At 41.8% G+C, this 144,179-nt stretch overlaps 4 protein-coding genes, 1 long non-coding RNA gene and 1 pseudogene across 8 annotated transcripts; 3 read left to right on the plus strand and 3 right to left on the minus strand.

Annotated features, from left to right (window-relative positions):
• Positions 1-32,901: 32,901 nt before the first annotated feature.
• On the plus strand, positions 32,902-60,903 carry LOC115150398 (protein FAM219A). Of its 2 annotated transcripts, none has more exons than XM_029693647.1 (6): positions 32,902-33,180; positions 55,025-55,127; positions 57,044-57,134; positions 58,017-58,100; positions 59,655-59,730; positions 60,248-60,903. In XM_029693647.1, the coding sequence occupies exons 1-6, from the start codon at positions 33,121-33,123 to the stop codon at positions 60,404-60,406; spliced, it is 573 nt and encodes a 190-aa protein (XP_029549507.1). In that variant the 5' UTR covers positions 32,902-33,120; the 3' UTR covers positions 60,407-60,903. The 2 variants fall into 2 exon arrangements, with proteins under 2 accessions (XP_029549507.1, XP_029549508.1); XM_029693648.1 differs by having other exon boundaries at positions 59,655-59,709.
• Positions 60,904-62,062: 1,159 nt separating this feature from the next.
• On the plus strand, positions 62,063-64,640 carry LOC115150400 (uncharacterized). Its single transcript, XR_003867104.1, has 2 exons — positions 62,063-63,279; positions 63,364-64,640. It is a non-coding gene; the product is annotated as an uncharacterized LOC115150400 (long non-coding RNA).
• Positions 64,641-64,957: 317 nt separating this feature from the next.
• LOC115151203 (nicalin-like) lies at positions 64,958-66,588 on the plus strand (annotated as a pseudogene).
• A 16,392-nt stretch (positions 66,589-82,980) lies between these two features.
• On the minus strand, positions 82,981-98,418 carry LOC115150403 (GTP-binding protein REM 1-like). Its single transcript, XM_029693654.1, has 5 exons — positions 98,271-98,418; positions 97,117-97,475; positions 86,722-86,804; positions 85,085-85,292; positions 82,981-84,313 (listed from the first exon to the last, which is right to left on the minus strand). Exons 2-5 carry the CDS (start codon positions 97,448-97,450, stop codon positions 84,036-84,038), a joined length of 903 nt encoding a protein of 300 aa, XP_029549514.1. The 5' UTR covers positions 97,451-97,475; positions 98,271-98,418; the 3' UTR covers positions 82,981-84,035.
• A 2,869-nt stretch (positions 98,419-101,287) lies between these two features.
• Positions 101,288-108,016, minus strand: LOC115150401 (uncharacterized protein C20orf96). 2 transcript variants are annotated; one of them, XM_029693650.1, is made up of 10 exons: positions 107,686-108,016; positions 107,304-107,484; positions 106,991-107,127; positions 106,399-106,557; positions 104,572-104,671; positions 104,066-104,223; positions 103,873-103,974; positions 103,435-103,521; positions 103,090-103,218; positions 101,288-101,577 (listed from the first exon to the last, which is right to left on the minus strand). In XM_029693650.1, exons 1-10 carry the CDS (start codon positions 107,740-107,742, stop codon positions 101,536-101,538), a joined length of 1,152 nt encoding a protein of 383 aa, XP_029549510.1. In that variant the 5' UTR covers positions 107,743-108,016; the 3' UTR covers positions 101,288-101,535. The 2 variants fall into 2 exon arrangements, with proteins under 2 accessions (XP_029549510.1, XP_029549509.1); XM_029693649.1 differs by having other exon boundaries at positions 103,100-103,218; positions 107,686-108,014.
• Positions 108,017-108,109: 93 nt separating this feature from the next.
• Positions 108,110-119,394, minus strand: LOC115150402 (purine nucleoside phosphorylase-like). 2 transcript variants are annotated; one of them, XM_029693653.1, is made up of 6 exons: positions 118,901-119,394; positions 117,764-117,927; positions 112,904-113,007; positions 109,940-110,115; positions 109,525-109,715; positions 108,110-109,231 (listed from the first exon to the last, which is right to left on the minus strand). In XM_029693653.1, exons 1-6 carry the CDS (start codon positions 118,921-118,923, stop codon positions 109,014-109,016), a joined length of 876 nt encoding a protein of 291 aa, XP_029549513.1. In that variant the 5' UTR covers positions 118,924-119,394; the 3' UTR covers positions 108,110-109,013. The 2 variants fall into 2 exon arrangements, with proteins under 2 accessions (XP_029549513.1, XP_029549512.1); XM_029693652.1 differs by lacking the exon at positions 118,901-119,394 and having other exon boundaries at positions 117,764-118,081.
• Positions 119,395-144,179: the final 24,785 nt, after the last annotated feature.

The following is a 144,179-nucleotide window of genomic DNA, read 5'->3' on the forward strand; positions in this document are numbered from 1 at the left end:
TTAAAAGAATGCGAAGAAAAAGATATAAAAATATACACTGCTCAAAAAAATAAAGGGAACACTTAAACAACACAATGTAATTCCAAGTCAATCACACTTCTGTGAAATCAAACTGTCCACTTAGGAAGCAACACTGATTGACAATACATTTCACATGCTGTTGTGCAAATGGAATAGACAACAGGTGGAAATTATAGGCAATTAGCAAGACATCCCCCAATAAAGGAGTGGTTCTGCAGGTGGGGACCACATACCACTTCCCAGTTCCTATGCTTCCTGGCTGATGTTTTGGTCACTTTTGAATGCTGGCGGTGCTTTTACTCTAGTGGTAGCATGAGACGGAGTCTACAACCCACACAAGTGGCTCAGGTAGTGCAGCTCATCCAGGATGACACATCAATGCGAGCTGTGGCAAGAAGGTTTGCTGTGTCTGTCAGCGTAGTGTCCAGAGCATGGAGGCGCTACCAGGAGACAGGCCAGTACATCAGGAGACGTGGAGGAGGCCGTAGGAGGGCAACAACCCAGCAGCAGGACCGCTACCTCCACCTTTGTGCAAGGAGGAGCAGGAAGAGCACTGCCAGAGCCCTGCAAAATGACCTCCAGCAGGCCACAAATGTGCATGTGTCTGCTCAAACGGTCAGAAACAGTCTCCATGAGGGTGGTATGAGGGCCCGACGTCCACAGGTGGGGGTTGTGCTTACAGCCCAACACCGTGCAGGACGTTTGGCATTTGCCAGAGAACACCAAGATTGGCAAATTCGCCACTGGCGCCCTGTGCTCTTCACAGATGAAGCAGGTTCACACTGAGCACATGTGACAGACGTGACAGAGTCTGGAGACGCCATGGAGAACGTTCTGCTGCCTGCAACATCCTCCAGCATGACCGGTTTGGCGGTGGGTCAGTCATGGTGTGGGGTGGCATTTCTTTGGGGGGCCGCTCAGCCCTCCATGTGCTCGCCAGAGGTAGCCTGACTGCCATTAGGACCGAGATGAGATCCTCAGACCCCTTGTGAGACCATATGCTGGTGCGGTTGGCCCTGGGTTCCTCCTAATGCAAGACAATGCTAGACCTCATGTGGCTGGAGTGTGTCAGCAGTTCCTGCAAGAGGAAGGCATTGATGCTATGGACTGGCCCGCCCGTTCCCCAGACCTGAATCCAATTGAGCACATCTGGGACATCATGTCTCGCTCCATCCACCAACGCCACATTGCACCACAGACTGCCCAGGAGTTGGCGGATGCTTTAGTCCAGGTCTGGGAGGAGATCCCTCAGGAGACCATCCGCCACCTCATCAGGAGCATGCCCAGGCGTTGTAGGGAGGTCATACAGGCACGTGGAGGCCACACACACTACTGAGCCTCATTTTGACTTGTTTTAAGAACATTACATCAAAGTTGGATCAGCCTGTAGTGTGGTTTTCCACTTTAATTTTGAGTGTGACTCCAAATCCAGACCTCCATGGGTTGATAAATTGGATTTCCATTGATTATTTTTGTGTGATTTTGTTGTCAGCACATTCAACTATGTAAAGAAAAAAGTATTTAATACGATTATTTCATTCATTCAGATCTAGGATGTGTTATTTTAGTGTTCCCTTTATTTTTTTGAGCAGTATATATACATGGGATGAGACAAGACAAAGAAGTCTGACTGCTACGCCATCTTGGATTACACTCCGAGATGATTTAAACTTCGGCGCACTAGAAATTGTTGAAGAGAAAGCATACACCTCTCCACCTAATCTTACCAGAGGCCGCTGTTCGATCCATGTGGAAAACGAAGAACACATCTGGTTGTCAGTGTATTGTCCGTCAGCCATGTTTCTGTGAAGACAAAAACACAGCATCCCCTGATGTCCTGCTGTGATTTAAGCCGTGCTCTGAATTTGCCTATTTTATTATCCAGTGATTAGACATTAGCCAACAGAAAACTAGGAAGAGGAGTCTGCCTTTTCATAATCTTATTCACTGGCATTGCCTTCGGTCTTCTCGGTCGAATGATCCAGCAACAACAGGTAAATCCATTGTGTGGGGAGAAAGGAGCTAATTTATTCCAGATCTGGGAGGCTGAAAGATATGTTTGTAGCTTCCAATCTAATGTCCAAAAGTGTTTGGCGGTTGGAGGAAATTGTTGCACTAATCGTGAGCCCTACCCAGCGCCGCCATCTTACAAGTAGTACATCGATGACGCTAGCAAAGTGAAGTCATCTAAAGCTACCGAAAGAAAATATTTATCTTTGACCATTTGTCATGATAAGCATGTGCCCCCTGAAATGTGATTTGTCATTTAGTATAGTCTGCTTATTTTTTGAAGTATTGGCTTTAGCAGTCATTTTGCTGTCTTATTGAAGCACTGAGATGCCAAAAGTGTGGTCCTTGGAGAAAGGCTGTGCATCAGCATGACATGACATGATAAGTGACTGGAAAATACATGGCCTGACTCAGCCGCTGGGAGTCAACTGTCAAAGAACAAATAGGGGAGTATGAAAATGAACAGGACCACTTTACAGGCCAAACGTTCTACCATCAAACGGAAACCTGCCATAAACAAACTGATATCATGATAAATTCTCCCTTTATACATTTTTGCTCAAACTACTTAGAGGTGAAAATAAACAAAGGCACAAAGGCCTTCAATGATTGGTGTTTTATGTTAGCTAGACACACCAACAATTATAAAGTTGCTTTTCCTTTATGAGAAATGCATGTAACAGGGGCCGGCTCACATAAATGTACAATTGATTGATACTTTCAACAAGCTCCTCCGTGGCTGGCAATTAACATTTTAGTCCCCGATCGATGGCCGGCGCAGTGAGGTCACGTCCCCAAGGAAATAAAGAAACAGCATCTTCTTATTTTTCATTGGGGGGGAAAAAAATCTTGATTTGTTCAAATCAACAAATAGTTGAACTACTACTCGTCATTAGATCACTGCTCACCTAATCATCAGTAGCACTGTAAACGAGCTTGTCTTTTCTGAAAATGGGTCAAGAAATCTTCAGACCAAGAACTATGTGCATTTGAAATAGCACCTTATTCCAATTTTTTATGCACACCCAATACTGGCCATGCCAGGGATTGTAATAAAAAAATATATATAGAAAAGCAATAAAATACAACAATTGTTAAAGAAATAAACTACAACTACACTATACCATTCTAGATAGGGAATGTTTGAAAATAATTAGTATTAGATTTTCCATTTATAGTATTTTATAAATTGATAAGACAGCATTAGAAGAAAGGATAATTAGCTAAATAATACATCTTCAAATATAAGGAACTGGAACACAAAAGTACTCAATCAACATGGTAGAGATAAAACACAGCAAACAGAGGACAGAGAAGGCACAGTATGTGGGTATGTGCGGATGTATTATGATGGAAGGTGGGGTGTGTGTTTTTGTGTTTGGAAAGGTGTGAAGTTAAGTGAATGAAAAAGCAAAACAGCTGCAAATCCCAGAGCCCATGTGTTTGTGAGCAGGGGCTGTGAAAGAGAGCTTTCAATTTTGTGTAGATATGGGATATACATTTTAAAATAAATTATAAATATAGTTGATTTATTATCCTATCATGATTGAATGGTCCCCAACCCTATACCCTAGACACCCACGTGAGCGACCCATACACTAAGGAGAAGTCCTTATCTGTTTTATGGGACTACTGTAAGTAACCAATACGTAGCCAAATCATAAAGATGAATGTGGTCAGAGACCCACTAAAGCAGCACCGCCCCCTCTAGATTGTGAGCCTGCCTGGCAGGGTTGGTCCTACAAAGCCAGAGCCCCCTGATGAGAGAGCATAATATACAAGGACATTCTCAAAGCTGCTAATGAGAACCTTGACGACCTTGTACCTAGCCGGTGGGGTGCCCCCACTCAGGTAGTGGCAGTGCTGGCAACACTAGCTGCAGTAATCCATGGGGAGCGGGTCACACTCAGACAATCAGAGAGGGGGCATATTATTGTGGCCCTGGTGGCACAAAATAATCAAAGGTCTGACTGCACAGAGATGCTTGGGAAAATGGTCACAAGGAGGGACTTGCGTGTGTGTTTCAGGGGAAGGGGGTGTATCTGATCTCCATCACCTAGGACTTGACAATGCTTAATCAAATCTCCCAATTTTTGACCGTTTTTTTTTCTCAATTTTGCATGCCTTCTCAAACAGCTGCAACTGTATATGCATTCGTAAATCATGTCCTTTCTTGAGTTGGGCTCAGGGTTGGAACAACTATTGAGCGTCTGAGCTTATGGTTGTTTTTTGGGGAAAGGGATAAGTGTGTATGTATGTATGTATGTGTGTGTGTGTGTGTGTGTGTGTGTGTGTGTGTGTGTGTGTGTGTGTGTGTGTGTGTGTGTGTGTGTGTGTGTGTGTGTGTGTGTGTGTGTGTGTGTGTGTGTGTACTGTATGTATCCCACATCTATTGCTAGGGGGTAATGCTGTTAGGGACAATAATAAATCACAATAATTGTTTGCTAAAATAATAATTGCTTGCCAAAAATGCAATTTTTGCAATGGCAATCCTGGTTATATGTAACAATCCTTTGCATGAACTGCCTACATTATTACGCATATTATTTGTTAATTATGGATATTAAGATACACAGGAGTTTTAATATATATACAGTAAAAAAAATTAATAGCTATATATAATGCAAATTGAGGTGAGGACGCGATGGAAATGCATTTGGCGGTTGATCTGCTTCTGTTCTGTGTGTGGCAATGTGTGCTCTTTTCGAAGGATGGTCCTGGGATCCGGGGGACAGGGGTGGTCTGCTGGTCACTGGGACGAAAACCCAACTTGGGATGGGGAGGGGTTTTAGCAGGTGGAATAGTGGGGAACAACTGGAGGTTTACTTAGTAGCATTGCATATATCATGGTACAGCTATATGGACACTCAATCACTATGGTACTTTTTATTGGTGAGTTTACAAACATAAAGTATGATAAATAGATTTGAAACTTGTGTCTCATTATGGTAAATGGTGAAATAAGTAAAGCCAGTTATAATTATAATGGCATAGCAGATAATAAGAAAAGACAATCAGTATTTACCTGGCTTAAAGAGAAGGAATATAATATCTATTGTTTACAGGAAATTCATCCAGCAATTTTAGATGAAGTTGTGTGGAAAAAGGACTGTGGGTTGGGGGATGATTAATTAACAGTAATTTTGATCCGAATGTGCAAATTGTCCAAACAGATCCTCAAGGTAGATGGATGATTTTCTAAATATTTTATTGGACCATAAACAGATATGGCTCATAAACCTATACGGTCCAAATAATGAGGATCCACGCTTCTTTGAAAATATAAACAATTATTTATCAACCCTATACGCAATACAAGACTATACTACTATTATTACTATTACTGTTGCAGACTATGGGGCCTTTCAGAACATGTGTATGTATACTGAGATCATGTGACAGATCATGTGACACTTAGATTGCACACAGGTGGACTTTATTTAACTAATTATGTGACTTCTGAAGGTAATTGGTTGCACCAGATTTTATTTAGGGGCTTCATAGCAAAGGGGGTGAACATATGCATGCACCACTTTTCCGTTTTTATAATTTTTTTAAACAAGTAATTATTTTCATTTCAGCTCACCAATTTGGACTATTTTCAGTATGTCCACTATATGAAATCCAAATAAAAATCCATATAAAATTACAGGTTGTAATGCAACAAAATATGAAAAACGACAAGGGGGATGGATACTTCCTTGAAGAGGTGTGTAATTTGTTTTTTGTCTGATCGCAGAATATGCCAGTGCTTTTTCAGGATCGCTTTCATTTTCTCCGAACACTTGGTGCAAAAGACGTCGTTTTTCTTCATTGGATGAGTTTTTAGTAATTTCTCTCTTGGTTTTTGAGATATTTTCATCATTTCAGCATCAAGAGTTTTGTCCTTGTAGCCTCTCATTTTGAATTTATCTGTCTTTTTTTTAGCATTACTGTCAAAGTCTATCTGGTGACCACAGATTCGTTTAACCCTGCATAACTGGCTATATGGTAGACCATTCTTGAGGGGAAGGGGATGCATACTACAGTATTTACATTTACATTTACATTTAAGTCATTTAGCAGACGCTCTTATCCAGAGCGACTTACAAATCGGTGCATTCACCTTATGTATCCACACATAGCAAGATATTGTGGTCTGTGGGCTTTGTGTATAAGTGTGTGTGTAATGCATCATTCTCTTTGATGTTCCATAAGTCCAGGTAGTTTATTTTTCTCTCATAAGTCTGCATGGTGAATTTCAGGTATTCAGAGCTCTCGTTTAGTAGAGTTTGAAATTCATTTAGTTCCTGCTGACTCCCTTCCCAGAGCACAAAGACATCATCAATCTCTTCCATAGGACGATTTTAGAAAGTAGGGGGTGTGTCTCTGTTTTGTAAAGGAGTGCTTACTCAAATTCTCCCACATACAGGTTTGCATAGTCGGGGGAAAAGGGGGAGCCCATAGCTACACCCCGAATTTCAAGGAAAAATTCTGACTCAAAGACAAAGTAGTTATTGGACAATACTGGTTCAGTAAGTTGTAAGATGCAATCATTGGATGGAGCAAGGGTAGTGTCTCTCTGCTGAAGGAAGTGTTGCAGCGCCTGCAAGCCTCCAGTGTGTGGGATGTTAGTGTACAAGCTCTACACATCAAAAGTGGCCAGCAGGGTGCCCTCTTAATCTTCAACATGCTACCAAAAATAATGTACTGAAACTTACAAATGATGGAGTCACCCATGATTCACCAAGCAATGGTTGAAAGAGGAGGTAAAGTACTTTAAGTGTTTGTTTTTGTTTCAGTCTCCTCCATTTCCACTAACCGAAGCTAATTGTATGGATTTGTTTTCTATTAATAATGTAAAATTAACAGCTGTACAGAAAGACTAACGTGAAGGCCAAATTACAGAGGAGGAACTTCTTGACGCAATTAAAGCCTTTAAGTCCGGGAAAACTCCAGGGCTGGATGGCATACCAGTGGAGGTATACTAAACCCTTTTTGATATACTCAGAGGACTGTTATTAGCATGTTTTAACCACTCCTATATAAATGGTAGATTATCAGACACTCAACAAGAAGGTCTGGTTTCATTATTACTGAAACAGGATCCAAGTGGTAAATATAAAGATCCAGTCCATTTAAAAAATTGGAAGCCTCTTACACTTCAGTGTAAAATGCAAAATGCTTAGCGCATAGAATTAAAAAAGGTATTGTCGGATATTATTAATCCTAATCAGACAGGTGTTTTACATGGATGACACTGTAAGGATCGACGCTGGTAGATGAGAAGCAGGTACAGGGAGTGAACATTTAATGAGCAACGGACATGGAACATGACAGGTTAGCATCCAGACATGAACACATAACGACATCAAAGCTGACACAGGGAACAAACGGGGGAGCAGACAGAAATAGGGAAGGCAATCAACAAAGCTAATGCGCTTAATGATGGTGACAGGTGTGCATAATGAAGGGCAGCCTGGCACCCTCGAGCGCCAGAGAGGGAGAGTGGGAGCAGGCGTGACAGATACATTGGAGATAATATAAGACAAGTACTGGAAACAATAGAACACTATGAAAAACCTGGGAAACCAGGCCTGGTATTGATAGCTGATTTTGAAAAGGCTTTTGATAAAGTACGACTGGAGTTAATATATAAATGCCTGGAATATTTTAATTTTGGAGAATCTCTTATAAAATGGGTTAAAGTTATGTATAGTAACCCTAGCTGTAAAATACTAAAAAATGGCTACTTCTCTGAAAGTTTAAAACTGTCAAGAGGAGAAAAGCAAGGTTGTCCACTATCGGCATATCTATTTATTTTTGCCATTGAAATGTTAGCTGTTAAAAAAAAGATCCAACAATAATATCAAGGGGTTAGAAATCCAGGACATGTCATTGTGTCACGTCCTGACCAATAAAGGGGTCTATTTGTTATTCTAGTTTGGTCAGGACGTGGCAGAGGGTATTTGTTTTCATGGTTTTGTGTATGTGTTTAGATAGAGGGATATTTTGTGTAGAGTGTTTCTGGGGTTTATTGGTGTAAGTGTCGATGTAGAGGGGGTAGTTGATTTAGGTGGTTCGGGGTGTGTGTGTATTGTAGAGGGGTATTTGATTTATGTGTTCCGGGGTGTTGGGAATGTTCTTGTGTTTGTATTTCTAAGGGGCTGTTCTAGTTTTGTATTTCTGTGTTGGCCTGGTATGACTCTCAATCAGGAACAGCTGTACATCGTTGTTGCTGATTGAGAGTCATACTTAGGGAGCCTGTTTTCACCTGTCACTTTGTGGGAGGTTATTTCCGTGTTTAGCGTTATGCCTTACAGGACTGTCTATCGTCGTTGTGTTTTTGTATACGTGTTTGTTTTTGGTTTCCCTTCTTTGTCCAAATAAAAGAAGATGAGTGTACCCGCTGCGTTTTGGTCTCAATCCTACGACATCCGTGACACATTGCACGCTGACACAAATCAAATCAAATTTTACTGGTGAGATGTTATTGCGGGTGTAGTGAAATACTTGTGTTTCTAGCTCCAACAGTACAGTAATATCTAACAATTTCACAACATATACGCAATACACACAAATCTAAGTAAAGGAATGGAATTAAGAAAATATAAATATATGGATGAGCAATGATGATTCATGTTTTCTTTAAAATCCACAATTTGGATCCCTCCACAGCCTTTTCTAACCTCTCTGGATTACAACCAAATTATGATAAGTGATTTATGTATTGGATCACAAAAAAATACAACTCATACATTACTGTGTAGTTTACGAATAAAACGGTCTGACGGTGATGTGGACATACTCAGTATACATATCCCGAAAGAAATGATCTCACTCCAATCAATTTTAATAGAAAGTTAGCAAAAATAGATAAGCTCTTGCTACCATGGAAAGGAAAATACCTGTCTGTTTGTGGAAAAATCACCCTGAATAACTCTTTAGTCATATCCCATTTTACCTATTTGCTTGTGGTCTTGCTTACACCTAGTGACCTGTTTTTAAATTATATGAGCAAAAAATATTCAATTTTATTTGGAATGGCAAGACAAAATTAAAAGGGCCTATTTATATAATGAACATGAATTCGGGGGGCAGAAATGATTAAATATTAAAGCATTAGACCTCTCACTAAATGTGTCAGTCATAAAAAAAGTTATACTTAAATCCGAACTGGTTCTCTAGCAAATTAGTAAGAATGTCTCACCCAATGTTCAAGAATGGCCTTTTTCCCTTTATTGAGATTACAACCTCTCACTTTTGTTTATTTGAAAATTAAATAATCTCCAAAATATTGCTATTTTTAAAACAAGCCATAGAAAGTTGGTTGCAATTTCTGCTTAATCCACCAGATAAAACATAACAAATAGTACAACAAATATTTTCGTTAAACTCAAATATACTAATTAATAAAAAAAACAATTTTTCAAAACAAAGGTGTCATCTTTATACATGATATCATAAATAGTACAGATGCAGCTAACAAAAATATATGGAAATGTCTACTCTACCCAAAATTACAACTAACTAATTGCAGCATTACCGCAAAAATGGAAGAGGCAAGTGGAAGGGGGAAAAAGTAAGGAACTTGTCTGTCGGCCATGCATTAAAGACCAAAATTGGTTAAGGAAAATTGTGATAAATAAAAAAGTATACCAGTTTCATCTAAGGACCAAAAAATTGACAGCTGTGCCATATAGATTGCAAAATAGTTGGGAAGAGATTTTCGATGTACTGATTCCATGGTACATGGTATATGAACTGATATGCAAAACGATGCCGGATTCAAAACGTATAATTTTTTTATTTTGATTATTATGCAAAATTCTTTCATGTTATATATATGGGGGAAATAACCTTCCCAGCTCTGCAGATTTTGCTGCGAAGAGACAGAGTCATTAGATTGTTTATTTTGGTACTGTCCATATGTAGCTTTTTTTGGTCACAGGTCTAAGAATGGCTGAAGAAAAGAAACATTACCTGGAGCTAACTCTGCAGATAGCACTACTGGGAGATTTGAAAAGTCATAGTCAATTGATCAATAATATAATAATACTTTTAGTAAAAATGTTTATCTTCAATTTACAATCTGTAGAAACTATGAGAATAGAAAGGTTCAGAACTTTTGTGAAACATCACAGCACAGTTGAAAAATATATGGCAAATAGAAATCCAATATGGATGGTGTTAAGTGATAGCTGGAAGTGGTTGAATGGAGCTGAAGGGTGGTACTAATAACAAGATAACTCATGTAAAATATACTGTGTCTGTAAAATGTATATAGGTTCAGAACTTTTGTGAAACAGCACAGTTAAAAATATATGGCATATCGAACTGGATGAACATCAGAAATGATCGAGTCTTCTTGGGTACAACGCTACAAGCTTGGCACACCTGTATTTGCGGAGTTTCTCCCATTCTTCTCTGCAGATTCTCTCAAGCTCTGTCAGGTTGGATGGGGAGCGTTGCTGCACAGCTATTTTCAGGTATCTCCAGAGATGATCGATCGGGTTCAAGTCCAGGCTCTTGCTGGGCCGCTGAAGCACATTCCCGAAGCCACTCCTGCATTGTCTTGGCTGTGTGCTTAGGGTCATTGTTCTGTGGAAGGTGAACCTTCACCCCAGTCTGAGGTCCTGAGCACTCCGGAGCAGGTTTTCATCAAGGATCTCTCTGTACTTTGCTCCATTTATCTTTCCCTCGATCCTGACTCGTCTCCCTGCCACTGAAAAACATCCCACAGCCTGATGCTTCCACCACCATGCTTCACCGTAGGTATGGTGCCAAGTTTTATCCAGATTTGACGCTTGGCATTCAGGCCAAAGAATTCATTCTTGGTTCCATCAGACCAGAGAATCGTGTAAGCCTTTAGCTACCTTTAGGCAAACTCCAAGCGGGCTGTCATGTGCCTTTTACTGAGGAGTGGCTTCCGCTGGCCACTCTACCATAAAGGCCTGATTGGTGGAGTTCTGCAGAGATGGTTGTCCTTCTGCAAGGTTCTCCCATCTCCACAAAGGAACTCTGTCAGAGTGACTATCAGGTTCTTGGTCACCTCCCTGACCAAGGCCCTTCTCCCCCGATTACTCAGTTTGGCTGGGCGGCCAGCTCTAGGAAGAGTCTTGGTGGTTCCAAACATCTTCCATTTAAGAATGATGGAGGCCACTGTGTTCTTGGGGACCTTCAATACCCCAGATCTGTGCCTTGACACAATCCTGTCTCTGAGCTCTACAGACAATTCCTTCGACCTCATGGCTTGGTTTTTTCTCTGACATGCACTGTCAACTGTGGGACTTTATATAGACAGTTGTGTGTCTTTCCAAATCATGTCCAATCAATTGAATTTACCACAGGTGGACTTCAATCAAGTTGTAGAAATATCTCAAGGATGATCAGTGGAAAAAGGATGCACATGAGCTCAATTTCGAGTCTCATAGCAAAGGGGCTGAATACTTATGTAAATAAGGTATTTTTGCTTTTTATTTGTAATACATTTGCAAAAAAATCTAAAAACCTGTTTTTGCTTTGTCATTATGGGGTATTGTGTGTAGATTGCTGAGGATTTAAAAAACATCTATTTTAGATTAAGGCTGTAATGTAACTAAATGTGTAAAAAGTCAAAGGGTCTGAATACTCCTCCTGAAGGCACTGCACCGAATTAGCCTCACACTTAGCCTACTCCTAACAGCTATTCTTAGCCCCACAAACACTGTTAACACTTGAGCACACACTTTAGCACACAAAACAAAATATATAAAAAAATATTTAATGCACTACTTTTGGTCAAAAGTGGTGCACTATATAGGGAACAGGATGCCATGGCTTGCTGTTGATTCAATACACAGGAGTCTCCTGGGTAAAGTAGTGCTTGCTAAAAGTTTTTATTGAGTGCTCAAGTGTTAACAGTGTTTGTGGGGCTTAGAGTTGCTGTTAGTAGTAGGCTAAATGTGGGGCTAATTCGGTGCAGTGTGTTTTTTTCTTAAGTAACTGTTAAGAGTAGGGTAGGAGTAGTGCTAAGAGTTGCCATCCAGGGGCGGAAATCCCGGGGGGGACGGGGGGGACACGACCCCCCCATCCTGGGAAAAATATGATTTGTCCCCCCCAATATATCACTGAAACATAACTATGTAATTTAAATAATATTAATAATATGCAATGAAAGCAATTGTGCTGATTATAGACACTTAATAGCGCGTTTTTAAGTTTCAAAAGATTGCGACCCCCCCACCCTTTGCCTCACAATGGTTTGATCCACTGCCAGTTCCTTAGCTTGCTACGTAACGTAGAGGTCGTATCTACTGTCTGAAAGGCACTCAATGCACGTAACTGACGTGAGGTTAATCCAGTCAATCGCGCACACACACTAGCTGAATATGCAGAGCTAGCGCGCAAATATTAACTATTAAGCTAGCTAGTACCTATTCCATTTATGTGGCGTCGTCAAAGATGGAATCTTTGCTATCGTCAATTTATTCCAAGATCAGCATGCATGTAAGTTAGTGCTTCAAAGTCCCTGTGATAAGGTTAGCGATAAACTGAACAGAACTACACTCTCTTCTACCATTGTTTTAAATATATTTAATGGTCTCGTTGCAAAAGCAAAATTGTCGCAAGGGAACTTTTATTTATATATTTTATTTCACCTTTATTTAACCTGGGTAGCAAAGATTATTGCAAACACCACTGAATTGGTGCTCGCTAGCTTTGCAAATTCAGCTATTGTTAGAAGCCAGCCAGTATGAAACAAACGATTAAAATTACAAAAGGTTGCAGCATATGTTGTGTAAATGGTGAACTCATACAGCTGTCAACTCTTGTCACTGCAATCTGTTTCACATTTGCTAGCTACCTTTTAGATCGAAGCCCATATAGAATAATAGAAGATAAGATGATAGAAGCCCATCTCCTACTGTAAATAACCTACATACTGTGTGTGTGTAGCCAACCAGGTAGAAAAATGGCAGAAAAAAGACGGACATCAGAGTATTTTTCAGTATACCAAAACGCAAAGTAAGAACCCTAGTAGCCTAATATCTCAAAGACTAGTTGATAAAATGTTCATAAGAAAGAAATGAAATTCTAATGGAAATGTTTCACAATGATGTCATTAGGCAGAGCAGGCAACAGATGGCACACAGTCAGCAGAGTTGGGGACAGATATGCAGGGACAGACTGGCAGAGACAGGGAGTCTCAGGTAAGTTTGTTGAGTCTTTGTTTGGCAACATTATGAAAGGTTCTCAATTTTTTTTACTTGTAAAATAGGAACATAATTGGAAAATGCCATGGATACCCCCACTCTCAACTTAAACTGGTGACTGAACTAAGATTTGTTAAAGGCAATGGTATTGCTGTTGTGATTAGTTGTGCAGTTTTGGGTACCGGTAGTTAGGAGTACGGCAAACACCTTATTTCTTTGGTTCCTCAATATACATTTACCATATTAAACGTAGGCTATGTGTTACAGCACTACTTTTGGTGTCCCCCTCAGGAATTGCTCTTGAGAAAATGTAATGTAATTGTCCCCTCCAAAGTTGATATCAGATTTTCGCCCCTGTTGCCATCACAGCTCCAGTGCTGCTGGGCTCCAAAGGCTCTTACTTTGTGTTTCTTGAGCAGGAGAGCCGAGAGCTTGAGGCTAGTGATGTAGCTTCTGTTGTCTCCCACGATGATGGGTAGAGACAGGGTTAAACTCAACATGAGTCAGCTTGGCCTTTTTCTCTGCCCCCACCGGCTGAAGACAGATGGCTTCATATATGTTGACACTAAGGTCAAATGTGGACCTGATAAAAAGCAAAGGATTGATAGAAATAGTCAGAGAAATGTCATCTTATACAAATGCAAGGGGAATTCATTGGTCAAATCTCGAAAGCAATACAATGTGGGATGATGGAAATCAAAGCCGACACATGATTGACCCTGCTGCTGTTTGGAATGAGTGTTGTAGCTGACAGTTCATACAGTTGTTTATAGAAAAATATGAGATATTCTCTTAATAAATCGAGTTGAGCATGTTGTTCGACCCTTATCTACTCCAGCTGGTAACCTCAGTGACAAACCAATTCAGCAAGGCGAGAGAGAGAAAGATTATCAGTGGGAATGCAACTCGGACCATCTGGTGTGCGTTCCAGTCAGAGTTTGAGTCTGCACAACTCTGAGGGTGTGTACGTGTGCGTGCCTTATTATTCAAGCGACCCTGACAGGAAGAGCTTGCCTTTTCAGTCGATACCCTAGGATCCTGGCATTTAGTATCGCTGCAGATTATTAGGCCAATTACACATACACTCACACACACCCCTTGCGCTTAGTCACCAGAGCCTGGTCAGCCCAGTCGGGCAGCTGCACTATTCTCGGTAGGTTATGCAAAAAACAACAAGAACAGCAAACACCATGTCAGTGTAGTGATAGTTTTGGTCATTAGCAGCAGTGACAAAGCAAGCAGCCCACACAGCCAGCGGTGACATTCTAAAGGAGGGATATGGCTGACCTCGTGGCTTGCTATCACTCATGCAAGGAATTGGTCATCTCAATAAGATAATATTGAATTTGTATTTTCTAGATACATGTGTTGAGAATTAGTCTAGATCTTTCTACTGCAAATATGTAGGCTATTGCATCCTGTCATTTTCAGTGAACCATGTCATACCCGGTCCTGGAGGACTGGAGTAGAAGACCCAGTGTTCAGCCATATCAGACGTGCTGTCTGAACACTGGGTCTTCTACTCCAGTCCTCCAGGACCGGGTATGACATGGTTCACTGAAGTGTTTTCCCGGTCTGTGTGCAGACAAAGTGAGGGAGCAGATGTTTCATAGCGCTTTGTCACATATAAATCGTCTGTCACCTTTTAGCCATATGAAAGTAATTGTTTTAGACATATTTTCTGAATAAATTAAGACAGACAGTGAGAAGACATGCCTTGATCTCTCTGCATAAATTTGGTGACTCACCTTGCCACCATTGGTAACTGCAGTGTAGATAGTGGAGGAGCAAAGAGACCAACTCCCACGGTCGCATTCAGGTCAAAAGTGAACTTTGGGGTCCTACAGAGACAGGGTCACTGAAGTAAAAGGACTCGGTAATTGATACAAACACTAACACTAACACGTCTTCCCTGTGGCTCAGTTGGTAGAGCATGGTGTTTACAATGCCAGATTGGTGTGTGCAACGCCAGGGTTGTGGGTTCAATTCCCACGGGGGCCAGTACAAAAAAAAAATGCATGAACTGAAATGTATGCATTCACTACTGTAAGTCGCTCTGGATAAGAGCGTCTGCTAAATGACTAAAATGTAAATGTTAAGGGTCTTAGAGAGATGAGGCAGAGCAGGGAATGGGATCCAGGAAAATAAGTTAGAGAATTCGTGAACAGCTGTATCTCAAAGGTGCTGACAAAGAAAGGATGGAATATAAAACGGAAGGAGACCTGCACAGTGACTGTTAATGCTCCCAATGGTGATTGTCTTGTGAGCCAGCAGCATACCACCCTACCACTGCTGGCTTGCCTCTAAGATCCCCGAAATGTACTATACGCACAAAAGCTTATTTCTCTCAAATTGTGCACAAATTTGAGCATTTCTCCAAGATATGCCATACCTGTCGGGTGGATGGATTACCAAGAAACTGATTAAACAGTATGATCATTACACAGCTGCATCTTGTGCTGGGGACAATAAAAGGCCACTCTAAAATGTGCAGTTTTGTCACACAATGTCACAGATGTCTCAAGTTTTGAGGGAGCTTGCAATTGGCATGCTGACTGCAGGAATGTCCAACAGACCTGTTGCCAGATAATTTAATGTTCATTTCTCTACCATAAGACGCCTCCAGAATTTGGCAGTAAGTCCAACCGGCCTCAAAACTGCAGACTCCCAGTGGGTGGACCTGGCTCCCCAGTTGGTGGGCCTATGCCCTCTCAGGCCCACCCATGGCTGCACCCCTGCCCAGTCATGTAAAATCCATAGATTAGGGCCTAATTTATTTATTTCAATTGACTGAGTTCCTTCTATGAACTGTAACTCAGTAAAATCTTATAAATTGTTGCATTTTGAGTTTTTTTTCTTCAGTATAATGTGGATAGACAGATAGCACATGAAGCCAATGAAAGACTTGTGGATTCAAGGGGGTGTGGGGGCATCTGACTGATATCAGTAGTTTCTCACAGGGCGCCAGGCTGAAGCCCTGATTATGTAACCTACTTCTGACATTTTGTGACTCAGGCTAGATCATATCTGTGACTTATCACTCATCACTCACAGCTCATTCAGACAGATGGAGTTACAAGGACTTGTATCAAAAGGAGAAAGTAGTGCCAACCTAATCAATCCACATGATCCTATTCAAATTGCCATTTAAGTGTGCAGACGGACTACTGTTAAAAAAAATGAAGAGCTGGTTGAACTGAATAACTGTCTCCTTTACCATGCCCCCTAAACAATGTAGAATATACAGTATTCATGTTTTTCAGAGGTTTCTGTTGTTTTCAAAGCCCTTTCAACCTGTTTGAAGATGTGATATTATTACCAGGTTTTATGGCAGATTGGGGGTAGGTGCTAAACTAATGCTTGTGGAGTGAAACTTACAAGTAGACCAACAGTCTGCCCCAACCCAAAAGACCAAAGCAGGCATAGTCAATATCTCAGTGGTAACAATCAACACAATGAACACAGTCTTGACAAGACTGAAGTCAGTTGAGAACCAGTTGAAAAGCACTGAACACGTCTGTGTTTTTGATGTGTTCAAGCCATCTGCTGGTAGTTCTGTGTATAGCCATAAACATTGGCTTGATGAGAGAGAGCCAAGCAAAGTTTTCATGGAAAGTCGACTGTAGATACCTGACTTTAGTCAGCAAAGTATTTAATTATAACTGATATAACTATCTAATTGGGTTTGTCAAATTATCTGACATGCAAATTATATTGAAAGGGGGTGAGGAAAGTGATGAATATGGTTGGACATCTTGGAATAGTTTTCACAGTTTGTAAAGTAATAGTTGGGTGAAAGATGAAGCAAGACCTAGGGTTCATATGGACAATGTTGGGCTGTCATTTAGAACAGAAGGATCCCAGATCTGTTTGTGTTGTCTTGCCAACTCCTATGGTCATCTTCACATGATCTGGGACCAGGTCAGAGCTGCAGGAGATGAAGACCTTGGGGTGGAAGTGGTTCCCCTTAATTGCGTCCACCACCATGTTGTGGGCATTATAGGTTTCCAGAAACTGGCTGAAGTAGGCCTTGGAGCACTGGAAAAGACACAGCAATATTGTAGATTTATTAGGATCCCCATAAGCTGACGCCAATGGTGACAGCTAGTCTGTCTTACTGGGGTCAACACAACGAATAAGACATTAGACAAAATCATTTACATACATTTAAATTGGCTCCAATTAGGCGCCGTCCACAGGGTATGGAATGGCGTTGCAAAATGGAGTGATAGCCTTCCTTCTTCAATATCCCCTTTACCCTGTACAAATCTCCCACTTTACCACCACCAAAGCACCCCCAGACCATAACATTGTCTCCACCATGATTGACAGATGGTGTCAAGCACTCCTCCAGCATCTTTTTATTTTTTCTGCGTCTAACGAATGTTCTTCTTTGTGATCCGAACACCTCCAACTTAGATTTGTCTGTCCATAACACTTTTATACAATCTTCCTCTGTACAGTGTCTGTGTTATTTTGCCCATCTTAATCTTTTCTTTTTATTGGCCAGTCTGAGATATGGCTTTTTCTTTGCAACTCTGCCTAGAAGGCCAGCATCCCGGAGTCGCCTCTTCACTGTTGACGTTGAGACTGGTGTTTTGCGGGTACTATTTAAGGAAGCTGCCAGCTGAGGACTTGTGAGGCGTCTGTTTCTCAAACTAGACACTCTAATGTATTTGTCCTCTTGCTCAGTTGTGCACCTGGGCCTCCCACTCCTCTTTCTATTCTGGTTAGAGACAGTTTGCGCTGTTCTGTGAAGGGAGTAGTACACAGCGTTGTAAAGAGATCTTCAGTTTCTTGACAATTTCTCGCATGGAATAGCCTTCATTTCTCAGAACAAGAATAGACTGATGAGTTTCAGAAGAAAGTTATTTGTTTCTAGCCATTTTGAGCCTGTAATCGAACACACAAATGCTGATCCTCAACTATTCTAAAGAAAGCCAGTTTTATTGCTTCTTTAATCAGAACAACAGTTTTCAGCTGTGCTAACATAATTGCAAAATAGTTTTCTAATGATCAATTAGCCTTTTAAAATGATAAACTTGGATTAGCTAACACAACGTGTCATTGGAACACAGGAGGGATGGTTGCTGATAATGGGCCTCTGTATGCCTAGATATTCCATGTAGATATTCCATTAAAAATCAGCCGTTTCGAGCTACAATAGTCATTTACAACATCAACAACGTCTACACAGTATTCCTGATCAATATGATGGTATTTTAATGGACAACAAATGTGATTTTCTTAAAAAAAAGAACATTTCTAAGTGACCCCATATATATATATAAATAAGAGAGAGAGAGCAAGAGGAGTCAGTCCTCACATTCACACATAAACCACTCCAGATAGAGCACATTTGGTTCACAGCTATATTGTCTATCTACTATATTGCAAGCTGCATCATTTGCATTTAAATTAAAGGTATAAATCAAAGTGCAGCTAAGGCCTAAATGGCCTGTTGCTCTATAAGTGGATATATAGTGAATAAGTTACAGCAGAGATATTACACTTGTCCCAGGGCAAACTGTTTCCCAACAAGAGGTGACATCACACGCATACTGTAAATGTGTTTGTGTGTGCGCGTGTGTGAGTGAGTATATGTGTGCGAGTTTGCATGAATCAAAACAATTCAAGGAGCTAGCTAGTGTCGCGTCTTTGGCTATGCCGGATTAAGTTATATGACATGCTATTCTATAAAATCCTTTCTCTGTAATTAATATTACCTGATTAAGCTAATCATGTAAATGTAATTAACTAGAAAGTCGGGGCACCAAGAAATAATGTTTATAGAGCTGTTATCTTCCGAATAAACTCTTAAAGACCTAGTAATATTTTACATCAATAGCAGTCAATATTAATCATCACCTTATTCCAGTCTCATCTGAAAGTTGTAAATTCTTGGCTATCTTCACAAACCCTGGCTAACAAGTTGAATCAGCAATACAAACTTTGGTTTAATTATTTACTTACTAAATACCTAAATAATAACACAGATTTACATATACACAGAATGCAAATTATGTCATACAGAAAACGTCCCTGGTGGACGGAGCCGACATGACGGCTGGTTACACAAAGGAAAGGGGGTTAACTTCAATTGATTCATTATAAAATCAGTCATATCACACCTTGTGAATCTTGCCCTCCTTCGTGCCAAACAGGAAGAGGTAGTCTATTTGTTTGTGGAAGTCGAACGATGTTCCACAAGCTGTGGGACGACAAACATTGTCAAATACTTAAATCGTGCTTGATGCTTACAACAAACAGTGGGAAGTGATGCGTCAGTTGATGACAGGTCTTACCCCTGCTAGGAAGTTGCACGCCCTCTGGTCTTTCTGACACGGCTCCCTCCAAACGACAGCTTGATGAAGTCTGTAAAGACCAGCTCATTCTACAACCATACAAACCCACATCAAAACTACTGTGAGAACAAAATGATACACAAAAATACCACACACACATACTGTATTCACCCTAGAGTCGATGTCATCGGCCTCGCATAAATCTAATTAGTATAATTAAAAAATTCCCCATCAAAATCCGTCAGTTTAAGCTCGAGACATCTGTTTTTTTTGCAGTTGACAATCAATTGCATCCGCCGATGTCGCCAATCCATTGCATCTGTGGTGAAAAGAGGCAGAGCTAGAGAAGTGTTTGTCACATCATGAGACATCCCGAAAATCGGTCTTCTCACAAAAACGTCTGTAGCGTCCGAACGGTGTTCTCTGTTTTGCTCTACAACCCCCACAAACATCACGGGACTCATCTGAAGTCGGTACATTCAATCTTCCAACTTCTGTCTGCAGCATCTGAACTGTTTGGGATACACACTAATACTGTGTAAAGGTGTCTCACAAACACGTGTCGGTTGTTTTACTCTAGGACACCCACAATTCTAACCAAATCAAATCAAATGTTAAAAGTAACAAGTAATTCAAGAGCAGCAGTAAAATAACAATAGCGAGACTATATACGGGGGGGGGGGGGGTACCGGTACATAGTCAATGTGAGGAGGCACCGGATAGTCGAGGTAATTGAGGTAATATGTACATGTAGGTAGAGTTATTAAAGTGACAATGCATAGATGATAACAACAGAGAGAAGCACCTGTGTAAAGGGAGGGGGCAATGCAAATAGTCTGGGTAGCCATTTGATTAGATGTTCAGGAGTCTTATGACTTGGTGGCAGAAGCTGTTTAGAAGCCTCTTGAACCTAGACTTAAGCTCCGGTATCACTTGCCGTGCAGTAGCAGAGAGAACAGTCTATGACTTGGGTGGCTGGAGTCTTTGACAATTTTTAGGGCCTTCCTCTGACACCGCCTGATATGGAGGTCCTGGATGGCAGGAAGCTTTGCCCCAGTGCTGTACTGGGCCATACGCACTACCCTCTGTAGTGCCTTGCGGTCTGAGGCCGAGCAGTTGCCATACCAGGCAGTGATGCAACCAGTCAAGATGCTCTCGATGGTGCAGCTGTAGAACCTTTTGAGGATCTAAGGACCAATGCCAAATATTTTCAGTCTCCTGAGGGGGAATAGGTTTTGTCATGCCCTCTTCACGACTGTCTTGGTGTGCTTGGACCATGATAGTTCGTTGGTGACGTGGACACCAAGGAACTTGAAACTCTAGTCTCGCTCCACTTCAGCCACGTCAATGTTAATGGGGACCTGTTCGGCCCTCCTTTTCCTATAGTCCACAATCAGCTCCTTTGTCTTGCTCACATTGAGGGAGAGGTTGTTGTCCTGGCGCCACATTGCCAGGTCTCTGACCTCCTCTCTATAGGCTGTCTCATCGTGATTGGCCATGTCCAATCAATATAATTTACCACAGGTGGACTCCAATCAAGTTGTAGAAACATCTCAAGTATGATAAATGTAAACAGGATCCACCGGAACTCAATTTCGAGTCTCATAGCAAATGTTCTGAATACTTATGTAAAAATATATATATTTTTTTATTTTTAATACATTTGGAAACATATCTAAAAACCTGTTTTCGCTTTGTCATTATGGGGTATTTTGTGTAGATTGTTGAGAAAAAAATTATAAATTAATCCATTTTAGAAGGCTGCAACGTAACATAATGAGGAAAAAGGGAAGGGGTCTGAATACTTTGCAAATGCACTGTAAATTACAAAGAATGATATTAAAAAGCTTTGGAGCACCTTAAATGACATTTTCAGCAAAAAGGCTAACTCTGCTCCATCATTCATTGAAATCAGATGGCTCATTCATCACAAAACCCACTGATATTGCCAACTACTTTCATGATTTTTTCATTGGCAAGATATTTTTTTATTTTACCCTTATTTAACTAGGCAAGTCAGTTAAGAACAAACTCTTTTTTTCAACGATGGCCTAGGAACAGTGGGTTAACTGCCTTGTTCAGGAGCAGAACGCATGATTTTTAACCTTGTCAGCTCGGGGATTCAATTTTGCAACTTTTCGGTTATTAGTCCAATGCTCTAACCACTAGGCTACCTGCCGCCCCTAGCAAAATTATGCATGACATGCCAGCAAGAAACTCTGACACTACACATCCATGTATATCCTGTTAGGGCTAGGGGGCAGTATTTACACGGCCGGATAAAAAATGTACCCGATTTAATCTGGTTATTACTACTGCCCAGAAACTAGAATATGCATATAATTATTGGCTTTGGATAGAAAACACCCTAAAGTTTCTAAAACTGTTTGAATGGTGTCTGTGATTATAACAGAACTCATATGGCAGGCAAAAACCTGAGAAGATTCTGTACAGGAAGTGCCCTCTCTGACCATTCCTTGGGCTTCTTGGCTCTCTTTATTGAAAACTGAGGATCTTTGCTGTTACGTGACACTTCCTACGGCTCCCATAGGCTCTCAGAACCCGGGGAAAAGCTGAATGATATAATTCCAGCCCCTGGCTGAAAAACATTAGCGCCTTTGGTAAGTGGTCTATCAGAGGACAATGAGACTGAGGCGCGTGCACGAGGCGACCCCATGTTTTTATTTTCTCTCTCTTTGAACTAAAACACAGATACCCGGTCGGAATATTATCGCTTTTTTACGAGAAAAATTGCATAAAAATTGATTTTAAACAGCGGTTGACATGCTTCGAAGTACGGTAATGGAATATTTAGAAATGTTTTGTCACGAAACGCGTCGGTCGCGTCACCCTTCTTTACACTTCGGATAGTGTCTTGAACGCACGAACAAAACAGAGGATATTTGAACATAACTATGGATTATTTTGAACCAAACCAACATTTGTTATTGAAGTAGAAGTCCTGGGAGTGCATTCTGACGAAGAACAGCAAAGGTAATAACATTTTTCTTATAGTAAATCTGACTTTGGTGAGGGCTAAACTTGGTGGGTGTCTAAATAGCTAGCCCTGTGATGCCGGGCTATCTACTTAGAATATTGCAAAATGTGCTTTCACCGAAAAGCTATTTTAAAATCGGACATAGCGAGTGCATAGAGGAGTTCTGTATCTATAATTCTTAAAATAATTGTTATGTTTTTTGTGAACGTTTATCGTGAGTAATTTAGTAAATTCACCAGAAGTTTGCGGGGGGTATGCTAGTTCTGAACGTCACATGCTAATGTAAAAAGCTGGTTTTTGATATAAATATGAACTTGATTGAACAAAACATGCATGTATTTTATAACATAATGTCCTAGGATTGTCATCTGATGAAGATCATCAAAGGTTAGTGCTGCATTTAGCTGTGGTTTGGGTTTATGTGACATTATATGCTAGCTTGAAAAATGGGTGTCTGATTATTTCTGGCTGGGCACTCTGCTGACATAATCTAATGTTTTGCTTTCGTTGAAAAGCCTTTTTGAAATCGGACAGTGTGGTTAGATTAACGAGAGTCTTGTCTTTAAAATGGTGTAAAATAGTCATATGTTTAAGAAATTGAAGTAATAGCATTTCTAAGGTATTTGAATAACGCGCCACAGGATTCCACTGGCTGTTACGTAGGTGGGACGATTTCGTCCCACCTACCCTAGAGAGGATATCTGACCAAATTATGAAAGGCAACGCTGTAATTTTGAATTCCGTAAAGTGAGTGTGGAAGAGGTGAAAAAATGATTGTTGTCTATCAACAATGACAAGCCACCGGGGTCTGACAACTTGGATGGGAAATTACTGAGGACAATAATGGATGATATTGCCACTCATATTTGCCTTATCTTCAATTTAAGCCAACTAGAAAGTGTGTGCCCTCAGGCCTGGACAGAAGAAAAAGTTATTCCCCTACCCAAGTATAGTAAAGCCCCTTTTACTGGCTCAAATAGCTGACCAATCAGCCTGTTACCAACCCTTCATAAACTTTGGGGGAAAATTGTGTTTGACCAGATACAATGCTATTTTACAGTAAACAAACTGACAACAGACTTTCAGCACGCTTATAGGGAAGGACATTCAATAAGCACAGCACGTACACAAATGACTGACGATTGGCTGAGAGAAATTGATGATAAAAGATTGTGGGGGCTGTTTTGTTAGACTTCAGTGCGGCTTTTGACATTATTGATCATAGTCTGCTGCTGGAAAAACGTATGTGTTATGGCTTTACACCCCCTGCTATATTGTGGATAAAGAGTTACTTGTCTAACAGAACACTGAGGGTGTTATTTATTTAACCAGGCAAATTAGTTAAGAACAAATTCTTATTAACAATGACAGGCTACCCCGGACGATGCTGGGTCAATTGTGCGCCACCCTATGGGACTCCCAATCATGGCCGGTTGTGATACAGCCTGGAATCAAACCAGGGTCTGTAGTGCCTTAGACCACTGCACCACTCGGGAGCCCTCTCTAACAAAATGGAAGTCCCTCCAACAAAACCCAGGGAGAATCAGGAATTCCCCAGGGCATCTGTCTAGGCCCCTTAGTTTTTTCAATCTTTACTAATGACATGAGTGAGTAAAGCCAGTGTGTCTATGTATGCGGATGACTCAACACTCTACACGTCAGCTAACGCAGTAACTAAAATGACTGCAACACTTAACAAAGAGATGCAGTTAGATTCAGAATGGGTGGCAAGGAATAAGTTTGTATTGCATTGTATTTGGGACAAATCCTTCACTAAACCCTAAACCTCAACTAAATATTGTAATGAATAATGTGGTAATTGAGCAAGTTGAGGAGACTAAACTGCTTGGAGTAATCCTGGATAAACTGTCATGGTCAAAACATATTGATACAACAGTAGCTAGGATGGGGAGGTCTGTCCATAATAAAGCGTTACTCTGCATTCTTAACAGCACTATCAACAAGGCAGGTCCTACAGGCTCTAGTTTGTCATCATTTCAACCAAAAATGTAAGTTAAGGAATAGGCTACCTGCCTAGTGGTTAGAGCATTAGATACATCTCCTTCAAATATTGATATTTGTTTGCATTGTCAACCTAACACAATTCGATAAGACTTTTGTAATACAGTAAATAGCTTAAAGTTAAGGCTATCTTACAAACTCTTGTAACAGTTCTTATTCAACCTTAAAATAAGTAACTCATCAATTGCCACATTTTGAGGCCAGCATCCCGGAGTCGCCTCTTCACCGGTGTTTTGCGGGTACTATTTATTGAAGCTGCCAGTTGAGGACTTGTGAGGCGTCTGTTTCTCAAACTAGACACTCTAATGTATTTGTCCTCTTGCTCAGTTGTGCACCGGGGCCTCCCACTCCTCTTTCTATTCTGGTTAGAGCCAGTTTGCGTTGTTCTGTGAAGGGAGTAGTACACAGCGTTGTACGAGATCTTCAGTTTCTCGCATGGAATAACCTTCATTTCTCAGAACAAGAATAGACTGACAAGTTTCAGAAGAAAGTTCTTTGTTTCTAGCCATTCTAGTGACAATACACTGTATTTCTGATCAATTTGATGTTATTTTAATGGACAGAAAAATTGCTTTTCTTTCAAAAACAAGGACATTTCTAAGTGACCCCAAACTTTTGAACAGTAGTGTGTGTGTGTGTTGTTGAATGAGGGCCCGGTTTAACTAAGTGTTATCTCCAATTGATTGACTTGGGGTCAACGTTTATTTTTTATGTTAAAGTTAATAATTGTTGACTTGAGATTTTCCTGGGCTTCCACCAGCATCATCTGCTTCTTGCCTTTGTCGTCGTCCATCTTAGGGACGGCTTTTGCCTTCTCCTTGTTATTCTCCTGCTCCTGCAGTGGGAGATCGTAGATCTCCCACTGCAGGACGAGGTGGGGGGAGGGTATCCTTATTGTATCACAAGCCTTCATAAAGGTTTCGGCGCAGCAAACACTGAACATCAACAATGGCATCATAAAACAAAACAAATCTGTATTTCTCACCTGATTGGTAGTAGCTGAGAAGTTTGCACGACGAGGGGGCTCCGTCTGACATCCTCTTTCTTGAGAGGGAGTTCAGTGGATTACTATCTTGATAATTTTTTCTAAACATATATGCCCTTCCACAGAATTATTGGCAATGTATGTTTCTTGCAGCATAGTCTGCATTTGCCCCTACCCTACTGGTTAGTGATTTTCTGCTCCTTCTTGCCAGCCGTGGACTCCACGCTGTCAGCTCTCTCCTCTCCCCTGCCCTCCTCCGTGTCCCCTGCATCTTCCCCACCTGCAGCCTGAGACAGAGGAAAGAACAACACAACACTTTTCACAAACTTGTCTCTGGCTCTTGTCTGGGTGTTGGCATGCAATTGATTGTACATCTGAAGAGCCACTCAAATTACTGAATGTAGGCTAATTCACAAACTTCTCGGCATGGTAATAAATGAAGTGGCTTCCTATTGGAATCTCAGGTTTTTCATCTTCAGTTTCAGCTACAACCGTGGCATTTTCTGGAATAATAATCAACATCTCATGTTTCCATCAAAGCCAAATTGGGATTTATTCAAACATTTGCTCTTGTAAAAGCCAGCATATTTGATTCACACAACAGTTCCAGAATCACTACCTACACTCAGGGAGGCCCTGTTTAGCTCTCTGTCAAATCAAATTGTATTGGTCACATACACATATTTAGCAGATGCTATTGCAGGTGTTGCGAAATGCTTGTGTTCCTAGCTACAACAGTGCAGTAGTATCAAACAATTCACAATAATACACACATATCTAAAAGTAAAATAATGGAATTAAGAAATATAAATATTAGGATGAGCAATGTCAGAGTGGCATTGACTAAAATACAGTAGAATAGAATACAGTATATAAACTCAGCAAAAAAAGAAACATCCTTTCACTGTCAACTGCGTTTATTTTCAGCAAACTTAACATGTGTAAATATTTGTATGAACATAAGATTCAACAACTGAGACATAAACTGAATAAGTTCTACAGACATGTGACTAACAGAAAGGGAAAAATGTGTCCCTGAACAAAGTGGGGGTCAAAATCAAAAGTATCAGTCAATATCTGGTGTGGCCACCAGCTGCATTAAGTACTGCAGTGCATCTCCTCCTCATGGACTGCACCAGATTTGCCAGTTCTTGCTGTGAGATGTTACCCCACTCTTCCACCAAGGCACCTGCAAGTTCCCAGACATTTCTGGGGGCAACAGCCCTAGCCCTCACCCTCCGATCCAACAGGTCCCAGATGTGGTCAATGGGATTGAGATCTGGGCTCTTCGCTGGCCATGGCAAAACACTGACATTCCTGTCTTGCAGGAAATCACACACAGAATGAGCAGTATGGCTGGTGCGATTGTCATGCTAGAGGGTCATGTCAGGATGAGCCTGCAGGACGGGTACCACATGAGGGAGGAGGATGTCTTCCCTGTAACGCACAGCGTTGAGATTGCCTGCAATGACAACAAGCTCAGTCCGATGATGTTGTGACACACCGCCTCGGACCATGACACACCCTCCACCTCCAAATCGATCCCGCTCCAGAGTACAGGCCTCGGTGTAATGCTCATTCCTTCGACGACAAACCGAATCCGACCATCACCCCTGGTGAGACAAAACGGCAACTCCTCAGTGAAGAGCTATTTTTGCCAGTCCTGTCTGGTCCAGCGACTGTGGGTTTGTGCCCATAGGTGACGTTGTTGCCTGTGATGTCTGGTGAGGACCTGCCTTACAACAGGCCTACAAGCCCTCAGTCCAGCTTCTCTCAGCCTATTGCGGACAGTCTGAGCACTGATGGAGGGATTGTGCGTTCCTGGTGTAACTCGAGCAGTTGTTGTTGCCATCCTGTACCTGTCCCACAGGTGTGATGTTCGGATCTACCAACGTTCTACCACGTTCACGAAGATGCGCAGGGACCCTGGGCATCTTTCTTTTGGTGTTTTTCAGAGTCAGTAGAAAGGCCTCTTTAGTGTCCTAAGTTTTCATAACTGTGACCTTAATTGCCTACCATCTGTAAGCTTTTAGTGTCTTAACGACCGTTCCACAGGTGCATGTTCATTAACAGTGTTTAAACCCTTTACAATGAAGATCTGTGAAGTTATTTGGATTTTTACGAATTATCTTTGAAGGACAGGGTCCTGAAAAAGGGCCGTTTCTTATTTTTCTGAGTTTCCATATGAAATGAATAAAGCAGTAGGTAAACATTATTAAAGTGACTACTGTTCCATCAATATTTAAATCACCCAGAAAATAAACTTCTTTGTTGATATCACATACATTAACAAGCATTTCACACATATTGTCCAGATACTGACTGTTAGCATTTGGTGGTCTATATCAGCTTCCCACAAGAATGGACTTTAGGTGAGGCAGATGAACCGGTGGCCATATTACTTCAACAGCTTTACAGGAAAGTGGTTCTGAATATAGACCGCAACACCGCCCCTGTTGGCATTTCTGTCTTTTCGGTAGATTTTATAGCCATATATTGCTACCACTGTATCATCAAAGGTATTATCTAAGTAAGTTTCATAGATAGTCAGAATATGAATGTCATCTGTTACAAGAAAGTTATTGACTTCACAAACATTTCTTCTTAGGCTACATATGTTAATATGGGCTATTTTTAGCACTTTTCTCAGTTGATTGATTGTTTTTAATGCTTTACTGGGAAGCGATGTCACTGAGTACTGCCCCTATGTATAGGACCTTCCACCCCCACCTGGGATATGGATGCCTGATGAAAACCTAAGGGTCGTAACGTTGTTAATAAATATCACCTGGGAGCATGAGCAGCAGTGTGCAGAGTTTTCCTTTCTGTTTTCCATCAGTTTGCCTACAACTCCAGCATCTCTGGAAAGTACCTTGATGTGCGTATGTTCTTCATCTTTTGTTACTGGGAAGCTTATCAGAAGTAGACTTGCTCATGTTATTTATATTAGAGCTGATATGCACGGTAAGCTGCACACATTGGACTTCCTACTAGGGCACAACACTTCAGTTCTAACAGTGTAACTCTGGTTCATAGGCACATGATTACTGCATACAATAGCTGAAGGGTCAACAGAGGTATTCAGGGCAGTTAAGGGGACATAAGGTTAATTACATTGCGTCTCCCAACGTCCCTGGGATGGTGTACATTTGATGCAGCATTATGACAACTCATTGCCAATATGGTAGGGATTAACTGAGCTGGTCTTGGGTCATTTTAAGTCATTGTCTCAATGCAGCCTTGAAATGCATGGACAGAGTCCAGGAGCCAAGATGATTTGGATGGACTCCATTCCTGTAGAGTATATTCTGTTTCCAGAAGGTGTCAAAGTTATCTATAAAAATGATTCCAACAGAGCTACAGTAATCTTTTAGCTAGATGTGTAATACCAGTTGCCTGCTGAATCTTTCACATCCGCGGCCCAACGATGGTACCGGACCTGAAATTATTGGCCGCTTTTTGGAATCTTTCAATGCTAGAATCAATTCTTTAAAATCCATTTTCAGAAGTTCCGAGCTAGCCCTCCTGATGTCGTTTGACCCCACATGGACTATGACAGCGTCAGCTCCCGGCATCTGTCGTAGAATGGTCGGAAGCAGCCTTGTAATGTACTCGTGCTCCTGGGTAGCACAGGGTTTTTGCACTGGGAACCAAGATGTTTCTCACCATAGAGCTGCCAATGATGATAGCTGGTGAAACAGCCGGGGAGGTCTGGCCATTCTTTCGCCATGAGTGGATTAAAAGAGCCCTCGAGGACCGAAGGGCGGTAGGGCCCGATGGACCAGAGCCAGCTGTAGTATTTGTGGTACAAACCCCCTGGGCTGGAGACATGGTAGAGGATGAAGGAGCAGGAATCTCTGGATGCAGGTGGGTGAAACTGTTGGTCAGCAGGATGGGATCCCCCAAAGCCATTTCAGCCCTATTCACCAAAGACTGCTGCCTTGCGCTGGGCTTATAGTGTGTGACGTGCCTCCACTGGAATGCAGGATCAATAACCATGGCATCCGCCAGCACCTCATAAAGCTTCCTTGCTCCTTTTTTCTCTGAGGGGGTGGGGAGGGGGGGGCCGGGATGGGAGATCGGGGTAGCATGGGGAAGGCAGGGGAGATGGGAAGGGAGAGGTGACTTCACTAGGGAGTGATCTCTGCAGGGCAGCTCTGACTAGTCAGTCAGAGAGTGGCAACATGGTGGTGAGGCAGTGGCACGACGACCAGGCTGAGGAGTAGAAAAGGAAAAATGTTACAGTTTAACTTCCGTCCCTCTCCTCGCCCCAACCTGGGCTTGAACCAGGGACCCTCTGCACACATCAACAACTGACACCCTGCGAAGCATCGTTACCCATCGCGCCACAAAAGCCACAGCCCTTGCAGAGCAAGGGGAACAACTACTTCAGGTATCAGAGCGAGTGACATCACCCGATTGAACCGCTATTAGCGTGCACCACCGCTAACTAACTAGCCATTTCACATCGGTTATACTTAGAATGGGACCTATCCAGGATACGCTGCAATGTCTCTATTTGTATACTGTGGATGTCCAGCCCAGACATATATTTTTCAATAAGCTGACAGTTTCCACATTGGAAATTTGGCCGGACAATATTATCCCCATAACTGTGAAAAGTAGGTTCAGCTCCTACATGGGATGAAACGTTCACCATAGTCTCTGAAGGTGGTTGCTGTCAATCTGAAAAAAGTATGTTTCCCCGTATGGCAGAAAGTGGTAGATGCCATTTTGTAACAATTCTGTTAAAATCCACACAAATAAAATAGGTTGTCGAGGAATAAGCAAAAAGTCAATCAATCCACACAGTGTGATAGTCAGTTAGATTGAATCACCACAGTCATAGGCAGCAAGCCAGAACCCAACCACAGACTAGAAACCAGCCAGCACTATGACCCACAATAAACACAACCAAGGCACAAAACTCGCCAGCATAACATCAGCAAGGTGAGAGCGGCAACTTACTCAATGCGATTGAATGCTGTGGCCCATCAGCAACGCAATGGAGGCTGTGTTACCAGTATGATAGCCAAGAGAGAAGCATCTTAGAGGGGATGTAGTTTCCAGTACAGTTCGGTGGAAAGCCAGGAGGGTGGCAAGCGCTACACCGGCACACGGGAGAGTCAAAAAGAGTAAATGCAAGTGGAGTTCAAGTTTGTTAGTAGTCCAAAAACATCCAAGGCACAATGTCAAGAGGAAGGCACAATGTCAACTGGAAGGATGAAAGCAGCAGTAGGTGTCTGCTCAGATAATGCCCCAGTGCAGGCCCCAGTGCAGAGTAGGGTGCCCAGGTATATCCAAGTAGGCCTCAAAAGTTTCAGCAGGCCTGTTTTGTATGTCTCCTTAAAAACTCTGTATGCAATATTGCACTATTGTCCAATGTGTTCACAGCCAGATGAAACAAAGGTAAATGGAGACAAAAATCCACAATTGTTTTTTGTAAGAATGCTCCTGAGAGAAGACACATGCATTTGTATTGGACAATGTTCATATATTTCCATCATGCAAAGTCACTTGAAAATCTTGTTTGTTTGCATTAATATCCATTATATGATGGACCCAAGAAGGAAGAAGTTGTTCACTTAATCATGGATTAGACTGGAGGTTACTGCAATACTTTACCTTGAAGCTGTAACCTACAATATTCTGAGGATCATGTGGGTTGTTTTCAGTCAGGATCTCTTTCGACTCCTGGTTAAGTGACAAACAGTTTCTGAGCATTTGCATAACACTTGTAAATGAATAAATCCCAACTACACTGTTCATCCTTTTTGATTAAATGGCCTTTTGATAGGTGCCACCTCAAGGCTCCTGACACCAGATCCTAAATGGCAGCCTATTCCCTACATAGTGCAATACTTTTTACCAGGGCTCTCGTCACAAGTAGAGCACTATATACCATTTGTGACGCAACCCAGCTATACTCACCGCTTCAGTGAGATCCAGTTGGTCAAGGGGCTTAATCAGAGTCTTTCCTTGCATCCACTCATCTCCTCCTTTACCCATCTCTGTTCCATCTTCCTCATCCTGGCCAACACAAACAGTAACCACCACATTTACCTTATTAGGTTGGTAAAGCCATAGAATAATAGCAACATAAGCACATAGGTTTTTGACAAGCTAAATCTGGCTTGCCTAATGCTAATATGGATAGTTAAATGGACATACCTTTTTCTTGCTGGCAGCCTTTGCCGCAGGTGCCTTCGGCTGGGATAGAGCATTTGACTCCTATACAAAACAGACAGATTTCACATAAGTTTGTTTCATGCACCACTAGGAATGCATCTCAATAGTCTACAGTCAATCAGTCAGTAGCTTTTTCTGCTTGTCTTCTCTCCTTCATCTGCAATGTTCTGAAAATTAAACTATAGATGACAGCAACCAGGCATTTGCCTCTCACCTGTTCAGATCCAGGAGAGGTGACACGGAGAGGAAGCCACTGCACACTCTTAGAAAAAAGGTGCTATATAGAACCTAAAAGGGTAGAACCCTTTTGGGTCCAGGTAGAACCCTTTCCACTGAGGTTTCTACATGGAACCCAAAATGGTTCTACCTGGAACCAAAAAGGGTTCTCCATGGGGACAGCCAAAGAACCCTTTTGGAACCTTTTTTCTAAGAGTGTAGACGATTGAGATGTCATTAATACATTAGTAAGAAAAACAGTCACTGCTTATTATTAGCAACGTTACTACAATGTTGCAATCGTGCATGCAGCATGGCGACACCACATTAGCTAAATTAGCTAGCTAGCTAATAACGTTAACTTTAGAAAACATTGCCTGCTTGGATTTCACAGTTTTGTAAGATACAGGCATTGTGTCAAATAGATAAACTATTGATAAGAAATACCGTCTTAATGTATTGATAACGCTATACAACGTTCTAAAATAGGGGAGAAATTAAACGTTTTCAAGCTGATAGTGCAACTCCCTAGCAGCTCCCTAGCCTGAGTACCAATTTTCTAACATTTTGAATGCATCCAAAGAGTAAAATTGATTGAATGATCCATACAAATATACCAGGCAATTGTACTGTATAGTGGGATGGCAGGTAGCCTAGTGGTTAGTGCGTTGAACTAGTAACCGAAAGGTTGCAAGATTGAATCCCTGAGCTGACAAGGTAAAAATATGTAGTTAACTTGTTCCTAGGCTGTCATTGAAAATAGGAATTTGTTCTTAACTGACTTGCGTAGTTTAATAAAGGTAAACTAGTGTGCCTAGACTATATGCCAGATAATTGGATGTATATAATATATATCTATATCGTTGACGTTCTTGTGATTTCTTAGTTTGATTATTTCATGCATTAGCCCATCTTGCCATCACTCGTCCATGATTGGACGGTGGTGTCATGAATAATGTAAGTTTTTTTCCAGACCCGGAAGATGGTATCGACGTATCTCTGTCTGTTTTGGTTGAGTCACCTCGGACCATGCCTTAACTACTGATGCCTTACTGAGTGGCTATAGGCAGAAAACAAACTAGAATCATGCAAACTAACAGATAATTCTTGCGACAAACTAAGGCCTTATTTGATTATTTTTATGCTTACAAATGTTTAGATCGTACATCGGTTTGGCGGTGTAACGAACGATTCGTCAAAATGATGGAGGAAGAAATGGATAGGTTCCAAGTACCCCCAGTAACAGAGACACAGCCCTTGGTAAGTGTAATGTGTTGTAGCGTGTATTGTTACATTTCAGTGTTCAAATTATGTTGCAATTAAGCCTAGAACTACAATGTAAATGTGTGTACGGTTGGTTTGTCGAACATCCTTGTCATACAGATAGCCAGCGACTGGTGGCTTGCTGGGGGGTCCCATTCTGTATGTCAATCAATGAACCCATTCTATATGGCAATGTCAATCAATGATCCCATTCTATTTGACAATGTCAATCAATGATTTTATGGAGTCGTCGTTTGCATTGCTTCTGACCGATAACATTTGATTGAATTGACTTCGTCTGGCCATCGTTGACATCGATTAGTCTTTAACTAAACTGGTGACGTGTTATTTCTTGGGGAGGGGGAAGAGCTCGCTTCGATATGTTGAAGGTTGCTGCTGTTGGGGTGAATAGCTGTTGTCTCCAGCTGATGCGTAGTCCCAGGCAATGATTTATATATACACTAGATGACAGCTATGTTTTGAAGCCACCGCGCCTCCATCTTCGCAATTTATTTTCGGGAAGCTTAGAAATGCATTCATTTGTCTACATTTGTTTTTGCCGTTTATTCTATTAGACACCTTAATGCACACCAGTGGCGACCCATCATTCAGGACAGGAGGGGCAGAGCCCCACGTGTTTTTTGTTGTTGCTTGTTTTACATGTTATTTTGGCATTAATACCTGTCACAAATCAGTTTGCAAACAAAGTAAAAAAAAAATATGTCATTGAGTTAGAGGTCTTGGTGGTTCCAAACTTATTCCATTTAAGAATGATGGAGGCCACTGTGTTCTTGGGGACCTTCAATGCTGCAGAAATGTTTTGGTACCCTTCCCCAGATCTGTGCCTCGACACAATCCTGTCTCGAAGCTCTACAGACAATTCCTTGAACCTCATGGCTTGGTTTTTGCTCTGACATGCACTGTCAACTGTGGGACCTTATATAGACTAGAGGTCGACCGATTAATCGGAATGGCCGATTAATTAGGGCCGATTTCAAGTTTTCATAACAATCGGTAATCGGCATTTTGGGACACCGATTATGGCCGATTACATTGCACTCCACAATTAGACTGCGTGGCAGGCTGACTACCTGTTACGTGAGTGCAGCAAGGAGCCAAGGTAAGTTGCAAGCTAGCATTAAACTTATCTTATAAAAAACAATCAATCTTAACATGATCACTAGTTAACTACACATGGTTGATGATATTACTAGTTTATCTAGCTTGTCCTGCGTTGCATATAATCGATGCGGTGCCTGTTAATTTATCATTGAATCACAGCCTACTTCGCCAAACGGGTGATGATTTAAGAAGCGCATTCGCAAAAAAACACTGTCGTTGCACCAATGTGTACCTAATCAGAAACATCAATGCCGTTCTTAAAATCAATACACAAGTATATATTTTTAAACCTGCATATTTAGTTAATATTGCCTGCTAACATTAATTTATTTTAACTAGGGAAATTGTGTCACTTCTCTTGCGTTCTGTGCAAGCAGAGTCAGGGTATATGCAGCAGTTTGGGTCGCCTGGCTCGTTGCGAACTGTGAAGACTATTTCTTCCTAACACAGTAATTAATTTGGCAGAATTGTATATAATTATGATATAACATTGAAGTTTGTGCAATGTAACAGCAATATTTAGACTTAAGGATGCCACCCGTTAGATAAAATACGGAACGGTTCCGTATTTCACTGAAAGAATAAACGTTTTGTTTTCGAAATGATAGTTTATGGATTTTACCATATTAATGACCTAAGGCTCGTATTTCTGTGTGTTATTATATTATAATTAAGTATATGATTTGATAGTGCAGTCTGACTCAGCGGTGGTAGGCAGCAGCAGGCTCATAAGCATTCATTTAAACAGCACTTTCTTGCATTTGCCAGCAGCTCTTCGCTGTGCTTCAAGCATTGTGCTGTTTATGACTTCAAGCCTATCAACTCCCGAGATTAGGCTGGCAATACTAAAGTACCTATTAGAACATCCAATAGTCAAAGGTATATGAAATACAAATGGTATAGAGAGAAATAGTCCTATAATAACTACAACCTAAAACTTCTTACCTCGGAATATTGAAGACTCATGTTAAAAGGAACCACCAGCTTTCATATCTTCTGAGCAAAGAACTTAAACGTTAGCTTTTTTTAAATGGCACATATTGCACTTTTACTTTCTTCTCCAACACTTTGTTTTTGCATTATTTAAACCAAATTGGTTTAAATAATGTTTCATTATTGTTTCATTATTTATTTGAGACTAAATTGATTTTATTGATGTATTATACTAAGTTAAAGTAAGTGTTCATTCAGTATTGTTGTAATTGTCATTATTACAAATATCTATATAAAAATCGGCCGATCTAATCGGTATCGGCTTTTTTGGGCCTCCAATAATCGGTATCGGCGTTGAAAAATCATAATCGATCGACCTCTAATATAGACAGTTGTGTGCCCTTCCAAATCATGTCCAATCAATTGAATTTACCACAGGTAGACTCCAATGAAGTTGTAGAAACATCTCAAGGATGATCAATGGAAACAGGATACACCTGAGCTCAATTTTGAGTCTCATAGCAAAGTGTCTGAATACTTATTTAAACAAGGTATTTCTGTTTTTTATTTTTAATACATTTGCAAAATCTCTATAAACCTGTTTTCACTCTATCATTATGGCGTATTGTGTGTAGATTGATGAGTAAAAAATATATATTTAATCAATTTTAGAATAAGGCTGTAATGTAACAAAATGTGGAAAAAGTCAAATGGTCTGAATTAGAGGTCGACCGATTAATCGGAATGACCGATTAATTAGGGCCGATTTCAAGTTTTCATAACAATCGGTAATCGGTATTTTTGGACACCGATTTGCCGATTTAAAATAATAATTATTTTTTACACCTTTATTTAACTAGGCAAGTCAGTTAAGAACACATTCTTATTTTCAATGACGGCCTAGGAACGGTGGGTTAACTGCCTTGTTCAGGGGCAGAACGACAGATTTTTACCTTGTCAGCTTGGGGATTCAATCTTGCAACCTTACAGTTAACTAGTTCAACGCTCTAACCACCTGCTTTACATTGCACTCCACAAGGAGCCTGCCTGTTACACGAATGCAGTAAGAAGCCAAGGTAAGTTGCTAGCTAGCATTAAACTTATCTTATAAAAATCAATCAATCAATCAATCATAATCACTAGTTAACTACACATGGTAGATGATGTTACTAGTTTATCTAGCCTGTCCTGCGTTGCATATAATCGATGCGGTGCACATTCGCGAAAAACGTGTACCAAACCATAAACATCAATGTCTTTCTTAAAATCAATAAACAAGTATATATTTTTACACCTGAATATTTAGCAAAAATAAATCCACGTTAGCAGGCAATATTAACCAGGTGAAATTGTGTCACTTCTCTTGCGTTCATTGCACGCAGAGTCAGGGTATATGCAACAGTTTGGGCCGCCTGGCTCATTGCGAACTAATTTGCCAGAATTTTACGTAATTATGACATAACATTGAAGGTTGTGCAATGTAACAATATTTAGATTTAGGGATGCCACCCGTTAGATAAAATATGGAATGGTTCCATATTTCACTGAAAGAAAAAACTTTTTGTTTTCGAGATGATAGTTACCGGATTCTACCATATTAATGACCTAAGGCTCATATTTCTGTGTGTTTATTATATTATCATTAAGTCTATGATTTGATAGATCAGTCTGACTGAGTGGTGGTAGGCACCAGCAGGCTCGTAAGCATTCATTCAAACAGCACTTTCGTGCGTTTTGCCAGCAGCTCTTCGCAATGCTTCAAGAATTGTGCTGTTTATGACTTCAAGCCTATCAACTCCCAAGATTAGGCTGGTGTAACCGATGTGAAATGGCTAGCTTGTTAGTGGGGTGCGCGCTAATAGCATTTGTTGGGTCGCGTCCATTTGAATCTGGTATTAGGATATAAACAAACCATGCAACTTAGTTTTGCAATGATTATTTAATTCATCTTTAAGTAAATAGAATGATAGTACAAATGGAAAATATGATGTTCGTATATACGGTCTCACTGTAACACCAGGCAGGGCAAGACAGCGAAGAGAACGACATATCCTTTGTTCATCCTTAAGGCATCCCTAAGTCTAATACTCTGACAGAGATAGTTCCGGCTCACTGCTGGCCTGTCAGAAGGAGGATGAGCATGTTTAAACTTACTCATCCTATCGTTGGCGTGCAGGCTGGTCCTAGCCTCGTGGCGCACTTCCTGTTGCCGGGTGTAGTTCTTGTCTTCAGCAGTTACTTAATATTGTAGCATAGCTTCTCCCTTATATTATATAGGCTATGCAAACAAATAGCCAGTTCAATCCTATTTCATATACCTTTGACTATTGGATGTTCTTATAGGCACTTTAGTATTGCCAGTGTAACAGATTAGCTTCCGTCCCTCTCCTCGCTCCTACCTGGGCTCGAACCAGGAACACATCGACAACAGCCACCCTCGAAGCAGCGTTACCCACGTAGAGCAAGGGAACAACCACTCCCAAGTCTCAGAGCGAGTGATGTTTGAAACGCTATTAGCACGCACCCCGCTAACTAGCTAGCCATTTCACATCGGTTACACCAGCCTAATCTCGGGGGTTGGAGATGATAGGCTTGAAGTCATAAACAGCGCAATGCTTGAAGAATTGTCGAAGAGCTGCTGGCAAACGCACAAAGGTGCTGTTTGAATGAATGCTTACGAGCCTGCTGCTGCCTACCATCGCTCAGTCAGACTGCTCTATCAAGTCATAGACTTAATTATAACATAATAACATACAGAAATACAAGCCTTTGGTCATTAATATGGTCGAATCCGGAAACGATCATTTCGAAAAGGAAACATTTATTATTTTTGTGAAATACGGAACTGTTCCGTATTTTATCTAATGGGTGGCATCCCTAAGTCTAAATATTCCTGTTACATTGCACAACCTTCAATGTTATGTCATAATTCTGGGAAATTAATTACTGCCTGTTAGGAATAAATGGACTTCACACAGTTCGCAATGAGCCAGGCAGCCCAAACTGCTGTATATACCCTGACTTCTTGCACGGAACGCAAGAGAAGTAACACAACGTCACATCCCTAGTTATAAGAAATTCATGTTAGCAGGCAATATTAACTAAATATGCAGGTTTAAAAATATATACTTGTGTATTGATTTTAAAGAAAGGCATTGATGTTTATGGTTAGGTACATTAGTGCAACGACAGTGCTTTTTTAGCAAATGCGCTTGTTAAATCATCACCCGTTTGTCGAAGTAGGCTGTGATTCGATGAGAAATTAACCGGCACCGCATCAATTATATGCAATGCAGGACATGTTAGATAACTACACATGGTTGATGATATTACTAGTTTAACTAGTGATTATGTTAAGATTGATAGTTTTTTATAAGATAAGTTTAATGCTAGCTAGCAACTTACCTTGGCTTCTTGCTGCCCTCGCGTAACAGGTAGTCAGCCTGCCACGCAGGCTCCTTGTGGAGTGCAATGTAAGGAAGGTGGTTAGAGCGTTGGACTAGTAACCGGAAGGTTGCAAAAACGAATCCCTGAGGTGACAAGGTAAAAATCTGTTGTTCTGCCCCTGAACAAGGCAATTAACCCCCGTTACTAGGCCGTCATTGAAAATAAGAATGTGTTTTTAATCTGACTTGCCTAGTTAAATAAAGGTGTAGAAAAAAGAAGAGAAATCGGCAAATCGGTGTCCCCCAAAAAACGATTACCGATTGTTATAAAAACTTGAAATCGGCCCTAATTAATCGGCCATTCTGATTAATCGGTCGACCTCTAGTGGGTATCACTCATTGTTGTACTTTCCCATGTCCCTGTGTTCTGTAAGCACCAAGTTGTCAGTTTTGATGAATTACTTCAGCTTTATAATGAACAATAATTCACAGGATGAAGCCATTGTTTGTGTCCAGTAACGGGCTGAATTATACTAGACAAGAAAATGCTCTGAGTCTGTTATTTAACACTTCTTCTGAGAGAAAATGAGAGAGATTTTGTGTGTGTGTGTTAGTTGGTCTGGAGGGATGTCTGCTAAATAACTAAAACATCAATCACAAAACCATTTGATGTTGGTAATTATTTTAATGTATACTTTATTGGCAAAGTGGGCAAACTTAGGCAGGAAATGCCAACAACGAACAGTGAGCCATCGTATTCATGCATAAAAAACAAATAATGAAAGAAAAGCATTGCATTTTTGTTATCGATCAATAATGACAAACCTCCTGGCATTGACAACTTAGATGGAAAGCTACTGAGGATGGTAGCTGAATCTATAGCCAGTCCTTTTTGTCATATCTTTAATCTGAGCCCAGAGGAAAGTCTTTGTCCTCAGGCCTGGAGGGAAGCCAAAGTAATTCCACTACCCAATAGTGGTAAAGCGGCCTTTAATGGTTCTAACAGCAGACCTGCCAGCTCTTAGCATACTGTTGGAAAAAATTGTTTGACCAAACACAAAGCTATTTCTCCGTAAACAAAATAACAACAAACTTTCAGCATGCTTATAGAGAAAGGCACTCAACATGTACTGCACTGACACAGATGACTAATTGAAAGAAATTGAAAGAAATTGATAATAAAAAGATTGTGGGAGCTGTACTGTTAGATTTCAGTGTAGCCTTTGACATTATGGACCATAACCTGTTGTTGAAAAACATATGTGTTATGGTTTTTCAACCTCTGCCATACCGTGGATTCAAAACTATCTATCTAATAGAACGCAAAGGGTTTTCTTTAATGGAAGCTTCTCTAATGTCAAACATGTAAAGGGTGGTGTATCGCAGGCCAGCTCTCTAGGCCCTCTACTCTTTTTTCTATTTTTACCAATGACCTGCCACTGGTAATAAACAAGGCATGTGTGTCCATGTATGCTGATGATTCAACCATATGTGACTGGTTTCAGGAAATTAGGCGTATGTCGCGGTTCACTACTTCACAGGAGAGCTGTTTGAATGTAAACTTATAAAAAAAATCAAAATGTGTTTTTTGGCAGAAATGCCTTCTTGAACATGTGAACTTCCATGTGCCTTAATAACAAACTTGAATGCCATCTGGAAATACGAATAAAATTGCTAAATTACGAGCCTAGTTGGTTTAGCCACAGAAAAAGACGGCTACTTTCCCGCAAACCATGATTGGCTGAGATAATGAGTTGGCTGGATATGCCGAGAGATGTGTTTGGATTGGTCTGCCATGTAGCAGGCTTCTGTCTATTTTAGCTGGTCACTATGTCTTGTAATCCTGTCTAACGCAGCTTTAAAAAAAAAAAATGTATTGCGTAGTAAAACTGCATAAGCCTAATGTCAAGTTAAAGTGTAGTGTTATCTAGCTAACGTTACATGTATGCTCTCCACTTTCTGGAGGACCGAGTTTTGAAATCAGTGGAATTTGAGTATAATAGCTAAGGAGATGGAGAAAACACCTGTCTCCGGATTACATCTTCAAACTAAGGGCAACCATGGCATCCAACAGGAGACGCATCCATCCATGATGTATACGGGTAAGATAGTTTAGCTAGCTACATTTCAGATATTACATGTTTCTAATTTTGACAAAGTATTTTCATTTAAGTTAAAGTGTACTGTTAGCTAGCGCTAGCCAGCTAACGTTACGTGTATGATCTTATTATTTGTATCTCAGAGCCGTTTGCTTGACTAGTTATAGCCTAATGTTAGCTAGCTAACATTGAATCTGGTTGGTTAGCTACCTGCAGATTCATGCAGCATAGTAGCGTCATGAGTTGGGATTATGGTTCATTGTTTACCTAGCTAGCTAGCCAGCTAGCTAGCTAGCTCTCTACATGTCTTAACAAAAGACTCGTCTGAGTGTGCCAGAGCGCAGAATAACTGATGAATTTACGAACGCTCAACACCCATTGAATATGGCCAGTGTCAGTAAACTTCGGCAAAAAAGCGTAATTAAATTGTTGCCAGTGTCTCCACGTTCTTCCACCAGGTTTTGCACTAGGACAACCTCCTTGTTCCTCAACTGGACACAGTTATTTCCAGTGGACATCTGCATGGAGAAGTGAGTGAACTGCATTTTTTTTATACTGCTCTTTCACTGTTAGACCATTTGTGACTGGGCCATTGTCATGCTGCTTTTATAGTGTTTTCTCTGCATCTGACTTTTGCTCTCATGGACTCTCTTTCAGACTGCCTCCGTATAACCTGCTCTAAAGGCTTGTTTAGTTTTCTTATCATTCTTTTTAACTGGCTAAGAAGATTCTCAAAGGGGAAGCAAGAAATATTGTCAAGATCACCAAATTCTTGTGCTTCATGACTGAGATGGGTTAGGCAGTTGCTGTGGTCCAGAAACAAAACCAGGAGGTTTCCGGCATAGTCTGTGTGGTCTGCACACAAGGATACACTTAGGAAGATGGTCATGGCAACATTAAGTTTTCATATGTCACCCTTGGAATATTCCCTTTTAAACAAGAGAAATTTACATTTACATTTTTAGTAATTTAGCAGACGCTCTTATCCAGAGCGACTTACAGTAGTGAATACATACATTTCATACATTTTTTTCTCCGTACTGGTTCCCCGTGGGAATCGAACCCACAACCCTGGCGTTGCAAACACCATGCTCTACCAACTGAGCCACACGGGACCAGAAATGTACAAGAGAAATGTACGAAACTCAGTTGCCTTCCAACGGTCAGACTCATTCAGTGATCTGGGTTTTCTGTTGATTTCTGATGGAGTCTTAGGTCAGTCAACTGTGAAGAAACATTTCTGACAACAGCTGGACCTTTCTGCCATAGAGTTATCAGTTTCTGTGTAACTCCCAAACATACCAGGTGCATGTAGTCAAGAGGAAACGGTCTCACCAAACCAATTGACAATGATCCTAAAGGTGTTGTCCCACTGTAGTGAGAGTAATCAGTCAAATCATCAAAAGTGTTGTGGTTGGACCTCAGAGGGGCTGTTGTTTCTGGGAAGGTCATACGATTCAGGTAGTAGACTCCTTTTTGACGGCATTTGTCACAGCCAAAGTAGCCATTGCGACCTTTAGCATTTATGACAAAGGCCCTTGCTGGTGCGTCACAAATATTGGCAGAGATTTGGACTTTAACCTGTTGGGGATAGGGGGCAGTATTTGCACGGCCGGATAAAAAACGTACCCGATTTAATCTGGTTACTACTCCTGCCCAGTAACTAGAATATGCATATAATTATTGGCTTTGGATAGAAAACACCCTAAAGTTTCTAAAACTGTTTGAATGGTGTCTGTGAGTATAACAGAACTCATATGGCAGGCAAAAACCTGAGAAGATTCCTTACAGGAAGTGGCCTGTCTGACCATTCCTTGAGCTTCTTGACTCTGTTTATTGAAGACTGAGGATCTTTGCTGTAACGTGACACTTCCTACGGCTCCCATAGGCTCTCAGAAGGCGGGAAAAAGCTGAATGCTGTAATTCCAGCCCCAGGCTGAAACACATTAGCGCTTTTGGCAAGTGCTCTATCAGAGGACAATGGGCTGAGGCGCGTGCACGAGTCGACCCCATTCTTTTATTTTCTTTCGTATTTTATCCTAAACACAGATTCCCGGTCAGAATATTATCGCTTTTTTACGAGAAAAATGGCATAAAAATTGATTTCAAACAGCGGTTGACATGCTTCTAAGTACGGTAATGGAATATTTAGAATTTTTTTGTCACGAAATGCGTCGTGCTCGTCACCCTTCTTTACCCTTCGGATAGTGTCTTGAACGCACGAACAAAACAGAGGATATTTGGATATAACTATGGATTATTTGGGACCAAACCAACATTTGTTATTGAAGTAGAAGTCCTGGGAGTGCATTCTGACGAAGAACACCAAAGGTAATAACATTTTTCTTATAGTAAATCTGACTTTGGTGAGTGCTAAACTTGCTGGGTGTCTAAATCTTCTCAGAATATTGCAAAATGTGCTTTCACCGAAAAGCTATTTTAAAATTGGACATATCGAGTGCATAGATGGAGTTCTGTATCTATAATTCTTAAAATAATTGTTATGCTTTTTCTGAACGTTTATCGTGAGTAATTTAGTAAATGTTTAGTAAATTCACCGGAAGTTTGCGGGGGGTATGCTAGTTCTGAACGTCACATGCTAATGTAAAAAGCTGGTTTTTGATATAAATATGAACTTGATTGAACAAAACATGCATATAATGTCACAAAAACCCTCTGAAGTTTGGAGATTTTTGAGATTTTACCAGGAAACTTTCAGTGTTTAGACAGGATTTCTGCAAAGAAATGAAATGATCCAATCGCTGGAATGTTCAACATCACTTTAAGTCAACAACAAAACAATGCAAGATTGGTCACTGGTTATCTAAGAAGGGCAACAACAGTAACATTAGATGTCAATTAATGTAGTTTACACCGATCTCAATGGAATGTTTCTTTGTGTGTGTGTGTGTGTGTGTGTGTGTGTGTGTGTGTGTGTGTGTGTGTGTGTGTGTGTGTGTGTGTGTGTGTGTGTCTAAGGATGGTGGACCATTTTTACTCTGTGCATGCAGATAATACTACACTGAACGTATAGCACCAATACTAGACTGATAGTCCTAATTTATAACTAAATATATAATTGAAGACACCTGAGGTTAGAGTATTTCCTAAAAAAAGGACATTATAATTGCTTTCAGTATATTCACTTTAATCAAGTACTGTGTGTAAGTTTGACCTGATGTCACTTGTTTAGTGCATTTTCTCAGAATATGATGGTCCATCAGCTTTGTGGAGCTAAAAAATTTTTTTTTGACATGAGCTGGCTGATCGCAGAACAGGGTTAAAAATATTTACAGTTAATTCTGTTGGTGCGTAAACCGGTGAAATGGCGATTATGATTGGTGCTCATTTTTGTTGACCACATTACCTTTTACTCAGTATTTAAATATGCGTGTCTAAGCTCTAAGTTAAACCGACACCAAAGAGCTATGCTAGAATTGTTTCTACGTGATGAGGACTCCTCTTTGAAGCTGGATGAGAGCTACAGCTAGCTTAGATGTAAGTTAGATAAATGAAGCTACATTTGGTGAGCAAACAGGGCTAGCTAGTTAATTGTACCAATCATTTTAATTAACCTAGCTTTTAAGGTTGCTCTTTACAATTTAGCCGAGCTAGCGTTACAACAAGGCAGTTCCAGCGGCCACTCATGAGACATCTGCAGCTTGCTAGTTTGTTCTGAAGAACATCTTGCGACCCTGAAGGCCCGTTGACTAGTTAGCTAATATGGCGCCGAAGAGGATGCCTGACGTTTTACATGCCCGTAACCAATTGTGCTATTTTGTTAGTTTTTTTGCATTGTTTGTAACTTTTTTTAAAAACTTATTTTGTACATAATGTTGCTGCTACTGTCTCTTATGACCAAAAATACCTTCTGGACATCAGATCTGGGATTACTCACCACGAACTGGAAGAAGCTTTTTCCTTTAACGAGTCTGACGGGAAAGATATACTGCTCTCCCGGGAACAGGCCCAGATCCCCGTCATTTGCATGAAGAAAAGACAGAGGAAAGGAGGACGCAGATTGGGCTGCCTTCTGAGAATCCGTAGGCGAGCGAGTAAACTCCCACTGCCATTCATTCTACTTGCTAACATACAATCATTGGAAAATATAATTGATGACTTACGATTATCCTACCAACGGGACATTAAGAACTGTAATATCTTATGTTTAACCGAGTCGTGGCTGAACGACGACACTGATAATATAGAGCTGGAAGGATTTTCAATGCACCGGCAAAACAGAGAAGCTACGTCTGATAAGACGAGGGGTAGGGGTGTGTGTCTTTTTGTCAATAACAGCTGGTGCGCGATGTCTAATATTAAAGAAGTCTCGAGGTGTTGCTCCCCTGAGGTAGAGTACCTTATGATAAGCTGTAGACCACATTATCTACCAAGAGAGGTCTCATCTGTATTATTCGTAGCCGTCTATTTACCACCACAAAGCGAAGCTGGCACTAAGACCACTTTCAACCATCTCTATAAGGCCATAAGCAAATAAGAAAATGCTCACCCAGAAGCGGCACTCCTAGTGACCGGGGACTTTAATGCAGGCAAATTTCAATCAGTTTTACCAAATTTTTCCCAGCATGTCACATGTGCAACCAGAGGAAAAAAACCTCTCGACCACCTTTACTCCACACACAGAGATGCATACAAAGTTCTCCCCTACCCTCCATTTGGCAATTCTGACCATAATTCTATCCTCTTGATTCCTGCGTACAAGCAAAAACTAAAGCAGGAAGTACCAGTGACTCACTCAATACAATACAAGTGGTCAGATGACACGGATGCGATGCTACAGGACTGTTTTGCTAGCACAGACTGGAATATGTTCCAGGATTCATCCAATGGCATTGAGGAGTATACCACCTCAGTCATCGGCTTCATCAATAAGTGCATCAAAAACATCGTCCCCACAGAAACCGTACATATCCCAACCAGAAACCATGGATTACAGACAACATCCGCATCGAGCTAAAGGCTAGAGCTGCCGCTTTCAAGGAGTGGGACACTAATCGGACGCCTATACGAAATCCCGCTATGCCCTCAGACGAACCATCAAACACGCAAAGCATTAATACAGGATTAAGATTAAATCCTACTACACCGGTTCTGATGCTCGTCAGATGTGGCAGGGCTTGAAAACGATTACGGACTACAAAGGGAAACACAGACGCGAGCTGCCCAGTGACGCGTGCCAACCAGATGAGCTAAATGCCTTTTTATGCTCGCTTCGAGGCAAGCAACACTGAATCATGCACAAGAGCACCAGTCTGGGTGACTGTGTGATAACGGTCTCGGTAGCCGATGTGAGCAAGACCTTTAAACAGGTCAACATTCACAAAGATGCGGGGCTAGATGGATTACCAGGATGTGTACTCAAAGCATGCGCGGACCAACTGGCAAGTGTCTTCATTGACATTTTCAACCTCTCCCTGTAATACCTACATTTCAAGCAGACCACCATAGCCCCTGTGCCCAAGGAAGCGAAGGTAAGCTGCGTAAATGATTACCGCCCCGTAGCACTCACGTCGGTAGCCATGAAGTGCTTTGAAAGGCCCGTCATGGCTCCCATCAACAGCATCCTCCCGGATACCCTAGACCCACTCCAATTCGTATACCGCCCCAACAGATCCACAGATGACGCAATCGCACTCCACACTGCACTTTCCCACCTGGACAAAATGAACACCTATGTGAGAATGCTGTTCATTGACTACAGCTCAGCGTTCAATACCATAGTGCCCACGAAGCTCATCACTTAGCTTAGGATCCTGGGACTAAACACCTCCCTCTGCAACTGGATCCTGAACTTCCTGACGGGCCGACCCCAGGTGGTAAGGGTAGGCAACAACACGTCTGCCACTCTGATCCTCAACACTGGGGCCCCTCAGGGGTGTGTACTTAGTCCCCTCCTGTATTCCCTGTTCACCCACGACTGCGTGGCCAAACACGACTCCAACACCATCATTAAGTTTGCTGACGATACAACAGTGGTAGGCCTGATCACCAGCAACGATGAGACTGCCTATAGGGAGGAGGTCAGAGACCTGGCAGCTTGGTGCCAGGACAACAACGTCTCCCTTAATGTGAGCAAGACAAAGGAGCTGATCGTAGACTACAGGAAAAGGCAGGTTGAACAGGCCCCCATTAACATCAACAGTGCTGTAGTGGAGTGGTTCGAGAGTTTGGTGTCCACATCACCAAAGATCTATCATGGTCCAAACACACCAAGACAGTCGTGAAGAGGGCACGACAAAACCTTTTCCCCCTCAGGAGACTGAAAAGATTTGGCTTGGGTCCTGAGATCCTCAAAAAGTTCAACAGCTGCACCATCGAGAGCATCCTGACCGGTTGCGTCACCGCCTGGTATGGCAACTGCTCGGCATATGACCGTAAGGTGCTACAGAGGGTAATGCGTATGGCCCAGTACATCACTGGGGCCAAGCTTCCTGCCATCCAGGACCAATATAATAGGCGGTGTCAGAGTAAAGCCCATAGAATTGTCAAGACTCAGGTCACCCAAGTCGTAGACTGTTTTCTCTGCTACCTCATGGCTAGCGGTACCGGAGCGCCAAGGCTAGGACCAAAAGGCTCCTTAACACCTTCTTCCCCCAAGCCATAAGACTGCTGAACAATTAATCAAATGGCCATCGGACTATTACATTGATACCCCCACCCCCTCCATGTACAAATTACCTCTAACCTGTACCCCCGCACACTGACCCGGTACTCCCTGTATATAGCCTCTTTGTTGTTATATTATTGTGTTACTTTTTATTCTTTTTTACATTACTTTATTTGGTAAATATTTTCTTCTCTTCTTGAACTGCATAGTTGGTTAAGGGCTTGTAAGTAAGCATTTCACGGTAAGGTCTACACTTGTTGTATTCGGCACGTGACAAATAAAATTTGATTTGAGCTAGCTAACTAAGCAAATCGCTTTACTATTTTTAAACTTTCTCAATTTACAAACAGAAAAACCTGCTAAATGTTAACTTTCTGGCTCCCTTTTATTGTTTGTGTTACCGGACAACTGTAGGGCACTTTTATTGTCCATGTAACGTTAGTTGGCCAAACCTAAAGTTGTCTGCCAACTTAGCTAACGTTACATTAGCTAGTCTAACGTTAGCGTCCGTCAACTAACTTGAAGTCTTTAACATTAGCCCTGAAGGCATTATTGACTTATTGACATATGACAGTTCCTAGGGTCCTTGTTAACATTAACCTTAGCCATACTGTTTGTCATGATTTAACATATCAAACAATAACCATAACTTAAACGTACTTTAATTTCTCATATAACTTACGTTAATTTTTAGGTGACATCAATTCACCTTGGCTTTCTACTGGGACAGAGACGCTGACTGGGTTTTAATAGAGACCGATGTGCGAGCAAGGTGATCCAGATGATGTGCTGTTCTCCAGAGGATTCCACAGGACAACGTTTATATGTGGTACCACACGGACCACACAGCAGGTAAAGGGCGCCTTTTAATGGTGATTTGAGAATTATGGTGTTGTATACAGTTGGTATGAGTACCTTTACTGCTTGATTCCCAGAAGTGTAAACATCGTACGACTTCATGTGAAATTCATGTAAAGCCTTATAGTCATTCCGATACATATTTCGGAGATTGGTCTTCCATTGCGGACCTGCACCCTAATTCTCAAAAGGTTATGAATCACCATTGAAAGGCGTCCTTTAACTTCTGTGTGGTTTGCGAATCACCATTAAAAGGTGCCCCTTACCTGCTGTGTGGTACCACATATCCCCATATGAATGGTATGATTGGTACAACCTTTTGAACCATTTAATGGGGTGTTTTGATCGGGTGTAGGGTTAATGTTAGCTTGAATTTGTGGATTCTTGACCTTGTTCCTCAGGCTCAAGGCTCAGGTATGACAACTAGGATTAATTATTTTAGAGATAGATATCTTGCAGTGAGGGAGGGCAGGAGAGGACAGCTCAGGATTTTGGGGGGGATTTGTCATCGATAGCTGTTGCTTTGTTGTCCAACCATAAACTGAATTGGTATGTAGTATCAAATAAACACTACATATTGTGTATACCATTACCTGTCATCTTTACATTTCTTAGAATATCATGATGGGGGAAAAAGGGGGAAATTCATATGTTAAACAATTGTTTTGAAAGTCTATGGATCTTAAATTGTGGCATTTCTTCAACAGGACTTCTCTCTGCTGTCTGGTTCCTGAAAGATGTTGACGACATCACTCACCCTCAAGCTCCACTAGCACATGCGCCCCACAACATTAGACATAAAACCCTCCTGTCCATCTTCAATACCTTAAGCAACACACACACAATGATATCCCCACAGACACAGGGTGGTTTGTGTCCATATTCAGTTTAAATGCATTCCCTGGTTGGCATGAATCTTCAGTTAGAACATTTAACAGACTCATCATCTCTGATCAAGTTATTCCACCAACGATTGAGAGAAATGTATCTTATTTTTTAAAGTTGTTTAGAACATTGTAACATTTCTTAAAACTGAGAACTAAGGAAGAGTTTACAGACTTAGGCCTAGGGGCCTAAGTCTAGAGCCTGCACTGTTTGTAGTGTAGATGTTACAGACCTATCTTTCAAAAGTTTGAGGTCACTTAGAAATTGCCTTGTTTTTTAAAGAAAAGCAAGCATTTTTGTCCATTAAAATAACATGAAATTGATCAGAAATACAGTGTAGACATTTAATGTTGTAAATGACTATTGTAGCTGGAAACTGCACATTTTTTTTATGGAATATCTACATAGGCTTACAGAGGCCCATTATCAGCAACCATCACTCCTGTGTTCAAATGGCACGTTGTGTTAGCTAATCCAAGTGTATCATTAGAAAACCCTTTTGCAATTATGTTAGCACAGCTGAAAACTGTTATGTTGATTGAAGAAGCAATAAAACTGGCCTTTAGACAAGTTGAGTATCTGGAGCATCAGCATTTGTGGGTTCGATTGCAGGCTCAAAATGGCCAGAAACAAATAACTTTCTTCTGAAACTCGTCAGTCTATTCTTGTTCTGAGAAATTAAGGCTATTCCATGCGAGAAATTGCCAAGAATCTGAAGATCTCGTACAACGCTGTGTACTACTCCCTTCACAGAACAGCGTAAACTGGCTCTAACCAGAATAGAAAGAGGAGTGGGAGGCCCCGGTGCACAACTGAGCAAGAGGACAAGTACATTACAGTGTCTAGTTTGAGAAACAGACGACTCACAAGTCCTCAATTGGCAGCTTCATTAATTAGTACCCGCAAAATGCCAACAGTGAAGAGGCGACTCCGGGATGCTGGCCTTCTAGGCAGAGTTCTTCTGTCCAGTGTCTGTGTTATTTTGCCCATCTTAATCTTCTATTTTTATTTGCCAGTATGAGATGTTTTTTTTCTTTGAAACTCTGCCTAGAAGGCCAGCATCCTGGAGTCGCCTGTTCACTGTTGACGTTGAGACTGGTTAATATATAAAAAAAAATGTGTGTGTGTGTGTGTATGTGTATATATATATGTGTGTGTGTGTGTGTGTGTGTGTGTGTGTGTGTGTGTGTGTGTGTATGTGTGTGTATATATATATATGTGTGTGTGTGTGTGTGTGTATATATATATATAGTTGAAGTCGGAAGTTTACATACACTTAGGTTGGAGTCATTAAAACTCATTTTTCAACCACTCCTCAAATTTCTTGTTAACAAACTATAGTTTTGGCAAGCCGGTTAAGACATCTACTTTGTGGATGACACAAGTAATTTTTCCCACCATTTTTTACAGACATTATTTCACTTATAATTCACTATCACAATTCCAGTGGGTCAGAAGTTTACATACACTAAGTTGACTGTGCCTTTAAACAGCTTGGGAAATTCCAGAAAATTATGTCATGGCTTTAGAAGCTTCTGATAGGCTAATTGACATCATTTGAGTCAATTGGAGGTGTACCTGTGGATGTATTTCAAGGCCTACCTTCAAACTCAGTGCCTCTTTGATTGACATCATGGGAAAATCAAAATAAATCAGCCTCCACAAGTCTGGTTCATCCTTGGGAGCAATTTCCAAATGCCTGAAGGTACCACGTTCATCTCTACAAACAATTGTACGCAAGTATACACACCATGGGACCACGCAGCCGCCATACCGCTCAGGAATGAGAAGCGTTCTGTCAGATGAACGTACTTTGGTGCGAAAAGTGCAAATCAATCCCAGAACAACAGCAAAGGACCTTGTGAAGACGCTGGAGGAAATGGGTACAAAAGTATCTACATCCACAGTAAAACGAGTCCTATATCGACATAACCTGAAAGGCCGCTCAGAAAGGAAGAAGCCACTGCTGCAAAACCGCCATGAAAAAGCCAGACTATGGTTTTCAACAGTACATGGGGACAAAGATTGTACTTTTTGGAGAAATGTCCTCTGGTCTGTTGAAACAAAAATAGAACTGTTTGGCCATAATGACCATCGTTATTTTTGGAGGAAAAAGGGGGAGGCTTGCAAGCCGAAGAATGCCATCCCATCCGTGAAGCACGGGGGTGGCAGCATCATGTTGTGGGGGTGCTTTGCTGCAGGAGGGACTGGTGCACTTCACAAAATAGATGGCATCATGAGGTAGAAAATGATGTGGATATATTGAAGCAACATCTCAAGACATCAGTCAGGAAGTTAAAGCTTGGTCACAAATGGGTCTTCCAAATGAACAATGACCCCAAGCATACTTCCAAAGTTGTGGCAAAATGGCTTAAGGACAACAAAGTCAAGGTATTGGAGTGGCCGTCACAAAGCCCTGACCTCAATCCTATAGCAAATGTGTGGGCAGAACTGAAAAAGCGTGAGCGAGCAAGGAGGCCTACAAACCTGACTCAGTTACCACAGCTTTGTCAGGAGGAATGGGCCAAAATTCACTCAACTTATTATGGGAAGCTTGTGGAAGGCAACCTGAAACATTTGACCCAAGTTAAACAATTTAAAGGCAATGCTACCAAATACTAATTGAGTGTATGTAAACTTCTGACCCACTGGGAATGTGATGAAAGAAATAAAAGCTGAAATAAATCATTCTCTACTATTATTCTGACATTTCACATTCTTAAAATAAAGTGGTAATCCTAACTGACCTAAGACAGGGCATTTTTACTAGGATTAAATGTCAGGAATTGTGAAAAACTGAGTTTAAATGTATTTGGCGAAGGTGTATGTAAACTTCTGACTTCAACTGTATATATTTATATTGTTTTCAGCGATAGTAGCAGTACTTATTCAATTTATGAGAAGGTGTTACAGCAGGTCGCACACAACGGTCCGCATATCGACATGCTGAAGTTCATCCACTAAAGGTCAGACCTCCACCTAGCATAGTGGCTTGCCGCTCAAGAAACAGTAGTGAACAGATGAGCGATTGTCGACTATCGGCTTGCTGATGCTGCCGCCGGAGGCCCGACCGCTGCGAGCCACTGACGGTGTGCCACCCAAAAAACGCTGGCGGACCGACAGGTCATTGTTAGCTCGGACATAACGAGATGCATTTACAATTTATGGTACATTTTGCTTTTTTGTTTTTACACTTACTGATCATTTCAAAAATAATATTTCAATTCTATCTTTTAAACAGTGTGAAGAGGGGTTTGTTCTCTGCCCACTTCATTTTATGGATAAAGAATCTGCCATGAAAAATAAACAAATTAACAATGAAAGTTTCAGTCAGGGTCCATATCATTTGGATCAAAATAAAACATAATATCAGAGTCTTTCAAATAAACTTTAATCGTAGTTCCTTTTAAAATAAAATCTTCTAACTCCAAAATCTTCTGACATAAGAACAGTCCCAAAGTAAATGGTCAAGAGTCACAACCACAAAACACATATTTGTTATCTATAGCTATTTTGAATCTGTGTATAATAAATGTCTTTAAAGGTGTGCTTGACTGCTGTTGTTATTGCAGAACACTCGGATCAACCCTTTAAGAGTTTGGCTAAAGCTTAACAGGGTGTGAACAATGCTGAATGGGTGTAGACAAAGAAGGGCTTTCCAGTAGTAGTACCAAAACATTCAAAGGCCATTTTCTCAAAAGTGAGTTTACAAGTTTATCAACTTTCAAAGCAAAATTACTTTCCCATTGTTCCTCAACTGTAGTGTTTGATATACCATTTTGTATCTTTGAGTCTTTACTTTTATCCGTTGTAAAAAAAACAACACAATTTTACATTTTGCTACGTAAGACCGATTTGAGCCGGTCGGTCACATATACCCATTAGCAACCACAGCTAATGAAATCACTGTAACCCTTAACAGAAAGTTGCAGTCTGTTTTGAAGAGGGTGGCCAATAATAAACAGGTCCTGAACATCTCTAAAACTAAGAGCATTGTATTTGGTACAAATCATTTCCTAAGTTCTAGACCTCAGCTGAATCTGGTAATGAATGGTGTGGCAGTTGAACAAGTCGATGAGATTAAATGACTTGCTGTTACCTTACATTGTAAACTGTCATGTCAAAACATATAGATTCAATGGTTGTAAAGATGGGGAGAGGTCTGTCCGTAATAAAAAGATGCTCTGCTTTTTTGACACAACTCTCCAAAAAGCAAGTCCTGCAGGCTCTAGTTTAGTCTTATTTTGATTACTGTCCAGTTGTGTGGTCGAGTGCGGCAAGGAAAGACCTAGTTAAGCTGCTCCTGGCCCAGAACAAAGCGGCACGTCTTGCTCTTCATTGTAACCAGAGGGCTGATATAAATGCTACGCATGCCAGTCTCTCTTTGCTAAGAGTTGAGGAGAAACTGCTTCTTTTTATAAGAAACATTCGTGTTGAAAATCCCAAATTGTTTACACACACACTTACCCCACCAGACATGCCACCAGGGGTCTTTTCACAGTCCCCAAATCCCAAAACAAATTCAAAAAAGTATTATATAGAGCCAAATTTTGCATGGTAAAATATTGCATTGAACAGAAAACCTGGTTTTAAAAAACGGATAAAACAACACCTCACTGCACAACGCCTCTCCCCTATTTGTCCTAGATAGTTTGTATGTATGTATTGACGTGTAGGCTACGTGTGCCTTTAAAACATTGTTTGATGTAGTTCTGTCCTTGAGCTGTTCTTGTTTATTAATTTTACGTAAATGTGATATTTCAGTTTATATTTTAATATACATTTGTAAAGAAAAAGAAAAACCTATTTTTGCTTTACCATTAGGGGGTAGTGTGTGTAGATTGATGAGGAGAAAATAAAACAATTTAATACATTTTAGAATAAGGCTATAAAGTAACAAAATTTGGGGTGTGAATACTTTCCGAATGCACTGTATGTCATGTTTTGTGTGGACCCCAGGAAGAGTAGCTTCTGCTTTTGCAACAGCTAATGGGGATCCTAATAAAATACCAAATACCAAAATGTAGGCTATTGCTTAATGGCATGTCTGTCTACAGTGTAGACTCTACACAGTACCGGTTTAAATGTGATAAACTGCTTGTTAAACTGAAGGCAGCAGAATGGGAAAACTGGGAGGGAGGGAGTTGTTTCAGGCTCTGCCTGCTGTGCTGCTTGTTAGTGGTCTGTTGTTTCAACACGTCAGCCAGTTAGTTCCCTGGAGAGAATGCAGCAGTTTTTTCAGGCTGCCTTGCAGGCCTCGCCCATGTGGGTTCTCCACTCCGGCCTACTTTAGCTGGCTGTAACAGGGCCAGGCTTTTGGTGAACATAATGCAGGGCTCTGTCAGTGGAGTAGGCCGACCAGCCAGCCAACCAGACCCTCAACCACCCAGCAGCAATTGGCTGTGTCCCAAGTGGCACCCTATTCCCTTTATCGTGCACTACTTTTTAGAGAATAGGGTGCCATTTGGGACGCTCATCCCTCTCTCTTACCACTGGAGCTCCAATAGGAATACCCTCTGTTCTGTCACAGACCCCCGGGTGACGTCACTCACAGAAAGCCACACTGGCCTACTCCCAGCCCAGCCTCGCCATTAGAGTGCTCTGGCAGTGGCAACTGACCTAGCAGAGTCACAGGCAGGTACATATAGCCGTACACATACTGAACTTCACCGGCTTTCACCTCACGTGAGCAGAGGCTAACCCAAACAGTAAAATATAACCCCCCCCCCCCCCCCCTATTTCCACCTGTTGTTATGCTGCAATGGTTTGCCTGTTTTGGAATTGAAAATAGGGCTGTTGTATATGGAAGCAGATTTGTGCCGTAGGGGTCAAATGTAAAACAACCACAGCAAATCTTGAAATTTGAAAACATCTAATAGAACATTTCCTTATCAAACATGGAGAAATGATCATCTGTTTTTGTTCTGCAGCAGGACCCAGCAGCATCCGACACCTCGGAGGCCAACTCTGACACTAGAGAAGGTGAAACGGTGGCCATGAACTACAAGCCCTCCCCACTGCAAATGAAAATAGGTGAGCCTTATTATAGCGTCTCCACCAGACACACACACACACACACCTCTCCACTCCTCGTTCCCTACATATGTACAGCATCACTGCCTGTGTTTACTAACACATGGTGACCTCACTAAGACCATCTCTGTCTATCCATTTTTAAGTCATTCAGTCTGTAGCATTTGAGTGAATTCATGAATTGAAAAATGTCTTCATTGCCAGAATCTCGCAGTATCCCTTTTAATAAGTTAATTAAGTAATTCTCTCAGTCAGTAGTTCATCTATTATTTTGCAACAACGTTGTGTTCTTTGAATGAACACAATAAATATTTATTATGGGCGTATACGAAAGTGGGATTGAACCTTCACAGTTTTGATATTGCTCGTCTTCCTATTGGGCTACATGCAGCACTTCATGCATGAACCATGTAGAAAGGCAGGTTCTGCCAGATGCACTGAAGTGATGCCATTTTTCTTTGGCATGAACTGTATCTCTGTAACATTATTCCTTTACCACGTTGTGTGGAATGTTTCGGCATAGAGCTGTCGAAATAGGTTCTGAGTTACTGACTGATAATGTCATAGTTGAATATGAATATCTGGGCTGTTTCCTCCATGAATAGGCCTAATAAAGTTTTAGTGTATTCATCTTCCTGAGCATTGCTATGGTTGTTTGGAGTTTATTGGCCAAAGCCAATACCCAGATTCTGCCGGAGCCACATAAAGGTCCTCTTTGATTGATAGACAGTCTAGCAGTGACAGGCTGCATTTACTCACTGTATTCTGGGGCAACAACTTTGAAAGAGCAATGAGGTGAAAACTTCCAATCCCATAACCATATCTCCCTCCCTCCCTCTGTCTCTCCTGCACTCAGTTGGTCAGCAGCACTGTGCTTCAGAGATTAAATAAATAAAGTGTCAGGTTTATGGTAATTGGGCTTTGCATCACAATCATCTCTTGGCAGCTTGGTTATTCTTTACTGCACTGCAGGGGAATTCCAAGCACACATGCCACAGTGTGGAAGTCATATAGAAGTCAAGCCCAAAGTTTACAATAACTACTGACATGCCCCTCCAGTAGGGCTAGGCTTATATGAGGTATCAAAGACCACAGTGTTCTGTCTCAGCACAACCAGTGTTGCAGGGCAGTTGCCTACTTATATTGATTTTAGTCATTTTCAGGTGACGGTAGTGATAGACCTGAATGCTAACAAATAAATGATAGACCAACTAAAGCAGGAATGGGCAACTTATTTAATTGTTTTACTCAGTCGGTGACTAACTGTTGCAAGTTAGAATAGTAGAATACACAAGGAGCAATTTCAAAATTTGGTTGTGCGTCAGTAGTTTTTCTCATGTTATGTCAGTCACTGATAGTCACTCAATTATCCCATGTCAACTTAACAATTTTAGTTTGGTAAGTTAGTCTAGCAGACAGCTGTCTAAATTTAGTAATCATAGCCGAATTACCGTCCGAGGGGCCCCCATTGATTTTGTTAGCCAGTCTCAAAATGTGTATAATTGCAGAAAATTTGCTGTAAAACAGTTAATTTTGCTCTCCCCATGGGAAAATGAATAGAATTGCATGAATTGCAGACCCGTGAGCAACTGTGGTCCCTCATGATGAGTTCAGATTTTTGTGGCCCCCACCCCCATCAAAGTTGCCCATCCCTGCAGTACATGAATGCAAGCAGATGAACAAGCAATTAAATGGAATGCATTGTGGAAAAGGGTAGAAGTACTTCACCAGATACAGATCGAAGAAGGGGGATGGGTTTACAGTCATCGTTACAGTCAGATAGCAAAACGATTCGGTCTGCACTGAAACTGGAGGCTCTGAGTTGAGCACTGTGTGTTGAGCAGGAATGACTCCCCAGATGACAATGGGGTGACAGTTTCATTCATATATATGATGGAATCTCCTGTGATTGGCAGAGAAACAGAGAGAGCTGGCCAGGAAGGGATCAGTAAAGAATAGCCCCGTCAACCACCAACCTAAGAAGAACAACGTCATGGCCAGAACACGGTAACAATAAAGATCACACTATTGGTTTCCTATGCTTTTAACCTGCTCTTTTTATCATTTGTACCGAAGTCACTTCAAGGCAGCTTGGTGCTTGGTTGACTTCTGTTCTAACATTTTGTATAGTCCCTTCAATTTGAAATTCTATAACAAGTTAGAGAAAGGTTTTGTCTGTAAACTCTTACGCAGAGAAAGAACAGCAATTCAAAGAATGTCTACGCCAACCCTGCAAGGGGACTGGCAACCAGTGTTTATGATGACACTTAACATTTAAAACACAAAACATAAACCATTAATATTAAAACAGGGACTTTAGAAATGGTATCCTTGTGGATTGTGAATGTTAAATTCAGACTCACTTTCGTTGAAAAACTATGGCCTGGTTCAGTCAAACCCACTAACAGGGCCCCTTTCCCTTTGTCTGTAATCCTAGTCCCTGGGTGGATTAGCAGATATGTTAGAGCAGCTCCCCCTAAACCCAGAGCCCCAGTGTATAGGCAGCAGCCACATTAGCCTGGAGGCCAGAGATTACCCCAAAGCGCACTAACCAGGCTAGGAGAGTGCTAACCCCTGCTGTGGCTGACTAGGACAGTTGCTGCTGCTGAGGTTGAGGCTGGTTCATGGTATTTATGATATCCCAGTTTTGTCCCAGATTTAGCCATGTGTCTATTGTATTCAAGAGATCGGAAGAGAAACCCAGAAACCAGAATATCATCATTTTGGCGCCACAGTAACTGGAATTTAGCTAAGATTTGACTTTGAGGAGTACCCCATTTATCTTATGCTAAATTTGATTACAGGGTTTGTGGCTCTCACCTCCTCTTCACACACCTCCTATGTTTTATGCTTCTAATCTCCAAGTCTTTCTTCTCTCATCTTCTTTAGTTTGGTGGTGCCAAACAAAGGCTACTCCTCTTTAGACCAGACCAGCCCGGATGAGAAGCCCCTGGTAACGCTGGACACAGACAGGTAACAGTGAATGTAATGTTACTCTGGGATTTAAACAAGGTGAGAAAAAGAATCCTTATTGAAACCCATCTCACATCTTGCTAATGTCTTGGGCTACTTTCTCTAAAACTGGCGTCCAACAGCCCTTTTCCAGAGATCCACTGTGAGCATTCAGCCTTTTAAAGCGCGGTCACAATGCATGGGGAACTACTTTCCTGAATTCAATACAGCCTGAAAGAGTAGCCCCTGCCAGAAAGAGTGACACGACTCGAGAAAAGTTTATTTGCCCTGTTTGCAGTTACAGCTCCGCTCCAAGCCTCTCTCTTATAGAAGGCAGAGGCATTCCCAAATGAGGGAAAAATCTTCTCCCAGTGTGCCGGATTAGAGGGCTTGTGATTTGGACCGCCGGGAAAAGAAGCTCAGGGTCCTCCCTCCTGTGCTCCCAGTGCTCCCTGCACAGTGTAGTAGTGTGTGAGACAGATGGTCTGTGTCCCAAATGGCACCCTATTCCCTTAATAGTGCATTACTTTTGATTAGGGCCCTTGTCAAAAGTAGTGCACTATAAAGGTAATAGGGTGCCATTTGGGACGCATTCATGGGTCCCCCACCCTGTGTTGTTGTCATTTTCTATCATGTTCTCAGCCGATGGGATCTCCTTTACTGATCTCAGCTTTCTGGCACCCATCCAAATGATAATGTCATGTGCTCTCTCTCGCTCTCTCTCGCTCTCTCTCGCTCTCTCTCGCTCTCTCTCGCTCTCTCTCTCTCTCTCTCTCTCTCTCTCTGACACACAGAGACACTTGTTTGTCTCCCTTATTCCAGCTATGCATGCACACTCAGTCCCTCAATTATTCTCTTTCTGTTGTTCTCTCTTTGTCTCTCTTACTCGCACTCAATTTCACTCTCATTGTTGTTCTCGGTCTCCTTCTCGCTCACACACGCTTTTGTATTATGTCATGTGCCCTTACTCGAACGCACACTAAGAAACACGTAAACACATGCATTAATACATGAAAGTGCATACAGTACGTGTTGAGGTTGTTGTCTTGAGTTTGGGCGTGTCTGATAGAGTTCAGCGTCATTAAGAATGCTGATCCTGACTCATTACTGGAGTCAGGATCAGCAGAAGGTTTCAAATTGTCTCTGCTGGTTGTCTCTGCTAGAATAAATGAATCCTTCTGAAATGTCAGTCTTTATGGTACCTTATTATCTACTGGGGAGATGCCTGGAGATATAAAATAACATAGCACTGCATTTTGATTTTCATAAGTCTTTCTGGGAGAGTATACCCTGAAACACTGAACACTCAACAATTTCGAAAGTATCCGTCATTGTAAATAATAATTTGTTCTTAACTGACTTGCCTAGTTAAATAAAGGTTAAATAAGTAAATAAAAGTGTCCCAAAATGAGTTGAGACTTCTTCTCTTTTTGTCTAGAAATTAAGCTCCATAGCACAATATTGTATTATTTATGGATGTTTGACTTCTTTTACTGTCGCTATCAATCTTGTTTCTGTTGCCCCCTGGTGTTAGGGAGGTCCAGGAACCTGTTTATTCATCTTTTCTTGTTTCAGTGATGATGACTTTGACATGTCCAGATACTCTTCGTCTGGATACTCCTCAGCCGAGGTGAGATGTCTGAGGGACCAGGTATCTATGCACTACATACAGCTAATGTCACCTCAACCCTGTTATAAGCTGTCATAGGCACTACATAACCTGTCATGACACTGTCCTGCTTATGTTAATTCCCATGGCCTTTATCCTGTAACCTGTATCTCATCTCTGACCACCACTCACTTTAGTCAATTTATAACTAAGGAGTTTCTATCAGTCATGATTTATCCATACATTACAATCAGCACTTGCTGACATCAATAATGCTTCATCACCATTCATTTCTATTCATGTATTTGTCTATATGTGTTTGTCTATAGATGTGTTTTAGTTGTCATTTTCTCCTTATTGTGTCACTACAGTTTTATCTTTTGACACCATTATTTGGTGTTAGGTGTACGACCATACAACGACTAGCACGACCCATAGCATTTTTATAGTTCCGTATGTTGTACCTAAAACATGTAAGATTTCAACTCAATAATGAGATGTGTGGTTCTTATTACTATGATTGTGAAATTATCATGTTTTTTTCTTCTGTCCCCTGCAGCAAATCAACCAGGATCTCAACATCCAGCTTCTGAAGGATGGTTACCGGCTGGACGAAATCCCTGATGACGAGGATCTGGATCTGATCCCGCCCAAATCAGTCAACCCCACCTGCATATGCTGCCAAGCCACCACCTCCTCAGCCTGCCAGATCCAATAGCCCCTCCCACAATATATGCCATGACTCCGCCCCCTGCAGTGAGCTCATCTCACCACTGGGGCGGCAGCAGGGAGAAAGAATGCAATGATCGGTGGGGGAGAAAAAACAGAAGAATAGGTCTATTGGAATTAGTGTGGATATGCAAAGGGTGAAAATGCACAAAATATGTACTCCTATGGTAGGACATGTGCTTACATTTGTTTGTTATGTTCCAGTGAGGTGCTAGGGTTTTTTTGTCTGAGTAGTATTCTTGGAATAAAACACAAAGACAAAAGAAAGACTCAAGAATGCAGTGTTTCCAAGATGGCCTGTTGTGGAATAGATCTTCGCCTTTGCATGTCCTCCTGAAAGTCTTTGTTTCTGTTACGGTACGTATGGAGGGATTAACAGCCAATGTACTGTGAGCATGGAAAAATAACAAACATTTGATTGAACAGAATGAATAGTTGTCTAAGTGTGCATCATGTCCAAAATAAAACATGTTCAGTATTACAACATTTAAAAGATTTAAGGAAATACAGCTACATACATAAACACCATGGAATCACAAATGTCTGGCAAATACACTACATGGCCAAAAGTATATGGACACCCCTTCAAATTAGTTGATTGGGGTGTTGACAGAAGTATAAAATTGAGCACACAGCCATGCAATTTCCATAGACAAACATTGGCAATAGAATGGCCTTACTGAAGAGCTCAGTGACTTTCAACGTGGCACAATCATAGGATGCTACCTTTCCAACAAGTCAGTTCGTCAAATTTCTGCCCTGCTAGAGCTGCCCCGGTCAGCCGTTATTGTGAAGTAGAAACGTCTAGGAGCAACAACGGCTCAGCTGTGAAGTGGTAGGCCACCAGCTCACAGAACGGGACCGCCAAGTGCTGAAGCGCGTAGAGCTTAAAAATCATCTGTCCTTGGTTATAAACATCACTACCGAGTTCCAAACTGCCTCTAGAAGCAACATCAGCACAAGAACTGTTCGTCGGGAGCTTAATGAAATGGGATTCTATGGCCTCACACATGCCTAAAATCACCATGCACAATGCCAAGTGTCGGCTGAGTGGTGTTAAGCTCGCCGCCATTGGACTCTGGAGCAGTGGAAATGCGTTCTCTGGAGCGATGAATCACGCTTCACCATCTGGTAGTCCGACGGACGAATCTGGGTTTGGCGGATGCCAGGAGAAAGCTACCTGCCCGAATGCATAGGTGCCAACTGTAAAGTTTGGTGGGCGAGGAATAATGGTATGTGGCTGTTTTTCCATGGTTTGGGCTAGGCCCCTTAGTTCCAGTGAAGGAAAATCTTAACGCTACAGCATACAATGACATTCTAGACGATTCTGTGTTTCCAACTTTGTGGTAACAGTTTGGGGAAGGCCCTTTCCAGGGCTCAGTGCACAAAGCAAGGTCCATACAGAAATGGTTTGTCGAGATTGGTGTGGAAGAAATTGACTTGCCTGCACAGAGCCCTGACCTCAACCCCATCGAACACCTTTGGGATGAATTGGAACGCCGACTGCAAGCCAGGCCTAATCGCCCTACATCAGTGCCCGACCTCACTAATGCTCTTGTGGCTGAATTGAAGCAAAACCCTGCAGCAATGTTCCAACATCTAGTGGAAAGCCTTCCCAGGAGAGTGGAGGCTGTTATAGCAGCAAAGGGGGGACCAACTCCATATTAATGGCTATGATTTTGGAATGAGATGTTCGGCGAGTGGGTGTCCACATACTTTTGGCCATGTAGTGTATATATTTTAGGTTTCCAATTCCAAGGATCTCACTAGTTGAAATGCAAAGCGAGTTTTGATTTGAGGGGATTTGCAGTTGTCTTCTATCCTCTTTCATTCTTTCCCTGTTGGTGTGATACGTGTTTAACCCCCTAGAGTTGATGTCCGCACCCCTGCGGAAATCTAATTAACATAATAAAATCCCCATAAAAATCTCTGTTTTACATGAAGGTGAGGTGTGTCACATACAGAGACATGAGAATAACTATTCTTATCTACGACTTTGGTATATGACTCAAAAACAGCTTAGCATTTTCCTTACTGTGCCAGTTAGATGAGCACCCTCACCAATACAGTAACTGTGGGGTTAGGCTCTCTTAACTAGACCCACTGCAACCATCGCCTGGTCCCAGATCTGTTTGTGCTGTCTTGACAAACTCCAGTATGGTCAGGGAAAGATGGCACAAACTGATATTAGACCAGGCTACTGCATCCTTACTCTCTAGTGCCCATTCGTACTTAACTTGGAGAAAAGCGTGAGAGTTGAAAGTGCATAGGTCACATATAGCCTGGTTTCAGATCTGTTTGTGCTGTCTTGCACATTGTTTGACATGACAATGACCATAGGAGTTGGCAAGACGGTACAAACGTATCTGGGACCACGCTAGTGAAGCCAGTATGTATTTAGTGCCATTCTACTAATGTCCACATGAAAATGATTTCATGTTATTTAGTGGATATTTCTATAACTCTTAAAAGGTTTCAGTTACCCCTCTTCCTGCTTATACTTGTACTCATTGTTAATTTCAGTTTATGCTGTCTTCACTTGTCTACTATTGTACTTCTGATCTTGGGATATTTTCCTTTTTTTGTGTGTGTAAATTGCTTTGAACAGTTGTATGAAAATGATGATTATTATTATTACACATAGGTAAGAAAAGCTAATTTTCCAATGTGCTCAATAGGATTAACGTGCTAACACAACCATGTGCTAACGAGTACTGTACCTGCCATAATGTAATACCATTTACTAGTCCTGACACCCAGTGGGTGTGGGTACTGTAGGTTAACTGTGCTAACGAGTACTGTACCTGCCATACTGTAATACCATTTACTAGTCCTGACACCCAGTGGGTGTGGGTACTGTAGGTTAACTGTGCTAACGAGTACTGTACCTGCCATACTGTAATACCATTTACTAGTCCTGACACCCAGTGGGTGTGGGTACTGTAGTTTAACTGTGCCAAAGGCACATTCCTTTCCTGGTATGATGGTGTAAAATAAATCATTCTTAATGAAGCCATCCATTATGGCTGTTATGCCCATGAAAGTTAACAAGAGATGGTGTTAAATTATTATATCAATTTACCAGTTAAAATGGAGAATGTGTCCTTCCTTCTGACTTCTGGAGCAGGGATGATACCAGCAAACTTGTACTAATGATAGTGGTTGGGCAACATGTCCACCTTTACACACAGCAGCCCATGTTCTCCAGGCTATAGTGCTTCCAGAAGTAGGCTGTAGTGCCACCTTGTGCTTCTCTCACTGCCACCGACACAGTCACGAGCCATTCATAGGAGTCTGTGCAACCACACATGCACAGTACACACGGTACACAAACACAGCGTGCACTGTAAAATGTTTCACATTAAGAATTGCAACTTGTTGAAAGGGAATGTCTTAACAATCCAAGACTGTGTATAGCATACTGTATGTAAAGAAAGGGATGGAAAATGTAAGGATGTTCTTTACTGTACTGCTTTGGGTGCTTGGTTATCCGATGAATGATATGAGGAAGGGTTGTCTCCAGTGTGAATCCACTCAAATGATGGACAATTCAAGTGCAAACAGGTCAATCCAAAACAATGAAAATACCTGCTGTTTTGTGATGGTGCAAAACAGGGAACACTGTGTTCAGTAGGCACGAATTGGAAAAACGCTTTGTCTACATCATTCAAGATAACATCATCCTAATGGCAAATGCAATGGGAATGTATACCTGCTTTGGCTGAGCCCTAAGCGTTAGTTTCCCCGGTCATTGAACTGAGTTCACACTCCATCTCACCCCTGAGTTAACTAAAGTAGAGTATGCCTTAAGTAATGCATTATAGTGGAAGATATTTATTGCCAGTGGTATGTTTTAATTTATTTGAAAAAATGGGTATGCATTTTAACATGGACACAGAGGGCAACACTTTTACATCTGTGAAACTGCACTGGAATATTACAGTACTCACAATATTTTGAGTTTAGTGCCGTTTTGTGGATGTAAAAGGTTGTCCATAGTCTATTTTTATTCAGACGCTTATTAGGATTGTAAAGAAGATGTGAACAATTTCAGTATGTAACAATGTTATTGTTCTGTGTAGTGTATCATGTCTACTAATAAATATCAGAGGTCTGAATTAAAAGATGTGATGCAAGTTCCAGGAAAAATATGCACATTCAATGGTCAGGTGCTAGCTGGAAAAAAGTAAACTAAATAAAATAAAACAATGTCAGCAACTCTGTAATGCATGTGGTCTTTTGCTCTGTCCAAAAATAATTCCATCTTTGAAAAAAACAGATGTAAACTTTGCACCTGATGAGAGTTTCTGATAAAAAAAAATTTTTGAGAGGAAATTGTAAGCAATTGCCCAATGACCAAGGGTGTGTACAGTAATTACCTACACCAGTGAAAGGGGGTGTGACAGTGACTATGGGCCAGGTCAGAAGGGTGGGGGGAGGGAACAGGGGGTGATTAGCCTGACTTTATCCCCAGGGACAGATGATGGACAGCGGCTCCTGTGACAGGACAGTGAAGGGGATATCATCAGGACGTAGAGCCATGTTAATGAGAATGTTGTCCAGAGCGGCTGCACTACTCCTGCTGTGTGTTCAGCTACTGCATGCCTACACGTTGCCTGCTGTATCCTCCTATGAGTTCACTGCCTATAGGATGTAGCAGTACAACGTACAGCAGGAAGAACATGGTAGGGTCACTAGGCCAGACTTATTTAGTATCTCCACCAGTGTAAAGTTTACACCCGTTATTTTATTACTTCAAACAATTCTAGTGCAGCTCCACAGTTAAGTTTAGGCTTGTGTTTTGACCTGTGACCTCTGTGTTGGGCTGTGGAGGTTGTCACGGTGCCACAGTGCAGGCGGAGGCCCTCTCAGCAGACGAACCGGTGTTAGCACGACGCTGTGTCGTTACGAAGCTGCCGGACTTCACCATGACGCAAAAGCTGGGGGTGCTGAGGCAGAGCGCTGCCACAGTACTCATCCTGCTCCCCAAAAAACATGGCCACCATCCCCCAGGATATCATACAGGTAGGTTAGACCTTATATCAGGGTTTGGGGTCCGTTCTGTTTTAATATCCATCACTTGGGAGTATACGACAATCTGCGGGTTTATGCCATCGTCTGTTTCTCTACCCGGCACCTGACAAGTTATTCTGGATGTGTAGCACATTACGCCAATATAACGTTAACCCTTTGCTTCTATACAGAGCTTCATGGTGAGTGAGAGCGAAGCGCTGCTGCAGTCTACCATCATTCCTGTGTATGCGACAACGGAGGAAGAACAGCTCCTCTATATGTCCGAAGAGGTCAAGCACGCCACAGCCACCCGCACCTCCTATATACTGGTCCGAGGTGAAAAGAGGAGGTCTGGAGAGTAGGTTTGGAGAGGGGGGTGAGGAAAGAAAGGGGTAGAAACTGAGGAAGGGAGGAGGAGGAGTACATACAGCGCAATGTAAAATGAGATTTGAATAGTCATACATTTAATTGGTTCAGCATCTTTCATACATCACAGCTTGCATTTTTCTCTCTCCCTCTCTTACTGAATTTCTCATTCTGTCTTGACAGTGTACCGTAGTATGGTCACAGCCACCCTATTTCAGATTCTAGTGAGCAACACCAAGCCCATCAAGCCGATCACTGACAACACAATCATCACTCTGGAGGTGAGTATGTCCCTCCAACCCTGTCTATGACCAAGGACATCAGCTGATTGTTATGGCATATTATGCATGCATGAATCATGCAATTTGGTTTCGAAAGGATAATTGGATGTGAAATACTGTATTAGGCCTACTGGTCCCAAAATAGCCATGTCAGACTTGTGTACAGGTTGTGATTGGTCACTGTACCTTCAGGGTGTACTTCCTGGTGCTGGAGAGGATGTGCCCACCATAGTAATCTCGTCCCACTATGACCTATGACTCATACGGCCTTACTTCAGTAAGTCAACATCACACTGTGTATGCACTAGTGAAATAGACATTTATTCGTGTGTGTGTGTGTGTGTGTGTGTGTGTGTGTGTGTGTGTGTGTGTGTGTGTGTGTGTGTGTGTGTGTGTGTGAAACAGTGGCTGTCATGGAGCAGACTCCAACGGTAGCGGAGTGACCGTCCTGCTTGAGCTGGTCCGTCTCTTCCAGAAACTTTACAACAACCCGCACAGCCAGCCTCCCTGAGTTACACACACACACAGTATCTTTCAGTTTTTTTTACAGATAATTAATGAGTAATTGTAGCTCAGTTTGTAGAGCAAGGAGCTCAGTTGGTAGAGCATGACGCTTGCAATGCCAGGATAGTGGATTCAATTCACCGGACCACCCATATGTAAAATGCATGCACGCATAACTTTAAGTTGATTTGGACAAAATAATCTGCTAAATGGCATATATTATTGTTATTTATATTATATTGTGGTATCCCAGGTCTACCCCAGGGGATGGTAATAGAGGGGAGGTACGTGAGGCGATGTTGGCTCCCTCTGCTGGGCATACTGGAGCTGGGCACCCTGACACGGGGCCTGTTGGCACCCTAACTCTCTGGGAACGCCCAGAAGGCCTACTTTGATTTGAACACTGACCAGGCCGTGAATTATGAGGGACTCAAACGGGAGATACTAAGCCTCTATGGGTTCAATCTCGCACGCCGTTCACAACTGGTCTACGACTGGGCCTTTGACCCCACCCTGTATCCCCGTGCCTGGCGGTGAGCATGCAGAACCCCCAGAGCCTGGAGGAATTGCTGACAGTGGTGGAAATTCACCAGAACACCCAGGACCTGCTGAGAGGGGCCCGAGCGGAGAGAGGTGACGCGGCGAGGGGGGCGACCAACACAAAGAGAGGCGAGGAGCTAAAGGGGGCCCGGACGGAACCAGCCGAGGCTGTGAAGCGGGAGGGTGACCCAAACCGACGACGCCGGCGGCTGCTGGACCCCGATCAGAAACGCTGCTATGAGTGTGGTGAGACAGGGCACCTCGCGTGGAGCTCTCCCGGCCGGGAGGAGGCCATGCCCTCCGCAACCCCCAGCTCTGGGATAATCCGGATGGCGAGTTACGTCACCTCCTGTTGGGCGCACACCGAGACGGCCCCTCCGATGGTTCCGGTACAAATCAATGGCATCGACACCAGCGCTCTGCTGGACTCCGGCAGCATGGTGACCCTTGCCCACCCGTAGTGGCTCACAAGAGAGGGGAAGGAGGAACTGGGGTACGAGGAGGTGACAGTGTCCTGTGTACACGGGGACACTAAGAGGTACCCAACGGTGCCCGTGAGGATAACCACCCCAAAGGGGGAGTGCCAGATGCGCGTGGGAGCTGTTCCTAACCTACCAGACTGCCCTCTCTTCCAGGCACTGGGGAGGCGAGCACGGGAGGTAGGAAGAAAAGTAAAAAAGACGGTGTCCTGTGCAACCCAACCCCCGCCACAAGAGGTGTCCACTGGGCCCGAGTTGGACCCGGAGGAGGTAGACGACCCTGCTCCGGCAAGCGAGCCACCGTGCGAGGAAGACCTCAGGCTCCCCTTTATGGAGACGGAGGCCCTAGACGGACCTCCCGACACGGGAATCCTCACGGGTCAGTTCGGGACGGCCCAATTAGAAGACCCAAATCTCCAGAACGCTAGGGGCCAGGTGATTGCGGTGGATGGCTTACTGTTACCTGGGGTAAGTGATTGGTGCTACCCCCACTTCGCAATCAAGCATAACAGCTGCGTACAACAGCTGGAGCAGGTAACTCCTCCCACCAGCAGATACTGTAGGACATGTGGAGGCGCTTGATGGCCCAATATCACTTGTATGAACTAAACTGACATGCATCCCACCACTTTCCATTGTAGGTGGTTTCTTCCCGGTTCGCTTGGGTGAGGCTTAGGATGGTCCACAAGAAAATCAACCTGGGGGAGTCCACTGTGGCCTGGGAGCACGCGCGCTATGCCATGCGCAGGATACCGGGCTTCACGCTGTCTCACCTGGAGGACCCCGAAGCCGAACTCGAAGGCTCCATCCTGGACACTGAGTGGCAAAGCTCTGTTGTATTTTGGGGTAGAATAACAACAGTGTATCAAATGCATGTTACGCAAGATTTTCCCAGTTAATTAACTAGCCTCTTAGACATATTGCTATGAATACAGAGTCTGGAAAAGGTCCTTGATGAGTCCATAATTGTCACAGATCCCCCCGGTACTGCTGCTCATTACATTCACCAGCTCCAGAGGTCTACGTCACCGGCTTTCTAGGCTTCACTGAGCTAGATTCATTACCACCAACCCCCGACTGTCTTGTCTCATTAGGCCATGCGGAGACCGAGGCCATGGAGACCTACGTACAGGAGAGCCTCCAGCAGAGTTTTATCCGCCCCTCTGTCACCATTCTCCTCAAGCTTCTTTTTTGTTAAAAAGAAAGATGGGGGACTGCGCCCCTTCATTGATTATTGAACTCTGAACAAAGCCTCCATCAAGTTCAGCTATCCTTTACCCCTAATCCCAACCATCATCGAACAAATGCACGGGGCGCAGTACTTCACAAAACTGGACTTGAGGAGCGCCTACAACGCATTCTTGCAAGCGACGAATTTAAAATGGCTTTTTCCATGACCCGGGGCCATTACGAGTATCTTGTAATGCCTTTTGGCCTGTCTAATGCACCTTCAGTCTTCCAGGCCTTTATTAACGAAGTGTTTCGGGAGATGCTGGGACGGGGCATAGTGGTTTAAATAGACTACATTTTGGTCTATTCTGCTGACCGCGCCCAGCATGTCTTGTTAGTCAGGTCTGTGCTGGGAAGACTGTTGGAGCATGATCTATAGGTTAAACAAAATAAGTTGTTGTTTTTCCAGCGGTCCGTGTCTTTTTTGGGCTACCTGGGCACACATGGCGCCTGTGTCAGGTCATCCTGGGATAAGCCATACCATCGCCTGCCTGACTGAGAAGTACTGGTGGCTCACCTTGGCTAGGGTTTACGTCTCTTCCTGCTCCATCTGTGCTCAGTATAAGACACCCATACACCTCCCTTATGGAAAGCTCCTTCCCCTGCCAGTTCCACAACGACCCTGGTCTCACCTCTCGGTGGACTTTGTCACTGATCTTCCCCTCTCTCAGGGGAACACCACCATTCTCGTCGTTATGGACCGTTTTTTTCAAAGCTTGTTGCCTCCTTCCTCTGCCTGGACTCCTGTCGGCCATGCAAACCACAGAGTCACATTTTACGCACGTCTTCCGGCACTACGGGAGCCCAGAGAACATTGTGTCAGACCGTGGCCATCAGTTCACGTCACGCATATGGAAAGCGTTCATGAAATGCCTGGGGGTCACGGTCAGTCTCACCTCCATGTACAGTTCTCATGCTAATGGGCAGGTGGAGAGGGTCAATCAGGAGGTGGGCAGGTTCCTGAGGTGTTACTGTCAGTACCGGCCGGGGGAGTGGGAAGATTTTCTACCTTGGGCTGAGTACGTGCAGAACTCCCTCCGCAACTCCTCCACTAACCTCACTCCTTTCCAGTGCGTGTTGGGGTATCAGCCGGCCCTGGCACCTTGGCATCCAAGCCAGACCATGGCCCCTGCGGTGGACGATTTGGCGCTCTGAGGAGACCTGGAATGCTGCTCACACTTGTCTCCAGAGGGCCGTGCGTTGGCACAAGGAACAGGCCGACCACCACTGCAGTGAGGCGCCTGTCTTCTCTCCAGGCGACCGAATCTGGCTTTCCACACGGAACCTGCCCCTCCGCCTGCCCTGTCGGAAGCTGAGGCCATGGTTTGTGGGGCCGTTTAAAGTCCCAAGGAGGGTTAATGAGGTAACGTATCATTTGATTACCGCATTAACTCGACTTTTCATGTGTCTCTCCTCAGGCTAGTGGTGCCTGGTCCACTCGCTGAGGCTGAACCCAGTGACACCCCGCCACCGCCTCTGCACATCAAGGGAGGTCTGGCATTCTCAGTCCGTGAAGTCCAGGATTTGAGGCGTTGGGCGGGGCATCTCCAGTACCTCATTGACTGGGAGGGGTACGGCCCAGAGGAGCGGTGCTGTGTTCCTGCGGTGGACGTCCTGGATGCTTTGCTAACCAGAGATTTTCACCATCATCGCCCTAACCGATCTGCACCGGGTCCCTGTGGTTGTCCCCGAAGCCGGTGTCATCCCGCTGCTAGTGCAGCGCATCAGGTGGTTGGGGGGGGGGGGGGTACTGTCACAGATCTCCCCCGGTACTGCTGCTCATTCCATTCACCAGCTCCGGAGGTCTACATCACCTGCTTTCTAGGCTTCACTGAACTGGATTCATTACCACCAGACCCAGCTGTCTTGTCTCACTATGCACACCTGGTTCCCATTCCTCCTGATTAGTATGCTATATATGTGCCCTCTGTTCCCCATTGTCCTTAGTCGGTTATTGTTCCCATGTCCGTTGGTCTTTTGAGTGCCTGTGCTTTGTTTTTTCGGCTTTCGTGCTACGTGTATTGTGCACTTCTTATTTCGGGTTTCTTCCCGTGTAGTGTTATTACGGGTTGCATCCTGCGTAATTATTAGAGGTTAAACCTCGCTCTTTTGTTTGGGTTACATCCCTGTGTATTTTATATACCTGTTGTTTTGGGCTTTGTCCCCGTGCCTTTTTCATGACATGCTGTATTTTTGGGTGGAGTAATAACAAAAACCCTATTACGTATTCCACCTACAGCACCCGATGTCACAGGAAGGCCAAAAAGATCATCAAGGACAACAACCACCCGAGCCACTGCTTGTTCACCCCGCTATCATCCAGAAGGTGAGGTCAGTACAGGTGCATCAAAGCTGGGACCGAGAGACTGAAAAACAGCTTCTATCTCAAGGCCAACAGCCATCACTAACAGAGAGAGGCTGCTGACTACATACAGACTTGAAATCATTGGCCACTTTAATAAATGGCTCACTAGTCACTTTAATAATACCACTTTAATAATGTTTACATATCTTGCATTACTCATCTCATAGGTGTATACTGCATTTTATACCATCTATTGCATCTTGCCTATGCCGCTCGGTTATCGCTCATCCATATATTTATATGTATATATTCTTATTACATCCCTTTACTTAGATTTGTGTGTATTTGTTAGTTGTTGTGGAATTGTTAGATTACTCGTTAGATATTACTGCACTGTCGGAACTAGAAGCACAAGCATTTTGCTGCTACACTCGCAATAACAACTGCTAACCATGTGTTTGTGACCAATAAAATGTGATTTGATTTGTATTGTGTGTAGATTGATGAGGGGGAAAAAATATTTGTAGCGTAAAAGGTTGTAACGTAACAAAAAGTGTTAGAAGTTAAGGGGTCTGAATACTTTCCGAATGCAGTGTGTGCCCATGTTGATTAGCTAACATTAACTAGGCTATTTGCTGGGAATGAATGGGGGTTGGATGGATTCTGTAGGGTTTATAAAAAGGGCATAATGTGTTCAAAGGGTCTGGAACCCGTCTTCATGTGCAAACTATTCTAGACAGTGGGAGCTGTTAAATGTCAACATACATCAAAAGGTACAGTATCAGTCAAAACTTTGGACACACCTACTCATTCCAGGGTTTTTCTTTATTTTTACTATTTTCTACATTGTAGAATAATAATGCAGACATCAAAACTACGAAATAGCACATATGGAATCATGTAGTAACCAGAAAAGTGTTAAACAAATCAAAATATATTTTATATTTGCGATTCTTCAAAGTAGCCACCCTTTGCCTTGATGACAGCTTTGCACACTCTTGGCATTCTCTCAACCAGCTTCACCTGGAATGGTTTTCTGACAGTTTTTAACACAATTACATTTTATCAATGGCAATTTGAATTGCACAGAGATACCGTGACAAGATCCTGAGGCCCGTTGTCATGCCATTCATCCGCCGCCATCACCTCATGTTTCATGATAATGCACGGCCCCATGATGCAACTTTTTTTTAAACGTATCTGTGACCAACATATGCATATCTGTATTCCCAGTCATGTGAAATCCATATATTAGGGCCTAATTCATTTATTTCCATTGACTGATTTCCTTAAAGTAAAATATTTGTAATTGTTGCATGTTGCATTTATAGTTTTGTTCAGTGCAGTTCTGGACTTTCTGCAACAAAATCAGATTTTAGTTTGGCACCCTGAGGTAATACGAATTCTGCCAAATCAGTACATTTTAATCACGCTGAGTATTTTGGGCAATTCATTTTTGTCAATTATTATTATTTTACATATTTTGTTTATATTGTTTTTGAAATTGTCTTTGACTTCAGTAACCTATTTGTTCTATTATTTAAGGACTCATGGAAGTTGTGTCTATGATGAGATAAAATCGTTTCCAATCTTTCACACAAGAGGTTTTGCATGTCAGCGTTTGAGGCTCTACAACAAAAACATCTGGTGGATGAGACTGAAATACTGAAGTAGTAGGAGTGGAACCTTCATAAATCATTGCTATGACGTGGAACCAAAGTTGGCATCAGGCGATGCTGTAAACAGTATACAAACGAACCACTGACTTGTAAGAACAGTAGAGACTGTATGCTGGTATTTAGTATATCCACCAGAAGGAGCCAAAGACTAAATATAAATCAGTTATTTTTACACTACCTTGTCCCCTTACCGTTTCGACCTAGGCCTTCTCTTGGAAAATCCGTGTAGCAGTGCATATCTGAAGCCAGCAAGATATGTTTATATACCTGGTTTCTTAAGCTCAGATCAGTTACCAACCTAATGTTAAGTAAATAAACTAGTGTCCAAATACTAGCACATGATCTTCCTAAATCGATTTTTTTCAAGTGATGTTTGGGATGATACGTGGAAAAGGCTGTATCTAGCATTGGTTAAGTCTGAACCTCACATGACAATGGCTTGGAGTACAATATGAGAAGTCATGGAATTTGTATTGATTGATATGTAGAAGAACATTCAAACCGAGGTGCATGTTCTCTCTTCTAACAGTGATATTTTTTCACTATTGAAACTGCACATATTCCTCATTTAATTCCATTGAGGTTATGTCAGAGTCAAGGTCAGGCAATATTGCTATCAAACACAGTGTAGTTTCAGAGTAATATTCCCCAAAATACATTATTTGAGTTTCAGACAGGGAACAACAAGAGGTTGAGGTTCTAAGCTTTTCTTTAAGTGACAAGAAATGTTTTATATGGCTTTATGTTGGCAGGATATCCATGTTTTTGTGTTTTGTGGTTCAATGATTGTGAATTATCGTGATATCCATGGCATCAGTCCACACAGGAAGTGTGGGAGAGAGACCGAGAGAGAGGAAATATAACAAATTGTTGGCCGTAAAACTCTCCCCGTAGACTATCAATGTCACTGATAAATGACTAAATATATGTATTGATTATAATATTTGCTCAAAAACATGTCTCACATAAAAAATAAATAAACAGAAAAACAAAATGAAAGAACAACTAAATAAATAGCCCTGAAACAAGAGCCCCAAAGTACAACTATCTTAGAGACCCAAAGTACAACTTCCCTCCTTTTTCCCTGTTACAACCAGTCTGCTCTGTATCCATGTTACAACTAGTATACTCTGTATCCATGTTACAACCAGTATGCTCTTTATCCATGTTACAACAGTCTGCGCTGTATCAATCAAATGTATTTATAAAGCCCTTCTCACATCAGCTAATGTCACAAAGTGCTGTACAGAAACCCAGCCTAAAACTCCAAACAGCAAGCAATGCAAGTGTAGAAGCACGGTGGCTAGGAAAAACTCCCTAGAAAGGCCGGAACCTAGGAAGAAACCTAGAGAGGAACCAGGCTATGAGGGGTGGCCAGTCCTCTTCTGGCTGTGCTGGGTGAAGATTATAACAGAACATGGCCAAGATGTTCAAAGATGACCAGCAAGGTTAAATAATAATCACAGTGGTTGTAGAGGGTGCAACAGGTCAGGAGAGAGAGAGAGAGAGAATACTTAAATTCACACAGGGTTAGGGTACGCGCAGAACTCCCTCCGCAACTCCTCCACTAACCTCACTCCTTTCCAGTGCGTGTTGGGGTATCAGCCGGCCCTGGCACCTTCGCGCTGAGGAGACCTGGAATGCTGCTCACACTTGTCTCCAGAGGGCCGTGCGTTGGCACAAGGAACAGGCCGACCACCACTGCAGTGAGGCGCCTGTCTTCTCTCCAGGCGACCGGATCTGGCTTTCCACACGGAACCTGCCCCTCTGCCTGCCCTGTCGGAAGCTGAGGCCATGGTTTGTGGGGCCGTTTAAAGTCCCAAGGAGGGTTAATGAGGTAACGTACCATTTGATTACCGCATTAACTCGACTTTTCATGTGTCTCTCCTCAGGCTAGTGGTGCCTGGTCCACTCGCTGAGGCTGAACCCAGTGACACCCCGCCACCGCCTCTGGACATCGAGGGAGGTCTGGCATTCTCGGTCCGTGAAGTCCAGGATTTGAGGCGTTGGGCGGGGCATCTTCAGTACCTCATTGACTGGGAGGGGTACGGCCCAGAGGAGCGCTGCTGTGTTCCTGCGGTGGACATCCTGGATGCTTTGCTAACCAGAGATTTTCACCATCGTCGCCCTAACCGATCTGCACCGGATCCCTGTGGTTGTCCCTGAAGCCGGTGTCATCCCGCTGCTAGTGCAGCGCATCAGGTGGTTGGGGGGGGGGGGGGGGGGTACTGTCACAGATCTCCCCCGGTACTGCTGCTCATTCCATTCACCAGCTCCGGAGGTCTACATCACCTGCTTTCTAGGCTTCACTGAACTGGATTCATTACCACCAGACCCAGCTGTCTTGTCTCACTATGCACACCTGGTTCCCATTCCTCCTGATTAGTATGCTATATATGTGCCCTCTGTTCCCCATTGTCCTTAGTCGGTTATTGTTCCCATGTCCGTTGGTCTTTTGAGTGCCTGTGCTTTGTTTTTTCGGCTTTCGTGCTACGTGTATTGTGCACTTCTTATTTCGGGTTTCTTCCCGTGTAGTGTTATTACGGGTTGCATCCTGCGTAATTATTAGAGGTTAAACCTCGCTCTTTTGTTTGGGTTACATCCCTGTGTATTTTATATACCTGTTGTATTGGGCTTTGTCCCCGTGCATTTTTCATGACATGCTGTATTTTTGGGTGGAGTAATAACAAAACCCTATTACGTATTCCACCTACAGCACCCGATGTCACAGGAAGTCCAAAAAGATCATCAAGGACAACAACCACCCGAGCCACTGCTTGTTCACCCCGCTACCATCCAGAAGGTGAGGTCAGTACAGGTGCATCAAAGCTGGGACCGAGAGACTGAAAAACAGCTTCTATCTCAAGGCCATCAGCCATCACTAACAGAGAGAGGCTGCTGACTACATACAGACTTGAAATCATTGGCCACTTTAATAAATGGCTCACTAGTCACTTTAATAATGTTTACATACCTTGCATTACTCATCTCATATGTATATACTGCATTTTATACCATCTATTGCATCAAAATGACAAAAATATAAAACAATTAGAGTGTCATTTTCCCAAATTTCAAACCCTTATTCAAGGTTTCAAAGACCTCTCTGATGAGGATGGGCTACCCGTCCTGTTGGGGGAGGACGCAGAGAGCTGTGGGTTGGCAGCGCACTACAGTGCTGCCTGCCATAAGTTGAGGGACAGTGTCTGACAGACCAATCAACCTGCACATGTACTCTACTGTATGCTTATTGTTATTGTTGAATGTATGGTTAGAGAGAGAGAGAGAGAGAACTTAAATTCACACAGGACACTGGATAAGATGTATCCATGTTACAACCAGTCTGCTCTTCTGGACAAACTTGCCAAAACGATAGAGGAGGAAGTTACGTTTTCAGAGGCTGAGGAGCATGATCATTACTCATCTTTTTTGTCTTGAAAAAAAATAATGTTATTACCCTGCATTTTTCAGGGTTTAATCTCATTCTTTCCGTTGTATCCTGCCACAGCTGGCTGCTCACTCCTCTGCTGGCTGCCAACTTTCCGTAATTAACTCCCTCTCTCTCCTCTCTGTCCTGCTCTCTCACACTCTGCTGTCTTTCTTGCTCCCTTCTCTTCTCTGTCACTCCCTGTCTCTTTCTCCCTCTTTCTCTCTTGCTCTCTCACTTTCTCTCTTTCTCCCACACTCCCTCTCCCATTCCCACTCTCCCTCTCTGCTAACTGTTCACCAGAAAGCAGGGCCGGCAAATGTAAATCTCTCTGGGGGATTTGGACAGTATACATATGACCCATCTGGAGGACGGCAGATTCTTGACACATTACAAGAAGCAGCCTCGCGACTGGCGCAAGAGTGTTCATCTTCCTGTATCCCCCGGGACCTCCCCTCTCCTCTCCCTCTTGTTCACTTTTTCCATTCTGCTCTGCTTTCTGTTGTTTTGTTGTCTGTTCTCCACAGGCAGCATGTTAGTCGACTGACTCTGACTGAGTCCCCCAAACTCTCCAGTTGATTATCAGATGACTGACCTTTCTCACTGTCACTCATCCATTAAAAATGATATTAAGAGGTTGGATCTAATAAACTCTACATGATGATTGCAAAACAGAACAGTACAGTACAGACAGTACAGTAAAAACATATGGCAGATTTTTTTGTTAATTACCCAAATTAATGAAATTACATGATTCTGTGTGTGTATGCTTGTGTATGTGCATGTGTGTGTTTGTCAGGGGTTGTGCACTGCAGAGCAATGCATTCCTTCCATTACCCAAACCAAGTCAATGCACTGAGCTCAAAGCCAATAAGCACATTGCTCCATCCCTTCCTTCTCCCTCTCTGGCTGTGCTGTTCTGTGACAGTGGGGGAAGAGGGGAAAGAGCTGACCCAACCCTGTCAGGGCAGTCCCTGATGCAGCCCTGGCCCCCTGCCTGGCCTGCTGCTCATGGAGCGCCACACACACACAGTGGCTGTTTCAGCACATGCGACCCAGTCTCCAATATAGTGGGTACACTCACACAGACATGCATGCACACACAGACTATTTAAAGTTCTACTGTTTATTATCATTGCTGTGAAATGTGTTGATTTTGGCACCTTATGTGAAAATGTATTTAAAATTGCTTTTGTCTTTACACTGTCAACAGTGTAAAGAGGAATTTAGAAAGTGTACATTTGTATATCACTGTAACGATGAGCGCCGAGAGTCGGGAAGCAAGTTCAGGGAGTGAGTGTTTTAATAAACAAACACAACTAAATACAAAACAAGAAACACAAACAACGCACAGACATGACACTGGAACAGAAACAGCAACAATGACGACTGGGGAAGAAACCAAAGGGAGTGACATATGAAGGGCAGGTAATGAAGGAGGTGATGGAGTCCAGGTGAGTGTCATGCGTGTAACGCTGGTGACAGGTGTGCGCCATAACGAGCAGCCTGGTGACCTAGTGGCCGGAGACGTGACAATCACTGAGGTAAAACAAGTGAGGCATTCTTCTGAATAGAAAACTGAGAAGAAGCTAGTCAAAATAGTTCAATGACCCTTGGGTAACAGGACGTGAGACATGTAGGCCTATAACCATTTGCATTTGAGTGATGAAATAACTTGTATCAATGCTTTTGGGGGATTTGACATCTAAAATTTGCACTTTCAAAATGTTACTTTCAGTGCTGCTACAATGGGTGGTCACCGTATCGCCTCATTTTTAACTATACAGTAATGCTGATTTTACTTTATATCTATAGGTATAGTGAGCCACCCAATCTAGATAGCAATTCATCTCAACAAACCCTCTATAAATCAGTTTATATGTTGATCCAATCTTTGTGGAATGGCACAACACTAACAATCAATGCTGCCATAACATGAGACCATTGCTATTACTAGAATCAGAACCCTCTTTTAGCATGTTGTGGCTGGAGTGGTGTAAAGCTCACTGCCATTAGACTCTGGAGCAGTGGAGAACACGTTCTCTGGAGTGATGAATCACGCTTCACCATCTGGAAATCCGATGGACGAATCTGGGTTTAGCAGATGCCAGGAGAACGGTACCTGCCAAAATGCATAATGCCAACTGTAAAGTTTGGTGGAGAAGGAATAATTGTCTGGAGCTGTTTTCATGGTTTGGGTTAGACCCCTTAGTTCCAGTGAGGAACTAAGGGGAAAATCTTAACGCTACAGCATACAATAACTTTCTAGATGATTCTGTGCTTGCAACTTTGTGGCAACAATTTGGGGAAGGCCCTTTTCTGTTTCATTATGACAATGCCCTGTGGACAAAGTGAGGTCCATACAGAAATGGCTTGTTGAGATTGGTGTGGAAGAATTTGACTTGGCTGCACAGTGCCCTGACCTCAACCCCATCGAACACTTTTGGGATGAATTGGAACGCCGACTGCGAGCCAGGCCTAAAGTCCTAACATCCGTGCCCGACCTCACTAATGCTCTTGTGGCGGAATGGAAGCAAGTCCCCGCAGCAAAGTTCCAACAGCTAGTGGAAAGCCTTCCCAGAAGAGTGGAGGCTGTTATAGCAGCAAAGGGGGGACCATTAATCAGTGGCGACCCGTCATTCAAGGCAGGTGGGGTAGAGCCACCTGTTTAGCTAAAACAATTCTATATGGTACCAGTCAAACGTTTGGACACACCTACTCATTCAAGGATTTTTCAGATTTTTTACAACTATTTTATACATTGTAGAATAATAGTGAAGACATCAAAACTATGTAATCATATAGTATCCAAAAAAGTGTTAAACAAATCAAAATATATATTATATTTGAGATTCTTCAAAATGGTCACCCTTTGCTTTGATGATAGCTTTGCACACTCTTGTCATTCTCTCAACCAGCTTCACAAGGTAGTCAGCTGGAATACACTTCAATTAACGGGTGTGCCTTGTTAATGCATTTGAGCCAATCAGTTGTGTTGAGACAAGGTAAGGGTAGTGTACAGAAGATAGTCCTATTTGGTAATAGACCAAGTCCATATTGTGGCAAGAACAGCTCAAATAAGCAAAGAGAAATGACAGTCCATCATTACTTTAAGACATGAAGGTCAGTCAATCCAGAAAATTTCAAGAACGTTTAAAGTTTCTTCCAAGTACAGTCGCAAAAACCATCAAGCATTATCATGAAACTGGCTCTCTTGAGGACCGCCACAGGAAAGGAAGACCAAGAGTTACCTCTGCTGCAGAGGATAAGTTCATGAGAGTTAACTGCACCATCGGATTGCAGCCCAAACAAAGGCTTCACAGAGTTCAAATAACAGACACATCTCAACATCAGCTGTTCAGTGGAGACTGCATGAATCAGGCCTTTATGGTCGAATTGCTGCAAGAAACCACTACTAAAGGACACCAATAAGAAGAAGAGACTTGCTTGGGCCAAGAAACACAAGCAATGGACATTAGACTGGTGGAAATCTGTCCTTTGGTCTGTTGAGTCCAAATTTGAGATTTTTGGTTCCACAGCATTCTGCAGCGATACGCCATCCCATCTGGTTTGCGCTTAGTGGGACTATCATTTGTTTTTTAACAGGACAATGACCCAACACACCTCCAGGCTGTGTAAGGGCTATTTGACCAAGAAGGAGAGTGATGGAGTGCTGTATCAGATGACCTGGCCTCCACAATCACCTGACCTCAACCCAATTGAGATGGTTTGGGATGAGTTGGACCGCAGAGTGAAGGAAAAGCAGCCAACAAGTGTCTCAGCATATGTGGGAACTCCTTCAAGACTGTTGGAAAAGCATTCCTCATGAAGCTGGCTGAGAGAATACCAAGAGTGTGCAAAGCTGTCATCAAGGCAAAGGGTGGCTACTTTGAAGAATCTAAAATCTATTTTGATTTGTTTAACAGTTTTTTGGTTACTGCATGATTCCATATGTTTTATTTCATAGTTGTTATGTCTTCACTATTATTCTACAATCTAGAAAATAGTAAAAATAAAGAAAAACCCTTGAGTGAAGAGACATATCTCTGTCCAAACTTTTGACTGGAACTGTATATATACAAATATATATATTAATTACCTGTTTTGCATGCTATTTTGGCATTAATAAGTGTCACATATCAGTTTGCATAGAATGTAAAAAAAAAAAATATTAATTGAGTAAATAAAGCCGCATACAAACACTTTTTTGTTTTCTTGAGTAAGGCAGCTCCAAAATGCAGGTGTTTCAGCCTAGCTCAGTGCTTTCTGTACTGGTGGGGCAGCCAGTCGAAATAAAAAGCACAGGGGTTGGTATTCTATTGTCTCAGTGTTCTGTCACTTATGGGGACACTACGTCACAGCCAAATCTACAGGGAGAGCTAGAAAATTCAAACCCTTGGGTGCTGCCATATATTTACATTAGAAGTGCCCATCCAAGAAGGCTCAAGGTCATTGGCCACAGATAAAATGACATCAAATCATGCTATATCTACCGTAGCTTTGATTGGATTGATCATGTCAGCATCATACTAGCAATCTAGACAAGCAGTCATCAACATTAATCATAACGACAATCTACTGGCAGAAATCACTGATGTCATGATTCAACATTGTTTTTTTTCTGAGTTCCTAGTTGTCTTGAAAGCACCATACAGAGAATGCCAGACGTTAATGACAAAATTTGAATGCAACATTTTGCCACAAGAAGGACCACCGTGCCACCTTTCTGTTCAAGTGAGCACAGCACAACAAGATGAGTCCAAAAATACCTTGTATGCTGCTGCATAAATGATGCCAGGGAGATATGCATACTGTAGCTAAGAAAGTAATATTAAGTTTATGTTGTGTTGTTTATGTAGTAGCCCATGTGCCTCACCCTAATAATTTCGTCCCTTTCCCCCTCATAACTTAGCCTACTGTTCTGACTTGGTGGTGCACATGTAGCCTATAGCCTGTTTTAGAGAAATGTCATCATCGAATATTGTAAGAGCTTTCATTGTCTGCTTATATGCCCCTTTCATTTAACCTACAGTTCTGACTTGGTGTACAGGAAGAACACTGTAAGAATGGCACATGTTCTGAATTCTGTTGCTGTACATTTCAAAAGTACTGAACAATAGCTATATTGACTACGTCCGTCTTAGCTCGCTCATTAATGTCTTAATCGAAATTACGGATTGCCTCTTATCTGCTCCTTGTTCCCTTATACCATAGTTTGTACATTTCAATTGTCAGTAGACACCACATTTGTTTAAGAAAGTCAGCCATATCAGCTATGGTTTTTTTTCCGCTGCGAGTCAAGGCTCCGCTGACAGCCAGGTGTAGCGGTGGTAAGGATTCACTCCATGGTGCTGAAAAGAAAGCTCTGCTGTTGGGACAGCTTTATGTAGGCCCTAACAGTTTGTGGGCACCGTTTGTCACCACTATAGTGCAATTAATGAATTGTTTAGTGTTGTGTAGTGGCTTTGCTGGATGCATCAAAACATATATACTTTGTTTGCCCCACCAAGATTTACATGCTAAAACCGCCATTGATATTAATGCCCATAATTTTGGATTGAGATGTTTAACGAGCAGGTGTCCACATACTTTTGGTAATGTAGTGTATACAGTGGGATACAAAAGTATTGACACCCTTCATAAAGACAAGCAATAATTACTGTATAAAATAAATAATTAAAATACTGAGCTATATTGTATGCTCCAAAAAAGTGTGAAATTATATAGTTTTATACTAACAAGTATTTATTTTTGTTTCATAAAAGTAGAGGTCAAACTTATGAACACCCCTAAAGATTCTTATAAATAAAGTAGTCAAAATGTTTAGTGTTTGGTCCCATATTCCTAGCATGCAATGACTACATCAAGCATGTGTCTCTACAAACTTGTTGGATGCATTTACTGTTCGTTTTGGTTGTGTTTCAGATTATTTTGTGCCCAATAGAAATTAAAGGTAAATTATGTATTGTGTCATTTTGGAGTCACTTTAATTGTAAATAAGAATAGAATATGTTTCTAAACACTTTTACCTTCATGTGGATGATACCATGATGACGGATAATCATGAATGAAGCAAGAATCGTGAATGAAGCAAGAAAGTTACAGAGGGTCAATGATCATACCACCAAGACAAGCTAACCTCCTGTGTTATTGGCAATAGTGAGAGGTTAGCATGTCTTGGGGGTACGTATGATCTTTGACCCTCTGTAACTTCCAAACATGTCTGTGTCTGGACATGAATTTGATGCTAACAGCAGTTTCTACCCATCCAGGAGTTTAAACCACGACATGGGCATTGTCATTAATCAATGCTGCTCCTTATTATCTGTACTTTGTCAACATTACAAGGCAGACATACAACTCCATATGGAACACACACAGCAGATGTTGACTACGTCCCAAATGGCACCATATTCCCTAAATAGTGCACAACTTTATAGTGTACTATTGTTGGCCCTGGTCAAAAGTAGTGCTCTTTATAGAGAATAGGGTGCCATTTGTGAAGAAGCCATTGTAACAATATGTTCTCTAGTCGCCCCTTTCCTTTAGCAGGTTTATGGAAAGCTACACCAGAATCACTCATGTACTTTTAAAGCCTTTGAAGAGTCTATGCTCACATCACTCAGAGTCTGGTTTTGCTTCAGCTAATATAAGGAGAAAGCAGAAACGGAGCACACAGGTTAGCAACGATCTCTTTCATTTCTTTCAAATATTTTATAAAAGCTTCTAAAAATAGCTCATTTTGATCCTTTAATAATACTCTGAAGGCATTGCTTACAGAAATGTAATGAAATGTGACCTTAAATTCCAGTGCAGACAATGGTAAAGTGGTAATACATTTCCTATTCCTTTATTTCCGCATAAAAATCCTTGACATAATGTATTTACAAACTCAAAACATAATTTTGTAAAAAAGTGATTATTATACCTCTCTCAAGCCCAATGTGGACACAAACACTGACATTGAAGAACTCAACACTTCTTTGGTCTCTTCAGGACCATGTCATCATACAAAGGTGTTTCTTGACAGTGGTCAATCAGACCAAGCCTTTTCAAAAGCGTCCATGACAGTTTCACTGTAACACCCTACTGGTCCTTCCAGTGTAGGAGGTGCTTGTAAAGGAAGATGAGGACGGGATAATCCTTTTGGAAGGTTTATAATGGTGTCGATTCCCAAACAACATCGGCATTCACATGTAATTTAGCTGTGAACTGATGGGCTCACAGACAGAACAGTCTCAAACCAGACTTGAGCTCTCTTGGTAGAGAGAAACATCATTGCTGTAGAAGAAGCTCCACTGATTCCTCCTAATACATCACTGTCTCCCATAGTGCAAAACCTTGAAATCAAGTAGTCAGTGACATCTGTGTAAAGTACCTCTGTGGACATTGCTTTCCTCATGGCAAAAATACATCATACAGTGCATTCAAATTATTATTTCATACCTCAATAATCTTAGAAAACCTTCTCAAAATGAGACAGAAAAAGGAGTTTAAATGTCAGATCTGTGTCTGGATACACTGGTCTAGGAATCTATTTAATTAGATAAGGCAAACAGTTGATAAGGTGTATGTTTAGCAAACTCATTCTCAGCAAATCTGGGATATAGCAACAAAAAGTCTCAATTGCCTCACATTTCCTCAACTCAATTGCTTCTAATGGGTGAAATAAATAGAAAATAACAAACAATGTTCTTCCCCTTTACCACAAGGGGATTGTTAGGGCAAAGAGGAGCGTTGGAGTCTGCAACCACTGACGGCGTGAACCACTTGTTGCACGCCACACAGCAGCCATTACAGCACGGCCAGGTCGTGGCAAGACTTGGCGCGAACCTTCAGCGCCATCTTCTTGTTGTTCTTGGCCACCAGGCGGTCTAGAAAGCGGCGGGCCTTCTTGGTGAGGCTCTCCTTACGCTTGTAGACGGAGCGCCGGCGCTCGTTGGTCTCCTTGCTGTCTCGCCGCAGGCGAATCTGCCTGACGATGCCCTCGAAGAGCTCGTGAACGTTGTGGTGGAGCGAAGCGGATGTCTCTATGAATTTGCAGTCGAACACCACAGCGCACGCACGGCCCTCTAGGAGAGAGCAGAGCACAGAGGAAGAAAGGGTCAAACGAGAGGTGTTTAAGTGTGAGAGGTTGACATTAGATTAATGTCTGGGTCTGACAACTTGGTCTGACAGTTTAAAATAAATAAAGAAGCCACACAAGGCAACCAATACATGTACCAAAATTGCAGAGGATTATATACACCAAAAATAAAAGACTTGTTTCCAAAGACTTGTTTCCATTCCATTGGTCCTCTATTGGTAGGCAAGTGGCTGCAGGGGAAAACAAGTGACATGGGCACTCTGTGCCATACATTCAATCATACACAATGTCCACATATTTAGAAATATACAAAACAAATCACTGGATCAGGTGAAACTTCTAACATAAATTCATTTGATTCATTGCTCAGAATTAGAACAAGCTTATTCTCACCTGCAGAACAGGTTAAATATTAAAACATTGACCAAATCATCAAGAATTACAGTGACATTGTTAAATACAGTGTTAGTGTATGAGATGTGTGCTGTAAATCCAACTCTTGGAATGTTAAATGAACAGTTCATAGTATGTCGTGTGGACTGCAACATTTGATATGTGATTTCTATGTTCTGTAGTTTTGACTATGAAGTCCACAGAAAATGCAACACAAACTGTTGTAAGCCAAACTATTTTACTCTCTCTTATAAGCAGAGCGCTGCTCATATTGCTTTAAATGGCTGTCATCAAATCACTGTTCAGAAGAAGATGTGGAGAGATGCTTTAATGATAACATCATTATCATTGGAATCAACGTTACCGTCTACAGCCACTTCCCTGGAGCGGACCAGGTCACTTTTGTTGCCCACGAGGATGATAGGAATGTTCTCGGCCTGCCGTATGCGCCGCAGCTGGATGCGTAACTCGGAGGCACTCTCGAAGCTGGTGCGATCCGTGATGGAGTAAACTATGACGTAGGCATTGCCCACCTGCATACAGTAGTCCTGGACCCACTTCTCATCCTCCTCCTGAGAGAAACAAATGAAAACTGTTATCCAACAGAAATAAAGTTCAACATTCACCAACAATAGCCATATTTGGGGGCTCGCCAGGATCGGGACTTTGATATGGCATGTGTTCTTTGATGTTATCATTGAAGCCAACCTTGATGTCAAATATGACCTTGTCCATTTAAAAGATCAGTGATGGTCAACATGAAGTTTTAACTTCCTTATTCGAAAAGGGTATATGCAAATTGTGAGATGGACCCAAGCGGATTTCTATGTTTTGTGAATACAGAACTCTGGTTTCCAGGGATGGTCATTGGTCAAACATACAGTACATCTATCTGACTTTCTGCCTCTAAAAAAACACTTGGTGCCCTTAAACACAGTCAAACCACTGTCCTTATAGACATCATTATGTCCTTATATCTCCTCTTACCCAGTACAGACAAGTCAACACGCAGCCTGGCCTGCACGCTTCACTCCCCAGCTGTAATCAATACTGGAGTAATTAGGCCCCACAGCCATCAGTGTCCCATACAGACGCTTGCCCCATACCACTGGAGCCATGCACCACTCACTGACTCCAGCACAACCAGGATTCAACCCACTTTGGGGGGTGAGTCAATGGGATATTGCTACAGGCACAGAGTGAGCACATATATATTTTTCCACAATGACGGGTTGCCCTTTAGGTATCATAGTTGTTTTGAAGAGAATAGAATGTAGGCTTATGGTTCAGTGGGTTGTTTCAGGCACAAGAGGACTTTTTATTTTCTCTACCTCAGTGTTTGTGTTCTCTCGAATGCCATCAAGTACACCATGTATCTTTTATTTTACCCCAATTTCGATCTTGTCTTATCGCTGCAACTCCTCAATGGGCTTGGGAGGCGAAGGTCGAGTCACGCGCCCTCCGAAACCCACCAAACCACGCTTCTTAACAAGCACCCGCTTAACCCAGAAGCCAACTGCACCAATGCGTCGGAGAAAACACTGTTCAACTGATGACCAGGGTCAGCCTGCAGGCGCCCGGCCCGCCACAAGGAGTCGCTAGAGCGCGATGAGCCAAGTAAAGCCCCCTCGGCCAAACCCTCTCCTGGCCCGGACGACGCTGGGCCAATTTTGCGCTGCCCTATGGGACTCCCGATCACAGCCGGTTGTGACACAGCCTAGGAACAAACCTGGGTCTGTAGTGACGCCTCTAGCACTGCGATGGAGTGCCTTCGACCGCTGCGCCACTCGGGAGGCCCCATACACCATGTATCTTGAAGGTAAACAAACTAAATAGATGAAGTTATAGAACTTGGTTTTTCCTGTTTTTCTTGTTAAAATTAGTATTTTTTTCCACCTTTTTTACTTCGAAAAGAGTCTTGTTGCAAGAAGATATCATATTCACCACTACTGTGCAATCCATTTTTTGGTGACAAAACCAGGTTCATGGTTATTGTCGTACCTGTTTCTCGTTCTCCCAGGTGTCCATGACGATGAGGATGGTCTCCTCCCCATCCACAGTCATGGTTTTCTCATAGGTGTCCTCTAAACCAACAAACAATAACCAGGAAAGAGATTAGAAAATACGTTATTTCATACTGTACGTTCCTCAATAACGTTGGAAAACATTCTAAAAGGAAGACAGAAAAGGGAGTTGAAATAGTTACATCAGATGGTGGATAGGCAAGAAAAAGTATGTGAACCCTTTGGAATAACCTGGACTTCTGCATCAATTGGTCATAACATTTTATCTGATCTTCATCTAAGTCACAACAATAGACAAACACAGTCTGCTTAAACTAATAACACACAAACAATTATATGTTTCACGTCTTTATTGAACACACCGTGTAAACATTCACAGTGCAAGGTGGGAAAAGTATGTGAACCCTCGGTTTTAATAACTGGTTGACCCTACTTTGGTAGCCATAACCTCAACCAAATGTTTTCTGTAGTTGCGGATCAGACCTGCACAATGGTCAGGAGGAATTTTGGACCATTCCTCTTTACAAAACTGTTTCAGTTCACAAATATTCTTGGGATGTCTGATGTGAACCGCTCTCGAGGTCATGTCACAGCATCTCAAATCGGGTTGAGTTCAGGACACTGACTGGGCCACTCCAGAAGGCGTATTTTCTTCTGTTGAAGCCATTCTGTTGTTGATTTACTTCTGTGTTTTGGGTCGTTGTCCTGTTGCATCACTCAACTTCTGTTGAGCTTCTCCTGCAAAATGTCTTGATAAACTTGGGAATTCATTATTCTGTCGATGATAGCAAGCTGTCCAGGCCCTGAGGCAGCAAAGCAGCTCCAAACCATCATGCTCCCTTCACCATACTTTACAGTTGGGATGAGGTTTTGATGTTGGTGTGCTGTGACTTTTTTTCTCCACACAGTATTGTGTATTCCTTCCTTCCAAACAAATCAACTTTACTTTCATCTCTCCACAGAATATTTTGCCAGTAACGCTGTGGAACATCCAGATGCTCTTTTGCAAACATCAGACGTGCAGCAACGTTTTTTTTGGACAGCAGTGGCTTCTTCCGTGGTGTCCTCCCATGAACACCATTCTTGTTTAGTGTTTTACGTATTGTAGACTCGTAAAGAGAGATGTTAGCATGTTCCAGAGATTTCATTAAGTCTTTAGCTGACACTCTAAGATTCTTCTTAACCTCATTAAGCATTCTGCACTGTAATCTTGCAGTCATCTTTGCAGGACGGCAACTCCTAGGGAGAGTAGCAACTAGATGTCGACCGATTATGATTTTTTTTTCAACGCCGATACCGATACCGATTATTGGAGGGCCAAAAAAACGATGCCAATTAATCGTCCGGTTTTATTTATTTATTTGTAATAATGACAATTACAACCATACTGAATGAACACTTATTTTAACTTAATATAATACATCAATAAAATCAATGTAGCCTCAAATAAATAATGAAACATGTTCAATTTGGTTTAAATAATGCAAAAACAAAGTGTTGGAGAAGAAAGTAAAAGTGCAATATGTGCCATGTAAAAAAGCTAACGTTTAAGTTCCTTGCTCAGAACATGAGAACATATGAAAGCTGGTGGTTCCTTTTAACATGAGTCTTCAATATTCCCAGGTAAGATGTTTTAGGTTGTAGATATTATAGGAATTATTGGACTATTTCTCTCTATACAATTTGTATTTCATATACCTTTGACTATTGGATGTTCTTATAAGCACTTTAGTCTTGCCAGTGTAACAGTATAGCTTCCGTCCCTCTCCTCGCTCCTACCTGGGCTCGAACCAGGAACACATCGACAACAGCCACCCTCGAAGCAGCGTTACCCATGTAGAGGAAGGGGAACAACTACTCCAAGTCTCAGAGCGAGTGACGTTTGAAACGCTATTAGCACGCACCCGGCTAACTAGCTAGCCATTTCACATCGGTTACACCAGCCTAATCTCGGGAGTTGACAGGCTTGAAGTCATAAACAGCGCAATGCTTGAAGCATTGTGAAGAGCTGCTGGCAAAACGCATGAAAGTGCTATTTTGAATGAATGCTTACGAGCCTGCTGCTGCCTACCATCGCTCAGTCAGACTGCTCTATCAAATCATAGACTTAATTATAACATAATAACACACAGAAATACGAGGCTTAGGTAATTAATATGGTCGAATCCGGAAGCTATCATCTCGAAAACAAAACGTTATTCCTGTTACATTGCACAATCTTCAATATTATGTCATAATTACGTAAAATTCTGGCAAATTAGTTCGCAACGAGCCAGGCGGCCCAAACTGTTGCATATACACTGACTCTGCTTGCAATGAACGCAAAATGACACAATTTCACCTGGTTAATATTGCCTGCTAACCTGGATTTCTTTTAGCTAAATATGCAGGTTTAAAAATATATACTTGTGTATTGATTTTAAGAAAGGCATTGATGTTTATGGTTGGAACAACGTGTACCTAAGCGATTATATGCAAAGCAGGACAGGCTAGATAAACTAGTAATATCATCAACCATGTGTAGTTAACTAGTGATTATGATTGATTGATTGTTTTTTATAAGATTAGTTTAATGCTAGCTAGCAACTTACCTTAGCTTCTTACTGCATTCGCGTAACCTCGTGGAGTGCAATGTAAAGCAGGTGGTTAGAGCGTTGGACTAGTTAACGGTAAGGTTGCAAGATTGAATCCCTAAGCTGACATGGTAAAAATCTGTCGTTCTGCCCCTGAACAAGGCAGTTAACCCATCGTTCCTAGGCCGTCATTGAAAATAAGAATGTGTTCTTAACTGACTTGCCTAGTTAACTAAAAAAATATATATATATATATACAAAACCCCCCCCAAAAAAATTCCCAAATCGCCATCCAAAAATACCGATTTCCGATTGTTATGAAAACTTGAAATTGGCCCTAATTAATTGGCCATTCCGATTAATCGGTCGACCTCTAGTAGCAACAGTGCTGAACTTTCTCCATTTATAGACATTTTGTCTTACCGTGGACTGATGAACATCAAGGCTTTTAGACATACTTTTGTAACCCTTTCCAGCTTTATGCAAGTCAACAATTCTTAATCTTGGGTCTTCTGAGATCTCTTTTGTTCAAGGCATGGTTCACATCAGGCAATGCTTATTTGAATAGCAAACAAAAATGTTTTGAATGTTTTTTATAGGGCAGGGCAGCTCTAACCAACATCTCCAATCTCGTCTCAATGATTGTACTCCCGGTTAGCTGACTCCTGACTCCAATTAGCTTTTGTAGAAGTCATTAGCCTATGGGTTCACATACTGTTTCCAACTTACACTGTGAATGTTTAAATTATGTATTCAATATAGATGAGAAAAATACTATAATTTGTGTGTTATTAGTTTAAGCAGACTGTGTTTGTCTGTCGTTGTGACTTGTGACTAATTTTAGAACCAATTTATGCAGAAATCCAGATAATTCCAAAGGGTTCACATACTTTTTCTTGCCACTGTAGTGTAAAAATTGTAACCTAGTTGGCCTGCTACTTTTGCTAAACATTCAAATACAACTCTTAGGGACGGTTACCCAGACATGGATTAAGCCTAAGACTAACTAAACTAAAACTAACTAGACTAAACATCACTTTCAATGGACATTTTCAGTTAAAAATGCTTTTTAGTCCAGGGCTAGGCTTAGTCTGTGTCCGGGAAACCACCCCTACATCTTGTTGTAGGTACAGAAAGGATTTAGTATAATTTATGTCACCTCCTTCTACTATATGTCTACAATTGGTGGCAGTCAACAGGTGTGAAGTCATTTGGAAATATCTCTCTATATATGAGACACAAACACACATATATATACACACACACACACACACACACACACACACACACACGTGTATATATATATATATATATATATATATATATATATATATATATATATATATATATATATATATGGGCTTGTTCTTTATGAATGGAAACCTGATGGAGACCTAAGGCTTGAAACCTTGTAGACTGCTGTCAATAAACCACATGGGAGCATACACATGTATATCAGTGAGCTGAATCACATTTTTTCTTATGATGAATAATTTAGGCCATTTTAAACTTATTTGTCTTTAGTAACTAAAATATGAAGGTCTTTTGCAAAGTTGGTAAAATATATTTGACATCCAAGAACTCTACTGATGTGTTTATCCCTACTACCTATAAAAGGTGCTATGGAGTTATTACACTTCCACTAGCATCTCATGACCATGGAGTTATTACACTTCCACTAGCATCTCATGACCATGGAGTTATTACACTTCCACTACCATGTCATGACCATGGAGTTACTACACTTCCACTACCATGTCATGACCATGGAGTTATTACACTTCCACTACCATGTTCATGACTATGGAGTTATTACACTTCCACTACCATCTCATGACCATGGAGTTATTACACTTCCACTACTATATAATGACTATGGAGTTATTACACTTCCACTAACATGTCATGACTATGGAGTTATTACAATTCCACTACTATATAATGACTATGGAGTTATTACACTTCCACTACCATCTCATGACCATGGAGTTATTACACTTCCACTACCATGTCATGACTATGGAGTTATTACAATTCCACTACCATGTCATGACTATGGAGTTATTACAATTCCACTACCATGTCATGACCATGGAGTTATTACAATTCCACTACCATGTCATGACCATGGAGTTATTACAATTCCACTACCATGTCATGACCATGGAGTTATTACACTTCCACTAACATCTCATGACCATGGAGTTATTACACTTCCACTACCATGTCATGACTATGGAGTTATTACAATTCCACTACCATGTCATGACTATGGAGTTATTACAATTCCACTACCATGTCATGACTATGGAGTTATTACAATTCCACTACCATGTCATGACCATGGAGTTATTACAATTCCACTACCATGTCATGACCATGGAGTTATTACACTTCCACTACCATGTCATGACTATGGAGTTATTACACTTCCACTACCATCTCATGACCATGGAGTTACTACACTTCCACTACCATCTCATGACCATGGAGTTACTACACTTCCACTACCATGTCATGACCATGGAGTTATTACACTTCCACTACTATATAATAACTATGGAGTTATTACACTTCCACTAGCATCTCATGACCATGGAGTTACTACACTTCCACTACCATCTCATGACCATGGAGTTATTACACTTCCACTACTATATAATGACTATGGAGTTATTACACTTCCACTACCATCTCATGACCATGGAGTTACTACAATTCCACTACTATATAATAACTATGGAGTTATTACACTTCCACTACCATCTCATGACCATGGAGTTACTACACTTCCACTACCATGTCATGACTATGGAGTTATTACAATTCCACTACCATGTCATGACTATGGAGTTATTACAATTCCACTACCATGTCATGACCATGAAGTTATTACACTGCCACTACCATGTCATGACTATGGAGTTATTACAATTCCACTACCATGTCATGACTATGGAGTTATTACAATTCCACTACCATGTCATGACTATGGAGTTATTCCAATTCCACTACAATAGCATGACCATGGAGTTATTACACTTCCACTACCATGTCATGACCATGGAGTTATTACACTTCCACTACCATGTTCATGACTATGGAGTTATTACAATTCCACTACCATGTCATGACTATGGAGTTATTACAATTCCACTACAATAGCATGACCATGGAGTTATTACACTTCCACTAACATGTCATGACCATGGAGTTATTACAGTTCCACTACCATGTCATGACCATGGAGTTATTACACTTCCACTACCATGTCATGACTATGAAGTTATTACACTTCCACTACCATGTCATGACCATGGAGTTATTACACTTCCACTACCATGTCATGACTATGGAGTTATTAGACTTCCACTACTATATAATGACTATGGAGTTATTACACTTCCACTACTATATAATGACCATGGAGTTATTACACTTCCACTACCATGTCATGACTATGGAGTTATTACAATTCCACTACCATGTCATGACCATGGAGTTATTACACTTCCACTACCATGTCATGACTATGGAGTTATTACAATTCCACTACCATCTCATGACTATGGAGTTATTACACTTCCACTACCATGTCATGATTATGGAGTTATTACAATTCCACTACCATGTCATGACTATGGAGTTATTACAATTCCACTACCATGTCATGACCATGGAGTTATTACAATTCCACTACCATGTCATGACCATGGAGTTATTACACTTCCACTAACATCTCATGACCATGGAGTTATTACACTTCCACTACCATGTCATGACTATGGAGTTATTACAATTCCACTACCATGTCATGACTATGGAGTTATTACAATTCCACTACCATGTCATGACTATGGAGTTATTACAATTCCACTACCATGTCATGACCATGGAGTTATTACAATTCCACTACCATGTCATGACCATGGAGTTATTACACTTCCACTACCATGTCATGACTATGGAGTTATTACACTTCCACTACCATCTCATGACCATGGAGTTACTACACTTCCACTACCATCTCATGACCATGGAGTTACTACACTTCCACTACCATGTCATGACCATGGAGTTATTACACTTCCACTACTATATAATAACTATGGAGTTATTACACTTCCACTAGCATCTCATGACCATGGAGTTACTACACTTCCACTACCATCTCATGACCATGGAGTTATTACACTTCCACTACTATATAATGACTATGGAGTTATTACACTTCCACTACCATCTCATGACCATGGAGTTACTACAATTCCACTACTATATAATAACTATGGAGTTATTACACTTCCACTACCATCTCATGACCATGGAGTTACTACACTTCCACTACCATGTCATGACTATGGAGTTATTACAATTCCACTACCATGTCATGACTATGGAGTTATTACAATTCCACTACCATGTCATGACCATGAAGTTATTACACTGCCACTACCATGTCATGACTATGGAGTTATTACAATTCCACTACCATGTCATGACTATGGAGTTATTACAATTCCACTACCATGTCATGACTATGGAGTTATTCCAATTCCACTACAATAGCATGACCATGGAGTTATTACACTTCCACTACCATGTCATGACCATGGAGTTATTACACTTCCACTACCATGTTCATGACTATGGAGTTATTACAATTCCACTACCATGTCATGACTATGGAGTTATTACAATTCCACTACAATAGCATGACCATGGAGTTATTACACTTCCACTAACATGTCATGACCATGGAGTTATTACAGTTCCACTACCATGTCATGACCATGGAGTTATTACACTTCCACTACCATGTCATGACTATGAAGTTATTACACTTCCACTACCATGTCATGACCATGGAGTTATTACACTTCCACTACCATGTCATGACTATGGAGTTATTAGACTTCCACTACTATATAATGACTATGGAGTTATTACACTTCCACTACTATATAATGACCATGGAGTTATTACACTTCCACTACCATGTCATGACTATGGAGTTATTACAATTCCACTACCATGTCATGACCATGGAGTTATTACACTTCCACTACCATGTCATGACTATGGAGTTATTACAATTCCACTACCATCTCATGACTATGGAGTTATTACACTTCCACTACCATGTCATGATTATGGAGTTATTACAATTCCACTACCATGTCATGACTATGGAGTTATTACACTTCCACTACCATGTCATGACTATGGAATTTTCCATGTGGAAAAAAGCATTGAGCCATGTCTTGTTTAGTCTGATGAGATCCTCCTAGCCATCGTGACAGGGAGACTAAAACACACTTTGGCCAAGAGTGAAAGAGCTTGTTACATTTTCCACTTTCAGCTCTAACCTTATTGTAAAAGCTGCCTGCACGAGACAATGACAAATGGTCCGGCAAAGCTTTTAGAAGTTGAGGTCATTGAGTTGAAGTTACAATATAGGTCAAAACCTATAAACAAGCAATCAAGTAATATGTCTAGTAATATACCTACATTGGCATGAGTTGTAATCGCCTCGTAATGCTGTTCTGTCCTCATAAAACACTTGCCATTCATCACACCAGCTCTAAACTAACCAAGCAGTCCACTTGAAGAACAGCTCAGTTGCTGTCAGTGTGACAACCTAAGTGACAAGACACTAAAAATAACAATAACACCACCAGTCAGTGAGAGGCTGAAAACAGATGTCAGAGAGGGTGGGGGTGGGGAGGTGTCATAAGGGAGCCCTTATCTTTCTGAAGAGCTGGGACACACACACTGCCATGTCAGCAGAACCTGAACCTAACCTCACCATCCAGAAAAGATAAGCAAGAGAGCTGAGCCCACACATCCACCCCCTCTCTCGCTCACTAGAACAGACAGGGGCAACCCCTCTCTGCTTCTTATCATTCATCTCTGTCCTGTTTGGGATAGCCTCTTTAGGAATTCCCATCTTCTGTCTGGCTGTGTCTGCACATGCTTTGGGATTTGGCAAAATACATGTACAGTACAAAGATTTTGAAAAAGTTTTCCTCTAATCTTTTGGAAAAACACAGGCTATATCTAACTAAATGATGAGGTTATGAAAATACATGTCCCCACGTCACCTCAGGAATTCTCTCCAGTCAAATAAGCCTTACATCAGAATATCTTAGGCTGCGTTTACACAGGCAGCCCAATTCAAATATTTTTTCACTAATTGGTCTTTTGACCAATCAGATCAACTCTGAAAAATATCTGATGTGAAAAGATCTGAGGTGATTGGTCAAAAGACCAATTAGTGAAAAAAATATTTTAATTGGGCTGCCTGTGTAAATGCAGCCAATGTGACCATATCAGTAACCACAGAGATGCACTGGGCCTAGTCAGTGCATATTCCAATTGCACACATTATAATGATCATGTAATATCACATTTGATGGGGGAACTCCATTCCCAGTTTATCAGAGCTTCTCTAAATGTAGCTCATAGAAAACAACCACTGAGGCTATTACCTATTTCAGGGATCATCAACTAGATTCAGCCACAGGCAGATTTTTTCTTGAGCGGATGGTCAGGGGGCCGGAACATAATTACAAATAATTTGTAGACTGCAAATCGACCTCAAGAAGCCCAAACAGATATAACATTTGAACAAAACATAGTAATTTCAAGACTTGCTTACATTTGTATACGATCACATATCTCTCTACTATGTGTGGGAATACTTGGAACAGATTTCCAAAATTAAAATCACTTGGTGCTGATGTGCAGGTGTTTTTACAGTTTTTTATGCTGAACAACTTGGGGGGGGGGCAAATAAAATCACCCGCGGGCTGGCAGTTGGGGAACCCTGCCCTATTTAGTTCACTACTTTGAACAGGGCCCAGGGATCTGGTCAAAAGTAGGACACTATGCACTATGTAGGGAATAGGATGCAATTTGGGATACATCATTTGAGAAATGACCAAACAGAACAGGGTCCTGGGTGGTGGTGTCAGTCAAACGGTGTCCTGTCCTAGAGGGTCTCCCTGACACACAGCCCTTCTGACAGCTGATGGGTCTCTCCACAACAACAGGGCCACTCATAACATTCAGCTAGTCTGCATCCCAAATGGAACCCTATTCCCTTTATAGTGTACTACTTTTGACCAGAGCCCTATGGTCAAAAAAGTAGTGCACTATTAAAGGAAAATAGGGTGCCATTTGGGATGCATCTTCAGCCAGTCACTCCCGTCCACAGCCATCAGCAATGACTCGACACACACAGGTCACAACAACATGAACTTCTCACAAACGAATGAAGTCACTGTCTGTCTAGGCTACCCTATCATGCATGACCAAAAACATTTCATGATTAATTTGTTTTGTAAATATTCTCAGCACTATTATTAAATTGAGAACTATAGAGAAATTTGTATTTTAAAAGGACAACCTCCACAAACCACAACACAGCTGGATGCCGAAATGTATGGGTCAATACAAACTGCAAGTCAATGCTTTGAGGTCACTCACTACTACATGTGCCAGTTACAGGAGTTCCATAAATGTAGTTGTGACAGGTTAGCCAAGGTTATCAGGGCTAGGGCAATGTCAGAGACAATTACTGAAAGTCATTGTTGAAGAGATGCATAAATGAATTAACTAATTTAATAACCAATTAGTCATTAGTGTCCATGGATTTTAACTAGGAGAAAAGGAATTGCTTTTAGGTTACTGATAAGAGATTGACAAAAAACGACCCAATAGTTGTGATAGTAGGCTATACACACCATAAATAGCATTGTAATAATCATTGGAATTGTGCTTAGTAAAAAACCCACCTCCTGTATGGTCGTGAGCATCCTTCTCCTGTATGCCAGCAAAGATATTGGCAAGACTCGACTTTCCAACACCGTGGTCTCCTAGCAAAACAACGCGGTATAAACATTCTGCTCCCGAGCCATCCGAGTCATTGTCTGAGTCATCAGAAGACCAATTGGCGCGGCAGTGGAGAGACTTGTCTCCGGGATGGTATGAGGCAGACTGGCAGAGCGGAGGGTGATGGAGGTCTGCTGGCGGGTCTCTGCCTCTCGGCCCCGGCTGATGAGAGGCAGGGATAGGAGTACTTGCCCTTCTCCGCAAAGTCTCTTTGCCCTCTCTCTGGGTATGTGTCATCTTGGCGAAAAGGCAAAGAACATCCCTTAAAAAGAATGTATGCAGCATAATCAGATGATAAAGTCATAATTTATTTTAGGACAAAAAAATAGCACATATCCTACTGGAGTGAAAAAAGCACTGAAACATAATATTGTCTTTCATTTACTCACAACTGTAGCCATGAATCTTCTAATTGTGTCCAGTATTCTCCATTTCAGAGCAAAGCACAGACTACACCATAGGCTAGTAAAGTTTTCGCGCGTCGGGGAGCCGTGTGCGAGCTGTCATTCTGTTCTTGTAAGAAGACAAGCTTCCAATGTTTCAATCAGTTTTGTTACACTTGTATAGAATAGCTGATGGGACATTGTAACAGTATACACTGGAGTCATGGCAACAGCCTGCAAAGTTCCACAACCCTGTTAAAAATTTAAGAGTGGAATCAGGGGTCGCTCTCTCTGTTCTTCTACTCGCATCTTTCTGTCTCTCTTTCCTCTCTCTGTCTCCCTCTCCGTCTCACACACACACACACACACGTTCAAAGGCATTCAGAGCCAATGTTTCAGATCACCTCCAGTGATAACACTAAGACGTAGCCATAGCGTAGCCTACTTCAAATATTTGGAAAACTCGAAGCACCACTAACTTTGTTAGTCAACAACTAAATAATGTAACAGGGACGCCCGGCGGTTTAATAATTTCAATAGAATATTTTTGCTGTCATGAACCAAAGTTTTCGTGAAAAGCTATTGCACTTCCTGTCCAACAAGTTGTTGGCTACATGGATATGGCGTATGTTAATTGGGCTAATTTATTTTTCCACCAATGGATAGATACTCACCCGTGCTGTAAATCCCGCTAAACGCATGTAGGCAATGCGCGCTTGAACACGCTGCGTGTTTTCAGCCGAGCGGGTCCTTTGTTGATGCGCGTGCTTCGAATCAACCCTCATTTGATTTCCTCATTGCTGCTGCAACTTTTCCCGTGTGCGAGTTCACTTTAATCTCATTGAAGAACACACCCCGACTACATGACGTGAAGTAAGTCACTTCCTGTTCTAAACTGTTAGTGTTCTCTCTTACCACAATGTTGACCTCCACAGTGCAGACATAGTTAAAAAGTTCCTTTAATGTTTGCACATTGCCCACACAGGGCAACCACTGTTTATATACAAATCTAGAAAATTACATTTCCTGAAGAAAATGTGGTGTGCTTGCTAGCTTGTTTGAAAGTATTTATGGTTGTGAAATAAGTTATAGTAGTGGTAGTGACTACAGTAGTGGTAGTGAAAAGTAGGTAGATGTAAAAATGTATTGATTTATTGGACAGGATAGCCTGAACATGTAAAATATGGTTTAGTGTCTCTAGCTTATGCAATTCAAAAGTTACTGTTGGTAGGTTAAATTATGCTAATATTTGAAAATGTCTAAAGTTATAGTTTTGAAGTTAGGATAGCCTGAATATGAGAACGTTGGTTTGGGGTCTCTAGCTTGAATGGTTCAAGAGTTACTATTGATGAGTTATTTTATGCAAATCTACAGTAATATAGTTATAGTTGATAAATGTTTTAAATAATTTGAAGTTGGGATAGCCTGAATATGTGAATGTCTCTAGGTTGAACGGTACAAGAGTTACTGGTGGTGAGTTATTTAATGCAAATGTATAAAGTTATAATTGATAAACGTAAACCAAAAAATCAAGTTAGGATAGCCTGAACATTTAAAAAAAAATGTTTTACCATTGAAGTCTATGGGCCTTTTTTGCCATTGAAATGCACTGGGAGCTCATTTAAATATTGATATAGTTCCAAAAGTAAAATGCTGTCAAAAATATTTTATCAAGCAATCCGAGTTGGGGCAGTCTGGACATTTGGTATTGGTTTCATGTTAATAACTTAAATAGTTTTAAGCGCTAGAGTGGGTTAAAGAAATCAAATAATATTATAAAAGTACATTTCCTGAAGAAAATGTAGTGGGCTTGCTAGCTTGTGAAGAATCGATCGATAGGATAGGATAGCCAGAAGTTGGTTTGGTGACTCTAGCTTGAACGGTTCAAGAGTTACTGTTGGTGAGTTATTTCATTCTATTTTATGCAAAAAAAACATTTTTATAGTTCATAAAGGTTTTAGAGTAATTGAAGTTTGGATAGCCTGAATGTTTTATAGTTGGTCTTCTAGTTTAATTGACCAAGGAGCAGGACCATTTTGAAAGCAACCACTGTATTCCTATGGTTCTCATTCAAACACATGTTAATTTATGCACATTCCAAAAAATTGTTATAGTTCCAAAGGTACACATAGTATCAAATATCCTTTGATTGTCACGTCCTGACCAGTATAGGGGTTATTTGTTATTGTAGTTTTGTCAGGACGTGGCAGAGGGTATTTGTTTTATGTGGTTCGGGGTGGTGGTTTGTTTAGTAGGGTATTTGATTTATCTATTCCGGGGGTTTTTGGGCACTGTTCTATGTTAGTGTATTTCTATGTTCTGTCTAGTCTTTTGTATTTCTATGTTTTGTTAATTGGGGTTGGACTCTCAATTGGAGGCAGGTGTTTTCTAGTTGCCTCTGATTGAGAGTCCTATATATAGGTATGTGTTTGTTGAGTACTTTGTGGGAGATTGTTCTGTGTATAGCCTTACCAGCATGTGATTTGGCTTTGTTTTGGTTCTCCTTCTTGTCCATTTATAATAAAGAAGATGAGTGCACATTTCCCCGCTGCGTCTTGGTCCGCTTTATCCGACGACAACCGTGACATTGACAAACAATCTAAGTTGGGCCAGTCTGAACATATCAACTTTGGTTTGGTGTTGATAACTTAAACGGTGTAGGAGGATATAGGTCTAGAATTTTGGGGAGGTTTAACATTCAAGTCTATGGGCCTTTTTTTGCCATTGAAATGCATTGGGAGCTCATTTAATATTGTTACAGTTCAAAAAGTAGAAATACTATCAATAATATTTTCTCAAGCAATCTGAGTTTGGGCAGTCTGGACATTTGGAAGTTGGTTTCGTGTTAATAGCTTAACTATTTTAATCTCTAGAGCGGGCTAAAGAAATCAAATAATATGAGTATGAAAGAAATCTAGAGTTGTGCTTTGCCTTCAGCAAGCACACCTAAATATGGGGACAGGATGTGTTTTATCCTTACCTCCATGTCTATTAGTACAGTATTCTGTTTAGATTTGTCAAATCAAGCCCCAGTGTTGAACTCTTTATAAAGTACAGAAATATCTTCAAAGTGAGCCCAGTCTCCACTAAAAGCACTTGTAGCAGTATGCTGCATAGTTTGTTTGAGAAAAGCAGTACACACACATCTGTAAATCAGTTCTGTCCTAACACTGTGTGGGCAGAGTTCACACCCCTAGCCACAGACCAGAGCTCCTTCCCAGGAAGTTGTATTTTCTGAGGCTTGGCTGAATGTTTTCCAACTGAAAAAAAGAAGTAATCAAACCAGTCGGCCGTACGATGGCCAGATGAAGGCCTTGCACTGAAAGCCAGCTTCTTTCCCACACTTAAGTAAATTCCATTCAGAGACTTCCCAAAACTACAGTTACAGGGTCTGAGGAGATTTGTAAAGAAAGGGAGGGTTTGAAGTGGTTACTGTCACTGGGGCACTTACTGTGGAGAAAAGCAAACAACAGAACATATTCTAAATATTAAACAGGATTTTCTGTGGACCGGCACATTGAAGAATGTGATATTGGGCAGTAAATTAGATTCAACTGGCAATTATAGACTATCAATTCTAGCTGAATGAAACCACACCAATAAACATATTATATGCTGATTGGAGAGGTTTTGATACAATTGCATATGATTCCACTGCACAAAAAAAAGAGAAGAAAGAATATGCAAAGGATTTGAAATTGAACCATGGAGGTATTTATTAGAAATGTTCACAAATGTTTATTGGCCCCAGTTGACTGGTATTACAATGCAGAACTTGGTTTAAGAAGATTGGGCACTTTAGTAGGAGAAGATCGGCACTCAGTATAACAGAAATTCTGGGGTTATGCCAAGAAGAGCCCAGCAGGTTTAAATGCAGCCGAGCGACACACAAGTCGTGTCTCTCCTAGTCTGTCACACATCTAAATGGGGAGCCACTCCTCACGAGGGATGTTTAAGGTCACCTCCATATCCGGGGTGCATCTGGAATGAACACAGCACACATTTAGAACCTTAATGCACACTGAGCACCTTTTCCTTATGTACATACTTAGTATACATTTGGAAATGTTAATTGCTTGTGAAGGCTTAATGCCATAAGGATGAAAGTATTTTGGTGTCATTACAAAGTGCCCTTCAGAAATGAAATGATGATTAAGTATTGGCTATTCTTGATGGTTACCTACAATCCTAATGAACAAATAAACATTGCACACAAAATGATACAGTACATGCACATCAAGTGTGTTCCCCAATTGACATCCTATGATAGATGTACTGTAGGCCACTTCAATTCTGATGTTTAAGACCTACATTTTCCATCCTAAAAATGGCCTATCTGAGTGAGAACAAATTAATGGAAAGTAACATCTCCCATTGCCATAAGTAATTCTGAAATACAGAATAAACAAGCTGGCGGCCGTTTCCCTATGGAAGACTGTATCATATCACGGAAGAAGGAAAAAAAACATGTAAGTTTAAATAAACATACTTTCTCCCCAAAAGTGACTAGAGTGAGAGAAATCAGTTGTATCTGTGTGGACTCGCTATTTACCAGTCTGGAAAATGATGAGTTTGAATCAGTCGGAGTCAATACAGCTAATTCCATATAGAACATCTGCACTTACAGTTCAACTTCATATTTATAGTTATCTATCTTAGGCTTAAAACATGTCAGTGCTAAAAAGTTGTCATTGCTAAGTGAGATTCTGGATGTTGACCAAAAACATTGTAATTTCGCCATACCCTAATTCAACATTAAATCTCCCTTATATAAAATGTCACGTGAAATGAATGTATTCCCCAGAGGGGAACATTTTATAGTTGAATATTTGATGAGTTGTATGTATGAGGGATTTTCATGGTCTACAGCGTGGAGTGTCATCTTGCTTTGGAGCAGGCTGGGGGGAAATTTGAGCACCTTATTAACCTTTAATGTCAGACTGGGATTCTGTGAGCACAGGGCTCTGCTGTGCTTCTTCATTTCAATTTAAGATGGCGCTACAAGTCTGTTTTCAACCCTGGGTAATATTAGATGGTGATACCCCATTACTCTTTCCGAGACATCGATTTTGATGGAACAAGGAAGAGGTTAAATTCCTGTCACATGTCTATTAGTTCTGTCTAAATGTTTTTGTGACACTGATAAGATGTCAGATAGATAAACAAGCCAACAGTTCAGTGGGTATCGACAGTATATGGTTGGTATTATAACATTGTCATACTCTTTGCCTAGAGTTCTCAATGTACTACTCTTTGGTAATAGTTTCTTAAAGAAAAGAAGGCAAGTAAATTATCATTAGTAATTGTTTTAGTTTTAGAGATGCACTTTAGACAATGTGTCTTCAGGAAAGGTTATTGATGGGTGTTTTAAAGCCCCCCTCAAGAACCTTTTCCAAAGCCAGATTGTCTAAAGTGCCCACCCTCATGGCATGGATTAGTGATATCACACAACCTATTAAGAGCAGCAGTGTACAGTAAAGTGCCTTCCATCACCTTGACATACTTATCTGATTTGGGGAAAACGTCTTGGAAGATGTCTTTCCTGATGTTGGTCCGTGATATTTGCAGTTCCTGGACACTCTGAATCAGCTCTCTGTTCTTATCTTCCAGCTCCGCAATTTCCTGAAATGTTGAAAGCATGAGTGAGTGACACAGAAAAGGAAGAAAAAAAGACCTTTTCAATTACAGTCATTTTCCGATAATGCCATGGTAAAAAAATAAAAATGGGGTTATTTTCACATGTTGATGATGACCTGTATGGAGTTAGAGTGAGTCTGAGTCCATTATGACTAGTTGAAGTATCAAATTGGTAGAACTTTTCGTAATTATTAACCAAACCTTTTTGTGGATTCCAATTTCTTTCTTTATCGTCTGATTATGTGCGGCCATCAGTTTGACGACACAGGGAATATATGAAACATTTTGCTGAAAACAGAGAGAAAGGAGTAAAGCCATGACAAATGGTGTCAACATCTACCCCTGCCAATAAAGTCTGACTTTAGCTCATTACAAAAAAACCTCCACTGTTATTTTCACTTATAATCCAGATACGCTTCAGAAATAGACCTATGCTGATACTTACTGAATGTTTGTATAAAACATTTTAGCGGTAAGTGAGAATCATTCATCCAAAAAGAACTATAGAGATTTGTATCCTATGTATTATGTTTGTGTCGAGTGTGTGATAATAAATGTTTATTTTTATTTTTGTATACAGCAGTGCTGTGTGTCCAAGACAATTTTCCCTGAGGAACAATGAAGTAAATCCTATCCTACCTTTGCTATGACAGAGAGGACTTCCTGCTCTTCGTGTTGGGATCGTCTCTCCAGGTACACCATCTCTGTCTGGCACAGCAAGTTCACGTCCTCATTCTCATCCTGGAACCACAGGAATGAACAGCACACAACATATGAGACTACAGCCTATTGCGTTCTATTGGAGGAAGTTGCCATTGAGAGACCTGTTGACCTGCTGTGTCTCTTTGAGTTTCTCAATCTCTCTCTTTATCTCGGCAATGCGCAGGGCCTTGACGGGGTACTCTTTATCCTTGTAGGTCTTCAGGGTGTGGAGCTCCGCCTGGGCGTTCACCAGCTCTGCCTTCACCTCCCTCAGCTGCTCATGGAGACCTGGCAAGGTAACACATCAAGGGCTTACCCAGACACTTCAATCATAAATGAGGGAACGTCCCTGCATGCAAACACGTCTTCCCTTTTGAGTTCCCAAACACCAATCGACCAGATTTTCCTTGCACTGTCACACATGCACACACACAACAATAATATTTAAAATCGGCATTCACAGGCACATTTACTATAAAACAAGAGTATTCATAATTTACAAGCACACTTGACTTACTGTACTACTATATTTGCTTATGATTTATAATTCTCACTCTGCCAAAGGCATCTCAATTAATAAAAACGGAACTTTTTGTTGCCTCTGCATTTTACATTATTTATAATATCACCACTTACCCCAAAGTCTATTCTTTGCAGCAGTCTCAGCCTTCTGGAGCTCTGTCTTGGCCTGCTCCATCTGACTGTGGCTCCAGCTGTTGAACGCAGCTATAGAACTCTTACAGAGAAATAGGGTAGACTTTATTTATTCAGGGTACCAATAATATGCTTCTACATAATGGTACACATGGTGGTATTGGTTTACTACATTACAAGAGTCTTAGTACGTCTGAACTTCTCAAGGAGAATGTCAGGTTCTGAGATAACATAAAGAAAGGTCTCACACTGTTACAGCTGATGGTGCCCTATAGCCTAACTGACTGTTACAGCTGATGGTGCCCTATAGCCTAACTGACTGTTACAGCTGATGGTGCCCTATAGCCTAACTGACTGTTACAGCTGATGGTGCCCTATAGCCTAACTGACTGTTACAACTGATGGTGATCTATAGTCTAACTGACTGTTACAGCTGATGGTGATCTATAGCCTAACTGACCGTTACAACTGATGGAGATCTATAGTCTAACTGACTGTTACAACTGATGGTGATCTATAGTCTAACTGACCGTTACAACTGATGGTGATCTATAGTCTAACTGACTGTTACAACTGATGGTGATCTATAGTCTAACTGACTGTTACAACTGATGTTGATCTATAGTCTAACTGACTGTTACAACTGATGGTGATCTATAGTCTAACTGACTGTTACAACTGATGGTGATCTTTAGTCTAACTGACTGTTACAACTGATGGTGATCTATAGTCTAACTGACTGTTACAACTGATGGTGATCTATAGTCTAACTGACTGTTACAACTGATGGTGATCTATAGCCTAACTGACTGTTACAACTGATGGTGATCTATAGTCTAACTGACCGTTACAACTGATGGAGATCTATAGCCTAACTGACTGTTACAACTGATGGAGATCTATAGCCTAACTGACTGTTACAGCTGATGGTGATCTATAGCCTAACTGACTGTTACAACTGATGGTGATCTATAGTCTAACTGACCGTTACAACTGATGGTGATCTATAGCCTAACTGACCGTTACAACTGATGGTGATCTATAGCCTAACTGACTGTTACAACTGATGGTGATCTATAGTCTAACTGACCGTTACAACTGATGGTGATCTATAGTCTAACTGACTGTTACAGCTGATGGTGATCTATAGCCTAACTGACTGTTACAGCTGATGGTGATCTATAGTCTAACTGACCATTACAACTGATGGTGATCTATAGTCTAACTGACCGTTACAACTGATGGTGATCTATAGTCTAACTGACCGTTACAACTGATGGTGATCTATAGTCTAACTGACTGTTACAGCTGATGTTGATCTATAGCCTAACTGACTGTTACAGCTGATGGTGATCTATAGCCTAACTTAGCGTTTCCAAAACTCAGCCCTGGGGACCCCAAAGTGTGCACATTTTGTTTTTTCCCCTTAGGCTACACAGCTGTTTCAAATAATCAAAGCTTGATGATGAGTTGGTTATTTGAATCAGCTGTGTAGTGCTAGGACAAAAAACAAAATGTGCACCCCTTGGAGTTTGGGAAACGCTGGATTAACTGACTGTTACAGCTGATGGTGTTGTGTTGTGTGTGATGTGTTGATACTCTGTACTTCTATCATATCTACAGTATACTTGGTACTTCTGTAGTTCTATCATATCTAGAGAATACAGTTACATACGAGTGCAGTAGAATAGACAGTGAGGTGCTTGCCCAATCTATTTGAGTGAGTACTAGGTACTAGGACACAAGTGTGTCCTGTCCTCAATGGAGCAGATATAGAGGAATAGAATGACATAGATTCTATGTTCTCACCCCTAATGTGTCATGCCGGATGAGGAATTCCCTGGCACTGGACACTGACTGTCTGTCTGTGCTGTCTATCTCCCCGGCCGTACGGATGTTGCTCTCCTGCAGCAATGCACAGTGCTTCTCCAGCTCCACTAGGGCCTTCTTCCTCGACATAATCAGCAACTGAAAGTGGTTGTTATTTGTTTATTTACAGGTAAAATGAAATTCCTATTTATGCAGTATTGTGTTTTAAGTGTAGATCTTGTGGTCTGGTGCACACTTTATAACTTGTCTCTAAATCACACCTCCCTTGTACTTGATTGATCAATTAAGGTCACTGATTAGTTAGGAACTCCCCTCACCTGGTTGTCTTAATTGGACACAAATTAAAAGGAAATAATAAAAACTATCAGAAACTATGCCGTCCATGTAATCATTTTGACACCGCTGGTCTAAATCTATTACTGCCATGGATTATTTCTTATGGCGTATTACTCCCTCTAGTGGTTGACTGTGGCTATCAACTGAACATGATGACAGGAACGTCTCTACTATTCAATAGCTGAGGATTTTACTGATCACTTATTTAATGTCTTGTGATATAGGCTATAAATACCTTCAGTGTTTTGATATTTTCTTGTTTCTTCAAAGTGATGGGGTCCAGCTTCACTCTTTCGTTCCTCCTCCGTCGAGAGAGTCGACCCATAGATGATGCAGTGGACTCTTCATGGCCAGTGTTGGGGCGAGACTTCCCTGTCAAAGGCAAAACAGGAAGTCAACCATTTTAATTAATTTCCCATTGACAATTTATGCCTTCTGAATCATATGAAGCTGGATTTTCATTCAGTGAATCTTTTCCTTCCAGCATGTGTCAACCTAATCTCCTCAATTTAACATATTTTACATTCAAAGGTGAGTTGATAGCTTACCTGGCTTGTCGGTTGTTGAAAAAAAGTTATGGGTGGCAGAGGAGGTCCCACTCTCCTCTCTCCCTGTGGCTGGATAACGCTCGCTTGGTGAGCCAGTAGTCTTGTTGGGCAGTGGGGGCAAAATCACCCAGGGAGGGGGCTCTGTCTTGCTCCTGTTGCATCTCTCCCACTTGCTGTAATCCTAAACAGATATTACTACTATGTATTGTGTGTGTCTGTGTGTGTGTGTCATGTCTGTTTGCCTCTGTCTGTCTATGGTTCTGTCTCTATCTTCTATATATGTATGTATGTGTATTATATATATAATGTGTGCGTGTGTGCTCATCATGTGTGTGCTCATCAATGTGTGCGTGTGTGCTCATCATCATGACAAAGGACTTACCAATTTCTTGAAATCTTCCTTCAGTGACTTGACAAGATGGTTTGGCAGTACATTCATTATGTTTTTACATCAATACGTCGTAATAAATTGATTCCAAAGCTGAACTTGCAGCATAAGTCATTCTAACTTTTGCAATTTAAATACGACTTGCAACCTTGCAAATGTATCTGTAGCCTAGCTGCATAACATAAATGTTACTCCGGAATGTTCTGTAATGCTTCTCTTCGTCATAGCAACCACATCGACGTCGAAAAAGACCGCCACCTACTGGAACATGGACGAAGCTATGGACGAAACATTCTGGATTCGAATTTGGGTAACCGAAAAGGCTGAGCGCGGGTCCGAGAGAGAAACATACGTAGCAGGCAATATTTTGCCTGTATTCATTTGTAGCTTGCATTTAGTCTACATTCAAGTTCAACCATTTATTTGCAAACAAAAATAGTAAATACAAATTTAGCAAGTTGGTGTGACACAGAGATTTGCACTTCTCTGAAATGAGATAAAAACCTATTATGGAAGAATTGTGTTTAATGTGATAAAGCATCGCAGATTGACGGTGCAATCCGTACTCAATATCCGACAAAAGTTGAGTAACAATACAATTAAAGTACAGATTGTATTTTACATGAATTAAAAGCACCATTCTGCAATATCTTAAATATAAATGTGCACATTTATATTCATCTATAAAATTATCTGAATATGTGACATTGATTTGTAATACGTCATGTTTCATCATACATAGAGCTGCATTATAAATCTTTCACTTTTATATGTTTTATCTTATTATCTGTGAACAAGTATTAGCACATAATTGTGGATAGAAAGATGAGTTAATACAGCTGAAAAATAACAGGTTGTAAAAAGTTGTCCATTTGAGAGAACCTGTTTACAGAACAAATAAAAAATATACAACAGATAAACATCAGTTGTGATATCACAAAATACAAATGACAGTATAAAGTTACACAATTTTGTACAATATTTACAGACTGAACAGATGAGATTATTGTTGATTTAACCCAAACAATATTCAAGACAATGACCTGGGCACCATGTTTGCATAATAGGCCAGTAGCTGCAAGATTTTGAGTGATTTTGTCAAATCCTCTTGAGATTCTTGTTGTGCATCTGAAATGGCACCCTATAGTGTACTACTTATAGGAAATAGGGTGCCATGGGCTCTGGTCAAAAGTAGTGCACTGAATTGGGAATACTGTGCCATTTCAGATGTAACATTGGTCGGGTCGCTGTGGAATGTTGAATGTTTTCATCTTGACAAGTCGACAGGTTTCAGTGTCTCATCTCGTCTTGGTCTCTTCAGTTCAGACCGCGTTGTTGTTGATGTCCATCCGGCTGACCAGCTCGGTGACCAGCGTCTGCAGCATTTGCGAGCGCAGTTTGCTGACCTCCAGAACAGCTTCGTGGTTGACTGACTCAGTGTCGTCATAGCTCTTGACCAACTTGTTTGTGATGAGAGAGAGGCCAAACACCCTCATGCCACATTGTGTGGCTACCACCACCTCTGGTGCTGTGCTCATTCCTATGAGGAGAAGAGAGAAGATAAAAACACCTACTGCTACTCCTACATACTAGAATGCATTAGAGTGGGGACCTACATGTTTATGAAGTAATATAAGTCTAATGCACAAAGCATATCTCAGATGTCTTATAAAATGTTGCCCTAAAATTATATCTTATCATGGCAACAATCACCAACCACTTAAATAGACAAATCTATCTAGCAGGCACTGTTAGCAAGAGAACAAAAACAGATCTGGGACCATGCTAGAATCTATAATCTATCTGGAAGTGAACAAGTACTAGTTCTCTTACCCACAGCGTCCACCCCTAGTCTGTGAAGAAGTCTGGCCTCTGCGATGGTCTCGAAGTTGGGCCCTCCCACCATACAGTAAACCCCCTCCTGGACAAATTGAGAGACGTCCATGCTCTTACAGAGGTCAAAGGCTATTTTCCGCAGGTCCTTGTCATACACACCAGACATGGGAGGGAACCGGGGACCAAACCTGGTCAACACAAAACAATATGAATGTGTTGTTCAAATATGTTCAAACAAGAGAATTGTGACTAATGAAGCATGTAGGCTACTGAACCACAGCACTAAAGGGTTACACAGCACCAAAGGCTCTTAGATGTCGTTCCTGGTATTTTGAGGTTGTTTGTGGTAATTGGTTAGTAGGACCCATTATAAAGTGGGAACCACTGACCTAGACTAGAAGATCTCACTCACTTGTCATCATTGGGTCCATTGAGGGGATTGAGCCCAGCCAGGCCAGGGAAGTTGATGTGATCTTTGATGATCATGATGTCCCCAACCTGGTAGCTGTCTGCCAGTGAGCCTGCTGCATTGGTCACAATCAGGGTCTCCACCCCCAAGAGCTTAAATACCCGCACAGGAAAGGTAGTCTGAGAGAGAGAAAGAGCGAAAGAAAGAGAGCAAGAGAGAAAGAAAGAAAGAGACAAGGAGAGAGAGAAAAGTATAGGGTTAACCCAAAACAAATTGCAACACAACACAGAACATATCCCTTGAGATGTTACAACAGCTCACCCCAAATTCTGCCACCACAGGTGCATCTCAAATGGTACCCTAATCCCAAATAGTGCACTACTTATAGCGCACCACTCTATGGGCGCTGGCCAAAGTAGTACACTATGTAGGGAATAGAGTGCAATTTAAAACATAACCATGGACTCAGTTAACTATCCTAAAGGAGGAATCGCTTATCTACAATCTCAATCTGAACAGAGTCAGGAATAGCCTAGCAATGCTCTACAGTAGTAATACATTATGTTGACATGCATGAGAGCAGCGCATGTCAACATCATGCAGGTTTGTTCATCTAATGAACAAATGCAGAGCTGTGGCTGTGGAAACGTGTGAAGTTCTACTGTTTCTCATAGCCTTTCAAGGTCCTGATAAAGGCCTGGTGGGATGAAACGTCATGCTTATAATCTTAAAATATTAATATTAAATTGTGAGTGAGTGTATTTCCCCCTGTATTCGTTTTTTTCTATAATAATGCTCTAGAATCATACCATTTAAAGACCAGCAATAGAGCATACATATTAGGAACTATGTCAATCCTCCACTAACATTCCTCCTCAAGAAAAAAAAAGGGGTGGAATTTTAAGTGGAACTGAAACACTCAAATCAACCAACAACATTGTTTTACATGTCAATGTTAGGTTACCTTGTTGAACGTGATGTTATGAAAATGCTTTTAGAATATTATACGTTTTTCGAGCGCCTCACACAAGTTGAGAGAGATGTGGTTGCAGCCATATTGAAACAATGGTAGAGCTTGAGACTACTTTGCTCATGGCTTTTCAATCAAGACTCTGATCAAGAAGTGAATAAACTAAATCTACCAATTTGAGACTGAAAACCCATAAAATACTAACAGGCATGTTAACAAGCCTGTATAGTATGGTCAAAACTGCACTTGACTTAGTTTTTGGCTCATTCAGCTGTAGGCTACATTACAATGATTTTTCACATTGGCAGGGGCATCAGATCTACTGTTACTCGACATTAGCAAGCTAGCTAAATGCATGATGTCCACAATAACAAAGCATGTAGCTAGCATCGAATAAGCATGTAAAGTACAGTCAAAAACCCAGTTGCACATAGTGCCCTCCAAGCTCAGTGCCCTAGATCTGAACCCTGCCCTGTGCAACTGACGGGCCAACCCCAGGTTGATGAAGGTAGGCAACAACCACTGCTCTGCCACGCTGATCCTCAACACGGTGGACCCACAGGGTGCGTGCTCAGCTCCCTCTTGTACTCTGTTTATCCATGACTGCATAGCACGTCTCCAATTCAATCATCAAGTTTGCTGACGACACAACAGTGCTAGGCCTGATTACCAACAACGACGAGACAGCCTACAGGGCTGAGGTGAATGGTGCAAGTAAAATAACCTCTCCCTTGATTGTCAACGAGGAGGTGATTGTGGACTACAGGAGACAGCAGAGAGAGCATACCCTCATCCACATCGACATGGATGCAGTGGAGAGGGAAAAAAGATTCAAGTTCCTCTTACAGCCCAACACCGTATGGCATTTGCCAGAGAACACCAAGATTGGCAAATTCGCCACTGGCGCCCTGTGCTCTTCACAGATGAAAGCAGGTTCACACTGAGCACGTGACAGATGTGACAGAGTCTGGAGACGCCGTGGAGAACGTTCTGCTGCCTGCAACATCCTCCAGCATGACCGGTTTGCCGGTGGGTCAGTCATGGTGTGGGGTGGCATTTCTTTGGGGGGCCGCACAGCCCTCCATGTGCTCGCCAGAGGTAGCCTGACTGCCATTAAGTACCGAGATGAGATCCTCAGACCCCTTGTGAGACCATATGCTGGTGCGGTTGGCCCTGGGTTCCTCCTAATGCAAGACAATGCTAGACCTCATGTGGCTGGAGTGTGTCAGCAGTTCCTGCAAGAGGAAGGCATTGATGCTATGGACTGGCCCGCCCGTTCCCCAGACCTGAATCCAATTGAGCACATCTGGGACATCATGTCTCGCTCCATCCACCAACGCCACGTTGCACCACAGACTGTCCAGGAGTTGGCGGATGCTTTAGTCCAGGTCTGGGAGGAGATCCCTCAGGAGACCATCCGCCACCTCATCAGGAGCATGCCCAGGCATTGTAGGGAGGTCATACAGGCACATGGAGGCCACACACGCTACTGAGCCTCATTTCGACTTGTTTTAAGGACATTACATCAAAGTTGGATCAGCCTGTAGTGTGGTTTTCCACTTTAATTTTGAATGTGACTCCAAATCCAGACCTCCATGGGTTGATAAATTGGATTTCCATTGATTGTTTTTGTGTGATTTTGTTGTCAGCACATTCAACTATGTAAAGAAAAAAGTATTTAATAAGATTAGTTCATTCATTCAGGTCTAGGATGTGTTATTTTAGTGTTCCCTTTATTTTTTTGAGCAGTGTATATACACATACACACACTGAGGAGGAGGGGCGACGCTTGATTAGTGCATGATTGAGAGATGACCAGGGGAAGGGTGAGGGTTGATGAGGAATGAGGAAGTTCCTAATATGGTGTGTGTCTTGGTAGTAATATTTGCTCCCTGAGTGGACAGTAACAGCTGTTATTTTTCATCTATTTGTGCCAATTGGGATGTGCGTTAACACTCATTGTTTCTCGATACTGATCGCTGTGATATGGTACTGACCTTACAGAGTGAGTGTCCCTCATACATATGGAAACGGCCCTGCATGCAAACACACGTCTTTCCTTTTAGTTCCCCAAACACCAGTTTGCCAGCATGTCCTTGCACTGTGAAGCCACACACACACACACACACACACATGCACACACACACACACACACACATCAACAACAGTCCAAAATCACATATTTAACATCGCCGTTAAACTTGTTCACTATGTTTAAAGCTGACTGTTCTATTTTCATAACAAAGATTCCAAGTTAATGTCATCATGGTGCCGTGACTTTGGCTATGCCGGATTAAGTGATATGACATGCTATTCTATAAAATCCCTTCTCTGTAATTAATATTACCTGATTTGTCACGGCTGTCAAAAGGAGCGGACCAAAGTGCAGCGTGTGTTTCGTTCCACATATTTATTTAATCCGTGAAACTGTGCAATACATCAAAAAACTGAAATTTACAAAACAACAAACCGTGACGCAGAGGAGAAACAAACACTACTCACAAATAATCACCCACAAAAACAGGTGGGACAAACATCAGATTAAATATGACCTCCAATTAGAGATATGATGACGAGCTGCTTCTAATTGGAGATCATACCAAACAAAACCAACATAGAAATACAAAACTAGAAACTGAACATAGAAATACAAAACATAGACAAACACCCCCTGTCACGCCCTGACCTACTCTACCATAGAAAATAACCACTTACTATGGTCAGGACGTGACACTGATTGAGCTAATCATGTAAATGTAATTAACTAGAAAGTCGGGGCACCACAATAGAGTGTTTATAGAGCTGTTATCTTCCGAATAAACTCTGAAAGACCTAGTAATATTTTACATCAATAGCAGTCAATATTAATCGTCACCTTATTTCAGTCTCATCTGAAAGTTGTAAATTCTTGCTTGTCTTCATGAACCCTGGCTAACAAGTTGAATCAGCAATACAACATTGGGTTTAATTATTTATTTACTAAATACCTAACTAATCACACAGAATTACATATATACAGAATGTGGAAAATGCAATTAATATTTTCTCTGAGCTGTGCTTTGATGTGTTGGTCGTAGATGCTGGCCGTGTTGGCCAACAGAGATCTTCCTGTCCTCGGAAGAATGTCTCTGGTGGTAAATTGGATACGTTGTAGTATCTTTGTTGTGTGTTAGACTGGATACGTCGTCCGTCCTTTCCTAGCCCACGTTTACAGCTGCTGTTGCTAACTCAACGGCTAGGAGGTCTCACTTCTTTAGTGAATAAGAGTTCAAAGTTCATACCATTCACAACCAACGCTCACGCTGAGGTTGGCTTAGTTCTGTAGTTGACAAGTTATTCCCTTTTAACGTATGGCCCGTCCTCCTATCGTCCTCGGAACAGGAGGTTACATTTTCGTCAAGGGCTTATATAGTGGAGGGAGAGAAAGGTGTGTTTCATAGTTTATAACCGATGTCTCTTCACAGGGGCGGGCCACTGATTGAGCAGGGCTCTAACCTTATGAAAACCCAATTCTCTCATTTGGAAGCTAAAATTACATTTAATCTTATCACAAATAGTTTCATATTCAAACATTTCATTTGCACAACAATTCCATGTGAATCTGATAACTACAATGTGTAGACTATCCCAGATACAGTTTATGTCGTCCTGTCATCAGTCATAATGTCTCAGATGACAACGGAAACGACATCATATTCATTAAGTACCAATGCATATTTTCAACTGGTTCTATCACCGAAATATGGTTCCTTTCCCCCCACTTGTAACCTGTTGGGGCTAGGGGGCAGTATTTGCACGGCCGGATAAAAAACGTACCAGATTTAATCTGGTTATTACTCCTGCCCAGAAACTAGAATATGCATATAATTAGTAGATTTGGATAGAAAACACTCTAAAGTTTCTAAAACTGTTTAAATGGTGTCTGTGAGTATAACAGAACTCATACGGCAGGCCAAAACCTGAGAAGATTCCATACAGGAAGTGCCCTGTCTGACAATTTGTTCTCCTTCTATGGCATCTCAATCAAAAATACAGCATCTCTGCTGTAACGTGACATTTTCTAAGCCTTCCATTGACTCTCAGAAGGCGCCAGAAAGTGGAATGACGTCTCTGCAGTCTCTGGGCGAAAAACAGCAGGAGTTTTTGTGAGTGGTCAGGCTGAGAACAGTGACACTGGAGTGCGCGTCCACGAGAGGACTCCATGTTTTTCTTTCAATCTTTGAACGAATACAACGTCGCCCGGTCGGAATATTATCGCTATTTACGAGAAAAATCGCATGCTTCGAAGTACAGTAATGGAATATTTTGACATTTTTTGTCACGAAATGCGCTCGCGCGTCACCTTTCGGATAGTTACCTGAACGCACAAACAAAACGGAGGTATTTGGATATAACTATAGATTATTTCAAACCAAAACAACATTTGTTGTTGAAGTAGAAGTCCTGGGAGTGCATTCTGACAGCAAAGGTAATCAAATTTTTCTTATAGTAAATCTGAGTTTGGTGAGGGCCAAACATGGTGGGTGTCAAATTAGCTAGCCGTGATGGCCGGGCTATCTACTCAGAATATTGCAAAATGTGCTTTCGCCGAAAAGCTATTTTAAAATCGGACACCGCGATTGCATAACCTCTCTAGGGTAGGGGGCAGTATTTGCACGGCCGGATAAAAAACGTACCCGATTTAATCTGGTTATTACTACTGCCCAGAAACTAGAATATGCATATAATTATTGGCTTTGGATAGAAAACACCCTAAAGTTTCTAAAACTGTTTGAATGGTGTCTGTGAGTATAACAGAACTCATATGGCAGGCAAAAACCTGAGAAGATTCCTTACAGGAAGTGCCCTCTCTGACCATTTCTTGGGCTTCTACACTCTCTTTATTGAAAACTGAGGATCTCTGCTGTAACGTGACACTTCCTACGGCTCCCATAGGCTCTCAGAAGGCGGCAAAACGCTGAATGATGCCTTTGCAGGCCCTGGCTGAAAAACAGTAGCGCATTTGGATAGTGGTCGATCTGAGAACAATGAGACAGGCGTGTGCACGAGGCGACACCATGTTTTTATTTTTTCGTCTTTGAACGAAAACAGGGTTTCCCGGTTGGAATATTATCCCTTTTTTACGAGAAAAATCGCATAAAAATTGTTTGTAAACAGCGGTTGACATGCTTCGAAGTACGGTAATGGAATATTTAAAAAAAAATTGTCACGAAACGCGTCAGGCGCGTCACCCTTCGGGTAGTGTCTTGAACACACGAACAAAACAGAGGATATTTGAACATAACTATGGATTATTTTGAACCAAACCAACATTTGTTATTGAAGTAGAAGTCCTGGGAGTGCATTCTGATGAAGAACAGCAAAGGTAATCCAATTTTTCTAATAGTAAATCGGAGTTTGGTGAGGGCCAAACTTGGTGGGGTTCAAAATAGCTAGCAGGTGATGGCTGGGCTATCTACTCAGAATATTGCAAAATGTGCTTTTGCCGAAAAGCTATTTTAAAATCGGACATAGCGATTGCATAAAGGAGTTCTGTATCTATAATTCTTAAAATAATTGTTATGTTTTTTGTGAACGTTTATCGTGAGTAATTTAGTAAATTCACCGGAAGTTTGCGGTGGGTATGCTAGTTCTGAACGTCACATGCTAATGTAAAAAGCTGGTTTTTTTATATAAATATGAACTTGATTGAACAAAACATGAATGTATTGTATAACATAATGTCCTAGGAGAGTCATCTGATGAAGATCATCAAAGGTTAGTGCTGCATTTAGCTGTGGTTTGGGTTTATGTGACATTATATGCTAGCTTGAAAAATGGGTGTCTGATTATTTCTGGCTGGGTACTCTGCTGACAATCTAATGTTTTGCTTTCGTTGTAAAGCCTTTTTGAAATCGGACAGTGTGGTTAGATTAACAAGAGTCTTGTCTTCAAAATGGTGTAAAATAGTCATATGTTTGAGAAATTGAAGTAATAGCATTTCTAAGGTATTTGAATAACGCGCCACGGGATTCCACTGGCTGTTGAGTAGGTGGGACGATTTCGTCCCACATACCCTCGAGAGGATAAAGGAATTCTGTATTTATAATTCTTAAAATAATTGTTATGTATTTTGTGAACGTTAATCGTGAGTAATTAAGTAAATTCACCGGAAGTTTGTGGTGGGTATACTAGTTCTGAACATCACATGCTAATGTAAAAAGCTGTTTTTTGATATAAATATGAACTTGATTGAACAAAACATGCATGTATTCTATAACATAATGTCCTAGGAGTGTCATCTGATGAAGATCATCAAAGGTTAGTGCTGCATTTAGCTGTGGTTTTGTTTTTTGTGACATATATGCATGCTTTGAAAATGACTGTGTGATTATTTTTGGCAGGGTACTCTCCTGACATAATCTAATGTTTTGCTTTCTCTGTAAAGCCGTTTTGATTAACGAGTCTTGTCTTTAAAATGGTGTAAAATAGTCATATGTTTGAGAAATTGAAGTTATAGCATTTATGAGGTATTTGTATTTCACGCCACGCGATTCCACTGGCTGTTGACTAAGCGTCCCACCTTGCCCAGGGAGGTTAATGTTCCCAGACTCTCTATGTTTAACAAAGGCTATTCAAGAGTCCTTTAGTAGAGTCAGAGAGAGAGGGAAGGGAGAAAGGTATTTATGGGAGGGTCATAAACCTTACCCACAGGCCAATGCCATGACAATGGCCATTGTGGTGTGTTAGGCATATTATGTTGATCATTGTTGTCTATCTTATTGTAACAACCAGTGTATGTTACACAAACTTCTGCCATGTGAACATTCCCACTCCCCATATCTCTTTCTTTCTTCATATTACATTTTTTTTCTCACCTGTGCTCTGTGGGAACCCAGGGATGTCAGAGTAAGGAAAGGAGTCCTGGCACTTGAGAGCATCAGCCAGCATGCCCAGTCCGGAGCCACAGATGATTGCCACTTTGGGCCTGTGCTGCGTCTGGGACAGGAGCCAGCTGGCTGTCTTCTGGTAGTCATCATGACTAAAGGAACAAGAAAAGGATAACACTGACTTAGACTGTAAAGAGTGGGAGCTGGGAACAATAACTATCCTGTCATGGGCAATACTGTAAGTCGCTTGGATAAAGGGTCTGCTAAATGGCATAAATAATAATCATTATTATTATTATTAACATGGTCCCCTCAGTAACAATTTAGTTCCCACACAGAATCTGACATATTTTAAGACAGATCTTGTATGTTCTATAGTGAATTAGCATGAACTGGAATAGCTTGCATCCCAGACTACATGTGATTTTACTTATCATACATTATGGGTGTGTAGGACAGGGTTAGGGTCAATTGAAATTGAAAAATGGAAAAGCTTTTTGAACAAATAGCTTCTCTTTTTCAATTTATTGAGAATTTAATTTCAGTTTTTGAATTGGAATTTAAATGTACTTCCTGAATTGACTGACTTAATTTCAAATTGAACCCAACCATGGTATAGTATATACTCAGATACACCTTCAGTATAAGTGAGATGTCCTGTTGTCCTGGTCTGTCTGCCAGACCATGAGGGTTGCCTTACAGGAATCTTGAATCACGCAATCCTACTCATTGCCATAAAAAGGTATTCATCTGTCTAAGCAGAACGAGAAACAAAATCCATACAAAAGACTGTGTCTCTCTTTACATCCTCAGTACTGTATGTCTAATAACTGTGAAAGTTGTCAATAAAATGTGGCAAAAGCACGGAACGCATAAAACTAGAAGACTAAAGACAGCATGAAACAACATGAATATTATTACTCTGTACAAAAAAGTAAAGAAAATTACTAACAAAACAAATCCATTAAAGACAGATAATCTTCTACTAACATTCAAGTAATGAGGGCAACTTGATTTCACACAAAAACAGCTGGCACTTCACTGGTGTCCAGGTTGAATCCTATAAAAAATATACACATCGGAAAACTCACCCAAAAACCAGTAAAGGAAAATGCAATGACTTACCAGATCTGATCTTTTCTGTGCATTTTGAAGGTTATGTGGTTGATGTACAGTAGGTCTTGAAATAGCAAAAATAAAGCCTGAGGTTGATGATGTTGTATCTGTTATGATGTAGTAGTACTGTAGATCTAGACAGTACCCTATGGACACAGTGGTGTGTGAATGAAGACAGTATCTCTGGCTCCAGTTAAATAGACTCTGCCGGTTCCAGAGTAGTCATATGGTCCCTGATTGGTTACAACACTTCCACATCCAATAGCATTAAGAAATAAGACTCTAGTAGAGAGGTGTCAGGGGTTTGTGTGCATGCGACAAATTGTATTGGAGCTCCACACTGAGTTACTTTGTTTGGCTACGCCTCCTGTATAATCCCTTTGGCTCAGTTTTTGGTCAAGCCCAATGTAATGTAATTCTGAGTTAAGTTGGGTAATGATGGTGATGCTGAGCACGTTTTCTGTTCCCCTCCTAATCATATATTTGTAATGGAAATTATATGATTAAAGGTTTGACTAAATGATTTCACCCTGAAAATGTATAACCGAGTGATTATAAGATGAATGTACTAATGTGTGTGTAACGGGTGTCGTTGGGTAGAGAGAACCAAGGCGCAGCGGGTTGCATGTTCATCATTATATTTTATTAACTAAATGTGAACACAGGAAAACAAAGAATGACAGACCGCCAGTTTCACAGGCTAATACTCACAGCAGTGCGAAATACAGCTACCCACAAACTACAAAGAAAACACATACCTATATATAGGACTCTCAATCAGAGGCAACTAAAAACACCTGCCTCCAATTGAGAGTCCAACACCCAATTACCTAGACATAGAAATACAAAGAACTAGAATGAACCTAGAAATACAAAACAGAACATAAACCAAAACCCGGAAATAATAAATCAAACACCCCTACAATATTCACACTCAACCTAAACCATACAAAAACAAATACCCACTGCCACGTCCTGACCAAAATTAAAAAACAGATACTCCCTCTACTGGTCAGGACGTGACAGTGTGTGTGTAGGAAAAGTTTAAGCTTAATGATTTAGCAATGTAAGTAAGACATTCAAAGGAAAAGGGAAACTGTTAACAGACAGCAGACAACTTGTGACCACTGTGAAACTAATAACAGGAAAGAGGTCTCCCCACCCAGGGAGGGGAGAAACCATTGGGCTTAGAGTAGATTATGTAACATGGGGCAGGATATGATAAGCAATGTATGTGATGGAGAAGACTTGTAAATAAGCATTGACAGTGTTAAAGAAGAGGAGGGGCATTTGTAAGGAGTATGACATATGGTATGACCAAATGTTAGGTATAAAAGGCTGTGTACATTGTATGATATTCAGAGCTCTCTGAATAAAGAACTAACCTTTTGCAGACTTCTGGGACTTTGTCGAATTCTTCTATTAACCGGGGCCTTACAACCCCCAGGGAATTGGTCAAAGCATATAGTGAGTTTTGAGTTAATAACATTGGGATGAAAATTCTCGTGACAATATTATAGTGGACCAGCCAAAGTTAGAAAGACCTATAGAAGTATTTTTGAAGGTCCACCAGCCGGCTCTGTAGCAATTAGCCTAGTACACGGTTAGTTACGCCACCATCATAAAACTGCGTACAGAAGACCCACGTTAAGAAGCTGTTGTATAGCTCACTGTATGATACAGTGCCTCCAGAAAGTATTTATACCCCTTGACTTATTACATATTTTGTGTGAATTCAAAATTGACTAAACAGATTTTGTTCTCTCACCCATTTACACACAATACCCCATAATGACAAAGTGAAAACATCTTTGTGGACATTTTTGCAAATGATTCAAAATGAAATACAGAAATATCTAATTTACATAATTATTCACACCAATGAGTCAATCATTTGTAGAAGCACATTTGGCGGCTTTGAGTCATCTTGGGTATGTCTGTATTAGCTTTGCACATCTGGATTTTAGGATTTTCTCCCGTTCTTGTCATGCCCTGACCATAGAGTGCCCTTTTATTTCTCTATTTTGGTTAGGTCAGGGTGTGATTTGTGTGGGCATTCTAGATTTTGTATTACTATGTTCCATTTCTATGTTGGCCTGATATGGTTCCCAATCAGAGGCAGCTGTTTTTCATTGTCTCTGATTGGGGATCATATTTAGGCAGCCTTTTCCCACTGGGGTTTTGTGGGATCTTGTTTTTGTATAGCTGTTAGAAGCCTGCAAGACTTTTCTTCGTTGTTTATTGTTTTTTTCTGGTTCACCTTAAATAAAATTATGATGAACCCAGCTCACGCTGCACCTTGGTCTACCCATAACAACGAACGTTACAGTTCTGTTTAAATTATATATTTTTTATTTTATTTTTTTATTTCACCTTTATTTAACCAGGGAGGCCAGTTGAGAACAAGTTCTCATTTACAACTGCAACCTGGCCGAGATAAAGCAAAGCAGTGCGACTAAAACAACAACACAGAGTTACACATAAACAAACGTACAGTCAATAACACAATAGAAAAATCTATGTACAGTGTGTGCAAATGTAGAAGAGTAGGGAGGTAAGGCAATAAATAGGCTATAGAGCCGAAATAATTACAATTTAGCATTAACACTGGAGGAAAGATGTGCAGATGATGATGTGCAAGTAGAGATACAGGGGTGCAAAAGAGCAAGAGGATAAATAGCAATATGGGGATGAGTTAGTTGGGTGTGCTATTTACAGATTGGCTGTGTACAGGTACAGTGATTGGTAAACTGCTCTGACAGCTGATGCTTAAAGTTAGAGAGGGAGATATGACTCCAGCTTCAGTTATTTTTTGCAATTCGTTCCTGTCATTGGCTGCAGAGAACTGGAAGGAAAGGCGGCCAAAGGAAGTGTTGGCTTTGGGGATGACCAGTGAAATATACCTACTGGAGCGCATGCTATGGGTGGGTGTTGCTATGGTGACCAGTGAGCTGAGATAAGGCGGGGCTTTACCTAGCAAAGACTTATAGATGACCTGGAGCCAGTGGGTTTGGCGACTGATATGTAGTGAGGGCCAGCCAACGAGAGCATACAGGTCGCAGTGGTGGGTGGTATATGGGGCTTTGGTGACAAAACGGATGGCACTGTGATAGACTACATCCAGTTTGCTGAGGAGAGTGTTGGAGGCTATTTTGTAAATGACATCGCCGAAGTCAAGGATCGGTAGGATAGTCAGTTTTATGAGGGTATGTTTGGCAGCATTTTCTCAAGCTCTGTTAAGTTAGATGGGGAGCGGTAGTGAACACCAATCTTTAAGTCTTTCCACAGATTTTCAATGGGATTGAAGTCTGGGATTTGGCTTTGCCCCAGTCTAAGTTCATTTGCACTCTGAAGCAGATTCTGATCAAGGATTTACCTGCATTTGGCTCCATTCATTGTTCCCTCTGTCCTTACCAGTCTCCCAGTCCCTGCCACTGAAAAGCATCCCCATAGCATGATGCATCAGCCACCACCATGCTTCATGGTAGGGATGGTGTTAGACGGGTGATGAGCTGTGCTTGGTTTACTCCAGACATAGAGCTTTGTGTTCAGTGCAAATAGTACAATTTTTGTCTCATCAGACCACAGAATCATTTGCCTTATGCTCTCAGAGATTTTCACATGCCTTTTTGCTAACTCCAGGCGTGCTGTCATGTGCCTTTTTCTCAGGAGTGGCTTCTGTCTGTTCACTTGTCTGGTGAAGTGCTGTAGAGACTGTTTTCTTTCTGGCAGGTTCTCCGATCTCAGCCAAGGAACTCTGTAGTTCTGTCAGAGTGGTCATTGAGTTCTTGGTCACCTCCCTGGTCAAGGTACTTCTTGCCTGGTTGCTCAGTTGGGTCGGACGGCCAGCTCTAGGCAGAGTCTGGGTAGTTCCATTTTTTTTTAACCTTTCCCAGTGATGGAGACCACTGTGCTTTTGGAAACTTTAAAAATGCTAGAAATAGCTTGATACCCTTCCACAGATATATTTCAATTTGTATTTATTATGGATCCTCATTAGCTGCTGCCAAGGTGTCCAGCAAAATGAAGGCAGTTATATAGAATAAAAAAAACATTACATTACATTTCACAACACTCAGGCCACTACTCTACTACCACATATCTACAACACAAAATCCATGTGTACGTGTATGTATAGTGCGTATGTTATCATGTGTGTATGCGTGTGTCTGTGCCTGTGTGTGTGTCTCTTCACAGTCCCCACTGTTGCATAATGAGTATTTTTATCAGTTTTTTTCAATCTGTTTTTACTGCTTGCATGAGTTACTTGATGTGAAAAAGAGTTCCATGTAGTCATGGCTCTATAACGTACCATGCACCTCCCATAGTCTGTTCTGGACTTGGGGACTGTGTATAGACCTCTGGTGGCATGTCTTGTGCAGTATGCATCGGTGTATGAGCTCTGCGCTAGTAGTTTAAACAGACAGCTCGGTGCATTCAACATGTCAATACTTCTCACAAATACAAGTAGTGATTAAGTCAGTATCTCCTCTACTTTGAGCCAGGAGAGATCAACATTCATATTAAGGGCCAGCCGTGCTGCCCTGTTCTGAGCCAATTGCAATTTTCCTAAGTCCCTCTTTGTGGCACCTGACCACATAAGAAGGCAGAGCAGCGCTTTATTCTGGACAGACCTCTCCCATCTTAGCTACTGTCGCATCAATATGTTTTGACCATGAAGTAGGGCCGTGACGGTCATGAATTTGTCAGCCGGTGACTGTCATTCAAATAACTGCCAGTCTCACGGTACAAGCCACTGATAAAGACTTTAGGAACATCTACATTTTAAAAAGTGTAATAAATCAATTACACCATCACAATAAATCCATTATTTATTTTAGGCAGGTCTAAAGAAACAAGTCTAAAGAAACATGATATGAAGAAAATGTAGACTATTTCAGAAGAACAGAATAGCATATTCTGAGTCATCCTTATGTTAGGCCCTGATCTTGTATGCCATATGGCTGTGGGCTACAGTTCATTTAGCAGGAAAGATTTGCTTATAATTCCCGTGGCATTATTTTATAGTAAGAACAATACAATTTAATGTACAGTGAGGGAAAAAAGTATTTGATCCCCTGCTGATTTTGTACGTTTGCCCACTGACAAAGAAATGATCAGTCTATAATTTTAATGGTAGGTTTATTTGAACAGTGAGAGACAGAATAACAACAAAAAAATCCAGAAAAACGCATGTCAAAAATTTTATGAATTGATTTGCATTTTAATGAGGGAAATAAGTAAGTATTTCTCTCACTGTTCAAATAAACCTACCATTAAAATTATTGACTGATCATTTCTTTGTCAGTGGGCAAACGTACAAAATTTATTCTGCCAGTCTCCAGTCATGTAAAATTACTTAGAATTGTATGAAATGCGTTTATAAAAGGACACATTTTTCCGGGATCCTAGGCTACTAAAAATGTTCCCTATGCATGCAACTACTGTAAGTGCCTCAACTCAACAGCTCTATGCCACGAAGCAAATGCAATGATATGCATGCAATTATATTTTTTATGCGTTCCGATACCTCGGATCTCCCCAGGTCACCCCCCTCTCGAGCTCACTTTTTGTTTAGGCACCTCCCAATTTACAAATGAAGGACTGGTCTTTACATACACTAAATAATATGTGTTTTGATTTAGAATGGGATATTATCATGCACCTGTCGGAACAGGTGGATGCCAGCCAGGTAGACAACTCCGGTTGTAAAGCGAAACAATGTGTTTAATATATGGAAAGTTGACAAATAGATATAGTAGGCCTAGCCTATAGAAAGCTGACGGGATCATCCTCTTTTAATAGAGGCCATCAAAACTATGTTTTCTCATGCAATTGCATAGCATAGCCTATAGAAATGTTGTGCAACAGGAACACTTATTTTATTCCATGCATCAACCAGCTATGAGGAGCTGGCCATTGCTGCGCAACAGGTGATCCTATTCCTCTCAAACTCTGAATGCCAGGGATTTTCGATTGAATTTGCATTGATGTCAGAGTGATTAGAGGGAAAATAGAATGCTGAGTGCCGGAAATTAGCGACTTGCTGTTAGCAAGTTTGGTAGGCTACTAATGATCATCAGAGGCATCAGAGCCAGTTTTAGAGAAGCCTAGTTACCATGACTCAGTGGTCACATGGAATTTGACTGCGGTCATGACTCCTGACTGCCAATGTGGCGGTAACAGGGTCACGTAACAGCCCTAACCATGACAGTTTACATTCCAGGGTTACTCCAAGCAGTTTAGTGTTACATCTGCGCCTGCCATGCCTTCTACTGCTCCTCCTGTGTCTCCCTAACCTGCCACCACTCCCCCAGTGCTCTCTCCGTCTTTCTCTGTGTGTGTGTGATTGTGTGGGCGGAGACAGGTGTGCTGGAGGCAGAGCAGATCCCCACCAGCTGCAACCTGTTCCATAATCAAGACCTCTACAAACACTCAGCCCTGCCACTTCCACTCTGCCAGATTGTAACCTCTGCTCAGTCAGTCTGCGTTTTAGCCGTTTGTTCCTGCATAGATCCTGTTTTCATGTTGTGCCTGTTTTCCCTTGCCTGACGCTGTTTTCCTCTCCGCTACAGTTCTGTCGGCTCTGACTCTGGTCCCTGTCTCCAGTCCCACGTCTCGTCAGTCCTGCTACCCTGTCCTGGACCCCCCACTCTACTGCTTTCTTGGATTCCTCTCCGGACCGGCCTACCCAGCCCCAACTCCCCTCGCTCCAGCCTCAGCACCTGGCTCCCTGCAACCCGCCCAAGCTTTCACTGGCCTGCACCCCATCTTCCCCTTGTATTTCAATAAATACCATGGTTACATTATCCCAGTCTCCTTGTCTGAGTCTGCTCTTGGGTTCACCTGCTCCACTCCGCGTAACAGTTTAGTCTCCTCAATTTCCACATTATTCATTACAATATTTAGTTGAGGTTTAGGGTTTAGTGAATGATTTGTCCCAAATTACAATGCTTTAATTCCAAAAATATGTAGGACTAACTTCTTCCTTGCCACCCATTCTGAAACTAACTGCAGCTCTTTGTTAAGTGCTGCAGTCATTTCAGTCGCTCTAGCGGCTGACGTGTATAGTGTTGAGTCATCCACATACATTGACACACTGGCTTTACTTGTCATTAGTAAAGTGTGAAAAATGTAAGGAGCCTAGACAGCTGCCCTGGGGAAATCCTGATTCTAGCTGGATCATGTTGGAGAGGCTTTCGTTAAAGAACACCCTCTGTGTTCTGTTAGACAGGTAACTCTTTATCCACAATATAGAAGAGGGTGTAAAGCCAGTGCGTAAGCAAGAGGATCTGATGGTTGACTGTGAATATCAAAAAAGAATGTCAATTCAAGAGAATGTCCATACACAACACATCAATATATAATTACATATAGTACACTATGTAAATCAGAAAGTACTCACACCCCTTGACTTTTTCCTAATTTTGTTGTGTTACAGCCTGAATTTAAATTGACTAATTTGAGATTTTGTATCACTGGCCTACACAAAATACCCCATAATGTCAAGTGGAATTATGTTTTTAGATCTTTTTAAAACAAATTCCTTAAAATGAAAATCTGAAATGTCTTGAGTCAATAAGTATTCAACCCTTTCGTTATTTCAGAACATTTGCTTAAAAAGTCACATAATACATTGAATGGACTCACTCTGTGTGCAATTATGGTGTTTAACATGTTTTTTATGACTACCTCATCTCTGTACACCACACATAAAATTATCTGTAAGGTCCCTCAATCAAGCAGTACATTTCAAACACAGATTCAACCACAAAGACCAGGGAGGTTTTCTAATGCCTTGCAAAGAAGGGCACCTATTGGTAGATGGTAAAAAAAGCAGACATTGAATATCCCTGTGATTACTTACACTTTGGATGATGTATCAATTCACCCAGCCACTACAAAGATACAGGCGTCCTTCCTAACTCAGTTGTCGGCAAGGAAGGAAATTACTCAGGGATTTTATAATGAGACCAATGGTGACTTTAAAACAGTTACAGAGTTTACTGGGTGTGATTGGAGAAAACTGAGGATGGATCAACAACATTGTAGTTGCTCCGCAATACTAACCTAAATAACGTAGTGAAAAGAAAGAAGCCTGTACAGAATAACAATATTCCAAAACAGGCACTAAAGGCACTAAAGTAAAACGGCAAAAAATGTGGCATAGAAATGAACTTTATGTCCTGAATACAAAGTGTTATGTTTTAGGCAAATCCAACACAACACATCACTGAATACCACTTTTCATATTTTTATGCATGGTGGTGGCTGCATCATGTTATGGGTATGCTTGTCATCAGCAAGGACTAGGGAGTTTTTTTAAGATAAAAAAAGGAATAGAGCTAAGCACAGGAAAATCCTAGAGGAAAACCTGGTTCAGTCTGCTTTCCAAAAGACACTGGAAGACACATTCACCTTTCAGCAGGACAATAACCTAAAACACAAGGCCAAATATACACTGGAGTTGCTTACCAAGTTGACATAGAATTTTACAGTTTTGACTTAAATTGGCTTGAGAATCTCAAATCAAAATCAAATCAAATCATAAGTAAGCAGTGATGCAATGCAAAGAGTCTGGGTAGCCATTTGATTAGACGTTCAGGACTCTTATGGTTTGGGGGTAGCAGCTGTTTAGAAGCCTCTTGGACCTAGACTTGGCGCTCTGGTACCACTTGCCGTTCTGTAGCAGGGAGAACAGTCTACAGTCTAGGACAAGGGTGGCTGGAGTCTTTGACAATTTTTAAGGCCTTCCTCTGATCTGACACTGCCTGGTATAGAGGTCCTGGATGGCAGGAAGCTTGGCCCCAGTGACGTACTGGGCCGTACACACTACCCTCTGTAGCGCCTTACAGTCAGATGCCGAGCAGTTGCCATACCAGGCAGTGATGCAACCGGTCAGGAAGCTCTCGATGGTGCAGCTATAGAATCTTTTGAGGATCTGGGGACCCATGACAAATCTTTTCAATCTCCTGAGGGGGAAAAGGTTTTGTCGTGCCCTCTTCATGACTGTCTTGGTATGTTTGGACCATGATAGTTTGTTGGTGATGTGGACACCAAGGAACTTGAAGATATCAACCTGTTCCACTACAGCCCTGTCAATGTTAATGGGGGCTGTTCGACCAGCCTTTTCCTGTAGTCCACGATCAGCTCCTTTGTCTTACTCATATTGAGGGAGAGGTTGTTGTCCTGGCACCACACTGCCAGGTCTCTGACCTCCTTCCTATAGGCCGTCTCATCGTTGTCGGTGATCAGGCCTACAACTGTAGTGTCGTCAGCAAACTTAATGATGGTGTTGGAGTCGTGTTTGGCCACGCAGTCGTGGGTGAACAGGGAATACAGGAGGGGACTAAGTACACACCCCTGAGGGGCCCCAGTGTTAAGGATCAGCGCGTGGCAGACGTGTTGTTGCCTACTCTTACCACCTGGGGGCGGCCCGTCAGGAAGTCCAGGATCCAGTTGCAGAGGGAGGTGTTTAGTCCCAGAGTCATTAGCTCAGTGGTGAGCTTTGTGGGCACTATGGTCTTGAATGCTGAGCTGTAGTCAATGAACAGCATTCTCACATAGGTGTTCCTTTTGTCCATGTGAGAATGGGCAGTGTGGAGTGCAATTGAGATTGCGTCATCTGTGGATCTGTTGGAGCAGTATGTGAATTGGAGTTGGTCTAGGATGTCCGGGAGGATGCTGTTGATGTGACCCATGACCAGCCTTTCAAAGCACTTCATGGCTTCCGATGTGAGTGCCACGGGGCGGTAATCATTTAGGCAGGTTACCTTTGCTTCCTTGGGCACAGGGACTATGGTGGTCTGCTTGAAACATTTAGGTTTTACAGACTCGGTCAGGGAGAGGTTGAAAAAGTCAGTGAAGACACTTGACAGTTAGTCCTCGCATGCTTTGAGTACACGTCCTGGTAATCTGTCTGGCCAAGCGGCTTTGTGAATGTTAACCTGTTTAAAGGTTTTGTTCACATCGGCTACCAAGAGTGTTAATTCTTACATCTAGACGTTCCGTTAGCGGAACACCTGCTCCAATATCCAATGATGGGCGTGGCGCGAAATAGAAAGTCCTCGAAAATCCGAAAACTTCAGTTTTTCAAACATATGACTATTTTACACCATTTTAAAGACAAGACTCTCCTTTATCTAACCACACTGTCCGATTTCAAAAAGGCTTTACAACGAAAGCAAAACATTAGATTATGTCAGCAGAGTACCCAGCCAGAAATAATCAGACACCCATTTTTCAAGCTAGCATATAATGTCACAAAAACAAAACCACAGCTAAATGCAGCACTAACCTTTGATGATCTTCATCAGATGACACTCATAGGACATTGTGTTATACAATACATGCATGTTTTGTTCAATCAAGTTCATATTTATATCAAAAACCATCTTTTTACATTAGCATGTGACGTTCAGAACAAGCATTCCCACCGAACACTTCCGGTGAATTTACTAAATTACTCACGATAAACGTTCACAAAAAACATAACAATTATTTTAAGAATTATAGATACAGGACTCCTTTATGCATTCGCGGTGTACGATTTTAAAATAGCTTTTCAGTGAAAGCACATTTTGCAATATTCTGAGTAGATAGCCCGGCCATCATGGCTAGCTATTTTGACACCCACCAAGTTCAAACTCAGATTTACTATAAGAAAAATTGGATTACCTTTGCTGTTCTTCGTCAGAATGCACTCCCAGGACTTCTACTTCAATAACAAATGTTGGTTTGGTTCCAAATAATCCATAGTTATATCCAAATAGCGGCGTTTTGTTGTGCGTTCAAGACACTATCCGAAGGGTAACGAAGGGTGACGCGCCCGGCGCGTTTCGTGACAAAAAAATTCAAAATATTCCATTACCGTACTTCGAAGCATGTCAAACGCTGTTTAAAATCAATTTTTATGCGATTTTTCTCGTAAAAAAGCGATAATATTCCGGCCGGGAGTCGTTGTTTACGTTCAAAGACTGAAAATGAAAACATGGAGTCTTCTCGTGCACGCGCCCCCAGTCTCATTGTTCTCAGATCGACGACTATCCAAATGCGCTACTGTTTTTCAGCCATGGCCTGCAAGGTCATCATTCAACGTTCTGGCGCCTTCTGAGAGCCTATGGGAGCATTAGAAAATGTCACGTTATGCCAGAGATCCCCTGTTTTGGATAGAGATGATCAAGAAGGCCAATAATGGTCAGAGAGGGCGCTTCCTGTTTGGAATCTTCTCAGGTTTTGGCCTGCCAAATGAGTTCTGTTATACTCACAGACACCATTCAAACAGTTTTAGAAACTTTGGAGTGTTTTCTATCCAAAGCTAATAATTATATGCATATTCTAGTTTCTGGGCAGGAATAATAATCAGATTAAATCGGGTACGTTTTTTTATCCGGCCGTGAAAATACTGCCCCCTATCCATAACAAGTTAACACACAGTCATCCAGAACAGCTGGTGCTCTTGTGCATGCTTCAGTGTTGCTTGCCTCGAAGCGAGCATAAAAGGCTCATCTGGCAGGCTCACGTCACTGGGCAGCTCGCGTCTGGGTTTCTCTTTCTAGTCTGTAATAGTTTTCAAGCCCTGCCACATCCAACGAGCGAGCAGAGCCGGTGTAGTATGATTCAATCTTAATCCTGTATTGACGTTTTGCTTGTTTGATGGTTCGTATGAGGGCATAGTGGGATTTCTTATGTGTCCAGATTAGTCTCAGCTTTTAGCTCGATGCGGATGTTGCCATGGCTTCTGGTTGGGATATGTACGTACAGTCACTGTGGGGATGACGTCATCGATGCACTTATTGATGTCTGAGCTGGTGTATTCCTCAATGCCATTGGATGAATCCCAGAACATATTCCAGTCTGTGCTAGCAAAACAGTTCTGTAGTGTAGCATCCGTGTCATCTTACCACTTCCGTATTGAGCGAGTCACTGGTACTTCCTGCTTTAGTTTTTGCTTGTAAGCAGGAATCAGGAGGATAGAATTATGGTCTGATTTGCCAAATGAAGGGTGGGGGAAAGCTTTGTATACATTTCTGTGTTTGGAGTAAAAGTTGTCTAGGATTTTTTTTCTCCTGGTTGCACATGTGACATGCTGGTAAAAATGTTGTAAAACTGATTTAAGTTTGCCTGCATTAAAGTCCCCGGCCACTAGGAGCGCCGCTTCTGGGTGAGCATTTTTTTATTTGCTTATGGCCTTATAGAGTTGGTTGAAAGTGGTCTTAGTGCCAGTTTTGCTTTGTGGTGGTAAATAGACGGCTACAAATAATACAGATGAGAACTCTCTTGGTAGATAGTGTGGTCTACAGCTTATCATAAGGTACTCTACCTCAGGCGAGCAATACCTCGAGACTTCTTTAATATTAGACATTGCGCACCAGCTGTTATTGACAAAAAGACACACACCCCCACCTCTCATCTTACCAGAGGTAGCGTCTCGTGTTCTGCTGGTGCATGGAAAATCTCACTAGCTCTATATTGTCTGTATCTTAATTCAGTCCCGTGTCGGTGAAACATAAGATGTTACAGTTTTTAATGTCCCGTTGGTAGGATAATCTTAATCGTAGGTCATCAATTTTATTTTCCAATGATTGCATGTTAGCAAGAAGAATGGAAGGCAATGGGAGTTTACTCGCTCGCCTCCGGATTCTCAGATGGGTGCCCGATCTGAGGCCTCTTTTCCAGCGTCTTTTCTTCACTTCTTCGCTTTTCTGATGTCCAGAAATTATTTTCGGCCATAAGAGACAGTAGCAGCAACATTATGTACACAACAAGTTACAAAATAAGTTACACAAAACGCAAAAAAAAAATACAAAATAGCACAATTGGTTGGGAGAATGTAAAACGTCAGCCATGTTCTTCAGCGCCATCTTCCCCTATTTGAAAATCTGCCAAACATTCCCTGGTTCATCCCTGCACCGCTTCCCTCCCTTCCTGCCGCCTCCCAGAGCAGAGCAGAGCTCCAGCTGCTTGATGTTCCCCTTCTCTCTCTCAACAGTCCAGCGTGGTATGCACTGTAACCTACCAGCTGCTGTTTCATAACCAGATTAGAGCTCCTCAAGTGCCAGGCATACCCCGCTCATTAGAACCATTGACTCCTATAGCCTTTCCTTCACATGACCTTGGTTAGCGTTGACCCAGCCCATGTGGAGTGTGTGTTTACACTCTCACACGCATGCACACACACATGCACGCACACACAGGCACTGATGCACACACACAGACATTCACACAGACATGCACATACACAGTCTCCTTTAAGGATAAGAAACCTGGCTGAGAACAATGTCCTCCTTCCTGGTAAGTTAGCTGGTCTGTCTTCCTCTCAGTATTGGTCTCTGGCTTGGGAGTAATCTGCAGCATATGAGGCCTATGTGACTGGGGCTGGGATCGCTCACTGGGAGGCAGTGGTTCATCCCACCCACTCACTAACTCTCACTCACCAGTCTAGCAATGTGATGCCTTCATAAATGTCAATATTGGAAGACATACAAAAGAGGAAGTAGTCAAGTAGTTTTACGAGACAGATAGGAGATATTATTTCAGAATAAGAGTGATAATATGTTTACACCGGCCTCCCAGTAGCCAGTCTGGGAAGTCTACCCTATGGAAGCCCTATGAAAACTAAGTCTAGGAAGTCTACCCAATGAAAACTAAGCCTAGGAAGTCTACCCTATGAAAACTAAGCCTAGGAAGTCTACCCTATGAAAACTAAGCCTAGGAAGTCTACCCTATGAAAACTAAGACTAGGAAGTATACCCTATGAAAACTAAGTCTAGGAAGTCTGCCCTATGGAAACTCTATGAAAACTAACAGGTCCATGCCTAAGGGTTAATGGCATCTGGATGGTTAGAAATAATATAGGGCAAGAATGATCTCTGCCCACCAATGCCTTCCTTATCGTTTTCTACTTAGGCTACATTCCTTATAAGTAAATTAAGGGATTGTGTGTGCCTCCTAAAAGGTGCCAAGCATTTGTTTTGCTGGGGCAAGGTATTTCATGTGCCTAACAATACCGGCTGTATGGGAGAATGACCGTGGTCATGCGGAGGGTTAATTGGAGAGTTGCTGCATGTGTTGCTGAGCAGCGTGTGACTGACCTGACTGACTTCTCCAACATTGTATGTATGTCTGTCTGTCCGTCCGTCTGTTCTGTATGGGTGTCTGTCCGTCTGTTCTGTCTGTCTGTCTGTCTGTCTGTCTGTCTGTCTGTCTGTCTGTCTGTCTGTCTGTCTGTCAGTCTGTCTGTCTGTCTGTCTGTCTGTCTGTCTGTCTGTCTGTCTGTCTGTCTGTCTGTCTGTCTGTCTGTTTCCATTAGCTCCCACTGTTTAACCCCAAAACCTCAGTGTATGAAATTACAATGTGTCATGGTGTAGTAAAATGCAACTGACTATTCCTGTTCTCGAACCATAATAATAGCGGACGCACAAACGAAGTCAAGGTTAGGAGTGCCCTCCGGTGGTAGCATTGAGGATAAACCAATTGAATACAAGTGGTACTATGAACGTAATGACCACTAATACATATTAATAATATCTTGTTTCTTGTATCCAAACTTTTAACTCATGTTATGACGTTATCGTCTTATTGACTTACAGTATGTTGTTATACCCACAAACAAGTCTTGGCTCTGTAAGAGTGTGAGGGGCTTTCTGTGGCATTGTCTGTGTCTGTCTGTCTGTGTCTTAACCTGTTTGGGATAGGGGGCAGTATTTTCACGGCCGGATAAAAAACGTACCCGATTTAATCTGGTTACTACTCCTGCCCAGAAACTAGAATATGCAACTATTAGCAGATGTGGATAGAAAACACTCTAAAGTTTCTAAAACTGTTTGAATGGTGTCTGTGAGTATAGCAGAACTCATATGGAAGGCCAAAACCTGAGAAGATTCTATACAGGAAGTGCCCTGTCTGACAATTTGTTCTCCTTCTAGGGCATCTCTATCAAAAATACAGCATCTCTGCTGTAACATGACATTTTCTAAGGCTTTCATTGGCTCTCAGAAGGCGCCAGAAAGTGGAATGAGAGCTCTCCAGTCTGGGCGAAAAACAGCAGCAGTTTTTGTGAGTGGTCCTGCTGAGAACAATGTCTCAGCCTCCAGTATTTATGCTGCAGTAGTTTATGTGTCGGGGGGCTAGGGTCAGTCTGTTACATCTGGAGTATTTCTCTTGTCTTATCCGGTGTCCTGTGTGAATTTAAATATGCTCTCTCTAATTCTTTCTTTCTCTCTTTCTTTCTTTCTCTCAGAGGACCTGAGCCCTAGGACCATGCCTCAGGACTACTTGGCATGATGACTCCTTGCTGTCCCCAGTCCACCTGGCCGTGCTGCTGCTCCAGTTTCAACTGTTCTGCCTGCGGCTATGGAACCCTGACCTGTTCACCGGACGTGCTTGTTGCACCCTCGACAACTACTATTATTATTATTTGACCATGCTGGTCATTTATGAAAATTTTAACATCTTGACCATGTTCTGTTATAATATCCACCCGGCACAGCCAGAAGAGGACTGGCCACCCCTCATAGCCTGGTTCCCCTCTAGGTTTCTTCCTAGGTTTTTGGCCTTTCTAGGGAGTTTTTCCTAGGGAGTTTTTCCTAGCCACCGTGCTTCTTTCACATGCATTGCTTGCTGTTTGGGGTTTTAGGCTGGGTTTCTGTACAGCACTTTGAGATGTCAGCTGATGTACGAAGGGCTATATAAATAAATTTGATTTGATTTGATTTGACACTGGACCGCGCTTGCACAAGACGACTCCATGTTTTTCTTTCAGTGTTTGAATGAATACAACGTCGCCCGGTTGGAATATTATCGCTATTTTACGAGAAAAATCACATAAAAATTGATTTTAAACAGCGTTTGACATGCTTTAAAGTACAGTAATGGAATATTTTGAATTTTTTTGTCACGAAATGTGCCCGCGCATCACCCTTCGGATAGTGACCTCAACGCACGAACAAAACGGAGCTATTTCAATGTAACTATGGATTATTTCGAACCAAAACAACATTTGTTGTTGAAGTAGAAGTCCTGGGAGTGCATTCTGATGAAGAACAGCAAAGGTAATCCAATTTTTCTTATAGTAAATCTGAGTTTGGTGAGGGCCAAACTTGGTGGCTGTCAAATTAGCTTGCCATGATGGCCGGGCTATCTACTCAGAATATTGCAAAATGTGCTTTCACCGAAAAGCTATTTTAAAATATGACACCGCGATTGCATAAAGGAGTTCTGTGTCTATAATTCTTAAAATAATTGTTATGTATTTTGTGAACGTTTATTGTGAGTAATTTAGTAAATTCACTGGAAGTTTGCGGTGGGTATGCTAGTTCTGAACATCACATGCTAATGTAAAAAGCTGGTTTTTGATATAAATATGAACTTGATTGAACAAAACATGCATGTATTGTATAACATAATGTCTTAGGAGTGTCATCTGATGAAGATCATCAAAGGTTAGTGCTGCATTTAGCTGTGGTTTTGGTTTTTGTGACATATATGCTTGCTTTGAAAATGGCTGTGTGATTATTTTTGGGAGGGTACTCTCCTGACATAATCTAATGTTTTGCTTTCGCAGTTAAGCCTTTTTGAAATCGGACAACGTGGTTAGATAAAGGAGAGTCTTGTCTTTAAAATGGTGTAAAATAGTCATATGTTTGAGAAATTGAAGTCATAACATGTTTTAGGTATTTGTATTTCGCGCCACGCTATACCATTGGATATTGGTGAGGCGTTCTGCTAGCGGAACGTCTGTCCCTAACCACCTGACCATAATCTTTATGAACACACAGGGAGGAGGAGTAGTCATATACAACTTGCCATGCAACTTGAGTTGGAGTGGCAAGGACAGCCAAGGTCAAGGCAGGCAGGTAGGCCAGCAATAAACAATATACAAACAGAATACAGACAGTCCATGTAGACATCATACAGAATATACAATATCGAAACAGTAACCATAAAACATACAACTCTGGAGTATAGTCTGATCACAGTGGGAATATACAATTTAGGGTATATACACTACCGTTCAAAAGTTTGAAGTCACTTAGAAATGTCCTTGTTTTTGAAAGAAAAGCTAATTTATTGTCCATTAAAATAACATCAAATTGATCAGAAATACAGTGTAGACATTGTTAATGTTGTAAATGACTATTGTAGCTGGAAATTGCAGATTTTTAATGGAATATCTACAGTACATAGGCGTACAGAGGCCCATTATCAGAAACCATCACTCCTGTGTTTCAATGGCACGTTGTGTAAGCAAATCCATGTTTATCATTTTAAAAGGCTAACTGATCATTAGAACACCCCTTTGCAATTATGTTAGCACAGCTGAAGACTGTTGTGCTAATTAAAGAAGCAATAAAACTGGCCTTCTTTAGACTAGTTGAGTATCTAGAGCATCAGCATTTGTGGGTTCGATTATAGGCTAAAAATGGTCAGAAACAAAGAACTTTCTTCTGAAACTCGTCAGTCTATTCTTGTTCTGAGAAATGAAGGCTATTCCATGTGAGAAATCGCCAAGAAACTGAAGATCTCGTACAACGCTGTGTACTGCTCCCTTCACAGAACAGCGCAAACTGTCTCTAACCAGAATAGAAAGAGGAGTGGGAGGCCCCGGTGCACAACTGAGAAAGAGAACAAGTACATTAGAGTGTCTAGTTTGAGAAACAGACACCTCACAAGTCCTCAACTGGCAGCTTCATTAAATAGGAAAGGCAAAACACCTGTCTCAACATCAACAGTGAAGAGGCGACTCCGGGATGCTGGCCTTCTAGGCAGAGTTGCAAAGAAAAAAGCCATATCTCAGACTGGCCAATAAAAATAAAATATTAAGATGGGCAAAAGAACACAGACACTGGACAGAGGAAGATTGAAAAAAGTGTTATGGACAGACGAATCTAAGTTTGAGGTGATCGGATCACAACATTCGTGAGACGCAGAAAAAATGAAAAGATGCTGGAGGAGTGCTTGACGCCATCTGTCAAGCATGGTGGTGTGATGGTCTGGGGGTGCTTTGGTGGTGGTAAAGTGGGAAATTTGTACAGGGTAAAGGGGATATTGAAAAAGGAAGGCTATCTCTCCATTTTGCAACGCCATGCCATACCCTGTGCTTAATTGGAGCCAGTTTCCTCCTACAACAGGACAATGAACCAAAGCACAGCTCCAAACTATGCAATAACTATTTAGGGAAGAAGCAGTCAGCTCAGGTCATCACACAGCTGAACACTGTATGCTGGAAAACACCTGGTTTGTTATTTTTGATTAAAACAAAACGGCTATTATTTAAATAAGAATAGCAAACTTGCTTTTGCGTGGATTCCGTGACACATTTAGCTTTTAACAGCTAGGAAACACAGCTAACCAAACAACAGTGCTAGGTGGCTTTACTATAGACACCTGTCGTCGTGGGAAAGATGCATTGTTAAAGTCTTGTGAAAAACAACTGGTTGCAGTAAAAAGCCTACCTGGATACTAAGGAGATCCTGCTGGAAATCAACGAGTACCAACAGATTTACGCCATGGAGGAACAACATACTCCATCATGGAAAGATCCGACTACCTCACAAAAGAACTCTAACCCGACAGAAAAAAGAAAAACAGATTAATCTACAGACACGGATGATTTACTTACCGTTGAAGTAGAGGCTCGTGTTCTGGCTGAAATCCATGCAACACTGGAAAAGTTGTGTGAAGAGGTAGCAGGGCTGAGGGGGAGTTTGGAGTTTAGCCAGAGTGAAATTCTCACGCTCCAAGGAGAGAACAAGGTACTTGTCATGTCCTGACCAGTAAAGGGGTCTTTTGTCATTGTAGTATGGTCAGGGCGTGGCAGGGGGTGTTTGTTTTGTGTGTTTTGGGGTTTTTGGTCTAGGGGATTTTGGTTCTAGTTTTCATTTTCTATGTGTCGTTTTCCAGGTTTGGCTGAGTGTGGTTTCCAATCAGAGGCAGGTGTCTTTCGTTGTCTCTGATTGGAAGCCATACTTAGGCAGCCTGTTTTCCTTTGGGTTTTGTGGGTGGTTGTTTTCCGTTTTGTGCAAGTACCTGACGGAACTGTCGGTTGTCGGTTTGTTATTTTTAGTAAAATTGTTATCTCATTAAAATTAGAGAAGATGATCACTATACCCGCTGCGCCTTGGTCTGTCCTTTACGACGCCCTGACAGAACCACCCACCTAAAGAAGACCAAGCAGCGGGGTAAGGAGCAGGAGAAGCGTGGAGACAGATGGACTTGGGAGGCGGAATGGCGATTCTGGGAGGAGAAGTTAAGGGAGCTACAGGAGCCTGAGAGGCAGCCCCAAAAATTATTTGGGGGGGGGCACACGGGGAGTAGGGCAGAGTCAGGGTGAAGTCCTGAGCCAACTCCCCGTGCTTACCATGGGGAGCGGGTGACGAGGAGAGCACCGAGCTACGCAGAAATGCGCACGGTGACGCCCGTATGCACGCACAGTCCGGTGCGGTCAGTACGGGCTTCGCAGCGTTGCCGGGCGAGAGTTGGCCATCAGCCAGGGAGAAGCATCTGGCCACCAGTGCGTCTCCTCGGTCCAGCTTACCCTGCGCCTGCTCTACGCACGGCAGCCCTCACTCTCCAGCACAGCCCAGTTCGCCCTGTGCCAGCGCTCCGCCCGTGCCGGGCTACAGTGACCACTCAGCCAGGACGGGGTGTGCCAGCCCTGAGTTCCAGACCGCCAGTGCGCCTTCACGGCGCAGTGTGCCCCGTGCCTGCTCTGCGCACCCAGTCTCCTGTAAGTCTCCCCAGTCCGGGGAGACCGGTCCCAGCTCCACGCAGGAGTTCTTCAGCGATGCTCCTCAGCCCGGAGCCTCCAGCGACGCACCTCAGCCAGGAGCCTCCAGCGACGCTCCTCAGCCCGGAACCTCCAGCGACGCTCCTCAGCCCGGAGCCTCCAGCGACGCTCCTCAGCCAGGAGCCTCCAGCGACGCTCCTCAGCCCGGAACCTCCAGCGACGCTCCTCAGCCCGGAGCCTCCAGCGACGCTCCTCAGCCAGGAGCCTCCAGCGACGCTCCTCAGCCCGGAGCCTCCAGCGACGCTCCTCAGCCCGGAGCCTCCAGCGACGCTCCTCAGCCAGGAGCCTCCAGCGACGCTCCTCAGCCCGGAGCCTCCAGCGACGCTCCTCATTCCGGGGCCTCCAGCGATGCTGCGCAGCCCAGAGTCTTCTGCATGGGAGCTACGCCCAGAGCCAAAGCCACCTCCGTAGTGGGAGGATTGGGAAGGGGGGGTGTAGCACAGGAACCGTCGTTGACGGTGGCCACCCTCCCTTCCCTCCCTTTAGGTTTGGGGTTGTTTTGTGTTTTTTTGTTGTTTTGAGGTGCAGTCGGGGTCTGCACCTTTGGGGGGGGGGGAGTACTGTCATGTCCTGACCAGTAAAGGGATCTTTTGTCATTGTAGTATGGTCAGGGCGTCTCATTAAAATTAGAGAAGATGAGCACTATACCGCCTTGGTCTGTCCTTTACGACGCCCCTGACAGTACTCACAGCCAAGGTAAAAATCCATGATTCTAAAATGGATTGTCTACTCAGGGAAAACAAGGTGATGAAGGAGTCGCTGCTAGACATACATAATTGGTGTCCCTGACCAATCATCGCAAAATTTGAACACTACCAACAAAAGGAGCTGATCAAAAGCAGGTAAAGGGAGCTTAGAGGGACAACATTTGGGCTCAATTACCAATTTCCACAGGAGATAAACGAACGTTGCAAGAGACTGTATCCTGTACAGAGGCAACAGAGGGAGATGGGTAAGCGTGCCTTTCTCAATATGGACGGACTCTTTATAGATGGACAGCTATTCGGAGACAGCTCCATAACACCATGGCTGTACTAAATTCTACAGGGACTTCAGGTTATGAAAAAAAGAAAGTATGGGAACTGTAAACATATCTGAACACTATGAAGTGGATATGAACACACATGTACTCAATTACATGTTCACTTACACATACGAACTAATACATATACATTCACACTTGATCTCACTCTTTTCTCTCACTCTCTCTTTCTCTTTTCTCTTCTCTTCTCTCCCTCTCTCACCTCTCTCTATACTGTCAAGAGTTGTTCTATATTGAATATGTTTCTTGTTTGTCTATCTTTTCTATGTCTTTGTCTACATGTTTATATATACTGCTCAAAAAAATAAAGGGAACACTTAAACAACACATCCTAGATCTGAATGAAAGAAATAATCTTATTAAATACTTTTTTCTTTACATAGTTGAACGTGCTGACAACAAAATCACACTAAAATAATCAATGGAAATCCAATTTATCAACCCATGGAGGTCTGGATTTGGAGTCACACTCAAAATTAAAGTGGAAAACCACACTACAGGCTGATCCAACTTTGATGTAATGTCCTTAAAACAAGTCAAAATGAGGCTCAGTAGTGTGTGTGGCCTCCACGTGTCTGTATGACCTCCCTACAACGCCTGGCCATGCTCCTGATGAGGTGGCGGATGGTCTCCTGAGGGATCTCCTCCCAGACCTGGACTAAAGCATCCGCCAACTCCTGGACAGTCTGTGGTGCAACGTGACGTTGGTGGATGGAGCGAGACATGATGTCCCAGATGTGCTCAATTGGATTCAGGTCTGGGGAACGGGCGGGCCAGTCCATAGCATCAATGCCTTCCTCTTGCAGGAACTGCTGACACACTCCAGCCACATGAGGTCTAGCATTGTCTTGTATTAGGAGGAACCCAGGGCCAACCGCACCAGCATATGGTCTCACAAGGGGTCTGAGGATCTCATCTCGGTACTTAATGGCAGTCAGGCTACCTCTGGCGAGCACATGGAGGGCTGTGCGGCCCCCCCAAAGAAATGCCACCCCTCACCATGACTGACCCACTGCCAAACCGGTCATGCTGGAGGATGTTGCAGGCAGCAGAACGTTCTCCACGGCGTCTCCAGACTCTGTCACGTCTGTCATGTGCTCAGTGTGAACCTGCTTTCATCTGTGAAGAGCACAGGGCGCCAGTGGCGAATTTGCCAATCTTGGTGTTCTCTGGCAAATGCCAAACGTCCTGCAAGGTGTTGGGCTGTAAGCACAACCCCCACCTGTGGACGTCGGGCCCTCATACCACCCTCATGGAGTCTGTTTCTGACCGTTTGAGCAGACACATGCACATTTGGGGCCTGCTGGAGGTCATTTTGCAGGGCTCTGGCAGTGCTTCTCCTGCTCCTCCTTGCACAAAGGCGGAGGTAGCGGTCCTGCTGCTGGGTTGTTGCCCTCCTACGGCCTCCTCCACGTCTCCTGATGTACTGGCCTGTCTCCTGGTAGCGCCTCCATGCTCTGGACACTACGCTGACAGACACAGCAAACCTTCTTGCCACAGCTCACATTGATGTGCCATCCTGGATGAGCTGCACTACCTGAGCCACTTGTGTGGGATGTAGACTCCGTCTCATGCTACCACTAGAGTGAAAGCACCGCCAGCATTCAAAAGTGACCAAAACATCAGCCAGGAAGCATAGGAACTGAGAAGTGGGCTATGGTCCCCACCTGCGGAACCACTCCTTTATTGGGGGTGTCTTGCTAATTGCCTATAATTTCCACCTGTTGTCTATTCCATTTGCACAACAGCATGTGAAATTTATTGTCAATCAGTGTTGCTTCCTAAGTGGACAGTTTGATTTCACAGAAGTGTGATTGACTTGGAGTTGCATTGTGTTGTTTAAGTGTTCCCTTTATTTTTTTGAGCAGTGTATGTTTACAACAAGCAAGGGGAAGATGTCAGAATATGGACATTAGGGAATAATAACATATTGTATGGGATACATTTGTACTGTAGTGATGCCGTCTCTACAGTAATGCAAGGTCTCTTTCATGATCATGTGAAAAGTCAATTTCTATGGAAATGATGTTTTTCAATGATGTTGTAGGTAATTATGATGCAACTATGATGGTGATACGATATGGATTACAATTATCATCATGAATATTAAGGCTCTACGCACTACATGGTACACACATACAGTAAACACTCAACCATGTAAATTGTCGGGGTTATTATTTATTTGGACATCACACATTATAGTCTTACTCTTATACAGACATCGTACACACTCTCACTAAATCACATACAATATCATACACATCAATTTACTAAGATTTACTTCACACATAATATCTTCTCTCAATTTTCTAACATCTGTGGCATTGGCTCACAGGCAAACAGGCAAGGGAATAAAACATATATTGCTAGAACCTATTTCTTGAATTCTAAATATCAGACATTTGAAAGCTCTAGTTTTGACCATCATAATACCTCTGATGGCAGTAACTTTACAAGCACTAATTATGGTCAATTTAGACTGATAATAGTATCTAGTTATGGTAAGGGGTGAAATAAGTATAGCCAATTATATTTGTAACGATCAGGAAACTCACTCCTACATCCTAGATGAAGTTGCATGGAAAAAGGGGTGGTGAAATAATTTTCTGTCATGGACAAAGGAACTGAAAAGGTGTGATGATATTAATTAATGAATGTGCAAATAGTTAGGAATGATTCGCAAGGAAGGTGGATCTTTTTGAATATGAAAGTAGATGAAAAAAAGATTTGGCTCATTAATCTATATGGTCCAAATCAGGATGATCCATACTTCTTTGAAAATATTTGTACCAATTTATTGAACCTACAGGCAACAAAAGATCAAATTATTGTGGTAAGAAACTATAACACAGTGTTAAGTACCTCAATGGACCGTAAAGTAAATCACTCCACAAACTATCATCACCGTGCCCTTAAGGAAATCACAAATATTATGGAAACATCAGAAATAGTGGATATTTGGAGAAAAAAATCCTGACCTAGTGAGATATACATGGAGGAGACTTACTCAAGCTAGGTGTCTTGACTACTTTCGTGTCTCTTTCTCTCTTGCATCAAAGGTTAAAAAAGTGTCAATAGGAGACAGAATGCGATCGAATTATCATCTAATTGTTCTTCACATAACTCTTATAGAATTTCCACGTGGATGGGGATATTGGAAATGTAATCAAAATTTACTAGAGGGCAACTTATCTTTAACTAAGACAAAATAATTTATAACTGAATTTTTCAAGTATAATATAGGAACAGCAAATCCACATATTGTTTGGGATACCTTTAAATGTACCTTCAGAGGTCATTCAATTCAATATTAATCAATAATATAAAAAAGCAGTTTCTGGCTAAAGAGACAAGACCAACAAGGGAAATACATGAACTAATAGTACAGGTAGATAGCAATAAAAACAATGCAACAGAGATACAAAATAAGTTAGAGGAAAAACATAAAGAACTTAAGGAACTTATTCAACAACGATCTAATATAACAAAAATAAAGCAAACTGGATGGAATATGGAGAAAAATGCACAAAATTCTTCCTGAATCGCCAACACAGGAACGCTAACAAAAATAATTTGCAGAAACTCGTTACTGAAGACGGAGTCATCTATGATTCCCCAAATTATATTTTAAAAGAGAAAGCTAAATATTTTAATCTATTCTACCATGCCCAGAAATCTGCTCCTTTTATTCTCTGTTCCCAACACATTAGACAACCAGTTCTTATAGCCTTTAGCCGTACCCTAATCCTTCTCCTCCTCTGTTCCTCTTGTGATGTAGAGGTTAATCCAGGCCCTGTAGCCCCCACTACTACACCTATTCCCCAGGCACTCTCATTTGTTGACTTCTATAACCGTAAAAGCCTTGGTTTCATGCATGTTAACATCAGAAGCCTCCTCTCTAAGTTTGTTTTATTCACTACTTTAGCACACTCTGCCAACCCTGATGTTTTAGCAGTGTCTGAATCCTGGCTTAGGAAGGCCACCAAAAATTATCCAACTACAACATCTTCCGACAAGATAGAACTGCCAAAGGGGGTGGAGTTACAATCTACTGTAGAGATAGCCTGCAGAGTTCTGTCATACTATCCAGGTCTGTGCACAAACAGTTCGAGCTTCTACTTTTAAAAATCCACCTTTACAGAAATAAGACTCTCACTGTTGCCGCTTGTTGTAGACCCCCCTCAGCCCCCAGCTGTGCCCTGGACACCATATGTGAATTGATTGCCCACCATCTATCTTCAGAGTTCGTACTGTTAGGTGACCTAAACTGGGATATGCTTAACTTCCCCTTCCTAGTCAACAGCCAGTGGAATCGCGTGGCGCGAAATACAAATACCTCAAAAATGCTATAACTTCAATTTCTCAAACATATGACTATTTTACACCATTTTAAAGACAAGACTCTCGTTAATCTAACCACATTGTCCGATTTCAAAAAGGCTTTACAGCGAAAGCAA

The sequence above is a fragment of the Salmo trutta genome, chromosome 16, assembly GCF_901001165.1.
Source record: "Salmo trutta chromosome 16, fSalTru1.1, whole genome shotgun sequence".
In the NCBI taxonomy this organism is placed as follows: domain Eukaryota; kingdom Metazoa; phylum Chordata; class Actinopteri; order Salmoniformes; family Salmonidae; genus Salmo; species Salmo trutta.

Excerpts from the sequence above, each read along its gene's own strand:
- LOC115150398 (XM_029693647.1), top strand. The coding sequence starts at position 33,121 with ATGATGGAGGAAGAAATGGATAGGTTCCAAGTACCCCCAGTAACAGAG. Across the intron at positions 58,101-59,654 it reads GTAACGCTGGACACAGACAG|TGATGATGACTTTGACATGT; the intron begins GTAACAGTGAAT and ends TTCTTGTTTCAG. Across the intron at positions 59,731-60,247 it reads TGAGATGTCTGAGGGACCAG|CAAATCAACCAGGATCTCAA; the intron begins GTATCTATGCAC and ends TGTCCCCTGCAG.
- LOC115150403 (XM_029693654.1), bottom strand. The coding sequence starts at position 97,450 with ATGACACATACCCAGAGAGAGGGCAAAGAGACTTTGCGGAGAAGGGCA. Across the intron at positions 85,293-86,721 it reads CCTGGGAGAACGAGAAACAG|GAGGAGGATGAGAAGTGGGT; the intron begins GTACGACAATAA and ends TGTTTCTCTCAG. Across the intron at positions 84,314-85,084 it reads CAGGGAAGTGGCTGTAGACG|AGGGCCGTGCGTGCGCTGTG; the intron begins GTAACGTTGATT and ends GCTCTCTCCTAG.
- LOC115150402 (XM_029693652.1), bottom strand. The coding sequence starts at position 118,049 with ATGCCATTTAGCAGACCCTTTATCCAAGCGACTTACAGTATTGCCCAT. Across the intron at positions 110,116-112,903 it reads AGGGACACTCACTCTGTAAG|ACTACCTTTCCTGTGCGGGT; the intron begins GTCAGTACCATA and ends TCTCTCTCTCAG. Across the intron at positions 109,232-109,524 it reads ACTAGGGGTGGACGCTGTGG|GAATGAGCACAGCACCAGAG; the intron begins GTAAGAGAACTA and ends TTCTCCTCATAG.
- LOC115150401 (XM_029693649.1), bottom strand. The coding sequence starts at position 107,742 with ATGAATGTACTGCCAAACCATCTTGTCAAGTCACTGAAGGAAGATTTC. Across the intron at positions 107,128-107,303 it reads TTCAACAACCGACAAGCCAG|GGAAGTCTCGCCCCAACACT; the intron begins GTAAGCTATCAA and ends TGCCTTTGACAG. Across the intron at positions 103,522-103,872 it reads TCCTCTCTGTCATAGCAAAG|CAAAATGTTTCATATATTCC; the intron begins GTAGGATAGGAT and ends CTCTGTTTTCAG.